General features: G+C 51.3%; 1 protein-coding gene across 6 annotated transcripts; it reads right to left on the bottom strand.

Annotated features, from left to right (window-relative positions):
• Positions 1 to 2,558: 2,558 nt before the first annotated feature.
• Positions 2,559 to 69,401, bottom strand: WHRN (whirlin). Of its 6 annotated transcripts, none has more exons than XM_080667814.1 (14): positions 68,033 to 69,401; positions 45,168 to 45,386; positions 38,330 to 38,455; positions 24,594 to 24,796; positions 23,331 to 23,367; positions 21,949 to 22,161; positions 21,390 to 21,410; positions 20,677 to 20,886; positions 17,448 to 17,480; positions 8,395 to 8,466; positions 6,409 to 6,922; positions 4,344 to 4,525; positions 3,717 to 3,839; positions 2,559 to 3,432 (listed from the first exon to the last, which is right to left on the bottom strand). In XM_080667814.1, the coding sequence occupies exons 1-14, from the start codon at positions 68,648 to 68,650 to the stop codon at positions 3,250 to 3,252; spliced, it is 2,754 nt and encodes a 917-aa protein (XP_080523940.1). In that variant the 5' UTR covers positions 68,651 to 69,401; the 3' UTR covers positions 2,559 to 3,249. The 6 variants fall into 6 exon arrangements, with proteins under 6 accessions (XP_080523940.1, XP_080523941.1, XP_080523943.1 ...); XM_080667815.1 differs by having other exon boundaries at positions 4,344 to 4,522; XM_080667817.1 differs by lacking the exon at positions 17,448 to 17,480.
• Between the last annotated feature and the right edge of the window lie 32,288 nt (positions 69,402 to 101,689).

Here is a 101,689-nt window from a genome sequence, read left to right as displayed (position 1 = left end):
CCTTGTTTGTCCCGTACTCCCCACACTGGGCTACTCCACCATCCCCACCCCCACCCTGCTTTCTCTCAAGCAGAGAGGGCTCCAGGGGATTTAAAGGCCAACTTGGCACTTGCTTGAGCCGACCCCAGCTCAAGCCAAAAACTCACCTTCTGTCTTCTTCTAGCAACACACTCTGAGATTCTCTAGCCATACCTCCCCCCTCCAGCTCTGGTGTCATGAGTAAAGATCTTAGGGCCACAGGTACATGGGTCCCAGGTGGACTTCTGGCCCCTCCCTCTTACAATATTCAAAGCTGCCTTCGCCCATGATACTGGATCTTTTCAAAAGACAACATGACATGTGCTTGTTCTGGGGCTTCATGTTGTTGAAGCCAGGCTAAATTTGTCATAGGTCTCAATTTGTCTTCTACCACTCACTAGTGATGCAACTTTGGGCAAGCAATTTGACCTTTCTAAATCCACTTGCAAATGAATTTAAAATATATATATATATATATATATATATATATATATATATATATATATTTTTTTTTTTACAGAGAGGAAGGGAGAGCGATAGTTAGAAACATCGATGAGAGAGAAACATTGATCAGCTGCCTCCTGCACACTCCCTACTGGGGATGTGCCCGCAACCAAGGTACATACCCTTGACCAGAATCGAACCCGGGACCCTTCAGTCTGCAGGCCGACGCTCTATCCACTGAACCAAACCGGTTAGGGCGCAAATGAATTTTTTAGGTTTAAAATTCCACGGCTCCAGAGTCAGTCCTAGCAATTTCAGAAGCAATGGTTCTAGAAATTCATTCTCAACTTATTTTTTTCAGATTACAAACTTGGGACCATGGGCTGCAGCTGCTGGGGCTCTCTGTCCCCTGGGCCTGGGAAAGGCATTTATAAGATCAGAGGGCCCCTTTCTTCATTCACCATCACCCTGACTGCAATCATCTCCCTGGGACTGACTCTGAGCCTGGTCCACACACAGCATCCCAACCTCCATCGGAGGCAAGTAGAGCATCCCCATGCACTGGCTTCCTGTGTCTGCTATAACAAATCACCACCCGTTCCTGGCTTAAAACAACACTAATTTGTTCTCTTCCAAAGAGAGGTCAGAAGTCCAAAACCAGTCTCACTGGTTCAAGTCAAGGTGTCAGCCAGGCAGGTTCCTTCTGCACGCTGAAGGAGAACCCATTTCCTTATCTTTTTCAGCTTCTAGCGGCCATCTGCGCTCCTGGGCTCGTGGTCCCTTCCTCCATCTTCAAAACACACCTCTCCAACCTCCATTTCCATCCTCGCACCTTTTCCTGTTCTGTGTCCAGCCTCCCTCCCCTGCCTCCTTTTTTCAAAGACCCAAGTGATCATGTTGGGCCCGCCCAAGTAGTTCAGGATAACCTCCCCAGCGAAATGCCTGAATCACATCTGCAAAGTCCCTTGGCCATATAAGGTAACATTCACAAGTTCCAGGAATCGGAATACCTTTAGGGGCCATTCTTCAGCCTACCACACCCATTTTCCAGATGGGGAACTTGGGCTCAGAAAGATGAAATCACTTGCCCTTGAGTCTGATACCAGGAGATCTGGGGCCTAACAAAGCTCTCCGGCTGCCACCTGCCACGTCAGGGTTCTTCCCTGCAGGGGTGTTAGGACGGGGGCGGGGCTAGGACCTTCAGGGATAGGCTGTTTCAGAGGTCTAGCAGAATCCAGGGCTCTGGTCTCCAGGTGATCTCCTTGGCCTGGGGAGGGGACAGGGGCAGCCAAGAGCAGAATCTGGTGCAGGTCTGTGGAATCAACTGCCGGGGACCCATTCTGGCAGGCGCTGGACACTGGGCCGGACAGAGCAGACCTTCTCAAACTCTTCTTGCCCCAGAGGAACCCTGGGGATGAAGGAAATGGGCCCAGGGGCTGGGAAGCCGACCATCTCTTGCCGCCCTCTTCTTTCCCCTCCATGTATTGTTACTTGTAACAGCCACTGCCCTGGGCTCCTAGAACAGCATGTGGCCTGCACAGAGAGAGGGTGAGATGTGACTGGGAATATACTGTCTCTCTCTCCCCTCTCCCCCAGGCCTTGATCAAAGGCTGAGAGCACGAAAGCCCTGTCCCCCGGCCCTGAGGGGGGACAACTCTAGGTATAACTTACACTCTGGTGTCCCCTCCCAGGCTTGGCTGCTCCCCTTCCCCTCCTGAGCCCCCACTCCTTCACTGCCTCTCCCTTCCTTAATGAATCACTTGCATACAAATCCTCACCTCAGAGGCAGCTTCTGGGACCTGCCATAAGGTGGGCCACCTCTCTGTAATTTAAAACATCCACGCACATTGTGTATTCTGCCCCATGACATACCCGTGCCTTTTAATCTAAAAGTGTTATCTGTAAGTAACCTTTAGGTAGGGTGTTCCAACATGCAGGTGTGGTTTCAAGTGCCCCTGAACTTCCGATGGGAGCGGAGGGGGGGGGGGGGGGGGAAGGGTGGTGATGTCTGGTGCTCTGATGCCTCCAACTGCCCTACCCCCATCTCTACATTGAGCAACCAAGACCCCAGTCACACAGGCAGGACACAGCACACTGGACCCTAACCTTGTTCAGATCTCTTTATTGAAAAATTAAAGTCATAAGCTCTGTATATAAATACACTGACGTTGCTGGTCACCTGCAAGGCCTCTGGGATAGGCAGGGGGGTGTGGTGGGAAGCTGGGGTCTTGGGTCCCCAGGGTGTGGAGAGGGAAATAAATAATAAATACCATGGGGGACAGGAGCTAGGAGGAATGGGGTGCTTGATGCTTATTTGTGGCACTAAAGGTCCTGCAAGATGCCCCTGGGCTGGGGGCCATGTCCATGAATTCTCATGTGACCTCACTCTAGACAAAGCCAAGGCTTCTGGGGATGGCCAGGTCCTAGGTGGCCAGGGGCACAGTGCCCCCCAGTCAACCCAGAGCAGGCCCTGGCAGACCTCAGGTGGACGTGCCAAGACACTGTGTCCTTCCCTTTCCTTTCTCCCCTTCCTGAAAGCCACACTTGTAGTGAGTGCCTACTTGTGTCCCGTGCACGGCACCAGATCCTGACCTGACCTGACCTTCTGTTTGCTTCGCCTGGCCCTCCTCTCCCGGTTCTGGTCCCGCGGGCCCGGAAGGAGTGGGGGTGTCTTCCTGCTGCCCTGGCCATGCAGCCCTGGCCCCTCAGGGAGCGTAGCAGTGCCAGGAGGGAAGAGGGACCGGGCCAGGGGCGGGGCAGCGGTGGGAGGCCCTCAGGCCTCGGCCCCTAGAGCATCACATTGAATTCGGTGACCAGAAAGTCGATGTAGTCACACTCCTTGGTCTTGAAGGCCTCTGCGATGATGCGCGCAGCTTCCCGGTGCTCCTTGCCCCGCAGCGTCAGCCCATTCACCTCCAGGATCACGTGGCCCACCTTCAGCTGCCCACAGTTGTGGGCCGAGCCACCTCGCTGTGGGGTGAGACATAGGTCGGAGGCACGTAGGGCACCTGAGGACTAGGCTGGCCTGGCTCTGGCTACCCACAGGGTCAGACCTGACATTGCCAACCTGGCAGCTACCACTGGGTGTCCATGGCACTGATTAGGAAACTTAGGCTCAGGGAGAGCAAAGGTCGTATGAGCCTGGGTCCGCCCTTCAGTGTTGGGTCACCTGCAGGGGTGGCACAACCCTGGGATGCTGAGAAAAAACTCCCAGGGGTAGGGGGAGATAGTCAGAGGGGCCCCTGGGGAAGTACCTGAATAGTGACGATCCTGGGCAGGGGCTGGCGGGTGTTGGCGCCACCCTCGATGGCGATGCCCAGGGTGGCCGCACTTTTCTTCACTCGGACCAGGGTGGATGTGGGCTCCAAGAGTCCAGGCTGTGGGTATGAAGGAGACCAGTGACAAAAGCCTTCTCAGTGTCTAGGCCTGGGCATGACAGCTTTAGGTCAGCAGGGCGCAGACGCCAGCCTGTGCTGGGAGCCTCCAACATGCCAGGCAGCAAGCTAAGCACTTGGTGTTCTCAGCTCCTAATTGCTACAAAAATCCCTGAGGCTCGGGAAGTTAAGGGGCGGCCAAGGCTGCCTGGTGGTGGCACCAGGACTCAATACAGGTCTGCGCTCTCCCCCCGCCCCCCCCTCCCCTTCCCCCTGAGCCACCTCACCATGTCAGGACTGAGCTTTAAGATTCTCAAGATCAGCCTCACGGCTCACTGTCACAGCAAAGGAAGGACTTGAACTAGGCCTCCGGTTACCCTTTCCAGTGCCCACACCCTTCCAGTGAGGGGCTCGCTCCATTCCCTGTGGTCACTTGACAAGCTGAACCCTGGTCAGGGACTTCCTGTTCTTCCCCTCACCCTCTGTGACCCCCTCCTCCTCACTCACCGGTTTGGTTGCCCCCTCTGTGCTCCTCTCGTTCCGAGGTGGCTCCTTGCTACTCCTGCTCTTGGTGGACGCCATCTGTCTGCCTCGACCAGGGGCGCTGGCCTCTACCTCGCCAGCGTCCACACCACTGTCCTCACTCAGAGTCTGCCCACTGTCTGAGAGCTGAGAGAGTGTGGAGGCTGCTGGGAGGGGGGAACAGGAGGAGAGTGTGATTTATACAGTTGGGATCAGGGAGGGCTTCCTGGAGGAGGTGATGAAGGTGCAGACTGGAAGGCTTGGGGGATTCTCTGGGCAAAGACTAGGCGGTTGGGGATAGCTGGAGGGCACCACCCTTTTTACCCACTGAGACCTGCCCTTCCAGCTGGGCCTGGCCCCAAGGCTGCCACTTCCAGGATGTCTGGCCCTGGTATAATGATTAGAACAGAGATCAGGAAGCAACCCAGCCCACAGATGTGGGGTTGTTGTTTTTTTAAACACATACAATGCTGTCAATTTTTAATGGTGGATCAACACATTGAACTTAGGAGATCTCACATAAAATTTAAATTTCTAGCTTCTTAAGAAAAAAAAAAAAAAAAAGCAAGTTCTTCTATGCCTGTTCTCTACCCCTGCACGACCCCAACTGGCCTGAGCTGAGTGTGGACACATGCCCCCCTGGTTCACCGGTCAACTCCATCAGCTTCACCATGTGTGTGATGGCCTAGTCCCTGAGTCCGAGACCCTACATTAAGTACACACACTCTTAAGTCTGGCAGGTTGGACAGGAATTCCCTCTGACCAGCTGTGCAATGCTGGGCAAGTTATATAGCCTCTCTGAGCCTCCATGTCCTTGTTCTAATCAGAAGCAATGACGCCTCTCCAGTGGGGTTACCATAAAGACCAATAGATATGATGTACAGAGTGAAGCAGTCAAGAGAGCAGACTTGTGCTAGACTGCCTGACTCCACAATTACTTCTGTGCCACTTCATCTATAAAATAGGGATAATAACAGTACCAGCCTCACAGGACTGTTGGGGGTGATTAGATGAGTTGCTAATATAGGCCAAGTCCCTAGAACAGTGTCCAGCGCACAGACAGTACTGTATAATGGTTAGCCCTTATTATCATGCGTGTCCAGCTCAGTGCCAGGTCTCGCAGCAGTGATCCAAGTATGACAGCTCAGGTTTCTCACCACATCCCGCCTGCTCTCCCTCAGTGGCCCCCCCTCACCAAGCCACTGCACACAGGGACCCTGCACTCTGCATCCTAGTCTGCGCACTGCATGGCATACAGCTGACACTCAGTAAGGGTCCCCTGACAGGTCCACCACCTTCCAGGCCACAGGCCACCCCCCACCCCGCCACAAATCACTTTAACCACAAGATGGCAGCAGAATTCAACAAAATGTGCCCAACTCTGCAGGAGGAGGGGAGCCTGCCCAGGGCTCAGGCTCCCACCCAGCCCCTCCACCTTCTTGGCTGGCTGACACCCTCTGGAAACTCCCGGGCTGCAGCCTGGGGCTGGCTTCCTGGGTTCCTGGTAGGTCCATTCTGCACTCTGACCCTGCATCCCCAAGTCAGGAGACCTCCAGGGGCCCACCTTCCCCCAGTACCTTCTCCGTGCCAAGTCCTGAGGGACAAGGATCTCAGGGGCCACCCCTGCCCTCAACAAGCTCAGTCTCTGGGCAGGCTGGTAGGTGGATGCAAGGTGATGGGGTTGGAGGCTTAGGAGGGGGAGCCCAACCTTCACAGCAGCCTGGCAGGGCTGTCACTGTCGCCTCCATTCGAGGATGGGGAAGCGGCTCAGAGAGGCACAGGAGCGGGCCCACAGTCACACAGCCCGTACACGGCAGAGCCAGGACTCACACTCATGTGTCTGACTCCAAAGCCCCTCAGTGTGGGCACAGGACCCTGTTCCCCAGCCACCCTCACCCTGGGGGGAACACCTGGGCTAGGAGACCCCTCGCTGGGTGAGCACCTGTTTACCTTCACTGTGCTGGTGGGCAGATCAACCCAGAGAGGATGAACCCCCCAAGATCACACAGCGGGCCCCCGAGCCCAGCCCCCAGTGTCTGCTGGTACTCACTGCGAGCCTGGGGCAGCGCCCTCACTTCGTTCACGTCAGGCTCGCTGTCCGGGCGGTGTACCTCCACCATGACATAGTGCTGGTTTGTGCCTGTCTGGTCTGGGCGCCCCGAGGGGGAGGGTGGTGGGAGGCAGCCCCCAGCCAGCATGGTCTCTGCGGGGGGACTTCTCAGGTGCGGGGGCGACTGGACCCGTGGGAAGGGGCCAATGGGGTGCTGGTTGACCAGGGCCAGGTGGGCATCCAGCGGCCGCTTGGCGCCAGGGTTGGCAGGGGAGATGGAGGCGTAGATCGGGGAGGAGGGCGAGTCCTGCGCTGAGGGGGCCTCTGGGGCGGGGGCGGTGCCAGCCGGCGGGCTGCGGTTCTGCGGAGCGGAGAAGACTATGCCCGAGTGGGAAGAGGCGGAGGAAGGTGGCTTTTGGTCCTGACTTCCGAGCTTCTTCGGCTGGGCGAGAGGTGGCGGGGGAGGAGGCAGCTTGTAGCCAGGCAGCCCCTCGGCCGTGGACTTGACTTCATCCTGCCAAAAGACCCAGCAGGAGTAGAAGGAGTCAGAGCCCATTGCGGCTGGAAGAGGGGAGATCGGACGGCCGAATGGGCCCGGCGCGGCTGGAATTCCGTCCCAGCTCTATCAGCTCTTGGCCACACTGCGCTGAATAATGCAACACCGAGTGGAAAACTTCTCCCAGCATCTCGGCAGCTGATAAGCATGGGGATCCTGGCTGCGTCTCTGGGGACGGCACCGTTACCTTTGGGAATTGAAGTCCTTGGCATCAGCCAGGGCTTGTCACAGGGAACGAGACATCATTAAAGCCGGGATGCGAAGGGTAGAAAAACAATAAAGGCATTTCTCTGGCTTTTCTTTTAAGGAGATTGTTTTAGCAACTAGAGATGGGAGGGGAGGCATGACAGGACTGGAGGCAGAGAGTGTGGACAGGAGGCAGGCAGACAGACAGGGGCTGGGTGCTGTGTGGTCCTGGGCAGGGCACTGCGCCTCTCGGAGCGCACCCCTGGGCAGAGCTGTGGGGTGTGGGGGGAAGGCGAAGAATGGGTTAGCAAGGTGCCTGCCGCCCAGCAGGTGCTGGGTGAGTGGCAGCGATGGATACTGTCATTACTCTTCCCCCTCCGCCTGTGCCAATATCCGACACTATAGCTCTACGGCGGCACGGGCCCTGTTCCAAAGCTTTCCCTACAGTAACTAGTTTACCCGTCGCCGCAGACTTACGGGTTGGCTACACCTTCTTACCCCATTTTACAGGTGGGAAAAGCGAGGCACAGAGCGGCCAAGAAACTTGCCTGGAGTCACTCAGTCAGTGGCAGAGGTGGTATCTGCACCCAGGCAGTCTGGCTCCAGAGCCCAAGCCATTCAAGAGTTATTTGGGTCAGAATCACAGAGTGATCTAGACCAGTGGTCGGCAAACTGCAGCTCACAAGCCACATGCGGCTCTTTGGCCCCTTGAGTGTGGCTCTTCCACAAAATACCACGGCCTGGGCGAGTCTATTTTGAAGAAGTGGCGTTAGAAGAAGTTTAAGTTTAAAAAATGTGGCTCTCAAAAGAAATTTCAATGTTGTACTGTTGATATTTGGCTCTGTTGACTAATGAGTTTGCCCACCACTGATCTAGACTGCTGCTGTGTGCACCTGGGCAAAAGGTCATGTTTAACTTCCATTCCCATCCCAGTCACATGACCTCTTCAGGGTGTTCTCGCCACGCGCTCCATGTTTCAGTGTTTGCTATGAGAACGTTCAGACAACGCAGCCAAAGGGACACCAACCGGGCAAGCAAACAGCCCCACCGCCCCCCTAAAACGCCCGGATGGAGCCGTCCAGGTGGCGCCGGAGAGGGGAGGGGGACACTGTGCACAGGCCTGGGACTGCGTCTGAACAGCCCAGTCCTCCGTCCTCCCCGCTGGCTTTTCCCAAGAAGCCAGCCCCCAGGGCCCACACAGACGATGGAGGGCAACACACGGAAAGGGCCAGGGAGCCTCTTACCAGGGAAACATCCGGGAGGGCGTTCATATTGCCCTGGACAGCCTGGCCAGTCTCCTCCAGGTCCAGCGTGTTCTGGAAATGGAGAAGGAAACGCTGTGAGCAAACACAAACCGAGGGGGAAAGCAGTTTGCTCTCTAGGCTCCAGGTCTACGGCCCCTGCGCCACCTCCACGTGGTTTATGTGGCTCCTGACGGGGCCCCCTCCACTGGGACTTATTCTATGCATTAAAGTTAATGTCAATTTCCTTGCTAGTCATTTAAAAATCTATCTTCCTTTGAGACTTGCTATCTCCAGGCCTCCCCGGAACAACCTGGAGATGCTGTGGGGTGGCTCTGACCTTTACTGGGAATTCCTGAAGTTCAGCACCTCCAAACCAAGGCTTCTCTCTATGGCTCCCTCACAATCCCAGGCAGGTGTGCAAGTGGCAAGATGCAAAAGAGAGGTGGATGGGGAAAGTCTCTCCCCCGCCACTCCCACCTACTCACCCCTCTCTCCCTCCCTCCCTCCCTCTTCTAATTTTAATGGTTCCAACAGCTCGGGGTGGTTAAGGTTTCAATGGATGTTACTTTGCAAAAATGCCCGTTTCCTCCTTCCTTCCCTAACTCGCCAGAAGAAGCCTCATGCTCTCTCCAGCGACACTGAGCTGCCCAAAGGCCCTCTCCAGGCCTTTCCTGGGAGGCCGAGCAGTGCACCTCTCTAAACTGGGCTCTCCTGACGGCTGTAGGAGCCACTTCTCCACCTCACAGAACCCAGGGTGGCAAAGCCTCCATGACCAACTCCAAGCTCAAGTCTCAAGTGCAGAGATCAATACTGACCCAGCCATCTCCATGCTCCATACAGACAGGGCCCGGGACACAGAGGAAGTTAGACATGACCCGTGCCTTCAGCTGCTTAAAGACAGCGGGGCTGACACAAGCAAGCACAGAGGACACTGTGCACAGAGTGAGGAAGCACAGGCATATAATGCAGCGGGGGAGGGGTTATCAGGGAAGGCTTCCTGGAGGAGTGAGCACGGATGAAAGCTGAGTCTTGTGGGTAAGCTGGGCAAAGGAGGGAAAGATGGGTGTTCCAGAGGGTAGGTCATACATAAAGCAGATAGAGGATGTTTGAGAATCTTCCAGCGGTTCCACAGGAGTCAAGCACGGAGCTACTTGGACCTGAGGGCAGTGGGTTGCCAGGGAGACACAGGTCAAGTTTGCCTTCTGTGAAGTTCCCCTTTGCACGATTTCTCTCAAGCCACTGGGACAATGCAGGCATGTCGGGCCTCCATACAGCTGTTCCTTCTGCTTGGAACGTTCGTTCTTCTATTCACAAAGCACGCTCAACCTGCTCACCTCCTTTAAGACCTTACTGAAATACCACCTCCCACCGAAAACCACAAGCCCCACCCCCACCCTGCTTAATTTTTCTCCTTTGCACTGACCACTATTCTTCACCCAGCGGCCAAGATGTAATCTTTGAAACACAAGTCAGATAATGTCCCTCCCAGCTCATAACCCTTCAGGCCTTTCCTTCCTGCTGGGAGGAAACTCCAAACTCTGCACTCATCCTGCTCCTCCGCCCCCAACAGGATGGAACGGTCCTGCCTCAGGGCCTTTGCACTCACTGCTCCCTCTGCCCACAGGGCTCCTGGCTCCTTCCCTCACTTCATTGAGTTCTGACTCAGCGAGGCCTTCCTGGACCAGCCTGTCTAAAACAGCACCCTGACCCGCCCCACCACACACACACACACACACACACACACACACACGCGCGCCCCACTCTAACCCCTGGCCCTGTTTTTCTATGTAAGACTGATCACCACCTGATGTTATACTATTCATGTGCTTATTGTTTATCAGTAGGATAAAAACTCCTAAGAGGCAGGATTTGTAACTACCTGGTCCCTACTCTGTCCTCAGTGTTCAGGACAGTGGCTGCTTGATAAATATTTATTAAGCAAATGAATGCATCCACAAGTGGTCTGAGGAGTAAATGAATCAGCCATTGCTCTGGCTGTCACGGGGAGGAGGCCCAAGCAGGCAGAGAATGGAGTGAGGTGGCTACCGCTGTCACCATGGGGAGCATGCACAGTGGCTTGGATGAGGGTGAGGGCAGTGGAGGGGATGGAAGGCGCCCGACTCCACACCTCCTGGGGCAGAGGCTGCTGGGTCATCCTCACCGATCCCCATCTCCAGGGATCCTCCCGAAGCTTTGAGCATTCTGGGTGGGCCAGGGCACACGATCACGGAGGCCCATCACGGGAACCCACCAATGGACAAGATGCTCGGCCCTCCTGGCTCTGAGCCTCTCTCCCCCAGGGCTCCTCATCTGGTCCCATGATGCCTCTCGTGCAAAATCAGGCTGGAACAACTGCCCCATTTCCCAGTAAAGCTGAGGCTCCCCTGACGGGCGCCTGCTCTCTCCAGCCCCGTCCCCTGCACACCGCCTCCCAGGAAGATGCTGCTGACAGCCTCAGCGATGCCAGGACAGTTGGGGGTTCCCCGGGGACGTGGAGTGATGAGGTGGCTCTCTCACCCACGGACTAGTGACACCGGCTCTGGCTTCTTCGAGATCACACCCAGCTCTGCCGCTTCAGCTGACTGGTGGTGGGCAAATCACTGAACTGCTCTGTGCCTCAGTTTCCTCATCTGTACAACTGGGTCACAGCAGCCCCTCCCTCATGGGGTCGATACAGTCACACCTAAAAAACGTGCGGAACAGAGCCTGGCACAATATACAAGGGGAGACGGCTGTTGCCCCAGAAGTCTGAGATCTTGCAAATGTGCCTCAGAAACTGAATCGCTGCAGAACGTGCCCTGGCCCCACAGGAACACCTCGACGGGAAGAAACCTGCAGCCTCCCGCACAACCCCCGCCCAACGCCGGAATTAACGCGTCCAGTGCTCCCTGGAAACAGTCCAGTGGGCACCACAGCCCCAGTTAAGGTGAATGGCGAGGTGGGGCGGGGTACGTGCAATGACTTCCCGAGGGTTGGCAGTCACAATCCTGACATCAGCAGGAGACATGAAGAGTGTCAGAAGCCTGGGACACGCCTACCGCCAAGACAAGAGGCTCCCCCCCCCCCATCCAATGTAGCACTGTCACCTGCCCCCGGATTCAACCTGCAGCCACCCTGAAGACTCAGGTGACAGTCCTGGTGGGACCAGGACTCAGGATTCTCTCCTGTTCTGATACATTCGGAACTTGCAGCCGTTACTTAGTCAGTCAACAAGTATTTATCAGGCAGCCCTGACTTATGCAGAAGGCCGTGGAGATAAAAGATGAGTGGGCCACTGCGTCCCCAACACCAAGCAGAGGGCCACACACACAGTAGCTGCTCCAAAATTCTTGTTCAGGATCCACGGTGGGGCTGGCAGTTGGAAAAGGGCCCGTGAGAGGGGGAAGGACCCAGAGCCTGAGAACAAGCATGTGTGCTGAGCATACAGGGAAGGCGTGACTTTCTCTGAGAAGGAGATCAGAGAACTACAAGCTGGAGGACCTACTGTGTGCCAGGCACTTCAGTTACTGGGCGCTTCACCTACATGATCTCATTAGATTCTCAGTGTGAGACAGGCACTGAGATTTCCCCAGCTCACACCTTCTAGACGTAAGTCCAGAGAGGGCGGTGGCTTGTCCAAGGTGACACAGCCGTTTTACAGAAGATCAGTTTTCTAACCCGGGTCAGGGGGACCCCAAAGCCCATGCAGCTGTCACCTGACCCAGAACTGGATACTGTAGGAACTAGAGGGCCCCAGGAGTGGCTCTCTCTGGACCGAGAGAGAGCACAGCCATTGTTGGCCCTGGTCTCAGCCATTCTCTGCTATTAATGGGATCCTGGTGCAAGACTGAAGGCAGGGATGGGAGGTGGAAGGGGAGGGAGGAGCAGGACAAATGGCCAGCCCTGGGAGGGAGGCCGGAGTGGAGCAAATGGCAGACGGGTCGGAGCCCTGCCCTGCCAGACTCCATCTGCCGAATCCAGACGCTCAGGAGCCCCGAGTCCCCGAGCCATGTTCCTTGTGCATCTGAAATAGCTGCCGACAGCAGGCTAAGAGCCCGGGGATGCATCAGCAGAAACGCCTGGGGAAGAGGCTTCGAGAGGAGGATCAAGGTCAGAGCTCACAGGGAGTCGGCATGAGCATCTTGGCCAACGCGCCCCCCCCCCCAGCTTCTTGGGGCCCCTTTTCTCCTGCACCCACTGAGGCCAGTGCCCAGCTGAAGGACTAGACCTAGGGGATCTTTCACCCATTCCAATCGGAGGTGCCTGAGGCTCAGAGAAGCAAGGCCACCTGCCCAAGGTCACACAGCCAGGATGGGGCAGGAAGCTGAATCTTATTTCACGTCTGTTATCCAGACTGCTTCCCACAAGGGCCAGGATGCCCTCAGCACCTGCTGCCCCATCTCTTTCGGCCTCCAATCTGTGGCGGTTCCAAAAATTCCCTTCCTTTCAGAGAGAAAAAAAAACCCAAACACCATTGTGTCTGAGTTGGCCCCATCAGGGCCAGGATATCCCAGGAGTCTGGTTTGAAGGAACTGTGGGGACAAAATGAAATGAAGTGATAAGGGCACGCGCCTGTGCCAGCCTCTGCCAGGTGGACTCCTGATCCTGGAAATGGAGGTGCGCATGGCCCCGGTGCCACCTCAGCAAAATGAGGCCCCTCCCTCGCCTCCCTTCCCTCCAGCCCAGTTCCCTGTCTTCTAGGCCTCCTTCCCCCCCTTACAATGGGGGGCTCTTATATAAAGGTGCTATTTTCAGCCCTTTGTTCTTCGTGCTGCTTTACTCTGATGCCAGGACCACAGGCTCCCCCACGTCTGCCCCAAAATGCACAGGGAGAGCCTGAGGCGGGTGGAAAAGCTGAGCACTAAGTCACAAAGGCTTCTCAAGGTCACAGGGGAACCAGAGAGGGAGGAGTGGGAATAAGAGAAAAAAGAGCCTGGCGGGTGGGGCTCAGTGGTCGACCCATGATGCCCCAGGGTGGTCAGGGCCCCCATCTCAGGCTCTCACACCACCTTCCACCACTGATCGGAGTGTGAATTCTGTAGATGGTTTGAGGCTGCCTCCCCTGTGGACGTGCTAAGCTTCAGGAGGGCAGGCGCGGTGTCTTGCTCACGGCTACAGTGCCCGGCTCAGAGTCTGGCATGCAGGAAGCGCTCACAGAAGCCTGCTGAGTGAGTAAATAGGTGGGTTTCTTCTCCTCTCCCCGGGGTCTGAGACAGGCCCGAGCTTCTCCACCCTCCTTAGCCGGGATGAGGAGGGGCATGGAGGCCATGAGCAAGGACGCTGATGCAGCAAAAGGCTGACAGCCACCCCTGCACCCCCTTCTCACCTTCCTGCAGGGGGAGAAGGGCAGTAAGGCCTTTAGAGGTAGGGGCTCACCCGCGCATCCTTAGGCAGGCCCAGGGAGCCCCTTCCAGGCAGAGGCTGGGTGTGCAAAACCTCTCAAATCCAGGGGAAAAGGGGGTCTGGTTAAGGCTGGTGCAAGTCCCAGCTGCGCCCCACACTCCCAATGGCATCTGCTCCATGTGTGCCAGGCTGGCCGTGACCTCTATAACCCTTTTCCTCTGCAGTGGCCTTTGCCGGCCTTTAGAGTATCAATAAAACAACTTCCATGAACTCCACGCCTGCAAGTCCATTCCTGATCTCGCTGAATCCTCAGGACAGCCCACAGAGATCTGGGCTTTCAGCCGAGTGTACACATGTGGAAACTGAGGCTCCCAAAGCTGACGCCACCTGCCCAAGGTGACGCTGCTGGCCAGGAGAGCCACGTGTGGGATTGCAGATCCCATGCCCTGAAGGCCTCTGCCCGGCCTGCTTGCACGAGATGAAGAACTCGGAACTGCCGCGCAGGCCGCCATTCTTGCCTCGGCTCTGCAGGCCGACTTCGATGGGAGAAGAACGACACTGTTCGGAGGCAGCAGAAATTCCCAGGGCCGCGTCTCTACTAGGCACGTGGGAAATAAACACAGTCTGTCGATGGGGGAGGGCTGCATCTGGTTTCCATTGATCGACTGCTTGTGGTTGAGGGAAAAGGCTGCAGAGGGAGCCACGTCTGACCTGGGATTGATCAGCGGGCAGCATGAGCCAGGGGATCCGGGCGGAATGGAAACTGGCTCCATTTGGGGCAACCGTCTGGGGCATCTGGGTCACCGAGAGCCAGTCGCCTGCCACCCTGCCTGTCCGAGTGCCAGGCGAAGGACATTTTCCTATGACAAGGGAGGAATGTTTAGGAGGCCGGAATGTTAGAAGAGAATCCTGAGTGGCCGGGAGTGTGGTTTCATTTCAGTGTCTGCTCCACATTTCCTGGGCTCCCACTCTGTGCCAGGCCCTGGGCTGGCACTGGGGACACAGGCAGGAGAAAGATGTGGTCCCTGAACCCCACCACCTCTCCCTGCCTACCTGGGGAGACAAACTCCGGAAGAGGCTGAAGCACCTGACAGGCATATAAATGGAGGTATTAATGTGAGCTTCATGAGGTCAGGGACTTGGGCCGTAAGAAGGAAATGTTTTAGGCAGTTGTTCATCCAGATTGGAGGGTTGTTACTCAGCATCGCTTCAGCCAAAACTCACTGATACATGGCATTGTTGCAGACCAGGGCCTGGCACTTACTCAGTGGTGAGTATACATTATTTTTCAGGCTCAGTCTCTGGAGTAATACTGCAGCCCTTGTCCGAATGCACAGAAACGTGGTGGGAATACAGAGTTGCCATTCCTTTCTGTGCCTCCCCTCGAGTGTTTCCCAGCATCTCCCAACAGAGAGAGGAATCTGAGATAGAGGAGCCTTGGGGTGGGGGTGTCTGCCTTGGTCAAACAGATGAGACTGAGGCCGACAGTGGGTAAAGGGCACACTGCATGGCAGGGACAGAGCAGAGGGGCTGTGGGGCTCCTGACACCCAGGATGGGGCTGGTGCTCTGTGCTCCTGCAGGAGGACTTCCAGGAGGAGGCGTTTCTGTCCCGTGGCTCCACACACAGGCAGCAGGAGGTGCCCAGTCCGAACCCTGCCGTGTGTGGAAGGAGGGGGTTCCCAGGACACCAAGGCCAGGACTAGCCAGGCCGCAGAGAGAGCTGGTGCCTGCAGAGCTCGGCATCACACCCCTTAGCAGCTCAGGCATCACACCCCTTAGCAGCTGCACAACCTCCCAGGCCCTTCCCGGGACTGAACCTGTTCTCGGTGACCCTCGTCTATTCTCAGCAATCAGAGGCATCTTGTTCAAGCTAAGCCAGACCATGTCAGCCTCCACGTGTCTGCCAGTGGCTCCCATCTCAGAGTCAAAGTCAACGTCCAGTCCTCAGCACCGATTTGCCACGGCCCTTCCCTGCACGCACCCTGCTCCAGCCTCGTGGCCCCCTGGACTTTGCTCGGACACTCCAGGCCCGCTCCTGCCTCAGGGAGCACCCGCTGTTCCCTCTGTTTGAAGTGCTCTTCCCAGCAGGGGGCGATGGGCATGGATATCTCCCCCACCCCTTCCCCGTAGGTACTCAGGTGTCCCTTTCTGGTCACCGAACCCCGTCCCAAACCCCCTTCCTGCCTATTTCTCCCCTTAGCACGTTTACCACTTCTACTGTGTGTTTCAGTTGTTATCTCGCTTACACCCCAGCATGACCCCAAATTCCACTGTGGAAAGGATTTCTTTGTTGTTTGTACTGTATTCCAGCACCTATAACTATGTACAGCACATAGCGAGCACCCAGTCAGCACTGTTAACAGAACAGAGGAAGAGGAGGAGGGAGGGAGAAGAGACAGACAGACAGACTGACAGACAGACAGATGGATAATGTTAACAAGCAGCTGGTGGGCTCCTCCAGGGAGGCATCACAGCCAGGCCACAGGGGTTAACAGCAGCAGCTCAGAGGCCAGCAGGCCCGGGGTGAATCCTGACTCTACCGCTCACTGGCTGAGCAACGCTGAGCAGCATGGAGCAAGTCGCTTCTCCTCTCGGAGCTTCTCTGTAAAATGGAGATCGTAGCAGTGTCTACTAGTTACTGGGAGGGCCAAAGAAGATATGACTGGAAAGCATGATGCCAGTGGAGAACTCTCGACAAATGCCAGCTACTCTTATTAAGAAAGGCCCCAAGTATGGGCCAGGCTCTGTGTTAAGCACCAGGGATACAGTCGCCACCTTCAAGCAGCCCAAGATCAAGGTGGGTAACAGGCCAGGCTGGTACAGATTATCTATGTGTATAAAAGCCTAAGCAACCATCAACCAGCCGACCAACCACCACCAACTGTTCGGTAGCCATGATGTGCAATGACCTCCAGGGGGCAGATGCTTAACGTAGGAGCTGCTGAGCGACAGCAACTTTGCAGAGTGCCCTCTTGCACTCCAGGACCCCGGGGTGATGTTGGACTGCCGGTTTTGGATCCTCGCAGGCCAGGCCGAGGGACCTCACCTGCCGGAGGGACCCCACTCACTCTGCAGACGCCCTTTGAGCCCTGGCACTGCCCCAGGTGCAGCCGGGCCAGGAGGGACCATGGAAGGTTGGCTCCAGGGTGTGTCTGGCCCATCTTGCCCAGTCCTGCCCCGCCAGCCACCTTCTAATTAATTTACTTTCAATGTGCACGAATCCGTGCACTGGGTCTCTAGTTAGAATATAATGAGACAAGAGCCAGGACAAAGGGAAGTCCAGGGTGCTGGAGGAACCAGAGGCTAAAAGTCTGGAGAGAATCAGGGAAGTCTACTCAGAAGAGGTGGCAGGTGAACTAAGGGCCAAAGGACACACAGGAGGCAGCCAGGCCGTGTAAAGTGGGAAGGAGAACATCCAAGCCGACAGAGTATCTGACATATGAAAGACCAAGAGGACTCTCCACAGCTGCACAGCACAGAGATTACCACCTCATTTTACATATCCTAAAGCTGAGCTCAGAGAGGTGAAACCACTTCCTGAGGTCACACAGCAGGGAATGGCAGAGCCTGAGAAAACCTGGGGAGAGAGAGCGAGCACCAAGAAGAACCCCAGAGCCCTCTGGGGCTGAGTGCAGACATAAGGGGGTGGCAGGTGGGAAGGGCCACAGCCCCTCTACCTCTGCCCCAACTAAGGGACTCCCAAAGCCCCACCCAGCCGAATGGACGGTACCTCCATCAGGTCTATAAGCCACAGCAGCCGCTCCTGGGGAGAAAGGATGGGCAAAAGGCAAAAAGAAAAATATATCAAATAAATATTAGGGGTGGGGTGGGCACAGAAAAACCCCCAAACCCGTGCAGGCATGCACACACACACACACACTCACACACAGGCAAAATAAACACAATTCTCCTTTTTTACTTTGAAGGCTCTGGACAGACATAATAGAAGGATGGGGAAGAAAAGGCACTGTTGCTACATTCATTCTAACTGCCTGCTTGAAGGAAACCTCACTGCTCTACAGAAATGACACTTGTCCTCGAGAAGGACCTTCAGGAGATGGTCATTCACCTTGGGGCAATCCTGGGACTTTCCAGCAGGTGGTGCTGCGGTCATTATTCCCATTTGGCAGATGGAAAAAAACGGAGGCTCGAGAAGGGAAGTGACTTGTTCAAGGTCACACCTGCTAATGAGAGGGAGAGCCCGAAGGAGGACCCTGTTCAAAAGACTTGATCAGAGGAAAGCTGGATTTCCAGGAGGCCGAAGCCTGTGCAGCAGGAAAGCTCAGAGTCTGAGAAAAGGAGCCCTGGCCGTGCATGTGGAGGGCCCCTGGGTGGGATGCAGATTAGAGAGGGTGTGGCAGATCCCGAGCCCAGAGCTTTCCGTAAGCCTCCATGTGTCTGCAAGGCCCCGGGTGCAAATCCTCAGGGGGGGGTCTTCCCAGCCAGGTTGGGAAAGGGCGGAAAGAACCGAGGCTTCACCTGCCCTCGGGCTGTGGGCAGCATCTCTGGGGTGCTGGCTCTAGCAGGGAGGTGCTCATCACTGCATCCTCCAGCAGCTGGGGAAAGCAGCTCCAAGGCAAGGAGAGAACTGAGGCACTGAGGGGTGAAGTGACCTTTCCACGCTGCCTCTCCTGCCTGGGCCATCTTCCTTTAGAATCCATCTCTGAACCGGGCGGTGCGGCTCAGTGGTTCAGCACTGACCCATGAACCAAGAGGTCCCCAGCTCCATTCTGGTCAGGGCAGGTGCCCAGGTTGCAGGCTTGATCCCCAGTAGGGGGCGTGCAGGAGGCAGACCATCAATGTTTCTCTCATCTATATTTCTATCTCTCCATCCCTCTCCCTTCCTCTCTCAAAGCTCAATTAAAAAATAAAAATAAAAAATAAAGAAGAATTCATCTCTGATAGCTCACTCTGGCCTTGGTTAGTCTTAATCTGACATGCATGTGCTCCCTGGTGGGTCACAGACTTCCATAGCTACTCAAATCTCAGAAGCTTGGGGACCCCTTCCATCTGTTCCCCCAAAGCTTCCCGCTCAAAGTCATCCCATGGCCTTTCTGAAGTCTGCCTTCACCAGGATGCCCCCATCTGCAGGGTCTCTCTGGCAGGGCAGGGTGAACTGCCACATCTGTGGCTTAGACTGGCCAAGGGCAGCACTTTTCTGGGCTGGGACAAGGTCACTGCCAGCCAATGCTGAGCTGGGGCTGGGACCCTAGCCCAAAACCCTTCCCAAGCAAAATAGTCACCCTGGCTCCTCTGAGTCCCGAAGCCTAATCTGCCCTCAGGGCCTCGGGCTACTGTGGCCAGCGCCAGCAACAACCTCAGACCATTTTACACAGGGGAAACTGAGGCCCAGAGAAACCAGAGCTAAACCTAAATCTTCTGCCTCCCAGGCTAGAACACACCCAATCCCAGCACCCCAGAATTGGAGCCTGCAATCCCCCCGACCTCGGGTTTTAGAGCAGTGACTCGGTACCCTGAAGCCTCACGTGGACATCATCAGGGCACATCAGAGAGTGTACGCAGGTGGGGACAGCTCCTCCCTGCCCCCGAGTAACCTGCTCATCCCAAAGCGTGATATCACCTCCCAGAAGCCACATCCACAGCCTACAGGGATGCACAGCAGCTTCTGGGGTCACCCCAGGAAGGGCTAAGGACCCCTGGGGATGAAGGTGACTCAGTGGTAGGGGTAGGGGGCAGAGGAGTAGAAGTTCACCCAGAGCTAAAAAAAAAAAAAAAAAAAAAAAAGCCAGGCTGAGCTGGGAGCTGGGATCTGCAAGGGGAAGGTATGCCCACTGCAGGCTGCTTCCCGGTGGCTGCAGGCCCCTCTGTGCCCACTAACCACCTGTGTCCACAGCCCTGCACATCACTGCGCCCTCAGGGCTCCAGCTCCTGCAGCAGGACAATGTCCCAAGTCTAATTGAGACTCTACCTGCGAGAGTTGCCATTTCGCCGTCTGGGAACAATATGCTTAGGCAACTCAACCATCCCCTCCCTTTCCACGGTGAGGAATGAACCAGACAGGAAAGGAGAGTATGGAGCCCAGTCAGATCTCCCAACCTCCCTCCTGGCTCTCCCGCTCACCCCGACAGGGACAGCAGTGACAGGATTTTCCCTGCAATGGACAGCAATCCACTGCCTCTGCCCATTCCTTGCTAGGCCTCCTGGGATGAATTTGCCTCCAAGCATCTTGGGGGCAGAACCGCGCCCTGAGATGGACCACATGCTCTTGGGGGGAGAGGGGGGGTGGAGAGTGTAGGAGAAAATCAGGCTGGGTGTGGGGCTTCATGACAACAGGGTGTGTCTTGGGGAAAACCCAAATCACCACACCTCTGCTGTGAGTGCCCCCCTCAGTTTCTCATGGAGCCTCCCTGGGATTATCATTGTGTTTCCTACCTGTCTCATTGCCTTTGATCTTTTCTTTCTCCTCCAGCCCAAACCCCCGGACTGTGAGCCCCATGAGCCAGGGCCATAACTCTTCTCTCCTAGAGCCGGTGGTTGGCACGCAGCAGGCCCTCGACTATGATGAGGTTTTTACAGGTGAAGAAACTGAGGCTCAGAAAGGCAGGCAGAGAGCTGGTAAGTGGTGGTGCTAGGATTTGAACCCGATGGGTCTCACTCCAAAGCCAGTACAGTCGCCCCTCAGTATCCGTGGGGGGACTGGTTGCAGGATCCCACATGGATACCAAATCCTTGGATGCTCAAGTCCCTTATATGAAAGGGTATAGGCTTACCACAGAGTGAGCCTAGGCATCACTTCATTCACACGAACCCAGCCTAGTGCTTGATGCATGGCAGAGTCAAGTTTTGCATTTGGGGGCTTTTTAGGATTTCTGTTTCCAAATTATTTTCCATCTATGTCCGGATGAATCCACAGATGGGAAACCCATGGGTACGGAGGGCTGACTGTATCTTTACTTTCCCTCTGGCCACTGTGCCAGGGACGGGGCAGGGACACTCACCCTGGCCGAGCTGACGGTGGTGGAGGTGCCGTGGCTGCCTGTGGATGAGCCTGTGTCACTGTAGGAGACCATGGAGTAGGTGTCGCCGGGCCCAGGGCCGGGGGGCTGCCGCGCCTTCATCGACTCGATCTCCCTCCTCAGCACCAGGTGATCAAAGCGGTCCAGGTCTTGGGGGGAAATGGTGCCTCTCACCTCGGAGAGGAGTGAGAACTGGAGGCAGGGACAAGTGGGGCACTCAGCAGGGAGCCCCACCAGCAGGTGGGATGGCTCCTGCTACCCCAAATGACCTGCATGCAACCTTGACTACTGGCCTCCCTTCCTCAACCCTCAGTGGCTCCCCACTGCTCTCAGGAGAAAGTCCAAACACCTTGGCCTGGTGCTGGGCCAGCATCCTCTGGCCCCTCCTCCCTGGCACCTTAGCATGCATGACTGCAACCGGAACACACCGGAAGCCCCGCACCCCACTTCTCTCCGAACTGCACTGCCTCTGTGAGGTCTCTCCAAATGCAACCACTCCCAGTGGGTTCCTCACTTCTTCCTTCGTGCAGCCTCGGGACCTCTGACTTCCACCCGAGCGGGTTCTCAAAGCCGGCAGCACGGCAGGCACCGGGCTTGTAAGAACTGCAGGTGGCCCACGCCCACCCACAGATGTGCATGCAGAGTAAGCCAGGCCAGGCTGGGGCCCAAGCGTTGCTTTTTTCTTAAATCCTCACCCACGGATATCTTTCCCATTGCTTTTTCAGAGACAGTAGAAGAAGGGGGAGAGAGAGAGACATTGAAGCGAGAGAGATAACACATTGATTGGTTGCCTCTGGCGTGTGCCCAGAACGGGGGCGGGGGGAAGGGGGGGCAAACAGGGTGGGAATCCACAACCCAGGTACATGCCCTTGACTGGGTATTAAACCTGCGACCCTTCAGTGTGCAGGACAACGCTCCAACCACTTAGGACACGGGCCAGGGCCCAGCATTGCTTTTTAAAAGCAATCCAGAAAATACAAATGTGCGTTAAAAGCCACTGTGTTAGTTAGTCAGGGCCCCGATCACAGGAGACTTTAGTTGACTGTCTCCCCAGGAGTCTGGGCTTCCTGGGCAGGGGCCCATCTTGGTCACCAGTCTCTGCCCAGGGTTCAGTTAGGCCTGACTCCTGTGGGTTCTTAGTAAAGGCGGGGGGACCCCGGGAGGCAGGGAAGGATGCAGAGCCCTTGGAGCTGCAGCCAGGCCCCAGCAGCCCCCCGCCAGCCTCTCCCTTGCCCAAGGAGGGGTGCAGGCCACCTTGGCGTGGGTGTTGAGCAGCTCGAACAGGGCCATGACGAGGGCCTCCACGGAGACGCTGCCGCTGCGGTACTCCTCCAGGTAGTAGGCCATGGTGGCGCGCTCCTGCTCGTTCAGCAGGTGCCGCGCCTGCTCCTCCAGCAGCACGCGCGTCTGGTTGCCCAGGCTGCTCAGGGTCACCTGGGAGCCGGCCGGCCCCTTGTAAAATCCCAGCTGAAAGACAGGAAGATGGAGCTGCCCCGGAGCCGGTGGCCAGGCCAAGCCGCGACCACACTGCCAGGGGATGAGGTCGGTCCCTCCATGGTCTCGTCCCCTGCCTCCCCCCTCCATCTCCCTCCCCACCCCAACTAACCTGCAGGACACGTTAACGATACATGCTGAGTGCCCGTGGCCTCCTGCAGTTGCAGTTTTATGTCTTACATGGCACTTTTACATGTATGATCAGATCCTCGCGACCATTCAGAGGGAAGCAATATTATTAGGGTTCCCACTTATTCCTCTAGGTCTCAATCTCTTCCTTATTAAATTGGGGATAATAGTAACTTTATTTCCAAACTACACTTAGATGGCACACACACACTCCAGCCCTTCCCACCACTGTCTCTACCATCATCAGCGTCTAGGATGCCACCGGTCTCCCTCTGCCTCTCTCTGTCACCACACAGAGCAGCTGAAATGACCTTGTAAAAACACGGATCTCCTCATTTTGCTCCCTCCTTAAGCCCTTCAATGGCATCCCATCATTTTAGGTGAGAAGCCAAACCCTGTGTGACCTGGCCACCCCACCTGCGGTCATGCTGTCCCCACTCCCCTTTGCTCACTGCACTCCCAGGCTCTCCCTTCTTCCAACAAGCCACACCCTCTGCCTGCCTGGGGCTCTGGCAGGGGCTGTGGCCTCTGACTAGGTCAGTCCCCCCGCCCCCCGCCTCCTGCACCAGATTTGGCTCTCACTCACTCCTATCTGACATTCCGTTCACAGCCTAAATACGCCTGTCCCTACTTGAGACAGCCTTTCCGTTTAAATCAGGTGTCCCATCTGTCATCCTCTCGTAACACCCAGCACCTTGTCTTGATGGCAGTGAGCATCTTCTGTGATTGGATATGGGCGTAGTTTGTTTTGGATTTTACGTGTGTCTCCTTCACTGGGGGGTGACCTCCTTGAGGGCAGGGACCTGATCTGTTCTGTTCATGGCTGTTAACCCCCGTGTCCGGGATGGTGTCCAGGGGTGCCCAGATCCTAAAGGCACTCACAGGCATGTGTGGGATGGAAGATGGACAGACAGACTGCCCAAATGAATGAGCTCGTGGGTGTGAGTCGCTGGCACACATGCCAGGTCCAGAGCTAAGAAGCCAAGGACGCCTGGGGACAGAGAGCACCCTACCTTGTCTGCTCCTTCTGTGGTGGGATCCCCGGGAAACCTATGGAGAGAGACAAGCATGGTCAGCCGCACGTCTGAGCAGTTCAGACGGGCACAGGCAAGGGAAGGGTTGGTCTGCAGCGGGGTGAGCAAAGCTTTGCGAGAACTGCGGCCTCCACTCACTGGGGCTTCTCAATGGAACGTGAACCCCTGAGCACATGGGCGGTTCCCAGCCTCCCAGTCAAGCCACGTGGACAGCAATTCTAAAACCAGGCAAGGTGGATTTCTGGCACCTACAGTCCAGGCAGGAGAGGAGAGAATAAGGGGCAACTGACCCGTGGCCTCGGGATCAGGCCAATCCTAGGAAGGGGGTGGGGCGAACCAGAGCATTGGAGATGCAACTCAGCTGCAACTCAGTTCCCACACATTTTCATGAAAAAAAAAGAAGGGGCCAGAATTCTGGATTTTTAAGAAGCAGCCAGAAATCTTTTTTTTTTTTTAAAGGGAAACCTAGGACCTTTGTAAATGTTTGTAACTAATTTAAAAAATTATAATACTGTGTAGATGAAAAGGGAGGGAGGGAGGGAGGGAGAGAGAGAGAAGGGAGAGAGAGAGAGAAGGGAGAGAGAGAGAAAGAGAGAGAGAGAGAGAGAGAGAAAGAGAGAGAAAGAGAGAGAAAGAGAGAGAGAGAGAGAAGGGAGACAGAGAGAGAGAGAGAGAGAGAGAGAGAGAGAGAGAGAAAGAGAAAGAGAGAGAAAGAGAGAGAGAGAGAGAAGGGAGACAGAGAGAGAGAGAGAGAGAGAGAGAGAGAGAGAGAGATGCTCTGGGTGTGCCTGGCCTGGGAGGGGCACCACCCAGTCTGACTTCGGATGGAAATCCAAAGGTGACACATTCCGACAGGTAACTGCTCAGCCACCCAGCAACGACATCTCATTTGAGACCCTTTCACCCAGGTAACTCCTGAGATTCTCACAGACCTGGGAGAGGGGCAGGGTTTAAGACTCACTTTTCAGACAAACAACTAAGGGCCCCAAAATAAGGTACGTGACTCGCCAGAGAATAACGAAGAACGAGAGAGCTGCACGGTGCAGTCCAGCTTTCCCTGGGAAACGGGCCAGGAGAGGAGAAGGGACGCGCCCAAGGTCATGCTCGGGAATGAAAGGGGCCCCAGGCTGAGAACTGGTGCAATCTCTACAGACTGGGCCGTGGTGCAGGGCGGGAGGAGACACAATTGGCTCTCAGAACGGCCCTGGGGTCCTGGGCTCAGCGCACGCAGTAGGACCTGACCCTGCTGAGTTCGTGGCGGGGTCCCCAATCCGGGAACTGGCGATCCACTTGGTCTCGTCCACGGTGGTGCGGGCGTGGGGCAGCCTCCCGACGTCCTTCACCGTCAGGATGAGGTGCTGGGATGACTTGAGCAGCCTGACCGCCTCGTCATGCAGGATGTTGAGAAAGCTCCGCCCATTCACCTCCAGAATCTGGTCCCCGACCTGCCAAGACCACAGCACAACACAACACAGTCACCTGGGCTGTTTGCAGGACACGGACTCGTGCCGGGGGCGTCAGAGCCCTGATCCCAGTTCTCCTGCTGGCCAGCCTGCTGAGGAGGAGGTCACTGAGGCTCAGAGAGGTTGTGTGGATGCCTGAGGGATACTCAGCAAGTCAATGGCAGACAACCTTCCAATCCGGATCCTGAGCCCATGCTCCTGTCACCAGAAAGGGCCACCTCCTCTTGACCTAGCAAGGGTTTGAGGGGTGAGTCTACACCAGCTTCCCAAGGGTCCCCTTATCCAGAAACCAGCAGTCCCCTCAGGGACCAGGGTGGGTGGGACTGGGGTAGGAGGAACGAGAGGCGTGAAGGCACACTTCCATCGCTGCCCCGCAGCCGAGAGCTTTACCTTCAGGACGCATTCTTACATCACCTCCAGATGTACCCCACATTCTCATTTACTCCAGGAAACAGGCAGTAAATGAGGAAGCCAGCCTCCCGTTAAAGCAATAACATACTGCTGGGATTCCTACAACACGCAGGGAGTTATATTCTGTAACGCAAAAACACACGTTTTTAATGAAAGGATTAACAAAAAAACCAACGCCTAACCTTCCAATAAAGAGAAATATGTGACGAAAAACAGCAGAGGTTGGTGGGCAGGTGCTGTGGTGTGAGATGGGCACATGAGAAGACTTGTGTCTTGTTTGAACTTGGGGACGGGGGGGGGGGGGGGTTGGTGCTCCCCTTCCTGTGATGCTGGGGGGTCCGCGGCCCATGGCCGGGAAGGGGCTGCGCAGCGTCACTCCCACCGAGGCCTTGAAGGGCAGCCTCGGAAGCCAGTCACTCCAGTTGCTCGCGGCTGCTCTGTCTTCCCCCCGCCCCCCGCCCCCTGCCTGCTGATGGTCCAGGTGGATTTCCCAGCATTTTTCAAAGCAGGATTTAGCGAAGGCGAGTCAAATGGAAATTTGGAAGAAGAAAAGGAGGAAAACAGATGTGATGTCAAGGCTGAGAAGCGACACCCTGGTGCCCAGTTTTCTGTCCTTTAACATCCCTAGCTCAGATGGGGAGTTTCCAATACAGAGTGGTTACAAAGGCAGACTTTCCGCGCCCCTCGGTGCCAGCATTGATGGGTGCAGAGGAGGCCCCGTGCGCCCCTGCCTCCGCGGCCCATCCTGCAACGCTCACTGCTGCACACCTAGTCAGTGCAAGGCCTGCTGGGATGCCGTGTGAGCCAGACCAACCCGCTCCTGCTGCCTGGTCGAGTGTGGGCTCAGTCTTGTGCTATCAGTGGGTTTTCCCGTCAGCTTCTCCACACTGTATCCCCAGGGCCCAGAACACAGTGGGAAGGAAAATTCATCGAATGAATGAAAAGCCAGACACCCACCCCCCTCCACGCCTAGCTCTGCCGCAGCCCAGGGGGACCAGCACATCACACCAGCCTGGAGTCCCAAATTTCAAACCATGATTGCCCAGATGCTGACTGTGTCCCAGGCACCTTCTCTGTCCCTTTACATATTCTTTTTCTTATTTAATACTAGTGGCCCGGTGCACGAAATTCGTGCACATTAAAAGGGGTTTAATTAGAGGAAATAATTTAATATTGCTATTTGCCCTTTCTCTATAATAGAAGTGTCAGAGATGAAAGAAAATTAGTAAAATGTATATGAAAACCTTCCTCCTGTCAGAGTCTGGGGCACACCACGGGACCCAGAGTCAAGTCCCCGTCCACCCACATGCGCCTCAAAATTGCATGAGACCCAGACCTGGCCGCCCCCCCCCCTCATTGGGATAGATCCAGACCTGGCTAGTCCCACCCTTGTCAAGCCCTGCAGGGCAGGGAACGTAGCCTTAGGTCCCCTGGCCTGGCACCAGGACGGGGGGCATGGCCTGAGGTCCCCCAGCCCAGACTGGGGTGGGGGGCGTGCCCTGAGGTCCCCTGTCAAGCCCCACCAGGTGTGGGACATGGCCTGAGATTCCCTGTCAAGCCCTGCTGGGTGGGGGGCATGGCCTGAGGTCCCCTGTCAAACCCCGCCAGGCAGGGGGGCACAGCCTCAGGTCCCCTGTCAAGCCCTGCTGGTGGGGGGTGTGGCCTGAAGTCCCCTGTCAAGCCCCACCTGGTGGGGGGTGCGGCCTGAGGTCCCCCAGCCTGGCACTGGGGCGGGGGGAGCAGCCTGAGGTCCCCTAGCCCAGCACCAGGACAGAAAGTGCACCTTGAGGTCCCCTGTCAAGCCCTGCTGGTGGGGGGTGTGGCCTGAAGTCCCCTGTCAAGCCCCACCTGGTGGGGGGTGCGGCCTGAGGTCCCCTGGCCTGGCACTGGGGCGGGGGGAGCAGCCTGAGGTCCCCTAGCCCAGCACCAGGACAGGAAGTGCACCTTGAGGTCCCCTGTCAAGCCCCACCGGGGCGGGGGAGGGCGTAGCCTCAGGTACCTGCTGATTGCTTGTTAAGGCTCCTTATGGGAAGTTGGCCTCAGCTGTGGGTGCAGCCATCTTTGTGACGGAGTGATGGTTAATTAGCATATTCCCTCTTTATTAGATAGGACTAGAGGCCGGTGCACAAAATTCATGCACTGGGGGGAGAGGGGGGTATTCCTCAGCCCAGCCTGCACCCTCTCACAATCTGGGACTGCTGGCTCCCAACTGTTTGCCTGCCTGATCAGGGGTTGGGGTAGGATGTGTCCCTCAGCCCAGCCTGCACCCTCTCCAATCTGGGACCCCTCGAGGGATGTCTGACTGCTCGTTTAGGCCCGATCCCAGTGGGCATTCAGATATCCCTCTCACAATCCAGGACTGCTGGCTCCCTACTGCTCACCTGCCTGCCTGCCTGATTGCCCCTAACCGCTTCTGCTTGCCAGACTGATCATTTCCTAACCACTCCCCTGCCAGCCTGATCAACACCTAACTGCTCCCCTGCCAGCCCGATCACCCCCAACTGCCCTCTCCTGCAGGCCTGGTCACGCCCAACTGCCCTGCCCAGCTGGCTTGGTCACCCCCAACTGCCCTCCCCTGCAGGCCTGGTCACCCCCAACTGCCCTCCCCTGCTGGCCTGATTGCCCCCAACTACCCTCCTCTGCCGACCATCTTGTGGTGGCCATCTTTGACCACATGGGGGCGGCCATCTTTTGTGAGGGTCAATTTACATATTACCTCTTTATTATATAGGATCTTCAGCATCCTGAAGAGCAGGTATCATTGCTCTCCATCTCACCAGAGAGAACACGGAGGCTCAAAGAGGTTAAGTACACAGTGTGTGGTCACAGAACTAGTGGCGAGGACAGCGAGGGTGCAGACCCCGCAGGCTGGCCCCAGGGCCCTAATGCTGTCAGGAGCTCTGCCTGGGGACACGCGGCATCTCTTCAAATCCAGCATGTTCAAAGCCACCGACCTGCCAGCAGACCTGGCCTTGCCCTCAGCACCCAGCTCTGACAACCCACCCTTTATTCCCCTGAGCAGATCCTTCAGGAAGTTGCACCAACCTTCACCTTCCTCCACCTCTCCAGCCCCCTAACCTGGGTCCCTTTCTCCTCGCACCTGGGCTCCTGAGCCAGCACCCCACCTCCGGATATTTACACCCAAACTGGCCTCAGACCTCGCACCAAGTTAATAATTTTTCCTCCACTTTTTACTTCCATGACATCTCTCCTTTCTTAAAAACATCCAATGACCCCCCCACAAACCCAGGAGGCAGCAAAGCATCATGGTTAAAGGGTTTCAAAGACCATCAGAACGGGGTTCAAACGCTGACTCTGCTCCCTCCATGCCGTGTGAGCTCAAGCAAATCCTCCAATAGCTTTTGAGCCTCCATTTCCTTGGGTGTAAAAAGGGGTGCTAGCCCAGGACTGTCCTCCAATTTCCGAGTCATCAGCACCTGTTTCCCCTGCCACCAACAATATCACAGTTCTCTCTCCTTCTGCCTCCCTGAGCTCCCTGGTTGAGAACCCGGGGCCCCTGAGAATTTGGGCAGCCCCAGGTGGACTCCTTGGAAAGGGCTTGGCACACGGCAAGTGCTCAGTAAGTGCTTTTGCATGAAGGAATGGGTTTTGCCACTTCGCACCCAGCCCCTCCCAGCCTCTCTCCGGTGGCTCTCCCAATGCCGAGCAGCAGTGACTGAGAGTGAAGGGGCAACACGCGCCCTGCTGGGCCCACTGCACTCAGGGCCTGGCAGTGGGTCCTCGCCTTCCCTCCTTCCCTCCTGAGTAGCGGAGGCCCCACCGCTCCCCTCTGCCCAGCTGCTCCCCCAGCCGAAGCCCAGGCCACACTTTTCATCAGCTGAAGCGCTGTTTTCCTAGGGATCCCTCTCAACAGCTCTGGCTTTTGCCAAGCGAAGGGAATCCATTTTAACCTTCCCCCCACACGTGACTTCATCCCCGTTTAATTTAAAAAGTAGCCTCGGAGATGGGATTTAGTGTATGCAAGCCTCTCCCTGCAGGGCTGGGCCGGAACGGGGCTCAGAGCAAAGGAAAGAGCAACTCCATCCCATGAGCATCCACCTGACCCTGCAGGGCGAGGCTGGTGGGGGCAGGGAGGTGTCCCAGTACTGCATGGCACCCATGTCTGCTACAAAAATGTACTCGTTGTTTATCTGGAATCAGATGTAAACGGGCGTCCTGTATTTTTGTTAGCTAAACCTGGCGAGCCGTGTCAGTCACCACGGGGCCAATTGTTTCTGGGGTGGGGGCTGCGTCTGCGCTATGGTTACCAAACTTCACTTCTTGTCCCTGAGCCGGCACCTGTCCTGTATGCGGTCCCTGAATGCCCAGCACACCACTTACTCCTGCCTCATCCTGACCGTTAGTATCCGAGAAGTCACAGGTTTTGGTGTGCTAGTCACATTCCCCCCTCAGCCTGTTTAATAAACACAGATTTGAGGTCCCCAACAGCCAAGCCCATTCCAGAAGGGCAGAGCCTAGCCCAAGAGCCCAGCCTCGTCCAAAATAGCCCCACCCAGCCCTGGGAGCCGACCCTGGTCCGAACACCGGAGCCCATCTCCCCCACCCCCACACAAACAAACAAACAAACAATAAACAAACAAATACAGATTTGTGGGAGGCAGCTCACAGTGACCCACCTGGAGAACAGGTGTGAAATAGGAATCATACTCGGGAAACCGCAACTGAATAGGGGGTACGTGAGCCCGCCTTCCTCGTCTCTGTCCAATCCTCTCTTGTCTTTCTTCGTCCTCCAGGGCCTGTTTTAAACCTGAAGTTCTGGATGGGGCTGGCCTAACAGCATCTGAGTTGGTCTGAGACACCCATTTCTCCGTGTCCAGTTCTCTCTCAAATTCTCTACTTGTTGGGGAGCTTCCCGGGGTCCGGGGACCTTGTCAGCACAGCTGTCTGCCTGCTTGCTCACTGTCATTTGGAGTCCACAGACCAGTTTCAAATAAACCTGGTGTCCCCTGCTGCTCACCGCAGCCCCGAGGGGCCAGCGGGCCGTGAAGCCCCATCCCTAGGGTGCAATGGAAACATGCCCCGAGGTCTGAAACCAGGCCACCAAACATAGGAGCCATGTGGCCCTGCACAGCTCTCAAGTACAGTCCGAGACTCAGTGTTCCCATCTGTAAAGTGGGCATGGCACCACCCATACTTTTTGTGAGAATCAGAGGGGACCCCTCGGCACAAAGCCTGACACCACAAGAGAGGCTTTCAATAGCTTGTCCTTCGCTTCCCTTCCCAATGGACGGACAGATTGGGATGTCAACTGATTTGCTCAAGGTCACTGGTCACACAGGAAGTGAATAAGGAGCCAGCATCTGAGCCCGGCTTTCTACATCCTTCCTTCCACCCCGTGCCACCCTCACCCCAGCGTGTGCCTGGCACGCAGGAGGCATTTAGTAACTGGTGAAGGGACAGGAGAGATCGCCCTTCCTCCTCTCCACTCACTTCCATTCGCTTCCCCTTTTCCTTTGTTTTGTGAACTTGGATTTGGCTTGTTTAATGGTCTTGATGTGACTTCCCTGCCCCCTACCCTCCCCCACCTAAAAAAAACCTAAGAGATCTATGCGTTGATTCATTGAAATGTTACTTTTTCTTACCGATCGAAGCTTTTGAGTTAGATGATGTGGATCAATAAGGCAAAAAGTAAAGAGGCAAAGAGGCAGCGACCACCAGCCCTGCAGCTGGGGAGACGGAGGCCCAGAAAACACGGGGACGGGTCTGGGGCCAAAGCGCAGACCCTCAGGATAATTAGCCAAGAAAAACTCACGCCGCCCAGAACTCACCAAGACACGACCCTCCGGAGGAAGGGGAGACAGGTGCAAGAGTGATGGAGTGTCCAATATTGCTCAGCCTGCCATCGGGCGCCGATGGGGAGGACATGGAAGGATAAACGAATAAAGGTGGCTTGATTTTATTTGTCATCACTGCCTCCTATTTATCACCAGCGATGGAGGAACGGAGGGCGGACCATGGGAATGCCCTTCATTTCAAGGCAGAGGAAAGACTCCTCCATCATCCACAGCCCATCGAGTGACAGGCCCCGATCTGGGATGCTCTGAGGGGAGCATGCGGGGACAGCAGCAAGGACAGGACACTGATCTCCCCTAAAGCGGGCCAACCACCAGCAGCAGGCACTCACTTCCTCTGGGCCTGAGGTGCATGGGGAAAGTGCTCGCAGGCTGGGGAGTGACCCCACTCAGGGAAGGGTCCCCTCTTTCTCCCCGAGACCCAGGGAGAATAATTTCACCATGCTAAGCCTTTTTTCCCTCAAAACTCAGGAACGACAACACCAACTGTTATACTGTTATGAAGGCGAAGTGAGAGGCCATCTGGTGTGTGGTTGTGAGCACAGACCCAGGAGTCTGCCCTCTGGATCTAAACCCAGACTCTGCCACTTGCTCTCTGTGTGACCCTGGCTAAGTTCCTTAACCCCTCTGTGCCTCAGTCACCTTCTCTTCCATGTCAGGTATGAAACCTGTCAAGTACCGAAAACAACCCAAATGCCCACAGAGGAGAGTGGCTGAATCAAGTCAAGCAGAGCCACACAGTGCAGCACCAAGCAGCCGCAAAGAAGAATAAAGACTCCTATGCACTGCCATGAAGTGATTTCCAGGATATGCCATTTTAAAAATTAAGGTGCAAAATAATAACTATAGCATACTGCCTTTTGTAAGCAAAAGGAGAAAGAATACATGTATCTAATTGCTTTTGCAAAAAAGAAACAGGAATAAACCAAGAACTAGTTTATTCAGTTACCTGCAAGGAGCAGGAGGAGTGAATAGAAGGGGTGTGGGGGAGAAGGGATACTGTGAGTACAGCTTTTTTGCATAATTTTGATGTTTTAGTTGCTCAAAGTGAGAGTAAATCAATAGGGGGAGCCCTATTGAACGCCAGTGGAACCTAAGGGACCTACTGCAAATAAGTAACAGAACCAAGCTGAAGAGGAAAAGAAACAACTAACCCAACATAGTACTTTGACTCTAAACCCTCAGTTTAAAGACAAAATGAATTGCTAACAAATCAGAACCTCAACCTAGCAGGTTCGTTTTCCACAGTGGAAAGCATGAGGCAATTCTGAAACGACTTTTTTTGTCTCTAAGATTGGGCAAATGAGTAAGTATGTTGGACCTTCTAGATGAGAACCAAGTACCCCCTAAGGACCAGCACTTGGTGGTGGGGCGACAGTAGGTACCGTATCAGTTTCCTATAGCTGCTGTGACAAAGTACCACAAACTTAATGGCTTCAAAGAACACAGACTTATTGTCCTACGGTTCTGGAGGTCAGAAGTCCGACGTGGGTCTCTCCTGAGCAGGAGCCTAACTGGGAGCAATTATGACCAGGGAGCGGGGGAGCTTTAACAGCCAGGCAGTCGGACGAAGCAAGCTGAAGGTTTACAATTTATTCAGCTCCTATTCAGAGGCCAGTTCACAAATCCAGCCAAGACAGCAACCGAGGAAGATGGAGAAGGTGGCTCAGCCAGGGGAGAGAGCCTCACACAGTCACCCAGCATGTGCGGGTTTCACGGGGGAGAAGTCAGCTCCCAGCTCCTTGGGAAAGCTGTTCGCCCTCTGAGCGGACTCATCAGCTACCTGAGACTTTCAGAGGCCTTTACCCACCAGTCTTACCCACCAGCACCCACACTCACACAATTAGGGCTGCCATTTTGGGGTGCTCATCATATGCCAGGCACTGGATTTTACATACATAGCTCCTTGTGTCCTGACATCGTCATTATTATCATTACTAGAGGCTCGGTGTACGAATTCATGCATGGGTGGGGTCCCTCAGCCTGGCTGGTGATCAGGGCTGATCGGGGCGTCTCACCCAGTCCCTATCGGGGCTGATCGGGAGGCCGATGGGGGCCAGCCGGCCTGGGGGAGGCACTGCGGGAGGTTGGCAGGCCGCAGAGGTTGGCCGTGGGAGCACACTGATCACCAGGGGGCAGCTCCTGCGTTGAGCGTCTGCCCCCTGGTGGTTAGTGCACATCATAGCTGTCGTCCAGTCGTAATGGTCACTTAGGCTTTTATATATAGAGATTATTATCCTATATAGTAAATAAAACCCTAACATGCAAATCAATCGAACAGCAGAACAACCGGTCGCTATGACATGCACTGACCACCAGGGGGCAGATGCAGGAGCTGTCCCCTGGTGGTCAGTGTGTTCCCACAGGGGGGCACCACTCAGCCAGAAGCTGGGCTCACAGCTGGCCAGTGCAGCTGCAGTGGTGGGAGCCTCTCCCGCCTCCACGGCAGCGCTAAGGACCCCCTGGGGGATGTCCAACTGCAGCCGGCAGGTGGACATCCCCCAAGGGATCCTGGACTGTGAGAGGGCGCAGGCTGGGCTGAGGGACTCCCCCTGCCCCCTGCCAAGTGCACGAATGTCATGCACCAGGCCTCTAGTTATTATTATAAACATTAGGAGTCGAGAGCCTGGAATCTACCTGCAGCACAGCCCCCGCTCCACAGTCCCTGGGAAGGGAAGCGAGATGCCGTCTCTGAGGTTCAGGGCTCGTGGCCCCTCCCCAGGAGCGCAAGGTGGCCCCTGCACCTCCGGGAGAGACAGCCCGTCCTCTAAGCTGGAGCTCAATAACATGAAAGTTATTACCCACCTCTTGCTTAAAGAGCCAGGGGACTTTCAAGTCCCCAAAGCAATCAGGGGCTGCTGTGCCACGATTCCTCACGAGCCGGCTCTGTGGGGCTGGGGCTGGCGCGCCAGCGAGGAACCGAAAGGAACAGCCTTGGGTTGCTTCCCTCCCAGAGGAACTATATGTATATGTAGTAGCTCATGGGTACACACATCTCTATTTATGTATCTGCCTGTGTATGTATCCACATACCTATTTTTTTCTTGTATGTAAAGGAGTCCACACTGATACCAGCAGAAACCAAATGCACCTCCCACCCTGGGATGGCCTCAGGGGTGCAGGTCGTGGGGCCAGGCAGGATCTGGGAGGGCCACACTGGGCTTCCGAAGCTTGCTTGCTGATTTTTAGGACTAAATGTCCTTTATTTCCTCTCTTTGCAGTCTCTTGATATTTGGTCAAATTAGGGTACTAAGGAGGTGACAGAAGAAAGCCAGTGGCCTTTAAAGGGCCTGAAGGGCCAGGCCCTCGATCCTGAGCAAGTTATTGCCCCTCTCTGAGCCTCACCTGCTCATCTATTAAACGGTGCTATTAATGCCCGCCACAGGGCTACTGGGAGGAATAAATAAGAGTATATCTAAAGCGTTTGGCACAGCACTTGGTCCATAATAGCTGGTTAATAAAGAGCAACTGCTCTCATCGTTATTCTTTTTAAATGCTAGTCGATCTTGGCTGTCCTTAAAGGAACAAACAAGGTTTTACGGCCCATTCTTTGGTGGGGTTTGAAGCTGTAGGGGAAGGTGCAGAGGAACAAGAGAGGCTGAAGGAATAAGTGCTGGAGGGGAGCCAGCCCCTACCGGGAGGGAGGGTGGGAGAGCTCCAAGTTACAGGGCTGCGCACAGGGCACACGCTGGGAGGTGCCTGCCCCCCTCCGAGCAGCTTTCCTTCCCGGCAGGGCACCTGCCCTTTCCCTGGACCCACGCGGCCCTGAGGAGCTAAGTGAGCGCTGGGAGCCAGGCAGAAGGCAGCACTTGCTCCCCGGGAAAGCTCTGCACGGCAGCAAGGAGCCTTGTTTACAAATAAAGCCTGTTCTTGGCTCCGCCACCCACACAGCCAAGCCCCTTTCTTCCACTTCAATGTGCCTAATTCTACTGAAAGCGCACTGGCAATAAATGGAACTAATCAGTCCTGGGTGCCGAGTGGGTGTAGGCAGGGCTCGCTATCCCAGGGACCGTGGAGGGCAAAGTGAAATACCGGCAGGGAACACACAGTGCTTTCCTGTGGTGGACACTGAGGATGCAAACCCTCTACTGAAGGCGGGCGTTTTAGGAGCAAATAAACAAAGCCTCCGATAACCTGCCACCGAGGAGCAACTGACGTGGCCAGAAAACTCGTACGGAATACTTTTCCTCCCTCTGCCTTGTTTCAAAATGGCAATCACCCGCTGAAGCTGTTCGCATGGTTATAAACGTAACACTCCGTTCAGACACCGCACAAGGACATAATCTCTTCACGGCAAGATCACCGCTGCTGACATGGTGCAAGAGGTCTGCGTGTTTTTACGTATTTCATGCGCGTGAGGTCCTGTGGGGTGTGTGCTCCTGCAGCCTGTGCTTCCCAGTTAGCAACAGGCCATGGGCGTCCTTGAGCTAGCACGGTCTCCTGAGGCCAGAGCCAGCAAGTCCTCTCCGCACACTCCCTCCCTGTTTCTTTTTTTTTTTTTTTAAATATATTTTATTGGTTTTTTACAGAGAGGAAGGGAGAAGGATAGAGTTAGAAACATTGATGAGAGAGAAACACCAATCAGCTGCACACCTCCTCCTGGGGATGTGCCCGCAACCAAGGTACATGCCCTTGACCGAACTCGAACCTGGGACCTTTCAGTCCGCAGGCCGACGCTCTATCCACTGAGCCAAACTGGTTAGGGCCCTCCCTGTTTCTGAACAAAGGTTCCATCAGAACGCATCCATCACCAACACAGCATGGGCCCATTCGTGTGTCTCCTGTCACTGAGGACACTGCTCGTGTCATCACACAACATCCCCCCTCGGAGGGGCCCTGGGGGAAACCGCTCTCCGGCCTCAGGAAGAGGAACAACCAGACTTCTCAAGCACAGCTGGTTTGTTCTCATCTTACAAATGTGTCTCCCCTGCTGCCCTCTTTGCGGTGGCTGCCAGGAAGCTCAGAGCCCACTGTGTCCTGCCTGTGGCTGGGTGTGCAATCCGCATCGCAAGTGTTCTGGAAAGATTCTCACTCCGGCTTTATCTCTTCCCTCTGCCCCCAATGTTCTTCCTCCCAATTTTCTCACTCATTAAAAAAAAAAAAAAGCATCTTTACTCTGTGTTTTGAAACTACCTTCAAACTCTCTTTTTTTTTTTTTTTTTTGTAATTTTGGGGGAAATAAATGGAATTAAAAGTGCATATGGGCTAAATGCAATGTAGTGTGCTGGATTAGACTGTATTCTAGAACAAAAGTGGGAAAATTGTGAACTCTGAATATGAAGTCTGGAGTCGGTTTAGCAGTATAGCACCAATAATGTCAACTTCTCAGTCTTGGCAAACGTACCCTGCTTATACAAGATGTTAATACCAGGGGAAGCTAGACGAAGGAAAAGGGGAACTGTCTTTGCATCTCTTCAGTAAAAATTATTTCAAAATAACACATTTATTGAACGCAATCTGCATACAGACTACCAGGAGACTGTTTCCTCTCAGAGACCCAACAAGGTACCATCTTAACTGGCCAAGAGCACAGCAAGCGCCCAGACCCGGGGCATTCCAGAACCACCTAGAACCAGCCAGCCTCTGTGGAGCACCTGCTACCCACCCGCTGGCCTGGTTCCGAGCACAGTTCAGAACCAGGACCCCGATTCCCAAAGCGAATCCTAGCTTTCCCTCTCACTAGCTGTGCAAACGCTGTCTCAGAGGCTGTGCCCGTGAAATGGGCCAGCAAAAGAAGGCGTTTAACAGCGGTGCTGGGTGGCTTAAAGCACTTGGGAAAGAACAGTTTGTCTCAGTCAGTCCCAGCTGTGTAACAAAGCAACTGGGTGGCTCAGAAGCAACAGACGTTTATTCCCTCTCTCCTCCCCGTTCTGGAGGCTGCAAGTCCGAGATCAGGTGCCACCTGGTCGGGTTCTGGTGAGAACTCTCTCCCAGATTGCAGACCACCACCTTCTCCTGATGTCCTCATAGTGGAGAGAGGGCTAGTGCGCTCTCGGGGTCCCTTTTTTAAGGGCACTAATCCCACTCATGAGGCTCCACCCTCGGGACCTAAGCACCTCCCAGAGGCCCCACCTCCTCACACTACCAAACTGGGGGTTAGCATTGACACACATGAATTTGGGGGGGGACACAAACATTCAGTCCATAACTTAGACATTCAATATTTAACCTCTGTTATTAACGTTATTGTGAGTTCAGTAATCCTGAGAAAGACATGTCATTTTTTATGATTCCCTGGGAAAAGGACGGGAATCTCAGAGAGGTGAAGGGGTTCTCCAAGGTCACACAGCTATTAAAGCAAAAGCGCAATCTGGGATTTGAACCCAGTCTTCCTGGCTCCAAACACAGAGCTCTGCCCGCTACACTGTATTTCCTGAGAGAAGCTGACATGACAGAGGCCTGTCTGTCCACCACTCCAGCCGTACCCCACAGCATGGCTCCGGAGGATCCCCTGAACACCGCTCTGACCCGCCATGACCTTTCCTCTCCTCTGCGTAGAGGATCAGGTTCCCCCCCATTATGGAGCATTCAGGCCCTTTGTTATGGAGACACAGTCTCATCTCAGGCTGTGCTCCACGGCCTCACATGGAATCAAGACTCCCTGGGCCCCATTGGCTGTGCGACCTTGGGTAAGCCTGCTTAACCTCTCCATGCCTCAGTTTACCCAGCTGGAAAACGGGTAAGAAGGACCTACCCCACAGGATAGCATGAAGGTTCCAGGAGATGATACCTGTGAAGTCAATTACAAATGCTGGGCGCACAGTGAGCCCTCTTTAAGACGTGAATTAATAATATTATTTCAATAACTGCTGGTTGCCCTGGATCAAATGCCAGCCTTGAAGCTGCCCCAGTGCTGCCTCAGTACAACCCCAGCCCAGCTCGTGGCTTTCTCTCCTCTTCCCTCTCCAAGCACCATAATAAACTCGGAAGTCAGGGCCACCGCAGTCCATCAGCTGTGTTTGCAACACAGCAGCCACGAAGAGCCTGGCTGGCCGGGTGCCCAGCGCCATGTGAGAGGCACCCTGCGCCGAGGACAGCGGGGAACTCGGGGTGTGGGAGATGGGACAGAGCTCCTGCCGCTCGCTCTGCGCTCTGCGCTGTGAATGAGAGGCATGCAGCCGGGGAAGGGGAGGGCTGGGGCCAGTCCCTAAGGTGGATGCTGATTGCGCTGCTGGAAGTCTGACTGCAATCAGCCTCCGAGAGCTCCCCGCATGGCTCAGTTGGTCCCTCCCTCCTCCACGCCTGCAGCCCAGCACCCCATCCTCTCCCCTGGGAGTCGGGGGCCCCTCACCTTGAGCCCGCTGCTTTCTGCTTCAGAGCCCGGGTCCACGCCGGTGACATAGATGCCGAGGCCGTACTCTGCTCCCCCACGGATGGTGAGGCCCAGGGACCGGCCGTCCCCCAGCACCAGGTTCACCTGCAGGAGGGACGGGACATAGCACTGAGGGCCATGAACGTCGGGGGGCAGCAGGCTGCAGTCACTCCCAGTCCCCGAGGGGCACATGGATTCAGGTCTGCAAGATCCCCGGGGACACGGCAGTTTCTGCCCCAGCTCTGCCTCCGACTTGCTGAGGGACCTGGGGAAGCCCCTCTGCCCTGGGCTGCAGTTACACGCGCAGGAAAAGGGAGACGCTGAGGGAGATGGCCGCTAGGGATGCCCTGATGCTCGTCCCAGAGCTCCTCAGCACTCCAGGTGTCATTTCTTCTTCACACCGCGGGCCATGGACTCTGCCTCCACTGGCTGCCCTTAACCACACCCTTCCATCAGGGAGGGCCTGCTCAGGGCCTGGGGCTCCCTCATCTCCCAGCTCCCCCCTCAGGATCAAGGCTGAGTCCAGGCTTGGGGTGCCACAACCCGCCACCCCAGGGTCTCCTGCCTCCCCAGGTCCTTCCGCCTCTGCCATCCATCCTGACATAGCACAGGGGTGCTGCTTGAATAGCCCTTAATTCTACAAACATAGGGGGTGCCCAGACCCAGTGTGGGCCAGGGGACCCACACATGCCCCAGACAGTCCTGCTCCCAAGGGTCTCAGTCTAGAGGGGCAGCGGGACCAGTAAACAGTGTGACCAGAGCGTGGTGGGTGGCTCGGGGACCGTGTGGGTGCAGAGAAGGGACAGTGGTCCTGACTGGGGAGTGAGGTGGTCAGGGAGGTTTCCTGGAGAAAGGGACGTCTCTGATGAGATGGGAGGGGAGCCTCCTGGAAATAGGGCCTTGGGATCCTGAAGGCTGAGGGGGCCCGGGCAAGGGGAGGGCAGAAGCTCTGAATCTGGAATCTGGATAGTGCACAGCCCCTGGGGTCACCGCAGGATTGTGTTTGCATGGAGTGCGGCAGGGAGGCAGAGGGAGAAACAAGACTAGCCTACGTGCGGGGCTGTGAGCGAGACCACGCCTGGGCCTTACGCAGGGGAGAGAGGCTCAGCCTGGGATTTTAGAAAGACTACTGGGGAGGAAACAGCAGAGAGGGCCCCTTTCTGGAGATCCTACAGGAGAGGGTGTGCACTTAAAACAGGCGAGAGGGCAGAGGCAGGACTCAGACCAGCGAGGCGGGCTGGGGATGAGTGGGCAGTCCCCACCTGGAACCCCCACTTTGCCAGGTAGAACAAACCCCGTCTTCCATATTGTGCCTTTAGGCCTGGAACCAGCCGAACTCAGCCCTGCTCACTGGGTGACCTGGGGTCTGTTCTCTTGCCCCCAACACCCTCAGCCCCAACCCCCACCTGGTCCCTCCAGCTCCAGGACACAAAGATGCTGGGAGAGAGCCCAGAGGAGCACAGGAACACACAGATGGCAGGAGTCGTCTGCGGCGGCCCTCTGAATACTAAGGATGAAAACAAACCTCCCGCCTTGCCGCCACCTCCCCATAAATCCTTCACAGGGAATAAAACGGACGGAGTCTTTGTTACAGAACTGTAATAACAGTCCCATCAACCACACAGTAATCGGCCTCAATCACTTGCAGGAAATTCAGCTGGCGTTTGGTAGGAAACAAAATTCACAGATGGGAAAGGACAGTCAGGGGAGGCAGCCTGGCTCCCCGAAAAGACCACCACACCCGCCAATAATAGGAACGTAGTAATAGTAACTCACTAGATTAGCTGGTAACTAGATGTATTTCCTAAATCCCAGGCACTTCACAAGCATTAATTACCTCATTTCATCCCTTCTCCTCCTCTTCGGCTTTATTCTTATCATCCCCATTTTCCAGATGAGAAAACTGAGGCTGGAGGATGAAAGGATGTGGCCACGGTCACAGCCAACAGCTAGCAGAGGCCGGGCATTTATGCAGAGCACCACACTGACTCCTGAAGGCCCGAGTTCAAATCCTGCTTCTGCCCTTTACTCCTGGGCAACCGTGGGGCAAGGCCCATCACTTCTCTGACCTTCAGTTTCCCCATCAGTGAAATCCTCGCACACAACCTACATGGAGCAGGCACCGCCATCCCCCTTCCTGCCTTGCCTAGAACCCCAACCCTGCCCAGGAAGCAATATGAGCAACCCCAGGAGATGATGTCAATAAGCATTTGGGGGCAAAAATATATGAAAGGTACCTAGCGCCGAGTTGGCATTGGAATTAATGACTATATCCCAGACACAGTGATGGTTGTCACTGGAATTAATGACTATATCCCAGACACTGTGCTCTGTGCTTACACACATGACCAGTGATCCTTGAGACAGTCCCACACGGTTGCCGTGACCATCCCCAAACCCAGGAGCGGGAAACCTGAGTGGCTCACCCAAGGTTAAGTGATTCTCTCAAGGCCACACGGTCGGGAAGTTCTAAAACCAGGTGTGATATTGTGATTTATAACAAGAAATATATATAGTTGGTCTTCAACCCCATTCCTGGCACTGAGCTCCTGAAACCCGTGTAAATTCCTAAGTGGTGAGAGCCGTAGGAGCACCTTTTGTTCTAACGAGGTGACTCTGGGTGGGTCCCTGGATGGCTCCTGCCTGGGGCCTGGTCACCAGAAAGACCAAACCATGATGAGGAGTTTGGAATTTTCACCTCCCACCCCCATTCTCCAGAGAGGGAGAGGGGCTGGGAGGGGAGTTAACTGATCATGCCTATGTGAGGAACCTCCATAAAGTCCCGATGGTAAGGGTGCAGGGAACTTCAGGTGGGTGAACATGTGAAGGTAAAGGGAGAGAGGCACATCTGGAGAGAGAGAAAGGCACATCTGGAGAGGGCACAGGAGCTCTGCGTCCCTCCCCACACATCTCTTCCATCTGGATGTTCATCTGTATCCTTTATCCAATCCTTTTACAACAAACTGGTAAACAGTAAGCAAACTGTTTTCCTGAGTTCTAGCAAATTAACGGAACCCAAGGAGTGGGTCATGAGAACCACCAAGTTATATCCTCTGTAAACCATTTGTACGCCATAAGCGGCGGATCTTTTTAAATTAAATTCAAAATATCGTGGCCGTTAACTGGTTAACTCTGCAAAGAACAGTGTGCATGTGGGTTTAATCAAACAGGACTGATATTCAAACCCAGCAAATGTTTACTGAGCTTCTAGCATGTACTGGCCAGTTGCCAAGGTGTTTTTGTCTTCATTCATTCATTCATTCACTCACTCGATACTTACTGAGACCCTGCGCTGTGCGAGGCACCACCAGGGCACAGAACCAAGGTCCTTGCCGCCAAAGAACTGACACAGCAGTGGGGAGAGCAGGCCCTGTTATTGTCTCCATTTTACAGAGGAGAGATTGAAGCCCAGAGAGGTTGTGTAACTTGTACAAGGTCACTCAGCAGGTAGGTGGTGGAGGCAGGATTTGGACCCAGGCAGCCTGGCTCCAGAGTCTTGTCCTTTCTGCCACGTGGACACTAGCCTGTTTAACCCCCAGCAGCAATTCTGTCCTTGTTTGTTGCAGCTGTAGAGGATGAGGGTTAGCCCAGAATGGGACCCGGGAACAAGGAGCCCCTCTTCTCCTCTGAGGGCGTGACAGTGTCCTGAGAGCAGAGAGGTCTGATTTGCAGAGAGCTACATAAGTTCTTCCTCCCTCCGGTGCCTCGCTGCCGCCTCACCATGGTGCTCACACTCCGGTGTGGATGGAGCATCACTGGAAGGGCTAAATAACAGACCCAACTTCAGAGGGAGCTGGGAGAGTTTTCAAAGGCGATTTTATTCCACGTGTGATTTTTATGTCACGATTGCCCTGAAAACTCATTTCCCTAGCCCAGTGGTGGGCAAACTCATTAGTCAACAGAGCCAAATATCGACAGTACAACGATTGAAATTTCTTTTGAGAGCCAAATTTTTTAAACTTAAACTTCTTCTAACACCACTTCTTCAAAATAGACTGGCCCAGGCCATGATATTTTGTGGAAGAGCCACACACTCAAGGGGCCAAAGAGCCGCATGTGGCTCGTGAGCCGCAGTTTGCCAACCACGGCCCTAGACGGTGCGTCCCCACTGGGGCTGTATTAGGATTTCTGAAGTTTGGGTGGGAAGTCCACCCGGGAGTCTGGTCACGGCTATTTAGAATATTAGATGCGACCAGGCCACTGGACAGAAGGGTCAGGCCCAGGAAGCCAGAGTGAGGGCTCCAGAGACACTTCCCCAGGGCCCTTCTCAACAAGGATGTGGGGGTTTCCCTGTTGTATCAGCGAGAGGAGACACGAGGACAGGGCAGAAGTTGCCGTCGGGAGCTCTGAGGTCTGTGAAGGCCTCCTTGGGGTGGCCTAGGGTCTTTGCTGCCTTCTGAAGCAGTGGGCCTCCGGGGAGCACAATTCTCTCAGCCTCTGCCTTCTGCATTCCTACGTAGTCACCCCTAGACTCCCAGAGGTCACCTTCTCTCCTCCCCACCCTCCCATCCACTCAATTCCAGGGACAGGGTCCTCCTCGCTCAGCCCGAGATGCCACGCTTGTTCCCACCTCAGGGCCTTTGCACGCGCTGTCCTTGCTGCCTGGGGTTTTCACCTCCAGATGGCGCATGGTGGCTTTCTCTTCCTCTCTCGGTTTCACTCAGGAACCGTCTGCTCGGAGAGGCCCTACCTGACCACCTCATCCCAAGCAGTGCCTCCCTGCCCGTCGCTCTCTATCCCCTCTCCTGATTTCACTCCTTCCATCTGTCTTTACCACTTTAATACTCTTGCTAACTTATGTTCATTTTTGGATTTACTGTCTCACTCCTCCCAGGACCTCCTGTTCCCACTTCCCACAACAGCCTCAGGCACACTCACTCAGGACCTCACGAAGTACAGGGAGCCGCACTGCATGGGTCCTAGCTGCCGAGTGCTGAATCTCCCATCCCTCATCTTTAAAATGTGGATAAGGACACCTGCCCTGCAGGGCAGTCTGCGGATTCAATAAGATGCTGTAAGTACAGAGCCCAGCACCCCCAGCCAGCTCTCCACCAGCGAGAATTCCTCCTCTAAGATTATATCCTACCCCGAGGGATGGGGCTGGAGGAAAGGATGAAGCAAGTTCTCTGCCTCACCCTGAAGGCCAGACTTGGAAATGAGTCAAGGCCACAGGGACCGCTGCTTTCTCAAGCCGGCCAGAGAGCAAGGTTGCCTGGGGGACGAGGGGGCTGACCCCCACCCAGCCCTGCCTCCCTGGAAGAAGCCCAGGCGGATCCAGTGGTGCCCACCAGCTGGCTACCAACTGCCTCTCGCCTGGCACAGAGGCGGCTGCCATCTCTGCCTCGCCTGCAGATCGATGTTTGAGCACAAAGAACACAAAACATTAAATAAATGTTAAGGTCCTCTCGACAGGAAAGGAAAGCTGAGAAAGTCTCCAGAGGGAAGGCGCTCTGTGGCCCCCAGGCTGCTGGTGTCAAGGTTCTGAAGGACCAGAGAGCTGCTTGCAGGTGTGACAGTCCTAGTCCCAGGAGCGGGGGGGGGGGGGGGGGATGCAGACAGCCCCCAGAGGGAAGTTTAAAACATCAGGGGGACCATCTCCCAGTCCTTTCCACAATATTTTAAGAATCAGCCGTGCCTGGGGAGAGGCGGGCTCTGTAGAGGGCATCTGTTGATGCCCCTGTCCCTCTTCTTCAGGTTACCACATCCCGTGGGGCTTTGGACAACAACCCCTCCCCCACCAGTGACAGTCTTGGTGGTTCTGTCAATCAAACTGCCCAGCCCTCCTCACCAGCCAATCCGATGCACCGCCCTGGAATATGAATGTTGAGGGGAAGGATGCAGAGAACTGAAAGGGAGGAGATCCCTTTCCTCTGGAGGCTGCACCCCCAGTTTCTCAGCTTCAGTTCGGGACTGCCACACCCTGCCAGCAAATTCTTACTCTGTGGAGGTGACCAGGACCGGTTTCTGTTCCTTACAACCCAGACCAGGCCTGCAACCGGTTCCTTCTAGGGCAGTGGTTCTCAACCTTTCTAATGCCGCGACCCTTTAATACAGTTCCTCATGTTGTGTGACCCCCAACCATAAAATTATTTTCGTTGCTACTTCATAACTGTAATTTTGCTACTGTTAATGAATCGTAATGTAAATATCTGTGTTTTCCGATGGTCTTAGGCTCTACAGTCGCGACCCACAGGTTGAGAACCGCTAGCAGGGTCACCTAAGACCATCGGAAAACACAGATATTTACAGTACGATTCATTAACAGTAGCAAAATTACAGTTATGAAGTAGCAACGAAAATAATTTTATGGTTGGGGGGTCACACAACATGAGGAGCTGTATTAAAGGGTCGCGGCATTAGAAAGGTTGAGAACCACTACTCTAGGGCATGAAGTCCTGGCAGCGAGCATGGCTAAGCGCCTGGGTCAGAACTGCTGAGAAGTCGAGTCATTTCTAGTTTAAAGGGAAGCTCTGAGCTTTGTCCTAGAGGACAGTCGTGGAGGGAATCGGGCCCCGGAATAAGATGTGGAACAGCGCTGCCCTCCAGCCTACACTGTCCCCTCTGCTCCGCTGTGACAGGAGAGATACCCGATCGTATTTAAGTTACAGACTCTTTGCTGCAGCACCTTGGTCTGCACTGTAACACAGCCTGCACAGGTCAAAAAGAACAAACAGAACCCCGACAGGACCAACCCCTCCTTCCAGCCTCTAAAGGCTTCCCTGTGCTGGGCTTAGCAAGGAGGCCGGTCTCAGGGGCCAGCCTCCCTCACAGCCCCCACCTCAGGCCGGCCTGCCGGGGCCGAGGCGGGGCAGCTCACCTTTTTCTCATCCCCGCCTTGCAGCAGGTGCAGGGTGCTCCTCCGGTCACCCTCGTGCTGTCTCAGGGCCCCGCTGTGGGGCCGGGGCAGGCTGGAGGGCGGGGAGATGCTGCGGCCCTGCGGGTCCACCCAGGTGTAGATGTGGTTGGTGACGTAGCCCCCGGGGATGCGTCCCGCCGAGTACACCGACATCACCAGCTTCTTGGAGCCCTTGAGCGCCTAGAGAGAGAGGAGAGAGAGGGATGCAGCGTTAGCAGGAAGGGGCAGTGAGGGACACCCTCCCATTACCCAGCACTTGCTTCCTCTCGGGACCCATTCACGGAGGAGAAGGCCAGTCCCTAAACGCCTTTCCTTTTCTAGCCCTCGGTTCTGTCCTATGGAAACCAGGACATCTGTCCCACCCTTATCTTGAAGGGGCCCAAACACAAGAGAGATGGTCTCAGCATCACAGAGCAGGCCTGAGCCTGCACCTGGGGAGGCCTCTTGGCCAGCGCCTGGGAACTTGCATTCGGAGTGTTCCCACCGTTCCCTACCTGACAAGGGCTCGCTGTGCCCGGCCAACCTGCGCAAACCATGCGGCTCATGCTGACCCCTTGCTTTCCTTCCGCAGATCTGGAATGTGGGTACAGGCAGAGGGCCCCCAATAAAAACCCGTGGCACTGCCCCAGCCAGTTTGGCTCCGTGGATGGAGTGTCGGCCCTTGGACTGAGGATCCCGGGTTCAATACTTCGGTTGTAGGCTTGATCCTCGGCCCAGGTCAGGGTGTGTGCGGAGGCAACCAATCAATGTGTCTCTCTCTCACCAATGTTTCTCTCTCTCTGTCTCTCCCCCTCCCTTCCACTTTCTCTGAAAATCAATGGGAAAAATACCCTGGAGTGAGGATTAACAAAAAAACAAATAATAAAACCCAAACCCTTGGCGCTGAGTCTCCCTGGCAGACAGCATTGCATCCCTGTGGCACGGTTCAGTGCTGGGGCAGGAAGCTCGCTCCGTGGGGCGCAGGGGGAGGACTCGCAAGCTCCTGCCGGTCCCCTGCAGCCTCTGCCGCGCCCCTGCTCCCTGCGCTCATTTCGCTGTGCGCCCTTGCCGGGGACAAATCTTCGCCCTGAGGACAACGTATATTGAACCTGCAAGCCCTTCTAGTGTCACAGAACTCGGGGTGGTGTCAGCGACCCCGATAAAATACCAGACAAGACAGGAAAGAGATAAACATGCTGATAATAACGAGAGCGGAACGTTTACAAAGGGCCTGTGCGTGTCAGGCGGTCTGCCCCTGGCATGCCTCGTCTCCTGAACTCCTCACGGAATCCAGTCTTGTGGGGAAGGGGTCCCATTATTCTGGTGAGTAAATAGAGGGACACCGTCTGTCCACACAGCTCATAAGGAGTTCCTACCCACAGCAGCTAACTGTGAGTGTAGATAGCACCTTCATTCTATATGTTCCACTCTGGAGACGGACCAACCACAAGGAGAGGGAAGCCAGACCCTGCGCCCTGGGTGGAAGCTGGGATCGGCCATGCTGCTTCCTCGTAATGCACCTGTAGCTGAAACGAAGCTGTTTCCCCCCAGAAAAGGGCATTCGGCACCGGGATCAACAGCAAACACCCCCCGGCACTGGGGACCATTTGTGTAAATGATGGTCCCTGCACACGTGACAGTTCGTGCTGCCGCTAAAGTCACACTTTAAAATCATTACAAAACTTGGTAATGCCAAGGATATGGGACCCAGTTCAACGTTAAGTGGGGTCAGAAGGACGTAAGTCATGCCTCGCAGAACGATCTCAGTTCTGGTAAAGGAAAAATCCCACGGGGAAAAAAACAAGCCAAACCAAACTGAGGAGCCATGAGCCAGATGCCCGCATGCCGCTCTCCGGGGCCGGGTTATGGGTGACTGTTACTCTGTTCTTCCTGTCTCTCAATATTTTCCAACTGTTGGGTATATTGCTTCCAGAAAGCAACACGATGTCTCAAAGGGGGAGGATGGTACTTTGCTGTCTGGTCCTCCCTGCTTGCCCGAATCCAGAGCATACATTATTCTACTGACTCCCCAATACTCTTGGCGGCCAAATGCAGCCAAGGGCACAGCTTTCAAGGGTAGTGGGGAGCCCTGGCTGCCCAGGACCTGCCCAAGGACACTCTGACATCTTGGAGTGAGCAGGGAGGCGCCAGGTCCCTCACTCCCACAGCTAAATGCTAGTCCCCGGGAGAGGGATAAGGAGAGGGAAAATTCTGCTTTTACCAAAGGATTTCTGAGGAGATGAGCAGGGGAGGATTTATAGTGCTCTTTCAGCATTCCCCGGACTCCCGGACAGAACGGCTGGGAAAATGAATACCCGTTAAAAAGTTTGAGATGCAGGATGGAGGAAGCGCGAGACCAGGTGGGCTTCTGCTGGAGCAAAGGGGGAGGTGGGTCTCAGGGCACATGGAGCCTCAGCAGAAACCTCCGAGGCCACCGAGCCCTCCACACAGTCTTCCTGCCCCTCTTCCCTGCCCACCGCTCCCTCCTCCGTGAGGGCACTGCTGGCTGCTCAGTGCGGTTCCCCCTGGCCTGCCTCTTCTCTGCTTCTTACCTGGGCAGAGCCTGAGCCCCATCATTCATTCAATGAGGGCTGACAGAGGGCCTGCTGAGTGCCAGGCCAGGAGAGAACAAAGTGGGCATATGCTCATGGCACTTAACACCTGGTGAGAGACAAGGCTTCCCCAGGCACACAGTAGGTGCTCATAAAAGCCTGGTTGACCTGATGGGGTGAGAAAGTACATATATGATCCCGAAAGTAACCCCAAGATCCACAGGCATCACCCCGCAGCCCCCTTACGCGTCTGAGCTGGCAGGCTGCGCTGGAATTAGACGCATGCAGGTGGAGAGAACAGATTCCGGCAGAACGGGATGTAATAGCTTCTGTCACTTGTTAGTGTAGAGTCCTAGTGCCAGTCGCTCCCTCTCGCAAAGCAGCACATGTGAGAGGAGGACAACGCCCGCGTCTCGGGGTTACGTGGATTAAACAAGACCACGTGGGAGAGGTCCAGAGGCTGTGCATACAGTAGGAGCTCAGCAAGAGGCACAGCCCACTCCTCTCTTCCCTGGCATGTCTGCATTGGAAGAGAAACTGGGTGTAGAAAAGCTTTGTCCAAGGAGTTATAAAAAGAAGGTGGGTGAGAGAATGAAGCCAGCGCGTAGAGCATGATTTGTATTCTGTATTGCTGGCAATAGTGGAATTCTCTTGGTCAGTTTTATAAATAGGCAGGCAATGACCTTGAGAACGAGAGGAGTTTAATGCCTCTGATGAGAATGCCACAGGCGGCTGGCGCCGGAGAGGGCCTGGGAGGTCACCGAGGCTCCCACAAGCTGCCCACCCCTGGTAGTTTACGGAAGGGGACCCTGGAAACCTGAAATGGGAAGGACAGAGAGGGTACAGCGAAGACAGGCACAGCCAAGGACACAGGAGCCCAGCCCTGGGCCGGTCCCTTCCCCTCTGCACCTCAAGCCTCTGGGACCCAAGAATCTGACGGTCACTCAAACTTCGACCGTTCCAGAACCTCTGCTCTTGGCTGTTGAAGGGTAAGTGTGGGCTTCCAGGGGGTCTGGAAGAGCAAGAATATCAACATCCATCGCCACCTTCTTTATTTTTCTGGTGAAACTGAAGAAAATGAGGCTCCTGGGACAGGCCCTGAGAACCCTGCGGAAGGGCTCCATTCCTTCTAAAACGTGGGTGTCCTGCGAGGAGGTGGGGATGGTCTAAGAAGTGGGTTTATACTTCCTATTCCCATCTTGTCTCCATGTGTACAAACAACCGCTTGCTTATTTTAAAGGGTGGCACTCAATGAAGGAGCGAATTCCCAAAAAGAGCTGGCCGATGCATTCTCCCCAGATCACCCTCCCCCCGGCTTTCCACACCCATCATGGCCCCTGCATCCCCGAGGCTCAAGCTATCTGGGGATCGTGCAGTCCTCACTCACCGCCAGGGGCACCACGCCATTCGTGTCTCAGGAGGACCAGCGGCTTCTCTCACCAGGGCGAGCCTGGACAGCCAGCAGCCTCAGGCAGCAGGGCCACCAGAAAGAACTCTGGCTGAGACACAGCGACGACGCAGGCATGCCCCGTGGCGCCACTGGCTCGCAGGGTGACCTACGGCCACGGCCTCCTCTCGCTGGGACTCGGTTTTGTCAACCGGCCGCGAGCAGGCTGGACTCACCGAATGCTGAGGTGCTGCCCCAAGTTCAACTCCACTATCTTCCGGTCCGTGGCTGCACTTAGAAGAAAAGGCAGTACAGGCACGCATGGTGGTCACGGGTCATGGTAGCAAAGAGATCAGGGGCACGTGCAGGGACAGACTCCAGGCCTGAGCGCTGCACCTGGGGGACATCCGGGTTCCCCGTTTAGGGAGTGAGCCCTCAGACTGTGGCACCTGGGTGGCTACACAGTCTTTCAACCAGATCTTGAATCCGGGGGCTCTGAGACTCCATTATCAGTTGGGAGGGGGCAAGAGCGTTGAAGAACACACCAGAAGGGCAGATGGAGCACGTCAGATGTGGCAGGATGCACACCTCAATGCAGCACCACATCAGTAGTGGAGGTCCCTTTAGGGACCTGAAGGCTGGGGAGACACCCCTGCAATGGGACTATGCTGAGGGCCCTGCCTTTGTAAGCAGCTGCCTACGGCTGGTAAACCACCCACCTTACAGCTCCGCCTGTGCAGGCCGGTGACTCTCGGTCACCCATGCCCTCTCGCGCTGCGGCAACCTGCAGAACCAGCCAGGCCCCTGAACCCACTGCCCGTTAGCAGTGCCCCTCACGCAAGCTGCCACACCTTTCGGCTTCTCCTCTGTAAGATGAAGGCCATAGTCCCACTCTCTCTCTCTTTAGTAGAGGCGCCCTATTAGCACAGGCCTCTCACTTGAGAATTCAATGAGCTGTGGCTAAAGAGGGAAAACATAAGCTTTGGAGAATCCACGGCAGGCAGAGGGTCATCAGAGCGCGGTGCTCTCGTGCCTTTTATCATGTGTTTCGTGGTGAAACTCGACCTAGGGACTTGCGGGCATCCCCCTTAGTCCGAGCAAAGACATCTCCGCCTGACCCGGCAGATGGCACGGCTAAGACACTCCCCGTCACCAGATGCCTATTCAGGCAGCGTGTTATGATTGCGAAATGTAAATGAATATGCGTATGTCTTCAAACTTAACAACTTGCTACTTGGATTCATGCTCTCAGGAGGCAAATTTGTCTCCCTCGGCTCTTCAGCGCTAACTCTGAAACCCCAAAATCACAGACCAGGCTGACATGACCTCTGCTTAGCAGAGGCCTGAGAAATAGGCTGGAGAGAGCCATAGTGTAAGGGGACTAGAGGATGTGTGTTAACACACGGATGTGCGTATGTCCAAAAAGCATGCACCCGGTGCAAGCACACAGAGGAGCACAAGGCTGTGAGATTACCAGGCCATTATCCTGAGGGACGTGTGCGAAGAACGTGTCCTGGCAGAGCCCCGAGTGAGGACACTCATGGTGAGTCATCCGGCTTATTTCAGGGCGCAGACCTTGCCCGAGGAGCAAGCTCTTCTCTTCTTGGAAACAGAGATGCCCCCCCTCAGGATGGGGAGCGGGTCTAAAATCCAGGTTAGTGATCGGGAAGAGAGGCAAAAATGGCACACGCCCCCTCTTGCTGATCCCACCTGGCCTCGCTGGGGCTTGGGGTCCAGACACCCGGGGCCTCAGTCCTGGCTCTGCTGTTTGCTGGCAGTGTGACGCAGAACGAATTGCCCAACCTCTCTATGCCTGTCTCTGCGATTAAAATGCAAAAGCCAAGGTGATGATAGCAATCTAGGTGTCACACCATCAATAGGTGAATCACCTTTTCTTTTTTTCCCAGCTAAAAAAATGCATTTTGGGGCTCTTTCCTCACCAGTTCAATGACGTTAAGCGCATTTCCTTCTGTATCACAACCCCTGGCAGACATGAAGCACCACTGAATTCTCACTCCCCGATTGCTGGGCACCATTTAGGTTGTTTCTCGTTGTTTTTTAGCCAGCACAAACAATGCTATGATAACATACTATTACCTGCATCTTGGATCATATGTGCATCTAATTCTCTATATCAGCAACTTTCAACCTTTATCATCTCATGGCACACATAAACCAATTACTAAAATTGTGCGGCACACCAAAAAATATATGCTTTTGCCGATCTGACAAAAAAAAAATAGGTATGATTTTGATTCATTCACACTGGACAGCTATTGTGTTGGCTATCGTCATTTTTTTAATTGACTATCTAGGGAAAAAGAGGTCAGTGCTCCTGACTAAACAGTCAGGTATTGCATGTTTTAAAAATTCTTGCGGCACACAGGTTAAAAATCGCTACTCTAGGTTAGAGAAAGGTGGAATTCCTGAGGCAGTGAGCAGTGTGTGTTTTTTCATATGCAACCAGGTCTCTCCCTGTTGTGGTTCCTACAACCACCTGCAAGGGGCAGCACTGTGCCATCTGGGACTGTAGAAGGTCGTAATTCCCCTATCTACAGAGGCTGTGGATAGGACTGAATGGGGGCTTTCCAATAACCTTTTCGCAAAGCAGAGTCACTCTGGTACAGGTATCCTCCCTCCCTCGTGCCTCCTTCCACAAGCTCCAGAAATATCCCAGTTTAGGCAAATCTTGGCTCTATCTTCTGACTTTATCTGGGGACTAAAGTACTGCAAAGCACCGAAATATAAAGGTGTCTTAGGGTGAGGACCTCCTGAGAGCTTTTCAGTGGAAGGTATACTCACTAGAAAGCCATTCAAACGAAGTTCCATCTCTTCCCAGCTATGATACTTTAGATAAGGTACTTACTAAGTTGCCTGTGCCTCAGCTTTCTCACCTGTTAAATGGCGCTACTAATGCCTATCCTTACGGAGTTGCATGCAGACAAAATAAGGAGGCCTGATTCAATAATGTACACAAAGCATCTTACACTGGGCTTGGCACACAGTAGCTGCCCAGTAAGTGATGGTTAATGTTACTGGTAATAGCAACATAGCAGTGACGAGCACATGGTTTATTCTTCCCATTGCATAGGGAAGGACAGAGGTTGTAGGTCACAGAGAGGATGATCAGAAGCAGGGCTTGGATTTGAATCTCGGACTCTCCAAATTTGTGCTTTTCTCACCACACTACTGTCCATATCTATGGGATATCTATAATAATAAAAGCGTAATATGCTAATTAGACCAGATGTCCTTCCGGACGAAGCCGGGCTGCAAGGGAAGCCCAGGTCCCAGGTGCTTGCCGGCAGCCAAAGGGAAGCCTGGGTCCCGGGTGCTGGAGGGAAGCCGGTGCTGGCAGCCGGGGGAAAGAAGGCCTACTCTTGCACAAATTTCGTGCATCGGGCCTCTAGTGCATATATGTTCTTAGCTAATCAACTTCATCACCTTGAGGGAAGACAGAAATTGGTGATGTGGACTCTGCCTCAGCGGCAGCATATTTTAATGTCATGAGAAAGTAAAGCCCTAATTAGCCCTCTGTCTTCAGAGCTCCTTCCCTCTGCACAGATAACACTTTTTTATCTGTGTTAATGACCTTTTAGAGGAACTACGAACTGCAACAGCTTCCCAGCCTCCAAAATCAGTCTCTTCAGGGCAGCCAGAGAGTCCTTCTAAAATGCAAGTGTCCCTTCCCTGCCTCCAAGGTTTCCCACTGCTTCTGATGTAAAATGCAAACTCCTTCCAGTGCATCTGAAGCCCACACAGCTCATCCTGCTGTCCGGCCAGCCTCATCTCCTACCCGTCCCCGGCTTTCGTACAGTATCAAGTGCTCTAAGCTATTTGCACGTGCTGCTCCCTGGCCCGGAAAGAACACATCTCAACATACTTATACAAGTGATTATTGTTATTTACATCTTTCCCAATAGACAGAGAAGGCAGGGCATTTTTCTGATTGGGTTACAGGGGTATCAATAACTATGAAAGATAGGAGGTCATGGATGATTCCACATAGAATGAGAGACAATGAAGAAATGCAATTGAAATAAGACTTCCTCCTGAAATTCACTGCCTTCCACTGAATGCCAATGAGGAATTTTACCTCTCCTGAAGTACCAATGGGTTCTCTAGTAGAATCTAATAATGGACTGATTTCCCTTTTTGCCTTGGTTGCTAGGACGCTCACAGTTCCATTTAAATATAAATTAGTTGTACATATATTAACAATAGGTAAATAGAATCTGTAGAGTTTAAAGTGGATGTTAAATCACACCAATCACAAGGGAGATGCTCAATAAAAACAATTACCAAGTGGATGAATGAATGCTAAGTGCATCTCACGGATTAGACACCTTGCACAAGGAGTTGGAGGCAGAGATACTTTTCACAGACGCTTGGGCAACAACTCTGCGTTCTCATTCTACCTCTCACCCTCCACTCCCCAGAAATCCTTTGCTGCTGCTAACTTTGGTCTAAGAACACATGTCATTTATAAACATTCCCTTAAACAAAAGTCCACAACTTGTTAGTCTCTATTCTTCTGGAATGCTGACCCAAGCAGATAGTGGTGTGGTAAGAACTCAATGTCACCAAAGTACGGCTCTCTGTGGCCACCTCGCCTCTGTGAGCTGCTACCCCCCAGGGAATATCAACTAGGCTGCAGAGCAGCCGTGTGAGCCCATCCAAGACCCCATGCAGTCCCACAGAGGATCATGAGACAACACAACAACCTATGTACGAAGCAAAGATGAACGGAAGCAGGCAATGAAACCACTGAGGAACTGTGAATGCACAGGGAGGAGGCCAGAGGAGATGGCAGAAAAATGACCACCTGTTAGGAAGGCGGGAATAGCGGTATCTTCTTTCCCCCTTTTCAGTTTTCGTTAATGCCGTTTAAATTTGCCTTTAACTTGGGCCTCACAAAGGAGGTTTTTTAAAAAATCAACTGTTCATTCCCTCCACTCTCTTTCCTCTATGAGTTTGACCTTCTCCAGAGGCTCAGCGTGAAGATGCAGGAGGAAACGGTTGCTCACGCTGGCAATGCCAGGATCCCAGAGGCGGGAACAGGGACCTGACATTTCAAGCCCCTGCTCGCCAGCATCTTTGCTCCTAAATGTCTCCGTGAGTCAAGGCTGTGCTAAAAGGAAAAACACGAAGGATCGAAGAGAGGAAAATTGTTGTCCTTGGGGATAATGCCAAAAGAAATTTGCAAGATCGTGACAGAGCGACCATCCTTTGGCAAAGCTACTCACAAAACGAGGACAAAGCAAATTCCAGAAAGATATTGATTCCTTTTTAATGCAATTCTTCAATTACCCACTAAGCCTGGCTTTCAGTCTCTTATAATTTAAGTAAGTTCTTTTACAAATGTTCTTCTAAATTTCGTCTCTTTATCCTTTTTCTTTCTTTGGGGAAAAACTAATACAATCCTAGGAGTCATAAATATAATGGTTCAAGGTGAGCCTCGGTGGGTTTGCGATGGAATGTTTTGTTGCTAGAATCAATGTCTACAGCGCAACCATCCATCAGGAAAATCCGTTCATATCAATATCACTTTCTCAGCCCATGAGTGGATACACGGATGGGGTGTTTCTCCTCACTGACTCTACATTCCTGTCCCTCATCAATTCCTGTACATTCTCAGTTAACAAGAGGATAGGCTTCCAATTTAACTCACCCTCAGTCTGAAGAATCCAAATTCAAGGTAGATGAATCAACCATCTTATTTTTTTTTTTTTAATCTTCACCCGAGGATATTTTTCCCATTGATTTTTAGAGATAGTAGGGAGGAGGGAGGAGAGAGAGTGAGAGGGAAACATTGCCAGGAGAGAAAGACACATCCATGTGAGAGAAACACATTGATTGGTTGCCTCCCACATTTGCCCAACCAGGGCTGGGGAACCTGCAACCAAGGTGTGTGCCCTTGACTGGGAATAGAATCTGTGACCCTTTGGTCCGTGGGCCGATGCTCTAACCACTTAGCAAACTGGCCAGGGCAAATCAACCATCTCTTAAAAGATTGATAGACTTGATGACATGGAAATGAAAAACTCTTATGATTAAATTGGTGTAGGACATCAATAACTTATATACCTGCCCAGCCAGCGTGGCTCAGTGGATTGAGCATTGTCCCATGTACCAAGGGGTTGCTGGTTCTATTCCCAGTCAGGGCATATGCCTGGGTTGCAGGATTGATCCCCGACGTTTCTATCTTCTCTCCCTCTCCTTTCCTCTCTCTCTAAAAAATCAATAAAGACATATTTTTTAAATGTTATATACCAAAAATAAATGAATATGTTATAGATAGTATGTACATTATTGTACATGTTATAATGGTGTATTCAATATGTAATATTATATATGCTATAGATTTTCTACATTACATGCACATATATACAGCTATACAAACAAACATGCTCAGGAGTCCTACTTTCCTATTTAAATTATGCAAATTAAAATAGGATACTTTTTTGTCTATCAGATTGGCAAAAATGGAAAAGAAATATAATATCCAGTGTTGCCAAGGCTGGGAAAAATGAGGCATCTCATCCACTGCTGACGCTGGTAGGAGAGACTGTAAAAACAACAACTCTTCCCCAAGAGCAATTTGGCACAGTTAGCAAAGCCGTAAAAACCCGTCTATCCCCTGAGCCAGCGCCACTGTAGAAAGACAGCCCAAGGAATGATTAGAGATGGGCTTAAAGATTTATGTGTAAGGATGTTTAAAGCAGCAATATGGATAATGCCAAAAACAACAAACAGCTCAGGAAGACGAAATTAGTTAAAGAAACAGTGTACCTCTTTGCAATGACATACTATGTAATCGCTGAAAGTCATGGTTTAGAAATATTTATTAAGGTGGGAAAATAGCCATGACGTGCTGTTTGGTGAGAGAAGCAGGCTCCGTATCAATGTTCAGAATGGCCGAGAAAATTCCCAATGCAAATTTACATGTATAGGGATACAGGGGACTTACAAGTAAAAGGCAGGAATCAAATTATCCAACCGTGATTATTTCTGGGTGGAGATTATCGGTGATTTTTGGTTTTTCTTCCTTTGTGTTTTTCTGGGGTTTCTAAGTTTTCTAAATTGAACTCATATATCTTAGTCATTTAACACACGCACACACACACACACACACACACACACACACACACACACATCTTAAAAGTCCAGGCTGACTCCTCTACTCCTCATGGTTCCTATGAACCAGAAAAAAATGACCCTTTATTTGTCCAGTCTGTGATGGGTTGACAACCACCAGCCTTTAACACGAGGCGCAGGAGACCCTGTTCTCATCCTGTCGCCTCGGCAGACAGTGTGGACAGATTTAGAGGCTCCACCAGTCAACGGCATGACTGCATAAGTGCGGGTCTACCCTAATGGGGGTGGAGTTGAGGTCACAGTTCTCCATTTAGCGAATTTCCACAGACAACATACAAAATAAACTCCTGACAAAGGTCAGGGCATGATGAGAGAGATAAGAGAGGACAAAGGAAAAAAGGCAAAGCGCGCCCAGTGCCACCCCTGCACCCAAAGTCTAGTCAATAAAATGCATGGGGGGGGGGGAGGGACCGTGGCCCAGGCTGACTGGGTTCCTAGTGGCTCTTCTCATCAAAAGGCTGCAAAACCATTTCCATAAGGAAAAAAAAATCAAGGAAGACACGTGCATCTACTGAACCCTGGCTCTGGCCAGCACCGTGCAGGCTGCACACCCAGCTCCTTGGTGAGAAGCAGCTGAGAGCCGGGGCCAGGAGCACACGCTCCGGAGGCAGGAAGGCCTGGGTTCCAATCTGATCCTGCCACCTCCCACCTGTGAGCTGGTGGCTGTCACCGCCCCTTCCCCGTGCCCGGGGCTATGGTGAAGACTCGGTGGGCAGAGCTCCTGGTGGCCCACGATGACCCTCCCTGGTGGCACTAGATTTCTTAGTGTGCTCAGCATCATAGTTAGGAAGCTTGTTCAAGCTGCCACAGGTGCAAAGTGGCAGAGCAAAGCTTTGAACCCAGAGTGTCTGGCTCCAGGGCCCAGGCTCTAGCATCGTGGGGTGTCACCTCTCTTGGTGTTGGGGTGATGGGCACATTCCCTCAAATCAATAAAACCTCCACCACTTTCCATTTTTGTGACAACAGACAAGTGACAAACCCTTTGCAATTTTGCAAAATGAAGTGGTAAAAGTGGTGCCTACCTCAAACCGGGTAGGGCTGTGGTGAAGTTTAATGAGCTTATACAGAGAGAGTACTGAAAACAATGTCTGCCTCATTGTAAGCCAATTGCAAGGTTATCATCATCAAAGAAGCAACCCAAGAAAATACAAAGACATATATTTTCCGTGTCATGACAGGGGTGAGGCCGGCTGAGGGGGAGCAGAGAAGGCTCCCAGCTGCCCCCATCTTTGGGATCGAGGGAAGGTCTGCTGGGAGGATGCACTGGGGCCGTATGCATCCACAGGTGGAGAGAAATAAAGCCTTGTCTCAGAGGAGGGTGTGCTGCTTGACTGGCCAAGTGTGGTTAAGGGGCTCAGCCTCTGCCCCGCAGGCCCCCAGCTCCAGTGCAAGGCCCTGGGTAGGCCGTGGCTTGATCGGACACAAATTCAGGAAGTTAGCCCTGCCTCCAGGATGTTGAATGCACTGGTGGGCAGATGAGCGACATGGGAGACAGAGAGACAGTGAGGAGGGCGCTGTAGTTCGGAGTGGCGATGGTGGAGAACAGGGAAGTGTGGTCCGAGATGTGCTGGGGAGGTCAAGCCTGGTGAGTCTAATCTGGCCACATCCCCGGCAGGGGACCGTGGAGAAGAGTAGGTCAAGGTTACTAACTTGGGAAATGTCACAGTTGGAGGTCAAGAGGAGAGGTGCCACCAGGGGGTCAGCCATGTGCCAGGACTTCCAGGGCAAATAAAGGTTCCTAATACTGGACAGAGTTGAAAATAGGAATGAAAAAAAAAAAAATAAAGATACCAAACGGAGGCCCAGATCCTGTTCAGAGACAATACGGCTAGGACAGTGGTCGGCAAACTCATTAGTCAACAGAGCGGCAAACGGCGGCTCGCAAGCCGCATGTGGCTCACGAGCCACAGTTTGCTGACCACTGGGCTAGGAAATGGGTGAAGATACAGACACTTGGTGTGAGAAGGAATTTGAGGGCCATCTGAGCATCCTGATCTTCCCAGCAGAGGATTGGAGGGACCCTTGGAAGTGGGAGAGGGTTCAGGAGAGTTGGGAGAAATCTGGGAAAGGTCTGGGGACCCCTGAGAAGAAAGAGGAGGGAGGCAAAAGGAGGGAGATGGAGAAAAGGGTACAAGTCACGTTGGGTCCAGACACAACAAAGGACACCACCCTCTCCCTCGGGGCCGGGAGGATAGAAATGCAGAAGACAAACCTCCTCCCCAGGGATTTACGAGAGCAGCTTCCCTCCCTACACAGGAGAGTAATTTCTGAAAGCTGGACCACTTTTCTTCTCTTTATCGGAAACCTCTTAATGAATCCTCACATACCATTTCAGATGTGGTCCAAATAAATTACCGGGCTTTTTAAAGTGCTGATGCCCATGTTGTCAAATCACCGCTTCCACCTGCATTAATTGCTTTGATGGGTTCTGGAAACAGCCTCCTCCTCTCCCTCCGCGTCAGGGCCCCTGGGAAGCCCATCAGGGAAGAATGCTGGAAACAAGGTTGGGAATGCAGCGGATCCAGGACAGCGCTGTCGCACACTGACCTCTGGGCCATGCACCTGTCTTGCCTCCCACATTTTTAAGGGCAGTCGGGACACACAATTCCATCCTGCCACTGGGCTTGATTACTGCTGTGAAATGAAAATGCCGAGACTAAAATCCAGATAGGAGACATTTTTAAAGAAACTCTGTCAGTATGGAAATATTAACTACATTTAGTAAATGACTCTGCAATTCAAACCGCTCTCCGTCCCAGTATTTTTCTTCCCCAATAGCACTATTTCTTTTTCCAACTAAGCAGACACAACAGAGGAGTTTCAAAGCCAAGCGAACGCAGTCTATAACATTTTTCATTACAATGCCTGCAGCGGGACCTCCATAGCCACAGTTTTTCAGCATTGGATGTGCAACGGCGACAAGGACCGTTTGTGAGGACCACAAGGCAGGCCCAAGGATGGAGAGTCTGAGTCCCAGAGAGGCAAAGGGAGCTAGCTGCCCAAGGCCACAGCCGAGCACACGCTCAGATGAACTCTCAGAGGAACCCAGGTCCATCTCCAAAAGCCATCTCTAACCTCTTGGGTGCAGACCTCCCTTCCCTTGATTTTCCAATGTATCAGCTGACCGTGCACCTCTGGATGCATGCTCCAGAACCAGCTAAGGGTGAGGACAGGGTGGGTCTGCGTCTCTGGTCAAGGCTAAGTGGATGCATGGGGAAGGGGGAGCGAGCGACGCTAAGGGAAGGCAGTGCCTCCCAAGACCTCAGTGTGGTTAAGACTTGCCTGGGGTCTTGTCACCTTTCAGTTAAGCTGCCTTGGTGAACCACTACTTCTAAGGCCCCAAGACCCAGGCCGTTGATGTCACGTCACTGTGTTCCTCCCCTTTAACCCTCAGCTTCACATCTAGAGGCTTGTCTATGGAAGCCGAAACATTTTTTTTAAAATATATTTTATTGATTTTTTACAGAGAGGAAGAGAGAGGGATAGAAAGTTAGAAACATCGATGAGAGACATCGATCAGCTGCCTCCTGCACACCCCCTACTGGGGATGTGCCCGCAACCAAGGTACATGCCCTTGACCGGAATCGAACCTGGGACCCTTCAGTCCGCAGGCCGACGCTCTATCCACTGAGCCAAACCGGTTAGGGCCGAAACATTTGCTTTGCATTTAAAGTGAGGAGGATGCTGATATTAGGAAAACTCAGGTGGGGAAGCAACACAGCTACAAAACTGGCTGCCAGCCGAAGCAAAGCCATAGCCAATTCAGCAGATGGAACACACATTCTCAAAGGGGGAAGGTGGCCAGGGGGCTGGGGCTGGAAAAGAAGGGGGGAAAAGCCCATTTATGCATTCTCGGTAGTGAATAAAGCAGCTTTTAAACACACGAGTGCTTAGCAGGGCCTTGGCCTTCACCTGAAATACTGAGGTTTCTTGAAACCTGAACAGTGTTATTGTTGTTGTTGCATTTAAAAACAAAAAGCCAGAAGATATACCTCACCCAAAATTGGCTCATTGATTGCTTCAGAATGCATAAATGATTCTATTTCGGAATCACAGGCACAGCCAGGCTCGTAAACAACCCACTTCTGGAAATGTGGTTTTGATATTAAGAGCAAAGTGACGCATGAACTGCAGAGGGTGGAAAAAGCTGTTGCCCACCGGGACACAGACCACATTTTTTTTAAAGGCCTTTCTCTGAAACACAGCTAATCCTTGAACAACGCGGGGGTTAGGGACAGGGATGCCCGTGCAGTAACGTAGGTTGGCCCTCTGCATTCTCGGATTCCCAGCCACCGGTTGATCCTAGATTCCTAGAACAATGCGAGTTTGAACTGTGTGGGTCAACTGAAAAAAAAAAAAAAATCCATGTATAAGTAGACCTGCTCCGTTCAAACCAGGCTGTTCAAGGATCAACTGTAGTAGCAGAGGGCTTCCTACTTACCAAAGTTTTTACACCTGTCATGTCATTTGATCGCAGCCATCCCGGGAAGGAAGCAGCTGGGAGGCGGCTATGCCCATTTCAGAGCTCCAGAGACTGAGTTCAGAGATTTGTGTGATGTGCTCACAGCCACACAGCCAGCTTCATGGTAAAGCATATACTAGATCCTATGTCTTCCTCGGTTTTCCTACCCAGCACCTGCTATGCTGCAACACATGGACTTCCTTCAGATGGCAAACTCAAGAAACCGCGGCATCCTGAACTCATCACTGGGAGCAAGGTCATGCCATTCATTCGGCCAATATTTATCTCGTTATTAGAGCACCGACTATGCGCCAGGCGCTGCGGAGGTACTGGGTGTGTCACTGAGCAATGCAGACCAGATTCTGTTCTTGGAGCTTACTTGTAGCGGGGAAGGCAGATGATAAACATAGCGAACCGAAGCGTCCTAGACAAGGGCACTGAAGGAAACTGAAGCAGGTTAGGGGTGGGGGGATGGAGGGGTGGGTGGTAGTGAGGGGTGCTGCTTTGAAGAGGGAGGCAGGGCTGTGGAGGTATGCAGATATCATAACACTTAAACCACTAGATGACCTGTGGCCATGGGTAGATCCATGACCCCCCCACCTCACCTCACTCCCCTCATCCCCCCACACGGTTCCCTGAGGACAGGGGCCTGTACCGTCCATCTCTGCCTTCCAGCCTCAGGCCTGGCTGTGCTAAGGGCTGCCCAGAGCTGAATGGACAAAGGGTTCTGCATGTCGATGAGCTGGGCTAACACATGCTGCGTTCCCGTGATGTGGGGGCATCAGACTCCCCATGTAGTAAAATGAAGCCTTTGGGTGGTTCTTAAAAGGCCCTGATATGCCAGGCACTAGCAGTGATGCCAGTCTGCTTCCTGCAGGGGGTGTCATTGTCTCCAGGAGTCAATGTGGGGCTGAAAAAGAAGGGGGGGGGAAGCCCATTTATGCATTCTTGGTAGAGAATAAAGCAGCCTTTAAACACACTTCCAGCCCCAGGGGGTGTCACTGTCTCCAGAGCCTGAGGCTGGTTCCCTCAGGAGGTGAGGCAGAACGGCCACCTACTTCCTAACCCCAACGGGGAACCTGGGCTAGTCCATTTTTCCTCCTTGAGCACGACCTCCTCGCCTCCCTGCCTCTTCTGGGAGGGAGAAAGCAGTTGGCACATGGTAGACACGCACTAACGTCAGCCTCCCCCCTTCCCAGTAGAGTTGCAGTAAAGCAAAGTTTGAAAACGAGTGCACTGGCCTCAAGGTGCCATGTCCTGCAGCTGGCACCAGGGGTGCACAGGAAACAAATGGAGAGTCTGACTCCTGCTCCTTGCACCCTTTCCACCTGCTGTGCTATAAACGTAAAGCGGGACCGTCAGCAGCACAGGAATCTAAAATGCAGCCCCAACCCTGCAGGGCACTCAGAAGTCTGTGAGGGCTCCGGGTTAATATCAGCTTCTTGCTTGGGGAGTTCAAAAAAGGATCAGTTTGAAATATTTGCATTTCAGTCTCCAGCTACCTCCAGCCATTAAATGCTATTGCTTCTCATGGGAGCGTCTGGTCCTTGCCGGGCACCAGTCTGGGAGTCCCTGAGCAGTGGACTCCCAGGTCATCAAAGAGCCTTGTAGGAAAGCCAGCTGGAGTAGCAACCCCTGTGGACGCCTGCTTCAGTGCAAAGCCCTCTGCGTGTCGGAGGGGGGACTGTGACTCGGAGGAGATGCGCATGTGCTGTGAGCATGAACAAACAGGCGTGTGAAGGGATGCATGCACTTGACAGGTGCGTACAGGCTGTGTGCTGTGTGGCTGAAGGCAGGCGGAGGTGGGAAGCAACAATACACAAAATCCAATTGGTCGGGGGTTAAAGGATCACACTTATCTTTGCAGCTCCATCCACAGGAGGACTCCACGGCAGGTAATAAACAATGCCGGGTTTGTTGGAAGAAGGGGTGGGGGTGGCGACGGAAAAATCAGAAGCTGGCGCCGGAGTGATTATCTCTTTCATGACCATCTTAAAGTCAGGAGGCAGGGATCTTCTACTATAAAAATATCAATCCTTAATAAATAAAGGCATTCTCTCGCACCCTGCAAAATGCTTCTTTGACTTGAACAGTAAATAAGCAATTAAAAGGATTTTTGTATGACACAGGCACCAGCATTTTCTAAAACCTTAAGGATCAGAGCTTGAGCCAAACAGACAAGACTAAATTAATGGACCCTCTCCACGTACTGTGTCACCCTCTGGATCCAGCACCCAGCATCTATTCAAGAAAGGGTTTATTAATAGTGAGCTTTCAACCTGTCACTGCTGGCAGGACCCACAGGCCCCAAGACAGAGAGCGGAGCCGGAGGAAAGTCCTCGCATACCCATGAGCCTATTAGCCTGGCTTCCAAATCGGAATGCAGGAATGACACCAGGGGAGAAGCGTGTTTCAGACACAAAGTTGGAAGTGGCTAATAATGTCTAATAGCTTTAGCTAACAGTGTGCAATGGGAAAATGACAAATGTGTCATTTAGAACACACAATGACATATTAATACAGACAGATTCTTCCCGGGTTACTATGCAAAAGAAGGGAGGGTGTGATGATAACTCTAATTAAGCGAAAGGGCTGGCCGCTGTTTTGAACTTCTGGAACGTTTCAAATTCTAATATGCTCCTTGGATGCTCCCAGGGGGACGCGGAGACTGTAATGAAGCCATTTAATTTTTATCCAGATGAAACACACACAGATGTACACCCATCCCTCCCCCCTTTCTGCTCCCTGCTACCTGCAGAATCAAGGACTCAGAAAGCAAGTGGGTAAGTGAATTTGATTTTGAGTGCTTCCAGGGCAGAGCACTAATCCTACTGCATGCATAATCCTATTATCATTTTCCCCTTTAATCTGGAATGGCATCAGGGTTGGTGTTCTTGGGTCGAGGGACCGCAGTCAAGTTCTCCTCAGTACAGCGTGTAACCCATCAATTTCCTGATATAGTAGGAGGCTACACAGTGCCAAGATTTTCATCTTCCAATCCTTCGCCAACTCTCTTTACTCTGCCTTAAATGAAAGCAATTCCAAAAGAACAAGAAAACACTGCCACAGACATTCTAAATGCCTTGTGTGCAGCACTTACAGAGCAAATCACCGACTGTCTGAGCTGGAAGAGATCTTGGGCGGCCCCTGGCCCACCCACCCTAGGGCACAGAGAGGGTCGGGGACTGGCCCAAGGTCACACAGCAAGTGTGCCGCAGAGTCCAATGCATCATCCCTGGTCCGTGGACTCCCTGGCCAATTTGTCAAGCGTTTTTGGCTGAAGACCTTTGAAAGGTCTCTTTTTTTATTGTTATTAGCTTGGCTCCTGTTCATTCGAGATAGATTTTTCAAAATCCAAACGTTTCAACATAATTGCAAATAGTAACTGGCTTGCCTTATCTACACCTGTCACTGCTGATGTAGCAAACAGGCTTCAAGAGACGGATGGGAGCCCCGCCGGACACGGACACGGGGTGACAATGGAGGCTTGACTTGCAGAGAGAGAAGTAGAAAACACTGCGAACGCTCAGTCTCCTCTGCTCACTGGGAGGAGGTGAGCCTCTCTGACTCATAAACTCTTAAGTAACTTGATTCCTAAAATTCAATTTCCTTTTTATTACACATACGCAATTCATCTCTGCTTTGGGAAGCTCAGAGGATCTTTCCCCGCCTCTTTCTACCAGCAGAAGAAAAACAAATATTTTAAGCTGGAAAACACATCTCCTTAATAGCTAAAACATGGAAACAACCTAAGTGTCTATGGACAGATGAATGGAGAAAGTGACTGTGGCACGCGAATATATAGATATAGATATAGATATAGATATAGATATAGATATAGATATAGATATAGATGTAGATATATATAGATATATAGATATATAGATATATGGAATATTATTCAGCCATAAAAAGGAAGGTCATTCTGTCATTGGTGACAACATGGATGAACCTGGAGGACATTAGGCTAAGTTAAAAAAGCCAGAGAGAGAAAGACAAATACTGTGTGACCTCATGTATATGAGGAATCTAAAAAAGTCAAACTCATGGAAGTAGAGATGGGGTCCGGGGCGGGGGGTGGAATGGGGAAATGTTGGACAAAGGTACAAACTTTCAGTTATAAGGTGAGTAAGTTCTATGCACAGTTAACTAATGCCAATAGCTAACAATTCTATTATTCTATACTTGGACATTTGCTGAGAGAGTACGTCCCAAGTGTTCTTAGCACAAAAATAAAATAACTATGTAAGGTGATGGATATGTAAATTCGCTTGATTATGATAATCACTTTACAATGTATAGGTATATCAATCAAATCATCACATTGTACACCTTAAATATGCACGGTTTTTATTTTTCTATTATACCCAATAAAGCGGAAGGAAAAGCAAAATAAACAAACAAGCAAGCAGTCAGCCCTCCGTGCCCTCAGATACAAAACTCAAAGAAAACAGGCTCATAGAAAGGTTACCAGAGGGGAAGGGGTGGAGAGCGGATGAAAAAAGTGAGGGGGAATATAGTCAATAATATTGTAATACGTTTGCTAGATGATTACTAGAATTAGTGGGGTGATCACATTGTAAGATATAAAAACGTTGAATCACTATATTGTACACCTGAAACTAAACTAATATAACATTGTATACCAGCTATACTTAAATAAAAAAAATTTTTTTTAAAAGATCGACTAAGGGACTTGAGCATCCTCAGATTTCGGTATCTGTGGGAGGTCCTAGAACCAATCCCGCATGGACACAGAAGGACGACTATAAGTAAATAAAATAAAATTGACGAAAAAAAGAAAACACATCTTATACTAAGTGTGATGTGGTATCTTGGAGCATGAAAAAGATAAAAGCAGAGAACCCAGTGACATTTGAGGGAAGCCTGAAGTCTGGTGAATAGGAATGTGCCTTCACCATAAATTCTGACCTGGTGCCCTTCTGCGAGGCAGCTGACACAGGGGCTGGGAGTGGAAGTTCTGGTTCAGGGCAGTCTGTACCTCCTAGGGAAGCCAGGCCTCTTTGGGCTTCCCATTAGGGGGCTGAATACCCTTAAAGCTGTGGAAATGTATCAACAGCTCCAGGTGTTCTTCTGAACTGGTCCCTGAAACTGCCTGCCCATCCTGCAACCTCAGGCGGAGGCGCTCCAGGAGGCCCCGAGACAGGTTCCGCCTCCTCCGGTTTAAATTCCACCCACGGAAAGTCTGTCCCCCTTTCTCCCTGGAGTTAAGGTGACACAAAGCAGCACCCGTTTTGCCTGTTGCTTCTAGAGGGTACATTCCAGGCAGGTTATGAGTCTGCACTGGCAGGAAGGGGGGCATCCCTGAGACAGGAGCTCCTTCTGCCTTAGCAGGCGCCTCCCAGGAAAAGTGACAGGGACGGAGCTCCCACAGGCCCCCACCCAAGGGCAGTTCTGCTCCGACCAACCTCTCCCTCTGGCAAGAATTAGTCCTGGGGCTTCAGAAACTAAGGTGTGGAGAGCTTAGGTTTTACTCTGGAAGCAAGTAGAGTAAATACACGAGCTAAGGCCTGCTGCTGCTAGGAACAAGCACACGTTGGTGTACAGCTCAGGAAGGCTCCGACAGAAGGTGCAGAGTGTAATCGGTGAAATGCAGGAGGGCCGGGCTGAAACTCTCAGCCAAGCAGCTCAGCCTTACAGGCATGGCCGAGCCTGGGGAAGAATTAAAGGGAGAGTCTGTGTTTTTAATGTCCAGGTTACCTGAGGCCTTCCCGAAGTCTATCACCTCCAGATGATTAAGTTACTCGGGTCTTTCTTTAATTGCCACTAAAACTGAATCCACATTTATAAATGCCCATCTGGGCCAAGTATCTTTCAAGTATCAATTTATCATCTGGGAACTCCAGATCATTTAGGGCCAAAGGCTAATGGGTTATTTCTTTATAAATATATGGAATGTCAGCTAAAGGGAAAAGATTAATGTGTGGGGAGGCGACCAAGAGGAGGATAGGTGCATGGAAATCCACAAGGAGCTTTGTCTACTGCACCCACACACCCCAAAATACAAACAGATCAGCCTTTTGCCAGAAGCAGCAAATAAGTTTCCAAATCCTCAGGGGCCTCCCTGAGGGGGCAGATGGATTTGGAAGCAAATAAAGGAAGGTCAAGGTCAGCGATGAGATGGTCATGTCCCAGGTGAACAGTCAGTCACTGAACAGCACACAAGCAGCAGCCCTGCACCTCTGCTGCCTATGCATTTCCCAGCAGCCAGCAGGCCCTCAGCTGGAGTTCAAAACACCTGCGCTGAGGAGGACCCGAGGCAGGGGCGAGCGGCAGGGTGGTGAGAAGTTGGGTCACAGGCCCGCCCTCACCCCTGAGAAGCATTGTCCTTGCAGAAGCAGAGAGTGTCACTGTTGCTTTTCCCCAAAACTCTTCACTTCTTGCACACAAAGGTGTGTCCGTGTGTGTGTGTGTGTGTGTGTGTGTGTGTGTATGAATGCAAGGCATCCTTGAATTCACACAAGACCAACACTATCCATCTCATACTCCAACTGGTTTTCAAAAGCCCTGGGAATGAGGTTAGCAAACACACACACACACAGTCCTTTAAACAGCATGGTTAAATCCCTAGGAGCTTGTGGTCCTAAGGTTATATTTCTCAATTAACAAAAAGTACAATTACTCTCAAGAGAGCGGGGGATATGTCTTTGACATTCAGGCAGGGGCCTCATTTCCAACAAACTTAGGGACACTTATCTGGTCCTGATGCCCCATTTCCCAAGTGGAGAACTAGAGGCTCTGAGAGGACAAATGACTTGGCCCAGAATACACACCCTGGTCCACAAAGGGCAGGGTTAGGCCAGAGTTCTTCAGATCACCAGAACAGCCTCCGGGGGCCACTTGGAGCTAACAAAACTTTCTTTTAGGGGCAAAAGCCTACAGAATAATGAGAATAACAGCAGAAGCAGAAGACACCCACTGATTACTAACTATGCCAGTGGAGACCATACCTTTCAATGCTCCTAAGAATCCACAACTCTTTCCACTTTGTGATCATACATTTACCCAAATATTTGATAAGGTCTGTCTCCCACTCATAAGCCTTTATGCCCAAGGGAGGCAGGGTCCAGATCTGCTTTGCCCATTACTATATCCCAGTGCCTGGCATGTATTTGCTCAATAAACTAGATGTTCCTGTTTTAAATAAATATTTTTATGAAAAATGAAGCCCAGAAAGGTCTAGTGAGTTGCCTAAGGACACACAGCATGGAGCTACTGCCACTAGGAGTAGCTGCCCCTGAACTCATCCCCCAAACCAGAACCCTACCTTGACGGCCTCAGTGTGGGTCACCCGGGACAGGGATTTGTCGTTGACACGCAGAATCTGGTCCCCGACTTTCAGTCCTTCCTTCTCAGCCAGAGAGCCTGGCTCCACCAGAGACACATAGATGCCCACGCCATGCTCGGAACCCCCGCGGATGCTGAAGCCCAAGCCTTCATGGGCCTTGGCGCGCCTCAGGCTCACCAGGCGCACCTCCCCTGGCCCCGCGCCGTCGGGGCCGCCCCACGCGGGTTGCCTGTAGGGGGCGGTGGCGGGCAGGTAGAGGCCCTCGGCGGTGTACTGGTCAAAGAGCAGCTGGTCCGAGCGCGGGATGACCAGCCGCAGCATGGGTAGCAGGCGCCGCTTGACCGGGCTGTCCAGCAGCACGCGCAGGGTGCTCACCAGGTCGAAGACGTTGCGGCGCGCGTGGTAGGCGTTCAGGCAGTGCGTGAACTGCTCCCGCTCCGCCTCGCTCAGCAGTGCGGTCAGCGCCTGGTGCAGCTGGCGCACGTTCCCGGACAGCAGTCGTAGCCCCGCGTGCCCTCCGCCGCCCGCCCGGGCCGCCGAGCCCAGCGAGCCGGTGGAGGACGAGCTCACCGACAGGCCGTCCAGCTGCGCGTTCATCTCCCCGCCGAGGGCCGGGCGGACTCGGGGCGCGTGGTGGGGCAGCTGCTGCACTCGCCGGCGCCGGTGCAACAGCGGGATCCGGGGAGCACGGAGGTCGCGGCTGGCGTCTGGGTTTGGGGGCGGCGTGGGGGGCACGAGTACGACGACTGGAGTCCGGGCTTGGGGGTGCGGAAGCAGTGTCTGAATCCTGGGGGGGATCGAGAAGATCTCTGCTTAGAGTCCCAGGCGCGCGAAGACGGAGGGGGTCGCGAAACTGGAGTCCGCGGGTGCAGAGACGGCGGCGGGTGTCCGGGCAAGGCAGGCACGGCGACGGGATCCCGGGTGACACGGGTTGGCGGCTGGAGCGGGAGGTCGCGGAGACTGCGGCTGGAGTCCGGGGGGACGCAGAGAGCAGTTACATTCTGCAGGGCACAGAGGTGGCTGGAGTGGGGGGCGCGGCAAAGCTGACCGCCCCGTCACACCAGGCCCGGGGCTCCCCCAGCCAGGCCGCCCGTTCCTCTCGGGCTGGGGGACCCCAAAATCATAAGTTGGGATGGAGGTGCTCTAGTCCCAGAGCCCCCCGAATCGCAGCCGGTGGAGCCGCGCGGGCGTCCGGCAGGGGAAGCGGGGCATGTCCGGGGCAGCCCCGGGAAGCAGCAGCCCGGGGACCCCCGCGCCCCTGCACCGCCCGGGCACAGACGGAGCCGCGCGGCCGCGAGCCCGGACTTTGGGAACTGTTGAGCCGCCGGGGCCGATCTTCCAGCGAGTTCCGACGCCGTCGCCGTCGCCTGCCCAGCCTTGGCCCCGCCCCCTGGCCCCTCCCCTCCCCCCGCCCTCTCCCCGCGGGCTTTTCAGGAAATGACGTCCCACCTCGCGCCTGGCGGTTGCCTGGAAACGGGGTGAAACAGTCCGGCCCCAGGGAAGAAAGGGGTGAAAGTGGGGGTGGGGGTGGGCGGAGCTCCCGGGGCACTATGAGCCCCTTCCAATTTTCCAGAGGGAGTGAAGAGTGAACCTCAAAACCGCTCTTCCGCGATGGAAGCATGTGCATTAGGGTCGCTTTGGAGCAATTAGCCAACCAGCTAATTCACAATTGTGGCGGAAAATAGCCAACTTTTTGCCTCTCAAATACCAAATGCTTCAGGCTCAGTTTTCTACCTTAAAACCTTGCGCTCCCCTCTTGCACACACTGACATACAAGATCAAGTGTTTATGTGGACGGTAGTTGGAACCTACTACGTTCCAACGATATATACAAGCACATACTGTGGGAGCCAACTCCTCTGCAGGGATGGATCAGACTGGACCCCTGCCCAGTCTCCAGCAGGCAAGAAAGCCGTTTTCAGAAATACAAAGTGTGCACAGCACACGCGCGCACTCGCATACACAAATGCATGGGTATCAAACTGATGAAATCTGAGTAAGGTGGGCGGATTGTATCAATGTCAGTGTTCAGGCTGTGATCTTGTCAGCATTGGGGAAAACTGGGTGAAGGGTAATGGAATGTCTATGTATAATTTCTTACAACTGCATGTAAATCTGCAATCATCTCAAATTTAAATATATGTGAAATGGATTGCAGAAAAGTATTCTGTGCTTTCCCATCCCAAGACAAAATATGTGGCATATCGCTTCTCACCTCCCACTCCACTCCCCTAAGTACAATCCAAGTGAAAGCCTGTGCTTTTACTCAAGGGAGCCAGTAACCTCCCCCCCCAACACACACACACACACACACACACACACACACACACACACATACCTCTCACACATCTCCTCCAACCTGAATTGCCTCTCCTAAGCTATTTTCCTATGGAAAGCTATATTTTCCTAGAAATGTTCTGGAATTCCCATTGCAGAAGCATCTGACTTCCATGTGGGGAAGGGAAAGATGGGGTGTCACTGGAAAAAGTGGGTTTGAGTTGAACCCAGAAGGATGAAGCATTCATTCTTTCACTCATTCATTTACTCTTCAACATTTTCCAAGCATCAAGATTCTGTGCTGGATCATGTGCTGGGTGCTGGAGACCCCGATTAAAAAGATGTAATCTCTGACCTCAAGGAGGTCACAGTCTAGCAGAGGAGAGAGGCCATATATGATAAGTATTATAACGCCTGAGAGATCCCAGGTTTAGGGGAGGAGAAAATGGTAAGGACTTTATCAATCAAAGAGATGGCATCACTTAGTTTTACTTTATTTTTTTAATATGTGGGGTTGTTGTTTTTTATTGATTTCATGGAGAGGAAGGGAGAGGGAGAGAGAGATAGAAACATCATGATGAGAGAGAATCATTGATTGGCTGCCTCCTGCATGACCCCACTGGGGATCAAGTCCACAACTTGGGTATTTGCCCTGACTGGGAATCAAACTGTAACCTCCTGGTTCTTGGGTCGATGCTTAACCACTAGACCACACCAGCCAGGCTGGAACTTTCTATTTTATACAATGGGAAACCGTGGAAGAATTTTCAACACTGTTAACTTAGTGCTTTCCCAAAACTGAGGCTAGGAATTGAGAGTATACTGTTCCCTCCAAATCCTCAATTCTCTTCTTCACTGCCCTAAAACAGACCCAGATTAAATGAATGCCCAGTGGACATATTTGAAAAGTTGTCTTAAATAGCCAATTAAGCTACCTTTGGACATCTGTCTTATACAGCTCTAAGTTTAGCAGTTAATAATGTGCATCCTTCTTCCTCCTTCTAACCTGTTGTTGAAGCCTTTGATGCAACCAGCAAAAGATATTTAAGAAAAAAATCAAGCTCCCCACCCCCAAAATATATTAATGGCATGCCTCAAAATGCCACTCAGCGGGGCTTAATTGTATGCTGTTCAGGTTTACTGCAAGTGTATTTCAGGCTTAGCTTTCACTTCGTTTGTGTTCTAATTATAATTACTGTGATTGGCTTGATAAATGCATCCCAGGAAGCTAAGATCCCCATTCCCAACATTTTATCTCTGTGCCAAAGGTGTTTGCAAGAAGGTATTTTGCTTTAGGCAGCAGGAACTACCTTGCACACAGGTCTTAGCGGAAAAAGAAAGGCTTTCCTCCGCAAACATCAGAGACCGTCTGGGGTGCCGAGGCCAATTTGGGAGGGTAGACGAGTGCAAGAGCATGGGAAAAGAACTAGGGGTTTCCTCCATCTATCTTGTATAACCACCTTCGGATCAGTTTGCAGCGTGTCCCCTCGATGCGAGGCAGCGTGTAACTGTGCTCAAACCTCAGGAATTCTATTTCATGTCTGAAGATGTGTTTGTCGTTCAGAAATAAGCTCTTGGAAATCCAAGAGGCCTGGGCTTCTGAGAGCTGCACTGCCTCCACCTGGCTCTGAGAACCAGGGCAGACCTGGCCTTGGTTGCATACTGCCCTCTTCAGAAGGAAAATGTTATTCTCCCGTGTATGCTGCAGGCTTCTTTCCCTTTGCCACTTTTAATAGCTCATTAGTGTCCCCCAACTCTGGCAAGCCAATGCCCTCCTCCCGTGAATTGTTTCTGGATAAACCTGAATGCCCTGGAAGCGTTGAAAAGACAGAGGGAAGAAGAGAGAATCAGACTCAACTCAGAAGTGTTGTGTGTTGAGCCGGATGTTCAGTTATCGTTGGTTTATTATGTGTTTGTTTTAATGAAGAAACAGCATTTGGAGTTGCACTCTGGATAGCAGGCAGAAAACTACGATTCTCCTTTCAGGACGTCCCTTATCTAGTTGAATGACCCTCGGCAAAGGGCTTCCCTTCTCATCTGTAAAATGGACTTTCTAAGCCTCCCATCTCCCCGGGGCAGCTGCAAATGCCACGTCCTGTGCAGTAAATGAAAGCGCGCTGTGACTACCCCGCCCCCGCCGCCTCCACACACACACACACACACACACACACACACACACACACACACACACACTCTCATTGCAGGGTGCTGTAAAGTTGTTCATTCGTTTCTTTTTTTATGGCAATCTTAAAAAAGCGTTTTCTATTCCATAGTCATTTGGAGCTTCTCCCCTCCCTCTTATCTACTGGAACATATCCTTAGAAGGCAATAGAGGTTAATTTAATTTGAGATGTATTTCCTACGGGACATATAAAAAAGTATCGGTAATGTTTATTGAGTGCCAGACACTGTTTTAAACACTTGTATTTTAACTCACTCCATCCTCCCAACTAGTCTATAAAGAGAGATACCACCACTGCCACCACCACCACCACCACCACCACCACCATCATCATCATCATCCATCATCCTGGAAAGAGCCAGGAAACTGAGACGTGGGGGCATAACTATCGTCAAGGTTACAGGAGTAGTTCATCGAAGAGTTGGGACTTGAACCCTGGCAGTCTGGCTCCAGAGTTCTTTCTCAGCCACTATGCTGTGCAGCCTCCCAAATGTTTGGTTCAGTGATGCTAAAAAGGCCCAGAGGGAATGGTATAAAAACCACATTTTCTTGAAAGTTGGGCTGGGAATGTCTGAGGTTAAAAAATAGTCACCCACTAATGATTCCTGATTGGTAAGTGGGCATTTTGTGGCGGGGAGAAATGAGCCAGGGATATTTCTCCAATGACTTTTAGGGAGAGTGGAAGAGAGAGGGAAAGACAGAGAGAAACATCGATGTGAGAAACCCATCAACTGGTTGTCTCCTGCATGAGACCCACCAGGGCCTGAGCTGGGGAGGAGCCTGCAACCAAGGTACATGCCCTTGACCAGAATAGAACCCAGGACCCTTTGGTCCCCAGGCCAACCCTCTATCCACTGAGCCAAGCCTGATAGGGCAATCAAGGGCCGGAGCAGGGAGGAGGAGGCTCTGAGCTATCTGATGGAGCATGTCATGGGGAACGTTTCCAGCTCTGATCCCTAGAGAAAGGAGGTTAGCAACTGGAGTTATCACTTCTGCTCCGGACCACAGCCTGTCTCTTCCCTGCAGTGTCAGTGGGGATGGTATCAGCAGAGAAAATGGAAATGTTCGCCTCTGTGACTGGTAGATAATGCAGTCAATATTGATGAACATGCAGGGAGATAAGAAAGAGGCAAGAAAAAGAGAAATCACAAAAGCATCAGAAGAAGAGGGGAGATACAGGTATTTATCTTGGCCTCGGTGTAATCTTGCATCTGTTTCTGGTCACGGAGAATCATGTCAGGATCATGCCAGAAGGGCATTAGAGCACAGAATTGATCTCCAGGTTCAAATTCCATCTCTGATATTCACTGCCTGGGTGACCTTGAGCAAGTCATGGGGTGCTGTGGCACCTGAGTGCCCTCACCTATAAAATGGGGACAGTGGCATTGTCCTCAGCATGATTACAAATATTGATTAAGCTCATGTACGCAACGTGTGTATCACGCAGCCTGGCCTGGACCAGGCACTCCCGCAGTGCTTAGCATTGATGCTGGTCACGGTTCCTCCCACACGGGAGGCCCTCCAGAACAGGGCCAGCGCTCCTTTAAGTCTGTGTCTGGTGCTCTGCCCTAGGACAACCACATAGTGTGTGCTCAGTGACTTATTTGTTGAACAAATCCTAGTTCCCTCTCTCTCCCCACTGTGTTACAGATAGGGCAACCAAGGGCCAGAGGAGATCACTGTCTGGTCCCCCAGCCCCACCGGGAGCCAGTGGTGCCTATCCCGGGCTCTCTCGTTAGTAGCGTAAAGGAAAACTTACAGAGAGCTAAGCACTTCATAGGAATCGATTCTTATAATCCTCACAACCATCCCATGAAACGGATATTATTATTACCCCCACTTTACAGATGAGGAAACAGTGTCTGGGCTGTGAGGTGGTTCCCCCAAAGTCTGTACTGTTAACCACCCACATTACTAACCCACCACACACTCGCATTGCATCTTGTATGAAGATGGGTGGGATTGAAGCCGACTTCTCTCACACAGCTTTGGGGAAATAGCAAACTATACCAATTGCAATAATAAATATCAGGGAGCCAATTTGTAGGCTGGAAAGAGAGCAGTGGAAGTGACCTTATCAGGCTGTGCTGTAATCCGATTGAGAAGAAGTCTGGAAGAGCTTAGCTAATTAGGGGATTATTTGTTGGTTACACTGGGACACTCACTACACACACACACACCAGATTAGAGGAGCTCCCAGCGAAAATATCCTTGTCATGCACACATCAGCACGGTTAGCTGGGACATCCATTCAGGCATCCACTCCCTTTGATCATTCATCATTCGCACTTAGCTCCTCCTCCTTCGTTCTGCCAGGCGATGCTCTGGAGATTCACCACAGTCCCTGCCCTCCTGGAGCTGACAGTCAGGAGCTGTTGTGTTGTGTGCGTCAAATGTGGCCGGTTGGGAGCGTCCTGAGCTCTGACGTGAGGGAACCAGCCAAGGCACCCTGGCTGGCATCCCCTTCTCTGAGCCTCACTCCCCACTCCTTTGGGCATCACGGCAGAGTGACCACAGACAGACTTGGTGAAATAATTCCTGGTTATGTAACCCTGGAAGAATTGTGTCACCTCTCTGCGCCTCAGTTTCTTCATTCATTAAAAATAAAGGCACTGTAAAAAGGGCTATAAAAACGGAATGGTTGGAAGGCTAATGAAGATGAAGGTAATGCATGTAAGGCACGGAGCACAGTGCCTGGGACCAGGGCCGCTGTAAGAATTGCTTTGTGAAAATGGCTCCTTAGCTTTGCTTATCTGTCTAGACCCTGTAAAACTTTTTGTTTTAATAGCGAGGTGCCTGGATTTCTGGTTAATTGCCTCATTTGCTCACTGATCCTCAAAGAAGCTTTTTGCTTTGTTTCATTTTTATTTTTAACTTTAGTCTTTGGGAGATTCTGAAAAAGAATGCTGTTCTCTGGACTGTCTGGATCTGCTGGCCAAGTCCTATCTCTGAGCCTCAGTCTTCCCACCTGGACGGCGAGGGCCTTGGAGGCAGGGATCTGCAGGCCTTTCTGGCTCTAAGAATAGTGTATTTGTTTCTATGGCAGAGGAGGAGGGAGGGGGGGGAGGGAAGGGGAGGACAAAGGTGAGGGGAGGCACGAAGCATTTTCTGGGGGTTCTGGGAAAATTGCGATTTCGAATTCTGTCCCTGGCTCCACGGTTGACTGATGACTCTTCCTCTAACTGGTTTGAGGCTCATAATGTCTCTTTGCCTCTGGGTTTCAAATAGCAGCTAATGGTCCTCGCTGCCTTTCAGCAGATTTTGGGATTTTGCCCTTGACTTTGACCATTTTCAAAGACATTCGGCGGACATCATTATTACATTTACAGGGCCCAGTGTGCCCAACTGCTTGGCAAATTGTGTCAAAGAATCTATAACTGCTACAGAAGAATGCTTGCTCTCTGCATTCTTCTTTATTCCTCGGAAATTTGATATTTTCATTGACCTTTCATGAAGGTAACAGTAAATGAAATTTCAACATCCTAGAATGAGAGAGTGTGTGTGTTTTTTAAAGTCAGGTGGAACCTTAAAGATCACATTCATTTAGTCATTCAAAAAAACATGGATCAAGCGCCTGCTATGTGCCAGGCATTGCGTGGGGGCTGAAAGAGCGGAACCTAGTCCTGTTCTCATGGCTCCCCACTAGTTGGGAATATCACATGAAAAATAATACTGGCTATATGTTGTAACAGAGAGATTAGCAATCGCTGTGTAACAAATTGCTACAAACCAGATGGCTTAAACAACACACATTTATCATTTCACAGTTTCCATGGGTCAAGTGTCACGGCCTGGTTTAGCTGGTTCCTCTGCTCAATATCTCACAAGACTACAATCAAGGTGTTGGCAGGGCAGTGTTTTCATCTGAAGGCTTGACTAGGGAAGGATCAATTTCTAAGCTCATTCAGTTAGCAGCAGAGTTCATCTGTTGAGACACAGTGACTGAAGGCCTCGCCTTTTTGCTGGCTGTTGGCTGGGGGGCCTCTCTCTAATCCTAGAAACTGCTTACAGTTTTATGCCATGTAGCCCACACATGACAGCTGGCTTCTTCAAAGCCAGCAAGGGAGCCTCACTCTGCAGTCTGCTAGAATGGAGTCTTTTATAACACAATGCAATCTTAGGAGGGCCATCCCATCGTCTTAGCTATATAAGGGATCCTAATCAAGGGGGTGTCAGTCTGTCACCTCTGCCATACACTGTTGGTTAGAAGCCAGTCACTGGTTCTGCCCAAACTGAAGGGGAGGGGATTGTACAAGGATGTGACTCCTTGCAGGGGTCACTGTAGGGTGTCTGTCACGTAGAAGACAAAGTATAACAAGTGTCCACAAGAGGAAGCCCCTGATTCTTTCAGGTGAGGTCATAAAAGCTTCCTGAAAGAGGGGACCTTTGAAGGGTGACACTTGAAGGATGAGTAGGGGGTCACCAGGTGGGGAAGGACAGTCTAGACCAGGGGTGGGCAAACTTTTTGACTCGAGGGCCACAATGGGTTCTTAAACTGGACCGGAGGGCGGAACAAAAGCATGGATGGAGTGTTTGTGTGAACTAATATAAATTCAAAGTAAAGGAGCAGAGGGGAGAGCAAGAGAACCGGATAGAACAGCCGGATCCGGCCTGCGGGCCGTAGTTTGCCCAAGGCTGGTCTAGACAAAGGGAACGGCGTGAACAAAGACATGGAGGCAGGAAAGAGTACGGATTGTTCAGGGAACAGCAAGGAAAGTCTGCATTGTTGGATTCAGCAGGTATGTGGCCAGAGACTTAGCTGGAGAGGAGGCGGGCAGGGGCAAAGCATGACAGACATGGAGTGCTAGCCTAAGTCATTTTGACAGTATTCTCAAAGCAACAGGCCATCCATTTGCAGGTGCAGGTTCTGATTCTTCCTGGAGGAACATCAGGCACCTTCTCTAACAGCTCTCAAAGATTTATAGAAGCACTTGTACTCCATAAAGAATCCTCAGTGAGGGTGGCACTCTTTCAAGAGTATAATAGATGACAGAACTTGCTAAAAATATGTCTGAGCCTCCACCGTGTACCAAACCCTAGGTTGTTTACCAAACCCTAGGAAGGGATTTTCAAAATTCGCGCAGATCCAGGGCTGCCTTTTCTCCTCATCTCCATGTGATGCAGCTTGGCAATGCGTGGCAGGCATCGGAGTCAGAGGGACGAGGGTTCAAATCCTGGTTCTGCCACTTGCTAGCTGGTAAGACCTTGAGGAAGTGACTACAGTGAGGATCAAATGCAATGATGTATGCCGAATACTCATCGGGCATACAGGATGTGTATTAGTTTGCTCAGGCTGCCATAACGGGACCACAGACCGGGTGGCTGAAAGAACTGAAATTTCTTTTCTCACAGTTCTGAAGGCTGGAAGGTTTCAGCAGGGTTGATGTCTTCAGCGGCCTCTCCGCTTGGCTTATAGGCGGCTGTCTTCTCCCCGTGTCTTCACATGGTTTTTCTTCCATCTCTGTATGCTTGTCTCTGTATGCAAATTTCCTTTTCTTACGAGGACAAAAATCATACTGGATTAGGGCTCACTCTAAAGATCTTATTTTAACTTACTTAACTCTTTCAAGACCTTCTCTCCAAATATGGTTACATTCTGAGGTTACCAGGGTTAAGAATGTAATCTGTGAATCTGGGGGGATGTTAGATACTTCTTCCTCCACCTCTGATTGGCAGTTTGTCCCTTCAGTAGCCTTCCAGAAGGACGTGCGTCCCCTCCTTGCTCTGTAAATAACAATAACAGTCACGATGGTCATGATGCCATCCAACCCCACTGAAATATGCCTAACGAATCAGTTGAATGGTCCTTCTCTCATTTAACCAGATGGCAGTAATTTTTGGAACACAGCATTACAAGGCAGCCCTATGACCTTCAGGGCTTTTTTATGCCTAATTAAAAGCCACTGTAGCCAAAAGGGTATTGCAGTTACAGCTCAGGATCACATTGTTCTGACGTTGGAGCTGGAGGAAATGAGGAGTTCTTACTGAACTGTGAGGAGGTTGGGCAGAGTGGCCCGGGAAGACTGTGGGGGCCTCTACTGGTCACGTGGAGGTTGTGCCACTGTTCTTGCTTGTGGGAAAAAGCCAAGGTCATTCCTCTTTCCTTACAGGTGATGGGCCAGAAAGGCCTGACCGTGGGTAAGGGTGATCAGATAGAGGAAGGTGAAGCGGGCGGAGGGGGCACATAGCCCAAGGTGGGGGGTTGGAAATTAGGAAAGGCTGGCTGAAGGAGTTAGTGCCTGAGCTGCTTCTTAAAGGAGAAGGCAGGTGACAAGAGCTGGAGAGGGCACTCTGGGATTAAAGCCTAACTTCTTTTTTTTTTTTTTTTTAAACAGTGAGCACTTTTTAAAAAAATAAAAAAAATATTGATTTTAGAGAGGAAGGGAGTGGGAGAGAGAGATAGAAACATCAATGATGAGAGTCATTGATTGGCTGCCTCCTGCATGCCCTCTACTGGGGATTGAGCCAACAACCCAGGCATGTGCCCTTGGCTAGAATCGAACCTGGGACCCTTCAGTCCACACGCCGACGCTCTATCCATTGGTCCAAACCAGCTAGGGCAAAGCCTAACTTCTTCCTGCATCTTAAAGAATGAGTGGGAGTTGGCCGCACAAAGAAGGTGGAGAAATGGAAAGCCTGCTCAAGGTCATTGTTTCTCTGCAGAAATTCCATTCAACCATAAACTTCAGAAAAGGTAAGCTGTCTGGCTTGTGCTCGGGGAATTACAGATTAAACCAAGGTACCATTCTGCACCTATCAGATAGGCAAACATGAAAATATCTGACATTACCAAGTATTGGCAAGATTGTGGTGCAAGAGGAACCTGCCCACGGGGCTAGTGGGAGTGTAAATTGGCAGAACCACCGTGGGGAACTACTTCGCCATACCTAGCAGACTTAAAGTCATGCCAAATGTATGACCCAGCATTTCTATAGCTTAAAATATTCCCTGGGGGAGCTATGACACATTTATACCCAAAGTGTGCCAGTTAGTTTCTGCTGCGTAACAAACCACCCCAAAACTCAGTGCCTTCAACAACAGTCAATCAATTACTTAGCTCACACTTCTATGAGTCAGCTGGGCAGATCTTCTGGTCTGGCCCAGCCTGACTGGCCTCTGCTGGGCTCTTTTATATAGGAACTAGAGGCCTGGTGCGTGAATTCGTGTATTGGTGGGACCGGCCGGGGTGAGGAGCCTCGGGCAGTTTGCCAGCTGGCCCCACCCCTTATTGGGTTGGGGGGGCCCGCTGGGGCATGGGGCCATAGGCATTCTTGTTGTTCTGCCATTTGGTTTATTTGCATATTACCCTTTTATTATATAGGATGGTCATGTGGAGGGTCTGTGGGCAGCTGGATCATCTACGATGGCTTCACTCACATGTCGGCTCATTCGCTGGCTGTTGGCTGGGGTGAAAGGAGTGACTAGACCACGTGTGTCTGGTCCTCCAGCTCCACGCCATGGTTAACGCCATTGCTTGGTATAGTGGATGTCCCTAATAAATGGTTGCTATCTTCACTTGCCTGCAGGATGAACTGAAAACATGGGTTAGGGAAAGCCTGCCTTAGAGGCTTTATTCTTTTTCTTTTTTATAACAGCTTTATTGAAGCATTATCCATCTACCAGACAATTCACTTAAAGTTAACCATTCAGTGGTTTTCCATGTATTCACAGAACTGTGAAATCATTACCATGATCAATTTTAGGACACATTCAATCACCCCCAAAAGGAAGTCCATACCCTTTAACCATCCACCCTCGGATCCACTATCCCCTGGAGTCCCAGGCAACCACCAGTCCACTTTCTGTCTCTAGAGAGTTGCTTATTTTGGACATTTCACTTAAATGGAAGCACACAATATTTGGCCTTTTGTGACTGGCTTCCTTCCCTTAGCATGATATTTTCAAGTTTCCTCCATGGTATAGCATGTATTAGTAGTCTATTCCTTTTTACGGCTGGATAATATTCCATTGTACGGATGTACTACCACTTGTGTATCCATGTACCAGTTGATGTGCATTTGAGATGTTTCTAGCTTTTGACTATTGTGAATGCTGCTGCTTTGAACACTCATGTGCAGGTTTTTGTGTGGACACACGTTTCGTTTCTCTTAGGAGCAGAACTTCTGGGTGATGGGGTAACTCCATGTTTAACCTTTCGAAGAGCTGCTAGACTGCTTTCCAGAGTGGCTGGGCTAGGCCTCCGAGTTTTACAGCCCTCAAGAGTCAGCCTTGTGGGGCTTTCTAAGCTAACATCTGTTCGGGTAACTTCTCATTCTTTGTTTGCTGGTGTTGTTTGCTTTATTTCTTGGCCGGCTTTCTACAAACCAGGACCCAGATAAGATGCGGCTCAGGCCCAGTTAAGCTAACAGTGTTTGGGCAGCTCTGACTGTGCCTCCTGCTGGCCTCTGAGGCCTCAGCAGGATTTATGGCCAGTGGCTCCCTCACCTACGCTCTCTCTTTGGGCTCCTGGGGAGTCTTTCTGTTGCTGGTTCCGTTTCATAGCGGTTGCCTCTGCTCTAAAGTCTTCCATACTCCCACCCGCCACCAGGCCACTGGGTAAGGTCCTGGAGGTCGCCTAACCAAACCCCAACTCCTTGCTGTGGAGGTGGGAGTTGGGGAGTCCCACATCAGAAAATAAGTTGATGGCAGAATTAAAACAAAAACACAAGTTGTTTTTTTGTTGTTGTTGTTAATCCTCACCGGAGGATATTTTTCCATTGATTTTTAGAGAGAGTAGAAAGGAGGGGGAGAGATAGAGAGAGAGAAACATTGATGTGAGAGAGACACATAGATTGGTTGCCTCCCGCAAGCACCCCGACCAGGGCCAGGGATGGAGTCTGCAACCGAGGTACATGCCCTTGACCAGAATTAAACCTGAGACCCCTCAGTACACAGGCTGGCACTCTATCCACTGAGCCAAACCGGCTAGGGCAAAAAACACAAATATTTTTTTCCTTTCTTTTTTCTTATTATAGATATAACAAATGGTTATTGTATACAAATTAGAAAATAGATATAATTCCAAAACAATTGAAACACATGTTTCAAAAAGCTCACCCAGAATTTTACCACCTACCAGAAACTAATGTTAACACTTTGGTTTATAACTGTTATTAATTTAATTATTCATTAATTTATTTGGTAAATGTTTTATTGGGTATCTACCAATTTCCAAGTACTTTATCAAACCCTGGAGACATTTTTTTTTGCATATGTATGGGTGTAAATATCTCTATCTTTCCCTACAACATATAGGGTTATCCCATATATGTACTTTATCACTTAAATTTCTCTATCGTTCTATAGCAATACATATAAATCTACATTATCACTCTTTTTAAACTGTTTTTATTGATTTTTAGAGAGAGAAGAAGGGAGAGGGATATAAAGAGAGAAACATCATCAACTGGCTGCCTCCTTCATGCCCCCTACTGGGGACTGAGCCCACAACCTGGGCATGTGCCCTGACCGGGAATCAAACCGTGACCTCCTGCTTCAGAGGTCAGTGCTCAACCACTTAGCCACACCAGCCAGGCTACATTATCACTATATATATATATATATATATATTTTATTGATTTTTTACAGAGAGGAAAGGAGAGGGATAAATAGCTAGAAACATCGATGAGAGAGAAATATCGATCAGCTGCCTCCTGCACACCTTCTACTGGGGATGTGCCCACAACCAAGGTACATGCCCTTGACCGGAATCGAACCTGGGACTTTTCAATCCGCAGGCTGATGCTCTATCTACTGAGCCCAACCGGTTAGGGCTACATTATCACTCTTAATGACTGCATATAATATGTCATAATTTATGTAAGTAACCCTTTATTATTGTACACAGATTATTTTTAACTTTCCCTATTATCAGAAAAAAAACAACCCTATGGGAATATAACTGCTGGAACAAAAGGTATATTCTTTTCCTTGGTCTTAAAAATACAAGAAATGTATTTTTTAAAGTTCAAAGCATTAACATTGTCTAATACAAATCCATAACAAATATACTTAAGACAGTGTCTAATGTTAGTTGCTCTGTGTCAAAGGAACAGAAATAGAAATATCCAGAAAAAGTTACAGAGAAAATGAAATAAAATAATCTAAGGAATATAGACTTCCATAAAAAATCTTTCCATGGTAGAAAAATACCAAGTGAGTGAAAATAAGACAAATATTTATTACGTTCTCTAAGTTTGTGATTTAGGCGCACATGTTCTATTAGAACTGGGAACTGGAAAGGTATAGTTTTAGTGCTCCTTTTTACCAGAGATTTAACATGTTTTTGTTGCTGTTGTTGTTGTTTTTTCCTTTTTTATTGAATTTATTGGTGTGACACTGGTTAACAAAATTATACAGGTTTCAGGTGCACAATTCCACAACACATCATCTGTACACTGTGTTGTGTGTTCACCACCTTAAGTCAAGGCGCCTTCCATCACAAAAGTTATATTACTTTTTTAAGACTGTCATCGATATTTTTTGCCAATTCACCCAACAAAAAACTGTACAAGTATAGCCTTCCATCAGCAGTGTATAAGAGTGCCTATGACCCACCCCTCATGAACATGCTACTAAACCCTGGGTAATTTATTCTTTTTATTCTTTTCCAATGTGAAAAGTAAAAAATGACTTCCCCCCATGCCTCTAGTTTCCAAATAAGATCACGTTGGGAAATACTGAGGACTAGGACTTCAACATACCCCCTTTTGTTCAGAGTAGTAGGGGACACCACGGAACTCTTCACGATGGAATTATGTTCTTTAATGTTTGTTTTTTGATTAGTGGGAAAATTGAGCATTTTCCTGTATGTACCTTAGGCCATTTTTCTACAGGAGTGCTTATCTTTTCCTTGTTGATTTATAAACTTCACATAATAAAAATAAAACCCCAGGCTTTTCTCTTTTACCCAATTTCAGACCAGCATTATCTGCCCATACTTTGGGGTGTTTATCAAATTGCCAGCGTGTGTAGCCCGCTGTGGGTGCAGCTCTCTGCCCATGGCACAGTGAGAGAATCCTCTCCTCATGGCCCAGCTGGAGGTCAATGTATTAGTCAAGACAGGCTAAACTGTGCCACGTCAAAGAGTGACAGCACAAAGGTTTGTTTCTTGCTCAGCCCATGTGTCCACTGCAGGGTCACCAAGACTCTGCCCACATCATTGGTGCACGATCCAGGCTAACAGGGGAGCTCCCATCTGGGACACCAGGGTCAGGGAGCCATTCTGTTGTGTTTTAACAGAGAAAATTTAATACAGGGACGTGTTCTAATGAGTCCTTAGACCAGTGAGGTAATGCAGAGAGAGTCCTGTGGAAGCAAAGACCACCCTCAGTCTGGGGGAGCGAAGGGAAGGGATTGGGGGTGTCAGAGCCTCGCTGCTTGGAGGCGGGGCCACACAGGCCTAGGGAGCAGGTGCTGCTGCTGGCACCTCACAGGAGGTGCAATGAGCCTGCTCTGAAAATGTCTTCCTCACTCCTGTTGCCACAGCAACAGCCCTAGGTCCTGCACTAACAGCCGGTTCAGTTTCCATGGCTCTAACTCGCCTGGTCCTTGGTTAGTGACTTCATTTGAAGCCCTTTTCTAAAAGGCTTTGGGTTCTGTTGGTTTCCTAGAGCTGCCGTCACAAATTACCACCAATTTGGAACTTGACAAAGCAGGTATGTGTTCTTTTACCGTTCCGGAGGCTGGAAGTCCAAAATCACGGTGTCGGTAGGAGAATGCTCTCCCTGGAGGTTCCGGGGAAGAACCCTTCCTGCCTATTCCAGCCTCTGGTGTCTGCAGTCATCCCCGGGGTTCCTTGACTTCTAACTGCCACACTCCAATCTCTACCCCAGTCTTCACATGGCTCCTTCCCTGAGTCCCTGAGGGTGTCCTTTCTTCTTCTTCCTGGGCCCACCCTAAACCCATGATTCATCTCTAGATCTTTAACGAATTACAGCTGCAAAGACTATTCCAAAGAAGTTTAGCTTCTGAAGTTCCAGGGAAACATGGATTTTGGGAGACACTATTCAACCCACTACAGGTGAATGTGTGTGTGTCGGGGGGTGGGGTGGGTGCGGGCGGGGAATCCCTGGGACTTACTCCAAGACTGAAATCCCACTGTTGGCTTCGTGGTTCCTCTGCCTGGCTGCTTCAGGGCACCCTGGCCTCATGCCCCGCTCTATGCAGAGGCACTGTGCTAACAAGAGCTGAGCCCCCTGCAACTGGGCTTGCGTTAAACCTCAAATCTAAACACTGTAAGAGAGCCCAGCCAGTTGTGGCTCAGTGGTTGAGCATCAACCCAGGAACTAAGAGGTCAGGGTTCCATTTCTGGTCAGGGTGGTCAGGGCACATGTCCGGATGCAGGCTCAATCCCCAGTAGGAGGTGTGCAGGAGGCAGCTGACGATGTTCCTCTTCATTGATGTTTCTATCTCACTATCCCCTTCCTCTCTCTCTAAAAAGAAATCAATAAAAACATTTTTAGCCAAAACCGGTTTGGCTCAGTGGATAGAGCGTCGGCCTGCGAACTCAAGGGTCTCAGGTTCGATTCCGGTCAAGGGCATGTACCTTGGTTGCGGGCACATCCCCAGTAGGGGGCGTGCAGGAGGCAGCTGATTGATGTTTCTAACTCTGTATCCCTCTCCCTTCCTCTCTTCCTCTCTGTAAAAAAATCAATAAAATATATTTTAAAAAAAAAACATTTTTAAAAAATACGGCAAGATAAGTTAATTAAGAACAAGTCTCTTTGACTTTACAGCATGCAATCCATGGCTGTCTGCAGCAATTGACTATACACAGCCAATTATTTTGAAACGTGCTTTTAATTTCCCATGTGCTGTGACTCTCCTCAAAGCAGCAGCCTTGGGCAGCTTTGAGTAACAAGGCAGTTGAGGCCAATCAATGGAGCACTCAGGTAAGCTCTTCCCTGCCTCAGGGCTCCACCCAGAGGACCCAGAACCAAGGGGGTCCCACCGACTGAGCTCTTGGAGACCAGAGACCATGTCTTATTCCTTGTTGTGCACACAGACCAGGTTCCAGTACACAGCACTCACTCAGCTGACCTGGGTCAAGTTTCCCCAGGGAAGAGGAGGGCCAGCCAGCGGTAGCAAGTGTAATGGCGGGGGATCTTATAGCAAAGTCCATCTCTCCCTTGCAGAGAATTTCCCATCACTGGTGGATACACAGAATGCCTGCTGCCACCATCCAAACACTGATGGACAGAGCAGCCAAGAAGAGAGCAGGGCAGAATGTCCTTCCCTCCCTGGGAGCATCCCCTGAGAGAGAGGAAGGGAATGAGGAACAAGGGACAGAGCTCCTGGCTTATTAGTGCCCTGGTTGGGAGCCCTTTCGCGCTCCCAACCCCTCCATCCTGCTCGTTAACCAGGGCTCCCAAAAGCAGCCCGCCATATTGTATCACCGTTGAAATCCCATCACATCTCCCTGCTGACTCTCATTCCAAAGTATCCATTGGATGGCTCAGCACAATTGCCTCAGTCCCCAGACTCCTAGCCTGGCGGTACCTGGCTCTCCTGCTGCCGGGAGAGGTGGTGTACCATTTAGTCGTGGGGGGCGACATGAGACACTCAAGCTTTCAGCCCAGCACAACCCATTTACCCAGAACCACCTTTCCTGTTCACACCCTCATTTTCCATCAAGGTCATCATCATTGTCCTAGTGACCCAGGCGTAAGACTCAGAGTCTTCTATTGATTCATTCAAATACTTACCCACCACCTACTTTAGGCCAAGCTTTGTGCTAAGCCCTGATCCTGCGCTTTAGCTCCGTGGTAAGTGCCTGTATAGTGCCAAGCATCGAAAAAGCTCTTTAAAAAATGCTTGTTAGATGGACAAATGAACGGATAGAAGAATGGATAGATGGGTGGGTGGTTGGATGGATGGATGGATGGATAGATAGATAGATGGATGGATAAATAAATGGATGGGAGAAGGGTGGGAGGGAAGGAGGGAGGGAGGGAAGGAGGGACGGGTGAGATGGTGAAATCTGTCACTTATGTCTCTTCAGTATCCTGCACAGTGTACACATTCCCTGTGACTAGGTGGGCTGAACTTGACCCCTCACATTCTCCACCCTTGCCACATGTCCCCCACCTAGCTAATCAGACTATTCCAAACTTCTGGCCTCAGAAATTGGTTTCAGGCATGGACATGGAACACAAGCCAGATCAGAGTTCCCCCCAGGGGCTTTTTGGGTTCCTGCCAGTGGTAAACAATCTCTCTTCCCTGGGTTGCTAAGTTGCTAAGATGTTTATTTAAGGCTGCTGGAGGCTCTTTACTTGCCACAGGAGAGAGCCTGACTGAAGGATGGGAAGATGAGAGGTGGGAGAAGAGAAAAATAGGAGGAAAGGAGAAGGAAGACAGAGACTTGGGGACACAATGTAAGCCCCCAGTGTGGGAAGGCAGTAGCACTCTTAGCCTTTTCCAGGTACATGAGCCAATGAATTTTGTTTCTCTGACTTAAGACAGCTTGAGTTGTGTTTCTTTTACTTGTAACCAAGATGATCTTGTCAGTGCAGAGGGAGGGAGTGAATAAATGAGTGAATGCATGGTTGAATGAAAGAATGAGCTCCATAAATATCAAACTCATCAGTGTTTTTTCCTCCCTTGAGAGCTAGATTTGCAAATATAAGGATTTAATTAGATGTTCCTGGTTTCTACCGGGGCCTATCTAATTGCTTCTATTTTGCCCTGTGTTGATTTTAACTCCTGAAGTGTAACTGAAAAGTGGAAAACAGCCCACTAAAATGGATGTATTTCTCAGGCAGGCATTTAACTCTGACTGCAGATTTTAGTCTTTAGGAGTTATTATAAAGGGAGGATCGAAACGAAAATTAATAACATTTAAAATTCCCCCAAAGGCTTCTTCCCTCCCCTCCCAGCTTCATTCAAGCCAAAGTAGTGAGAGCAAGTGGGCATGCAAATCTGACCACATATACATATTCTCCCACTTGCCCTCACCCCACCTTCCAGAACTTTCTCTCCATCCAGAACTTTTTCAGAGTTCCTCAGTGATTGACAACAAGTATAGCCTGAGGGTTCATGGAAGGCTTCCCAGGTGAGGTGATGCCTACCTGCTTCAGTCATCAAAAGTAGAGTCTGGCCCTAGCTGATTTGGCTCAGTGGATAGAGCATCAGTCATGGACTGAAGGGTCCCAGGCTCGATTCCTGGTCAAGGGTTCTATCCACTGAGCCAAATCAGCTAGGGTCAAACTCTACTTCTGATGACTGAAGCAGGTAGGAAGAGATGGGTCTTAGAAGAAGACTGAAATGTGGACTTTGTCTAAGGCTGGCATGGAGCACATCCTACATGCTCATGTGACACGTTGTGACCTGCCTCAAACAGCTGTTTTCCCCAGGCCTCCAGGAGGACCCCATCCGATATCTGGTCCCGGAAGAGTGATGACCATCGCATCTGATGCCAACCACATCAACACTGAGGGAAGAAGTCTGAAGGCCAGGAGTGGAGGGTAAAGGAGCTTGGGCCACTGTTTCCTTCTTTTCAAGTGCATATCCCAAATATATTTCTTTCCTTTTTTAAGGAGCTGAGTTCTCTATCCCATCTGCCCATAGTGTCAGCCTGGGAGGGGTTGGAATAAGCTCTTTCTTTCCTGCCTTGAATTCCTCTAGCTAACTCTGAGACTGACCTCAAGACTCATCTGAATTAAACTGGTTTGCTTCTCAGAATATCCTTGTTACATTAATTTAGGAAGCATAATAAATCTAGATTGGAATATGTTTGCTGCAAATGCTAATTTGCTCGATGAGAATATCAATTAGATCTCCGAGGCATAGAAATTATGGCTGTCAACGATCTCAAAGGTCATTCTTAGTTTGTACCGAAGGATGAGGGTTATCTGCTGGAAGGGTCTGGGGTGGAGTAGTAAAGGTCCAAATATTAAATACCAACAAAGTGTCAGGCACTGTGCTCAGGACAGAGAATTCCGGAGTTTCACAGATCTCAGAAACCCATCCATAGACCTGGATGATAATAATAATAATGATGATAACAACAACGATGGCAATAACTTCTGCGCATTGAACAATTACTGTGTATTAGGTACAATTATTAATGCATTTAATCCTTGCAATAGCTCTCTGAGTACTATTATTATTCTCATTTTATAGGTGAGGAAATTGAGTTGTAAAGAATTTAAATAACTTTCCTGACTTCTACTTCTGGCCAAACTGGAGATCAGATGTACTCTCCTTGCTGAAACAAATGAAAAAACCAAACAACAGCTCTCTAGATATTGGATAGCAGTCAACAAAGGACAGTGATCCCTGAGAGATGGGAAACCAGTGAGGTGAGTCTCGGCCATGCTCCAGCTTATTGCCCGGAGAACGTTTTCCATCCACAGGGCAGATGGGGGAGTCCAGGCAGAACCCAGCACACTCCTTGAGCTGAGGAGGCAGAACTGGGAGTCCAAGGAAGCCAGGTGAGTAGAGTTTGTAGGGCAGAGGACCAGGGAGAGAACTCCGGAGCGCCACTGAGGGTCACTCACCAGAATTCAGTTTACTGACCAGTGCACGTATGTGAGGAAACTGCCAAGAGCAGGGGAAACCACCCGAGAGAATGAGAAGGAACACTGCTGAGAGTTCACGCAAGACTGGGAAGGAATGGTGCCTGCTCTCAACAGCCCGAATGGAAAACTCTCATAATTTGTGGCACATCATTTAAAGGACCAAGAAGGCATTGCCTCATTAGTGGAGAAAATTAACTAGACTAAATGCTGCTCTGTTTGTGCTTAACAGCACTTAAAAGAAAGCCTTGGAAGGATCGAACTGCTTCCAAGTAACTGAACCACATCCCAGAAAAACAGCTCAAAACTATATTTTAAAAATATTTAACTAGGACCTGGCCAGAAGAAATGTTTAAATGGATGAACTAAATGCGTACAAAGTTAAAGTGATGTGCAATTTCTTATTTCTGGTTATAAGTGTACTAAATTACAATGGTCCCTATTCAAATTTACTTATTTGTTTGTTTGTTGAATACAACTATGTCCAGCACACAACATGGTAAAATTGACAATGTCTGGCATCTAATAAAAAATGACTAGGCATGCAAAAGCTGAAAAAAATAAAGAGGAAAATGAATCAAACCTGATCCAGAAGTGACCTAGATGACAGAACTGGACATTAAGACAGTCTTTATAACTTTATTCCTTGTGTTTTAGAAAGTAGAGGACAAACAGACATATTAAATAGATACTAGGAAGGTATTTTTAAAAACAAAACACCCAAATTGAAGTTGTAGGGATGAAAACTACAGTGTCAGACACACACAAAGCACATCAGATGAGATTCATGGCATGTTAGACATCGGAGAAGATTAGTGAGCTTGATGGCACCGCGATAGAAACGATCCAAAACCAAACCAAGAAAACACAGCTAATCTGGCCTGACATGAAGCAGGTCAGGGGATTCCTGGGGATGAGGGTAACTGGGAGGGGCGGGAGGGGCAGGAGGAAACTTCTAGAAGTGATGGATGTGTTCATTACCTTGCTTGTGGTGATGGTTTCACACACGTTTACATACAAAATTGTACACTTTAGACAGGTGCAGTTTACATTATGTCCATCATACCTCCATAAAACTGTTCCAAAGAAGTGTCCGAAGGTCGTACCGCTAATAAATCCCAGTCTGGCTCCAGATGCTACACACTTTCTACTGCAAAGTAGATATTATGATTCCCATTTTATAGATGAAAGGGAGTCAAAGAGATGAGCGTGACTTCTCCGAGGTCACACAGCTGGTAAGTGGAAGAATTGGAATTTACACCAATGTCTGTTTTACCGCAAGCCGGGGGCTCCCTCTGCCCCACTCGCTAAGTGTTTGCGGTTTATTTGAAGCCTGTGGACACCATGCACACAGCCTCTGCTCTCCCGCGATTCTGAGTCACCGCCTCGTGCCACAGCTCTTGCTCCAGATGCAAAGCCCACCCTGGACTCCCGGTCCTCACCCGGGGATCGTTACTCAGCTGCTTATCTTCTATACCTGGGAATGTGGGAACAAATCGATTTGTAAATGCCTAGGACGGCTCAGGGCTCAGTAATTGCCAATGCATCTTTGTGAAGTGAGAGCTTGCTGGGCACGTGGAAGGCAGCCCCTGCCCATCTTAAAGAAATAGGCGCTCTCGAACTGACCGTCAGACCTCAGAGGGAAGGTGGGGGTGGGGGGTGAGGGTAACGGATCAACCAAATGACTTGTATACATGCATATGAGCATAATGGACACAGACACTAGGGGGGGTAAGAGCATGTGCTGGGGGGTGGGAGGGGCCGGGAGAGGTCAATGGGAGAAAAAGGAGATATATGTAATACTTTCAACAATAAAGAACTAAAAAGAAAGAAAGAAATAGGCGCTCAGAATCAGACCAACGGACCAGCATGCATACACGCAGCCCTTAGCATCTAGAGAGCCCTTTCTCCTCTCGTGTCTTCGTAGCGATCTTCTCACTCCTGTTTTTAGATGAGGCAACTGATGCCAAAACTGGTTATGAGGCATTACCAAAAACATAATATCTGAGCCTGCATTCAAACTCATCCCTGTGGGCGGAGGGACGTCTCTCTGAATTCTAGATCTCATTTAGGTTACCTCAGAGTGACACGTCACCACATTTTTTTCAAAATAGGCATGAACTTTATCCGTCAGAGTTATTAAAACAGAACAAGCCCAGCCATCAGGGTTCTTGGAGTGGGAGGGGGCTTCTTATTGCAAGGGGGGAGGGGTCAGCAGAGGCCAGATGGCTGCTATGAAGAATTGTGCAAAGGAGACCCTTGCATGGGGTGCGGGCCAGCCCGAACAGCTTCTGAGGACCCTTCCTGGCCTGGTGGTCGCTGAATAACGGTGCCAAGCTCACTGCTTAGAACCCTGGTGCTGTACCATGGGAGGATTGGGGAGCGGGGGGAGGGATCTCTGGGCTTCGCCTGTCCCGATGAAGTCAGCATTTCTCAACCACTGGCCTGTCTCCACACGCAGAGCAAAGCCTTAATCACTAAGTAAAAAATTGTGTTAGGACTGAGAAAAGACGCTGCAGACTGTCTGCTGGATGGAGTGTGGAGTGGTTAGGAGACGCGGGGCAGAGCAGACCACACCTCTTCCTGCGCTCCCTTCATGGAAATCTGAATGTTGTGGCATAAAACATACTGATTAAGCTGTCATTCTGTGGGGAGAATCGGAAACAATACAGATTCTTCTAAACTGGGGGGGTGGGGGGAGAAGCATCATGAAAAAACGGAGAGGGGCTGGACTGAGCTGTATCGGGGTTTACACGGTTGATGCGTGGCTATGCCTCGTGGGCAGTGTACTCAGGTACCCCTGTTCCTTGGTCAGGATCTGCCTTGAATCAAGCAAGATCTTCAGGACCCACGTCTCTTGTGTTTGCCTGTTAGGAGGTGAGAAGCAAAGGGCACCACCAAGCCGGCTCCAAGGAGATGCTGAGAATTTTCTGGAACATGGGAGAAGTTGGTCTCCAGAGCAGCTTGGTCCAGTAGAAATATAATGTGAACTACATATGTAATTTTACATGTTCTAGCCATATTCAAATATGTAGAATGAAACAAGTGAAATGAATTTTAATAATATATTTCATTTAACCCAATATAGCCATAATGTTATTTCAACATGTAATCAATAGAAAAAAACTAATTTTTGAGCTATTTTACATTCTTTCTTTCAGATTAAATTTTGAAAATCCTGTGTGTAATGTACAGTTACAGCACATCTCGATTCAGAATGGCCACATATCAAGTGCTCAGTAGCCACATGTAGCCAGCAGCTACTGTACTGGACAGCCCAGGAATGGACTATCTAAGGGGCATGGCCAGAGCACTGAAGCTTACTTGGTAGGGGCATGGTTGTAAGGGTGGTTCATTCGGGAAACAGTGTGATAACTGCCTCCTTTAATGATGCTCTAAGATCTTCTCCCACCCTGGCAGCCAATTACTTTATCTGATCATTTTAAGTATTTTAATCCTTTCAAGTGGCCTGTCCCCAAACTCCAGTATTCAAAGGCATCTTCTCACACAAGACTGAGAACCACTGAATAAATATTGGGCCAACCACAAGTCAGTTAACCTTTTTTTTTTTAATCCTCACCCTAGGATATATTTTTTCCATTGGTATTTAGAAAGAGAGTGGAAGGGGGAGGAGGGAAGGGGAGAGAGAGAGAGAGAGAGAGAGAGAAACAGAGAAACATTGATGTGAGAGAGACACATTGACTGGCTGCCTCCCGCATGTGCCCCAACCAGGGCTAGGGATCGAGCCTGCAACCGAGGTATGTGCCCTTGATTGAGAAATGAACCTGAGACCCTTTGTTCCAAGGGCTAGTGCTCTAACCACTGAACCACCGGCCAGGGCTCATATTTACTGCTTGACCCCAGTCCCAGATCCAAGTCCAGGTTCTCTACACACATCACAGGGCTCCTCTAAGGCATGAACATCCAGTGCATGTGGCTCTGGGGGAGGCGTGGAGGCATCAGCTAAACAATCATTATTTTCTTCTGTCATGAATGCAAATGCAATGGAACTTGTGTTTATTTTACAGAATGTGCAAAAAGGAATCATTTCAGAGGAAGGAACTTCCAAGCTGCCAGAACAAGGCAGTCTGTCCCCAATCAATTATCACAAGGTGTGCAGGCACCCTGATTGAGAACTTGCCTAGATGACATTGCACTGAGAGAGAATCCATTCTGTAGCCTGTTTCACGCTGTCCTGCTCAGAATCAGATTCTTTTCCTCCCATTTGAATGATAGGTTATTATTATGTACCTGGGGAAAGATGTGAGGCTGCTGAACGTGGGCGTTGTATAATTACTTCACTCAATGCAAGTTAACGAAGAGCCACCAGAATAGCTATGCTCAATCTCCTTTGCTTAAACAACCAACGGCGTGTCCAAGACCTGAGTTCTCAAAGCATAGTCTGCTGTGCTTCAGTGACAATTTTCTTGGGCTTTGGAGTTTTCCTGGTTACGCTCTATCTTTTTCCATCAGTTATAATCGTGGCTGCCCAACAAGAGATTAAGTGAGGTCATATCAGTAACTTTTAAAAATAAATATATTTTTATTGATTTCAGAGAGGGAGGAAGGGGGAGAGAGATAGAAACATCAATGATGAGAGAGAATCATTGATAGGCTACCTCCCACGGGGGGCATATGTCCTTGACCGGAATCAAACCCAGAACCCTTCAGTCTGCAGGTGGACGCTCTATCCACTGAGCCAAACCAGCTAGGGCCATAGCAGTAACTTCTTGGCACATAGAAGGTGTTCAGTAAATACATCCCCTTTCCAGCTGCCAAGCCAGAATTCCCTTCCCAAACTGATCTTTCTAGTAACTGCTGAGCATTTTCCAACCGGCCCAGCAGAAGATAAACTTGAGGACCCTATTTGAATCATGACCAATGTTATCACAGCAATCCCAGAAGGCTTTCCACAGGTTGGTAGCCAACAATCAAACCACCACCAAACTAGAGGCTTTTCTGCTCTTGTCCCTAAATTAGTGGTAAGATACTATCAGCTCCTGTGACTTTAATGTCCGTCTTTTTCCTCGAGGCAGGGCGGTCAATCAGAAAACAATGAGGAGTTAATGGGAGCTGCATGTGAAGATGTGTATTGCTGATTAAAGCCCTGGAATAAGAGTTGCAGAAGTGGAATAGTTGGTTAGCAGAGCCTGCACTTTAAAAGGCTTTTAGAACACATTGTAACAATGAGCTCAGGAATATTCCACCAGCGGTGGATGGAAGTGCCCCTTGCCTCACAACCTCATTGAAACCAAGCGTTGCCATTTTTTATGTTTACTATATGAAACATAAAATGGCATAATGTTTAATTTGTAAGGCTTTGTTGGACAATTTATATATTTATTGGCTATTTGTGAGTATTCTTTTTTGTTCATGTTTTTAGCCTAATGTTTTGAGGTGTTTTTCCTTATTGGTTTATAAAAGATGTTTGTAATATAGATATATTAACTCTTAATCATCTATATATATAAATGCCTAAGTGACCGGTCAACTGGTAGCTATGACGCACACTGACCACCAGGGGCAGATGCTCAATGCAGGAGCTGCCCCCTGGTGGTCATTGTGCTCTCACAGCGGGAGCGCCGCTCTGCTGACCAACAGGTGCCAGATGCTGGGCTCATGGCTGGCGAGTGCAGCCTCGCACGCAACACTCTCCTGGCATGCCCCTCCCCCATCCGAACCAGGACTGGGATTGGGACCGGCTTCGGGACTGACTGGGTGCGAGCCTGCGGCTGCTTCTCAGTCATGGGCACGCCAGTGTGGCCCTAGGATGGGCACGCAGAGACCTCAGTGGAGAGGCAGCGAGCCTACCGAGCAGTGGTGGGATGAGTGGGAGCAGCGCAGTGCCTGGCCCGGGCTCGGGCTCAGGCTCAGGCTCCTCCGGCCGCCTACCACTTCAGCACTACTAGATCCCTTGGGGGTATCCGAGAGCTGGTTTTGGCTGTTCCCCACAGGCCAGGCCAAGAGACCCCACTGGTGCACAAATCTGTGCACCAGGCCTCTAGTCCTATCTAATAAAAGAGCAATATGTAAATTGACCATACCTCCGCTACACCCACAAGCCACGTCCACCAGCCAATCAGGAGCGAGTATGCAAATTAACCTAACCAAGATGGCTGTGGCCATGGAGCAAACAGGAGGCTTGGGTTTCCCCGGCAATGGAGGAAGCCAAGCTTCCTGCACACCCTGGCCGGCCCAGGCCTCTGCTCAAGGCTACAAAGTTTCAATTATAGAAGATAAATAAATCCCAGATACCAGGGCCTCCGCTTGGGTCACCGGGGGCGTGGCCAGCCTGCAAACCACCACAGGCCCCTTGCCCAGGCTGCCCCACGCCCCAAGGGAACCCCCACCCTGATCTGGGACACCCTTTGGGGCAAACCAGCTGGTCCCCACCCGTGCACCAGGCCTCTATCCTATCTAATAAAAGAGTAATATGCAAATTGACCGTCACTCCAACACACAAGATGGCTGCCCCCATGTTGTCAAAGATGGCTGCCTCCATGTGGACATAGATAGCTGCCACAAGATGGCCAGCGAGGAGGGCAGTTGGGAGGGATCAGGCCAGCAGGGGAGGGCAGTTGTGGGCGATCAGGCCAGCAGGGGAGGGCAGTTGGGAGGAACCAGGCCTGTAAGGGAGGGCAGTTGGGGGCGATCAAGCCTGCAGGGGAGGGCAGTTAGGGGTGACCAGGCCGGCAGGGGAGGACAGTTAGAGGCAATCAGGCTGGCATGGAGCAGTTAGGCATCAATCAGACTGGCAGGGGAGTGGTTAGGGGGTGATCAGGAAGGCAGGCAGGCGAGCAGTTGGGAGCCAGCAGTCCTGGATTGTGAGAGGGATGTCCGACCAGTAGGATCGGGCCTAAACGGGAAGTCGGACATCCCTCAAGGGGTCCCAGATTAGAGAGGGTGCAGGCTGGGCTAAGGGACACACCCCCTCATGCACGAATTTCGTGCACTGGGCCTCTAGTATATATATAACCCTCTAGTACAACTGTTGGGTTTATTCCCCCAGTATGTTATTTGATTTTTAAGGTTTATTATTCTGCTTTTCAAAATTGCCCAAAAAGTAATGAACAACCATTTATCCATCCAATAAACATATATTGTATGCCAATTGCTTGTCAGGCTCTGTGCCAGGCACAGGCATTAGAAGAGGGGAAAAAGCCCAAATCTCTGCCCTCTAAGAGATCACATAGTTTAATGGAGAGCAGACATTTTTTTAAAAAGCGCCTTCAACATAGTGCAACAGTTGTTATAGTCAAAGGAAGTACTGAGAGAAGTTTCCTTCAAAAGTCGTAAGGATTGTAATTGAAAGTCAATATATTTGGCCTCTTGAACTAAAGTAAGTAATTTGTGTTTTTGCCTCCCTGACAAAGTTTATATAAAGTTACAAAAAGAAATTGACAGCCAGTTTGAAATTGAATTGCCATGGCCTAGAGCAAAGAATATCCCTACATGATGTTATTCTACAATGTCATAATTTTAGATATTTTACAGCAGCATATTGTACAATTATCCCAAACAAACTTACAAACTGAAAAACAAACAAACAAACAAAAAAAAACAAAGGAAGTACTGAGAGCCTTGAGAACAGAGTGAGGGCATCCTAATACAGTTGGGAAAGGAGTTGGGAGATGAGGGAAGTCTTCATGGAGGTGGTGACATTAAAGTCTCCTCTCAAACAAGAGCAAGGACATTCTAGGAAGAGGCAAGACTATAGGCCAGTGGTCAGCAAACTCATTAGTCAACAGAGCCAAATATCAACAGTACAACGACTAAAATTTCTTTTGAGAGCCGAAAACCGACTTCTGCGCATGGGCCACAAAGTTTCAATCGCACTGTACGTGTGCGCCCGCACGTGGTATTTTGTGGAAGAGCCACACTCAAGGGGCCAAAGAGCCGCATGTGGCTCGCGAGCCGCAGTTTGCCAACCACTGGTATAGGCAAAGATCCCAAAGCATCAAAGAGGATCAATCTTTTCAGAGATTCCAAATAATTCAAAGTGAATAAAGTATATGATATAACGCCTGAGGAGGAGGCTCATTCAAGGAGAGAGATTCGACAGCAGCAAAGCTGGACAAGCAGGCAAGGGCCAAATGATAAAGGTCCCTGGATTTCAGGATAAGGAGCTGAAATGTCATCCTGGGGACCATGGATGGGTTTTGGGCTGGGAAGGGGCTGGATTAGAGTTAGGTATCAATGTTAAGGCACAGACCAGAAGCAAGAGGCCCGTTAGCTGGGAAAATGAACTAAACCAAGAAGGAAAGTTTGTTTCTAAGAGGGCAGACAACCCTTCAATCTTCTCTGGGAGACACTGACATAAACTGGCATAACTCCTCTTTGCATGCATAATCCTTTCCTGGAAAGATTAGCTGCTTTTGCTGATAACCTGGAATCAGGCTCAAGATTCTGTTTCCCAATTCAGCTTTGGCCAGCCAGCGAAGTTGCAGCCCTGGTTCCTGGGATTGCGCATACTGGGAGAGCCTGGCCAAGACGGAAGCCACCATACAGGAAAGCAGAACCAGAGACCTGAGAAAGAATCCTTATGACATTGAATCAGATATAACTCTCAGCTCTTCCGTCACACGAGTAAATTTTCTTTTTTATTTAACCACTGAAGATTGCCATTGTAACTAAACATCTCCAGCCAACCTCTTTTTTTCTAGGCAACCACTGCCCTGCTGCTTCTGAACCTTCCCTCCCTTTCCCGACCAGATCTCAGCTGCCTGCTATCTGCACCCACGTCCTCCATCAAAGAATGCAAATTTCAGAAACCAATAGTGCCAAAGGCAAGTCTGAGAGGAGCGAGCCAAGTTTGATAATGAATTCCTGCTCACTGTGTGAGCCATTCTGTGGTTATTCAAAACCCCATTCAGTGTTTTCCCCCAGTAATAATAAGTACACTGTTCTCAGTATTGTGTCTGTCACCAGCCAAATGATAGTGATATTTCCGCTCAGGATCTTGTTAGACTTGTGGCTCTGAAAATGATGCCTGGAAGCGCAGGGCAACAGATGTGTGTGCACTGACCGTGCTGAAGGCAAGACACGCTGCCCTTGAGGACCTGCTGAGGTCTGGCCCCATTGCTTTCAGGGATCCTGGCTTCAGAAGGCTTTTCTCTCCCTTTGAAGCGGAGACCGCCTCCTGGAATTAACATGTGCAATGTGGGCAGTGGAGCTGCCGGGAAGGAAGTGGTGAGCGGCACACTGGGTTGGCTCAGATTTGGGTTGGATCTCCAACATCTGCTGCTTCAGAATTTCCGGGAGAAATTTCTGAAAGTCCAGGTTCCTGTCCCCATGCCCTGCAAGATTTTGAGTCAGCAGGTCCTGATCTTTACAAAGCCCTACGATTCTAAAGGGCAGCTGTGTTGGAGAATCGTAGGTATGAGATATCCAGAAGCCAGGGTCCTTGTCCTTCCTCTCACTGGGGGCTCCCCTTTAGTCCCCTAAGGCCCCTCACTGGAACCCTCTGCCTCTGTGGACTGCCCAGAGTTACCTTTGTGTGATCAGAGGCTGTTGGAAGCAACAGTAAAAAAATAACAATGATGTTGTGCAACCCTATACCTTTCCATTTAAGGAAACCAACCAAGAATCAGAGAGGCCAAACAGGTTTCCCAGGATCACACAGCAAGTCCAGGGCTTAACCAGGCTACAAACCAGGGAGACTGGCCTGTGAAAACTCCACTGGTCCTGGTCTTGCACCCTCTGAATGATGGGAGTGGGGTCTTATCCTCCATCTAGCCCATTCAGCCTCCCAAACCAGACTCTCCATCCTGGTAAGAGGGAATGGCTGCCCGCTGAGGGAGGGCAGGGGCTTCTCTCAGTTCCCCTATATACAAGCTTTCAGCTATGCGGAGGCTGCTTGGAATGCAACAGGTAGCTCACTGGGCTCCACCATCTATAAGTAAACTTCCTTTCCCTCTCCCAGCATGGGGTGACCCTGGATGGTTGGGTACCCACTCTACCTCTACCCAGCTCCTTCTTCTGCCCCATGCCCCCAGCATTCCATATACCACACCACCAGTCACGCAGGCTAGCGTGTTGGCAACAGTGAGTGATGGGGCCCACAGACCATTGTTCAGGGGAGGATGGTGCTGAGTCACTATGAGAGACTCTTTCCAGGCTGTGCTGGGAGACAGAATAATAACACCCTTTGGACTGGCCTCTTAAAAATAGATCCCATGATGTCTACACCCATGGGAGGAGAAGTCCTGGGAATCGGGTGCCCTGGGTGCTTCACCCAGTTGGGTTACAATTCACTGTAGGGTGCTGGCTCCTGGTTTGCGCAGGGGTAATTGGAGAGTGTTGTGCCACTTTTTTTTTTTTTTTCCAGTGTAAGCAAATGAACACTTACTGAGCACCTGCTATGTACCAAGCCCAGCCAAGGGCTTTACATATTTAATCTCTCAAACAAAGGAGTTTACTCTCTTGGTCCAAGCTCCCATGCTCCCGCATTCGCCCACATGGCCCACAGCCATCTGGACCCCACATAGACTGGACTAATGGACTGCAACTGGCCTGATGCTGTCCCGGACTCAATTCCAACATGGAACGGATACTCTGGACACTGGCTTTGCCTCTAGTTCTGCGGAAGCTCAGTTGTACTGGATTAAGGAAAATGGGACTTTGGAAACCCAGGGATGAAATTCCACGCAAATAAAAATCACCAATCCTCCCATGCAAGTCTCAGAAAATTCTTTTTCTTGAGATATCATAAGGCCCTGACCCCCCAGCACTCAGTGAGGAAAGGGATACCCCACTTCCACTGATACCCCACTTCCACTATCACCAATAAATTTTATGTAACCCCCTATGTCTTCCATTTTGATTCTGATGTGTAAAATACCAGTAAGTGATAACACAGATATTTTCTGGAGCATTTTGTCAATCTGTTGAGATTTAGTTTCCTGGCAATGGTCATCAGTGTGGCTCAAATAAACTCATAAAAATTCTTACAGGTTTGGCTGTTTCGTACATCGACATACTGCATCGTCCACCCTTTAAAGCACACAACTTGGTATTTTAAGTATATTGATAAGGTTGTATACTCAGCCATCACCACTATCTAATTCCAGAACATTTCCCTGGTCCCCAAAAGGAACCCCGTATCAGTTAGCAGTCACTCCTCATTCCCTCTCTCTGCAGCCCCGGTTAGCCAATAATATACTTGGTATCTCTAACGATTTGCTTATTGTAGACATTTCATATAAATGGAACCGTTCAATATGTGGTCTTTTGTGTCTGGTTTTCTTCACTTAGCATGTTGCTACCGAGGTCCCTCCATATTGCAGTGTGGGTCCGTACCTTGTTCCTTATTACAACCAAAAAATATTTCACTGTATGGATAGGTCACGTTTTATTTATCCACTTACCAGTTTATGGGCATTTGGGGTGTTTCCACTTCTTGGCTCTCTCTCTCTCTCTCTCACTATAGTACTAGTGACACTTCTTTTGTGCATGTGTTTTATTTTTATTTTTCAATTCAGTTTACTTTCAATATTATTTTGTATTGGTTCCAGGTGTACAGCATAGACAATCACATACTTTACAAAGTGTTTCCCCCTGATATTTCCAGTGCCCACCTGACACCATACAAACTTACCATGATATTGTTGACTATATTCCCTATGCTGTATTCTACATCCCATGACTATTTTGTAACTGCCAATGTGGACTTCTTAATCCTTTCTCTTCTTTCACCTAGTCCCTCAACCCCCTCCCCTCTGACAACCATCAATCTGCTCTCTGTGTCTATGAGTCTGTTTCAATTTTATTCGTTAATTTTGTTCTTTAGATTCCACATAGAAGTGAAATCATGTACCATTATCTATTTTAATCCTCATCCCACCCTTAGAGGTGTATATTACTCTCCGTTGATGGATTTGGTAAATTAGGTTTTCTTAGAACACCAAAAATGACAAGTCATCCCAAGAAACCATTGATTAGACATAAAAATCCCAGAGACCAGTCAAGTGCTGGATAGTGTAACCGAACAGAAACTTCATTTCTTTAAATGACTTATTTTCCTTTCTTTCCTTTTGATTCAAACTGGCCTCATCCGGCATCCTGATTCACCTGCAGCCCCGGCAATAGGAGTGTGACTCTGGGAAGTTACTTAACCTCTCTGAGCTTCAGTTCCGTCACTATGGATTTAAGATTGACAACACTACTTCAAAGTTGCTGTCAGGAGTAAGTTGTGTTTAAAACAGTGCCTGTCATATAGTAAAGCAACCATTGGCTTCCAGTGTCTCTATTCCTGGTAGGGATGGCTCTGTACCCAGTTGCCCCTCCCCCAATCCATGCATGCTGGTCCCCATCCTCCTGATCACCCTAGGTCGTCTCCCCCCCCCCCCCCCCCCCCCCCGCCCCACACACACACCTCTACCCACCACTGTGCTTTTCTGGCTAACTTCTCATTCTTCGGACTTCACTTTAAATGCCACTTCCATGGGGGGCCTTCACAGATAGGGCCACCCCTCCCCCCACCTTATTCCTTCTTAAAGCAACCTGCGTTTTTCCTTCAGTATTTATCAGCTTGTAATTTTAGTTAACCGTTTTTTTGTCCTTAAACTGTGTGCCCCATCTTGTCTGTCTTGCTCTCGCTGTATCCTCCGCACCTCTCACCAGTGCCCTAGGATCACAGCAGGCATTCATGAAATAATTACG

The sequence above is a fragment of the Plecotus auritus genome (genome assembly GCF_963455305.1).
Source record: "Plecotus auritus genome assembly, chromosome: 5".
Classification (NCBI taxonomy): domain Eukaryota; kingdom Metazoa; phylum Chordata; class Mammalia; order Chiroptera; family Vespertilionidae; genus Plecotus; species Plecotus auritus.
The sequence above is the reverse complement of the archived record's forward strand: the minus strand, read 5'-3'. Positions and strand labels throughout refer to the sequence as shown.

Coding starts and splice junctions, on each gene's coding strand:
- WHRN (XM_080667814.1), bottom strand. CDS start 68,650: ATGAACGCGCAGCTGGACGGCCTGTCGGTGAGCTCGTCCTCCACCGGC. Junction 22,162..23,330: donor CCACAGAAGGAGCAGACAAG/GTAGGGTGCTCT, acceptor CCTGTCTTTCAG/CTGGGATTTTACAAGGGGCC. Junction 17,481..20,676: donor CCACCGTCAGCTCGGCCAGG/GTGAGTGTCCCT, acceptor CTTTCTCCCCAG/GAGCGGCTGCTGTGGCTTAT.